The 144,179-nt window shown below is 39.8% G+C and overlaps 1 protein-coding gene and 2 long non-coding RNA genes across 9 annotated transcripts; 2 read left to right on the top strand and 1 right to left on the bottom strand.

The window, feature by feature from the left end:
• Positions 1–28,177: 28,177 nt before the first annotated feature.
• On the top strand, positions 28,178–76,285 carry TMEM260 (transmembrane protein 260). Of its 7 annotated transcripts, none has more exons than XM_087895427.1 (17): positions 28,222–28,383; positions 38,771–38,802; positions 39,600–39,751; positions 53,798–53,975; positions 55,715–55,828; positions 59,175–59,354; positions 61,072–61,112; positions 62,117–62,200; positions 63,332–63,385; positions 63,481–63,598; positions 65,021–65,193; positions 67,241–67,412; positions 68,496–68,644; positions 69,920–70,096; positions 70,853–70,906; positions 71,281–71,371; positions 73,387–76,247. In XM_087895427.1, the coding sequence occupies exons 1-17, from the start codon at positions 28,290–28,292 to the stop codon at positions 73,402–73,404; spliced, it is 1,881 nt and encodes a 626-aa protein (XP_087751553.1). In that variant the 5' UTR covers positions 28,222–28,289; the 3' UTR covers positions 73,405–76,247. The 7 variants fall into 7 exon arrangements, with proteins under 7 accessions (XP_087751539.1, XP_060549532.2, XP_060549527.2 ...); XM_087895405.1 differs by having other exon boundaries at positions 28,225–28,383; positions 73,525–76,285; XM_060693544.2 differs by lacking the exon at positions 63,332–63,385 and having other exon boundaries at positions 28,205–28,383.
• Positions 67,087–79,496, bottom strand: LOC117675121 (uncharacterized). Its single transcript, XR_015734558.1, has 4 exons — positions 79,263–79,496; positions 71,205–71,330; positions 70,837–70,943; positions 67,087–67,171 (listed from the first exon to the last, which is right to left on the bottom strand). It is a non-coding gene; the product is annotated as an uncharacterized LOC117675121 (long non-coding RNA).
• A 20-nt stretch (positions 79,497–79,516) lies between these two features.
• LOC117675116 (uncharacterized) lies at positions 79,517–97,244 on the top strand. The gene is made up of 5 exons (XR_015734543.1): positions 79,517–79,675; positions 80,406–80,551; positions 83,168–83,231; positions 83,889–84,000; positions 96,744–97,244. It is a non-coding gene; the product is annotated as an uncharacterized LOC117675116 (long non-coding RNA).
• Positions 97,245–144,179: the final 46,935 nt, after the last annotated feature.

Raw genomic sequence — 144,179 nt, 5'->3', positions numbered from 1 at the left:
ATCTCATTCTAATCCCAATGACAGAACGGTGAAATCTGAGCTTCTAAGTTGAAGATAGCTACTGTTGGTGAGAAGTGACTTGATTGATTTCTAGTTCTTCCTCTGAAATGTGGAACAGAAAATAATTTTTGAGATTGAGAGTACCGCTTTCCCAGATCAAATGCACAAACCGGGAGAAACCAGTCTATTTCCCAGAGAATCCATCTAAATGTGACTGAACAAATCCTCAAATCTCCAAATAATGAAAACAAACTGATGCAAGTAACACAAATCTGCCGGAAGGCAACCATAAAGTGCCTTGCATCTCAGCTGGCTTAGGGAAAAAAATATCCATTAAGGAGGGATTATTAACATTAACACAAGAGGGGCATACAGACAAGCAATATGAAGTCAGAAAAGAGTTTATTTCTACTTTACAGCCATTTCAGAGACCTGGGGGGAGGGGAATCCACAGGCTAGATTTTGAGGAACCATTTTCTGAATTTTGTTGGGAGAAACATAAATGTCTAAACTGCCCTTTCTCGTATAGTTACAGTAAATCTAATTAACTAAAAGGGCATGTTCATCTTGTTTAGATAAGTGTTGTAAGGTAGATACTCATCCCACAGTCATACTGAATAAGGTAGGAATTTGAGCAGTTCAGAAACCTACTCCAGCCTGGAAGATTTACGAGACCAACTTCTGCCACCGAGAGCCTCCCACCGGCCAGTACACTCCCACAGAGAGGGGCTCCTTGGGGTGCCGTCGGTCAAACAATGTTGACTGGCGGCCCCCGGGGGAGAGCTTTCTCTGTGGGAGCACCTGCCCTCTGGAACTAGCTCCCCCCAGAGATACGGACGATCCCAGATTTATGTATCTTCTGCCGGGCCCTCAAGACTTTTTTATTTCAACAAACCGGGCTGGCCTAACTTCTTCAATTGTTTAATTTTAATTTGAATTTTAAATGGGGTATTTAAATTGTTGGGCCAAATTGTTTAATATATTTTAAATTGCTTTTAAATTTTGTATTTATGTTTTTTACCTTTGGCTGTTCACTGCCCTGAGTCCTTCAGGAGAAGGGCGGTATATAAATTTAAATATAAATAAAATAAATAAAATAAATAAATAAGATAAGGTTGTCAAAACTTCAATGACCCAATGGCTTACAGAAAGTATTGTTGTAAATCATATGATTTGAAAACACACACACACACACACACACACACACACACACACGATAAAAGTTTTCCTGTCAGTTGTGTCCGACTCTAGGGCATGATGTTCATCTCCGTTTCTTGGCTGAAGGAGCCAGTGTTGTCCCAGACCATTTCCATGGTCATGTGGCCAGCATAGCTATATACCAAAGGCACACAGAACACTGTTACCTTCTCACCACAGTGGTACCTATTAATCTACTTGCATTTGAATGCTTTTGAACTATAGAGTGGGCAGGAGCTGAGCAAGTAATGGGAGCCCGCCCTGTTCTGTGGAAGGTGGATCTTGAAACTGGTCTGTCAGCTCTCCAGATTACAACCTCAGTGTCTTAAACTGCTGAATCATCCAGGTGGTGGCCTAGAGGTGAAGACGCTTGCCTCACACTCGGAAGGTTGAGAGTTCAATTCTAGGCAGTGACAGATGTTTATCAGGGCACAAAGAGAAAATATTTGCTGCGAACGCTGTGTAGGCATCAGGAAGGACATCTGGCCAGCAACATTCAGCTCCATTCAGTTGCCCTGACTCCATCCCAATAAGAGATTACAGGGTTGTAAAAATACATTCATGCGTGCATACACACATAATTTCTGATAAGCTTCTTTCTGTTCCACCTTTCCTGAAATAATTTTTCAGATCTTTTAACTAGAATAGGTGGCAATATGGCTTTACACATATGCAGTTCACAGGTCTATCATATGTATTTTAAATAATTAGATTAGTAAAGATGCAATTGCATAATTCTAAGAAGACAGAGAAGATGGTCTGTGGATAGAGAAGAGAGGTCTTCCTTTGCAGACATGGAAACCACTGATGTCCTTGGGAACCCAATGCAGTATTGATCATCTGGTGCTGGAGCTGACCAAAAGAGATGTTCTAGGATAGCTAGATAGAGGAGGCATCTGATTGATCAAATGTAAAGTCTTCCTGCTCTCCCAACTGTGCTCTTATTCTTTGCTTTTGCTACTCTTCTGTCAAAAGCGTCTACCCTCCCAGAATTACTTTTCAGGGCTTTGTATTTGATGACACCTCTGCCTGATTTTTTCCCCCTTCTCACTTTTGTATTGCCCTGTAAAAGAATCCCAGAATTATTGCTTTTCTTAAGCCTGAAGAAAATGTATTATCATTAAATTAGCATTTCCCAACTGTCTATCTTCCAGATGTTATAAAACTATCAACTTCCTTTTACCCATCATCTTATGACCAAAACTTTGTTGCTTATCACTATTATTGTATGAACATTGAGAGCTTACGCACCGGAAGCAAATTCCTTGTGTGTCTAATCACACTTGACCAATAAAGAATTCTCTTCTAGTCTAACTAGCCAGCATGGCCAATGTTGAACCTATCAGACTGAGGATGCTGCCTGGGTCCATATTTCCACCTGACCCCACCCTATCCAACCTTGTTGCTCACTCCAGGTAGTTTCTATCTTTCATGCAACCCATTTCCAAAAGCTGTTGTGAAGATCATAGTAAAGGTATGCAGATTTACCAAGGAATTTGATAATGACATTTCCTTACTGATTTCAATTTATTTGATTAGGCTGCAGATGCAATGAATTCGTAACTACAGCAGTACCTCAAATCTCCAACCCTTGCTAAATAACCATGCCTGTTTTGACTCACTGCTTATTCTTGTATCTTTTCTCTGTTCCATTGGATATAAATCTGAGTACTTCAAAAAAGGGTTATAATGCAGTGATGCAAGCTTAGTTATTATTTATTAAACAAATTTATATTACTAGTTATATTTATAGTTTTTCAGCATTCCTGCTATATAAAATCCCAGGTATCCATATTTCCTGTGTAGAGACTATGCTAGAAGAGAATGCTGAGATTGCAGATGGAAGCAGGGGAACAGGGTGTTGGCATGCCTGCGTACATTCAAGAGTCCATCTGAGTCCTGTAATACAATAGAAAGCCAACTGGCAAAAACAGCAGAGTTATATTATCCTAATTGGCAAACCCAGTTCTTCAAATATTAAAGTATTCAGAGTGGCAATGCCAATTTCCAGATAAATCATCATCATCAATATCTCAGGGGCTGCCACAAAGAAGAGGGAGTCAAGCTATTCTCCAAAGCACCTGAGAGTAGAACAAGAAGCAATGGGTGGAAACTAATCAAGGAGAGAAGCAACCTAGAACTAAGGAGAAATTTCCTGACAGTTAGAACAATTAATCAATGGAACTACTTGCCTCCAGAAGTTGTGAATGCTCCAACACTGGAAGTTTTTAAGATGATGTTGGATAATCATTTGTCTGAAGTGGTGTAGGGTTTCCTGCCTAAGCAGGAGGTTGGAGTAGAAGACCTCCAAGGTCCCTTCCAACTCTGTTATTCTATTCTATTCTATTCCATCATCATCATCATCATCATCATCATCATCATCATCATCATCCACAAATACCCCTAAGAGCCCCATTAAGGCTGAATTTAGGCATAGAATCTATTCCTGATTGATGGGGGTAGAATTAGACTGGTATGTCCTCCAGAAGAAGTCCAGCTGCCTGGGCTTTGCATTGTCCTGGAACAGTTCATTATGGGCCTGTGGCTTATCTGTTTCTGATCTTCAAAACACCTCCAGAGATCACCAGGTTGGATGAGACTGCTGGCCTGCGAAGACTCACCACTGCCTTTAAGTAGTAGCTGGGAAGCAGCCCCCTAGTCAGAGAGAATATGAGAAGGAAAAACAAGAAGGGGAAAACTGCCTCCAGCTACTCTATACGTTAATTATCACATCTTCTGGTACCCTGAATGGCTGTTCAATGACAGTGTCAGCAAGTGGAAAGAACCAAATTACTTTAATTATGGAGTAATTGCACAGAGTGATGGTAATTAAATCTTGATCAGTTTAAGTGAGCGAATTAATTGCTCCAACTTGGAATGCAAATCACAGCAAGAGGAGTTGTTTTGTAGTTTAATTAATGCCAGCCACTAAATTCTTTACTATATCTAAAATTCAGTTCATTAATAATTTGGGATATGCGCTCACCTTAATGAAAACTCGGACAGAACGCATGCTGTGCGAGGTAGCTGGGCTGAGGAAAAGGAAGAGAAAACTTAATATTCTTGTCAGTTGTGGAGATATTAGTTGTGCACTCCACTTTGCCTTCCAGTGAAATGTGCAAATAGAAATATTTCCATATAATTACCTCCTGTCCCCTTTTAGTCAACATCCTCTGATTTGTTAAACAAGGTACCCTTTCAAATTTCAATTCCCATTTCCCTCCCCCCCGCCACACCATTTTTACATTTGCAACATTATTTTTATTATTTATTTATGCCAGTCCTATTCTCAAATCCACTTTTAAAAGTCCTTTCCATTTCTGGACTTGTATTCCATACTAATGCGGTTACTAGATGAAGAGGGTCCCTTGATGATATCTAGTGTATAGAGACAGGATGCTTCTGCAAAGACAGTGGTGGACGGTGTGCTCGATGGGCAGCTCCAAATTCCCAAAGCATTCCTAAAAGCTGGATTTAATGTGCTTCTGATATATCTAATAGCACCTGGGAGGAAGTTAAGCAAAGAGCTCCCTCTGTGATTTCCCCTGCTCCCATTAGTTAACCTGTATGGTATATTCCTGGTTCTGTGTTGCTTCCATATATTTTACTGTAATTCTGCTTTGTTGTGTAGGAAGTTAAAACCTACCCCTCTCCTAGAAAACGAAATATTTTAGGAAATATTAAAAGGGCAAAATATTTCCCCTAAAAGGGAGGCAGAAACTCAGCCTCCCCCACCTTTGTTAATGGGCCATTAAGGCCTGGGCCAGTCTATTCTACATAATAAAGATCTATCTCCTTCAGGCAGAGCCATTTAATTGCCCTTCATTGCATCACCCAGCAAGATTCAACCAAATTTAGCACACAGGCAACTTACAAAGCTAGACATGACCTCTGACAGCAACCAATCAGGATACACTTCCTGTGCCCCCGGAAGTTCAAAGGGTATAAAACCCAGGGACTCCCAGCATCTCTTCCCTTTTTTCGCCCAAGATCTCCAAGGCATGTGATCCTGTTCATCAATAAACCTTTCCAAGCAACTTCCATGAATCCAGTGTCTTTTTCCCCACTTGGAACTGAACCCAGAAGGATATTTCTTCCAAAAGTTGTATGCAGTATAATTTGTTCTTAGCCTTGTCATATGAAGCCCTGAGAGCTTGCCTGCACGCTAGCAGATACTTCTATTAAAAGACAAAAATAAAATAAAAATAATCATTGTGAATTCAGCAACAAAATCACTAGTTAGTGCAGTCAGATGCCCCCAAACTTTTTCTAGAGGGGAAAGCTGCTATGGGTTCCATGAATGGAGGAGATCCTCTGTCCAAAATATGGTTCAGAATTTGAAAAGGCTAGATAAATCATTTTTGTTCAAAGCAATAAAATGAATCTATTAATCTGTAATTGCAAGAGTTGCTGCAGTATTTTTCATTTTCCCACAGTTTTTTGTTTAATGAGCTGGCTGGTGCTGTCAATGGATAAAAACCAGTAGAGGAGGGGGAAAAAAAGTCATTGACATATACAATAGTGCAGTGGGAAGAAAATATGGGTATGTGTAGAACAAGACCATAAGGAAGGTTGAGCGTCAAAGAATTGAGGCCTTTGAACTATGGTGCTGGAGAAGACTCCTGCGAGTCCTTTGGACTGCAAGGCGATCAAACCGGAGGAGATCAACCCTGACTGCTCTTTAGAAGGCCAGATCCTGAAGATGAAACTCGAATACTTTGTCCACCTAATGAGAAGGAAGGACTCACTGGAGAAGAGCCTAATGCTGGGAAAGATTGAGGGCAAAAGAAGAAAGGGACGACAGAGAAGAAGGTGGCTGGATAGAGTCACTGAAGCAGGAGCCGTGAGCTTAAATGGTCTCCAGGGGATGGTAGAGGACAGGAAGGCCTGGAGGAAAGTTGTCCATGGGGACGCAACTAACAACAACAACAAGAACAAGACTTCAATTGGACATTTTGTCCCCAAAGACTCTGGAGCTTCCTCACAGTGGCAGAGTTCCTCAATTCTTTCGGTAGCAATGTTTTCCTGCATAACCTGCAACAGTTCAAGAGCATGCAGAATCTTATGCACTTTGCAAATTAGTCTCTTAATAGGAGAGTCAGATGATCAAAAGGGATGGGAATTGGTCACTTTGGTCTAGTGGTTAAGGCACCAGGCTAGAAATCAGGAGAATGCGAGTTCTAGATCTACTTTGGCATTGTTGGAAGAAACATCCTTCTGGGTTCTGCTCCAAGTGGGGAAAACAGACACTGGAAACATGGAGACTGCTTGGAAAGATGGTTTAATGGTTGGCAGGATCACATGGCTTGAGTTCCTGAACAGAAAAGGGCAGATACAGTAAATCCTCGGGTTTTTATGCTCTCTCTGGCTCTGCATTTCTTGGGGCCCCGAAAGAGTATCCTGATTGGTTGTCAGACTCCCAGGGGGTGGGGGTCTTGCTGGCTGATGCAATCTTCCCAGGTGCCATGTGGTGAGCCTCATCTAGATGGGTCCCATTGTGTTAGTTTCTGTTGCTATTGTGTTGCAAATGTCCTTTGACAAAGGATTGGGTTTCTGCCTCTGTCCCATTAACAAAGGGTGGGGGGCAGGAAGGTGGGAGCTGCTTCTCCCAGGGAAATATAATATTCTGCCTTTTTCATATTTCCTAAAATATTTCACTCTTCCAGGAGAGGGGTGGGTGCTAACTTCCTACAGCATGAAAGTCAGCTGAGTTTAATTTTAGTTTAGTTTAGTTTTATTAAATTTGTATACCGCCCTACTCCCGAAGGACTCAGGGCGGTGAACAGGCACAGGATAAAATACAGAAATACAAAAGTTAAGAACAATTTAAAACCAAATTAAATGATTTAGCCCACCACAATTAAAATCCCAATAAATTTAAAACAAATTAAAATTTCAATTTAAAATTTAAAAGAAAGGGGAGAAAAAATTAGGCCAGGCCGGCTTGCTGGAATAAGAGGGTCTTAAGAGCACGGCGGAAGGCACAGATCCAGGATCCTCCGTATCTCCGGGGGGAGCTCGTTCCAGATAGTAGGTGCCCCCACAGAGAAGGCCCTCCCCCTGAGGGCTGCCAGTCGACACTGCTTGGCTGACGGCACCCGGAGGAGCCCCTCTCTATGGGAGAGTACCGGCCAGTGGGAGGCTATTTGTGGTAGTAGGCAGTTTCGTAAATAACCAGGTCCTAAGCCATGGAGCGCTTTAAAGGTGGTAACCAAAACCTTGAAGCGCACACGGAAGACCAGCGGGAGCCAGTGCAGCTCGCGCAGGACAGGTGTTACATGGGAGCGCCATGTTGATCCCATAACCACCCGCGCGGCCGCACTGTGCCAGTCGGAGCCTCCACGTGCTCCTCAAGGGGAGCCCCTTGTAGAGAGCGACTTGGGCCAATCATTTCCTCTCCGTTCACTTCACCTCACGGGGTTGTTGACATGGGGAGGAGCAGGGAGTATTAGGTATGTTCTCTGATTTGAATTATTTATAAAAATAAAGGTTGGATAAAAAAATAAGATTCAATTTTAAATGGCCTCTTAGCCACTTCTGGCTAATGTAGACATCCCTTCTACCCAGATCTCCAAAAACATCTTCCTTTTCTTTTCCCTTTAGGTCAGTGTTTCTCAACCTCAGCAATTTAAAGATTGTGAACTTCAACTTCCAACTGGAAGAATGCTGGGAGTTGAAGTCCACATGTTGAAGTGGAATTCTGGGACTTGAAATCTACCCAAAGCCTGCTTGAACAGGTGACTGTCAGCCAAGGGTATCCGCAGTGGAGTCCAAAGAAATCAAGATGGCTATCAAAACCATGTGACTGAAATCCTGGCCTACTGTATATATACATAAAAAAGAGGCAGGGTTTTGATTGCATGATTATGGCCACCAGCTGGACTTTTTGATCTCCTCCCTGTAAATACCCCTAGCATCAGGCTCGGGGTTGTAATGGACAACATTTGGGCCAGCAAATTGGATTCTGCCCTAATTTTCTGCCAACTCAAGAAAGGCTGGAGAACATGTTAGTGCAGCAGTTGGGAAAGCCTTATGATAATAAGAAATCATTTGAGTATTTATTATTATATATGATAAATTATTTGAGGAAAAAAACCTAAATGTAGTACCTTTACAGAACTCCAGCCTGATATTAAGTGGTTACAAAGACCATTTAAAACCACCCAAAAGGCAGTCTGGCTGGCTAATCAGATTTTGAAGTAAGTGGAATAGGAGCCAGTACCTCATGTCCCCTCCAGTTTTGTAAGGAAATTAAGCCTGGAGTCTGAAATTATCTAACTGTAATACTAAGGTGACCAATCGTCCTCTTTTAGGGAGGACAGTCCTTCTTTTGTTCTCTCCTTCTTGTTTTGCTCTCATTATCTCTCGGTTGGATTACTGCAATGCCCTCTACATGGGGCTGCCCTTGGGGTGCACCCGGAGGCTCCAACCGGTCCAGAATGCAGGCGCGTGAGTAGTTACGGGTGCGTCCCGCTACTCCCATATAACACCACTATTGCGTGAGCTGCACTGGTTGCTGGTGGTCCTCTGGATCTGTTTCAAGGTGCTAATACTCACCTATAAAGCCCTTCATGGCATGGGCCCGGGGATGGATCACCTCCTACCGGCCTCCCACTGCCCAGTGCGCTCACATAGGGCTGCCCTCCTCCGGGTCCCCTCAGCCAGACAGTGTCGGCTGGCGGTTCCCAGGATGAGGGCGTTCTCTGTGGTCGCACCGACCCTCTGGAATGGGTTGCCCACTGGGCTCCGGACGGCCCCCGACCTCCGCACCTTCTGCGCCGACCTAAAGACATGGCTCTTTCAGCAACTTCCCTGATCTGCCATGGATTTTAACTTGGGGATTTGAGGATTTTAATTGGCTTTTAATATTATTTAAATTTTATCTATTGTCGGGTTGTTTTATTGTTGTGAGCCGCCCCGAGTCCTACGGGAGAAGGGCGGCATATAAATCTGACAAAATAAATAAATAAATAAATTTTGTAAGTTCTGTCCTCTCTCGAAAAATGTCCTCCTTCATGTCCTCCTTTTCGATATTTGAAGGCTAATCTGTAAATCTCCATATTTGATCGATGCTGAGCCGATCCATTGTGTGTGATGTGACGTATTTGTATTTGACATGACGATTCATCATGGCTCGGTACAGTGTGGCGAGACGCGATTATGAGACGCATGTGCTCCGCACAGGAGTATTGTTTTGAGAGAGTGCGCTGCGTGCAAGTGGCTTTGTTTACTTCTTACCAAAACACGACATGGCACACACGCACACATTAGACTCACTTCTTTCTCAGTGAATATTCAATCATACACAGGTGAGCACAATAATTCCCGTTTTATTAATTCATCATTTATTTAATAATTTCCAAATATGTATAATTAATACAATGGGAAAATAAACACCTTGAAATTGATAAAAGATGGGTGGAAATATTCAGCCATTTCAAAAATGAACATATTCCATGTGAAAATTTATTTATTCTTGTTCAATTTACGTTATGCTGCCCTGGAACTAATGCAGCAGTTGAAAGGGTTTTTTCAATTGCTAATGATTTTTGGAAAAGTGAGGAATCGAGATTGAATGTTGATACTCTAGCTGTAGCACTTGCCGTAAAATTCAGTATGAAGGATATTTCTTGTTCAGATATTTCCAATATATTGTTAGAAGATGATACATTGACAAAAAATGTTCATTCAATGGAAAAGTACTCATTTAAATAATAATTAATAGGCATGTAAGCATAATTACAATATAAAATGTTATTGTTACAAATGTTTTTTATTATGCATTTATCATATTATAGTGTATTCTGTATTATTGTTGCAATGAATAAAATGTTTCTTTTATTTACAGTATTTTTTTCTTCAATTTATTTGTGTCCTCCTTCTCATTGTAAAAAAGTTGGTCACCTTAATAATACCTAACTATTCCTTTCTTTGTTTCTATTCAGGTGTGTGTGCGCGCGCAAAGGAAAGGACACCCTTTTTTTTCTTTTACATGCCTCTGACGATCCAAGCTGAGTTGCCTGATCGTCAGAGGCATTTAAAAGAAAAAAAGGGTTTTTTTTCTTTTAAAAGCCTTTGAGGATCTCAGCTGAGCTGCGCAATCATCAGAGGTTTTTTTTACTTTTAAAAGCATTTTTCGGCCAAAGAGGTTGTAGAAAAAATGCTTTTAAAAGTAAAAAAAAGCCTCTGATGATTGTGTGGCTCAGCTGGGCATTGGGGGGGGGGAGGGATTTTTGCTACCGGTTCTCCGAACCATCCGCCTCCATCATTACCGGATTGGGTGATCCGGTCCAAACTGGGAGCATTTCACCCCTGGAATGGAGATTTTACAGTATCCTTCCCCTGGAGTGGGGTGGAAATGGAGATTTTACAGTATCCTTCCCCTGCCACGCCCACCAAGCCACGTCCACAGAACCAGTAATAAAAAATTTTGAATCCCACCGCTGCTCCCATAGACTTTGTGGGATATAAGAGGGAAGGGTGGAAAAGCACCAACTGACTTGAAAAATGGTGTTGTTAAGAGACTAGTTCCATAAAATAGAGCTCTTTCATCTGAAGTCAGTTTTCCGGTCCAGTCTACCTTGCAGGACTTGAAATTGTTTCTTCTATAAACTTCAGGGACCCATCACTCAATTTGGCCTGATTGGACAGGCAAGGTTAAAGTGTGACTTTTATTGTAACCCACAGCGCACATTGTGTAAAAAAAAAAAGAAGAAGAAGCCACCCTTTGGCTTGATGAAAACTTGATTTTATCCTTACAACAAATGCTGATCCAGTTCTACACATGAATTATTGAGTCTGTCATCTGCACCTCCATAACTGTCTGGTTTGGCTCTGCAACCCAACAAGACAGACACAGATTTCAGAGGATAATTAGAACTGCAGAAAAAACAATGGCTACCAACCTGCCAATATCTACAGACCCCTCACATCCTGGACATAAATTGTTTCAACTCCTACCCTCAAAACGACACTATAGGCTCTGCACACCAAAACAACTAGACACAAGGACAGTTTCCCCCCGAATGCCAATCACTCTGCTAAACAATTAATTCCCACAACAGCGTCAAATTATTTACTAAGACTGTATTACTATTATTCTTCTCTTCTTTACTAGTATCTATCTCTTCCCATTTATTACTATAACCAGGTTGCTTGTATCTTTCAACTTACCGTATTTTTCGGAGTATAAGACTCACCGGAGTATAAGAGGCACCTACCTTTTTTGTTGAGGAAAAGAAGAAAAAGAAATCTCCCTCTGCCTCTGAGCAATTTTGCCCCGTTGCAGCAAACAGCCTGCTTTACTTTCATTTTCATTTTCAGCATAGCTTGATTAGCACAAGGAAAAAAAAAAAATCTGCTCCAGCAATTTACCTCTTTGCAGCAAGCAGTAGAGCCCTGCGCAAAACAGCTGAGAGCAAATCAGCTGAGAGTCAAGAGGCCGATCCAATCAACTTGTGCTAATTAGGCTGTGCTGAAGCTGAAAGGAGCTGTTTTTTCTTGCTGTTTGCTTGCAAGGAGGTAACTGCTGCAAGGCAGAGGCCAAAGGGTGGGGGCCAGTGGGTGGGCGGGGCTACATTCGATGTATAAGACCCACCTAAATTTTCACCCCCTTTTAGGGGGGAAAAAGGTGTGTCTTATACTCCGAAAAATATGGTATATTGTTTTTATTTGTTTCCTAGTACGATTTGATAGTTTATTAGTAACCTTGACTATCACTAAGTGTTGTATCTTTTTATTCTTGATGAATGTATTTTATTCTCCTTATGTACACTGAGAACATATGCACCAAAGACAAATTCCTTGTGTGTTCAATCACACTTGGCCAATAAAGAATTCTATTCTATTCTATGCCCAGCTTTGGTGAGGTGAAAGTATGAAGAGAAGAAGCAGCTGGATTCTCCAAGAGCACCTTGTTTCTTTCTCTCTTGAGAGATTTGGGTAACATTTTTTTAAATTTTATTTTAAAGCATTTTATTTTAGTCTCCTCCAACACATTTCTGTAAAGCTGCTTTGGGCTGAGTGCCTTTTAGTCTCCCTTAGCGTTTCTATTTAAACATATGACAATGTTTTTAAAAGCATGCGGATGAGAAGTTGGGCGGGAGGCTTAGTCAGAGCAAATTGGAGATATATTGCACTTGTTACTCACTTACCACCCGGCTCAACAGCACAATACATGCGACAGATTAAGATTTCCACTAAAATCTCTCTCTCTTTCTCACTCTGGGTATAAATTACAAAAAAAAAAAGTCTTTGCAAAGTGCCGAATCTATTAGTTCAGAACCTTCTGCTTTAGTCTGAAGAAAGTGGCTTTGCACTCCATGAAGTGTGTTAATGCATAGCTAGAAGCCTTCTTATCCTTTTTGCTTTCGCCAGTTCCAATCAGCGGAATGGATTATACTTTTAATAATCTGACATTAGTATTAAAAGTGATATTTAAAGCATTAGTCTATGTAACTGGTACAGAGTGTCAGGGGTGGCTGCTCCCGTTTTCCTCAGGGGACACAACATATGTTTATGAAACAATGCATTAGCGGCGTCTGTCCAGATTCACAGAGAGATCAACAGAGGAACTGGATTACTTTACTTCCCCTCTACTCCCGGATAGTGGTGACAAGGGCAAGATTTGAACATTATGAAACTGATTTTGGAAGTCTGGATTAAAGAGGTTGCAGTGCAGGTCTGGTGATGGGATAGGAATACAGGGAGGAAGCTGCTATTAATGTTGATAAGCTCATATTGACAACACTTTCTAGCCAGAATTTCATGGAAAAAGATCTCCATCAGAGAGCTGTATCCCATTTTAAGAATAGTGGATTGCAGGTGCCGGATTTTTGGGGGAGGGGCGGAGGTATTAGAGCAGGGTGGATAAAAATCAATGATTTTTTTAAAAAAATAAAAAAAAATCAGATTTTTTTTTATTTAAATCGGATTTTTTTTGATTTTTATCAAATTTATTTTAATAAAGTGCTTTGGGAGTAAAAATCTATCTAAAGATAGTTTTCTATTTAAGATACATAAATAATTTAGTTTATTCAGCATGAAATGGACCTTAGTTATGTAGCATGAGGCTGTATATTCTGCAATATTGGGACTGTTGGTGAGTCAACAGCGGGTCAGAGGAGGAGCCGCTGCCAGAAAAGAGATGTCAGCTGCTCTTTAAAAATTATGATTTAAATTGAGTTGATTTAAATCAAGCCTTTTTACTAGTGATTTAAATCATGATTTAAATTGTGATTTAAATCAACTTGATTTAAATCAAATCCACCCTGTATTAGAGTACAAAACTCCACAAATTACTGAGTCTTATATTTTCAATTTCAGCTCATAGGTGGTTCTCAACCTGTAGTCGTTACAGAGGGTCTCTGAAGGCTTGAAGAAATGTTATGATTTAAATGTTGAGTTAAGTCTTAGGGGTCTGTGGCCATGGTCCGTGGCCCCAAAAGGTATTTAAAGGGGGACCGTGGTGAAGAAAAGGTTGAAAATCACTGCTTTAAGCAGTGTGCAAATCTGTTAAAACCCACATTGTGAAGCAACACTTGAAAACCAGAAATGAAAAAGTTACTGGTATATTTTTACTACCACGGACAATCATTCTTCTGTGGAGTCCTTGGTGTTCTGTGACTTGGTTGTTTTCTTGCCGATGTTTCGTTACCCAACTAGATAACATCATCAGGACAAACGACCAAGTTCAAAGAGCACCAAAGACTCTGCAGTTCAACTCTGAACTACAGGTATTCTCTTTTGTTGGAATCATTCTTCTGTTGGTGCCAATGTCTGTATTTGCACTGCATCTTAGAAAACTTTTGTTTTATTTAGACTGATTTTCTCCTTCCTTTCAGCTTTTGTGAGTTTATGCATTTGATATACAGTGGTACCTCAATACGCATTAGTAATTTGTTCTGGAAAATCTGATGAATACTAAAACTGATGGGTACCGAGAAAACCATGTGACTTACCACATGACCTGCTATTTCAACTTCTTCATAACTGAAGAAGTTATGAGGAAGTTGATGTCAGCAAGTTCTTCCTTGCGCATTGACTACCGGGAGAAAAACAAGTGCCGGGACAAGATTTCTGCTTCAAAATGCATCAGATAAAGAATTCAACAAGTTTTGAAGCAGTTGAGTGCCAAGGTTGGACAGAGATTGGAGAGCCATGTCTCCAGGATGGAATAAAGGTCTCCTGCTTGAGTCGGGGTTAGACTAGATGACCTCTAAGGTCCCTTCCAACTCTGTTATTCTATAATCCCAGAGGTATAACTGTATAGTCTATTTTTGAAATAAAACTTTTTACCAGGGCTACTTCAAGGCAAACACATTAAACGATGGTGAACTTGAATAAAGAACTCTGTGATACAAAGCTTAAAGGAAACATGGTAAAAGTAGGATGAAAACTAATTAACTCATGGTTAATTGTTCTTAAAAGGCCTCAGGAAATCAAAGGAACTTTACATTCTACTCCGGACCCCAAAGGGATATTATCAGTGCAAAAATATAGAGAGACTCAGCTCACCAAGATTTTATTTTCTAAAGGTTGGGGGTTCTGGAAAACAATTCCTAATGATGGCCTAAAGGAATAACCCTTCTGAAATGTTCACAGCAATGAACCTAAGAAGTCAAAATGCAACCACAACAGTGTAATTAAAAAAAAAAAAAAAAGGAAGAGATTGGCACAGAATTTAACCAAATATAGACTCACACAAAACATCCAAGCTTTAAAAATCACTTATCACAGACCTCGTACTGCACATTTTTTTCCAGATATTATCAGGGTAGTATTAGAAAATTGGCTAAATTAGTTTTCTGAGCCTGTCAGTTCCAATGTTAGAGTGGCACAATTGAAGAACAACACATGTTATATATCCGTGATAGCAAACCTATGACATGCGTGCCACAGGTGGCACACGGAGCAATTTCTGCGGGCACGCAAGCTGTCACCCTAGGCCAGCTGCACCGCGCATGCATGTGGGACTCCCGCCGGCCAGCTGATTTTCAGGTCTCAGCCGCACATGCGGGAGACATGTGTGTATGACCGTGCCACCTCGTCCATCCCAGGAGTCTCCACACAGCCCGTTTTGGATGCTAGGCAAGTACAGGGCTTGCGCAGAGGCTCTGGGAAGGCGAAAAATGGGCCTACCAGAAGTCTGGAAACGGGCTGTTTCCGGCCTCTGGAGACTTCAGGGAGGCCTGCTAGGCCCAAAACGGGGTGCTGGGGGATCGTGCACACATATGCGGGGGGGGGGGGGGGCGAAGGGGGGGTGGCATGCGCCTGCGCAGGGCGTGCATGGGGGGCATTGCATTATGGATGTGGTCATGCACACACACCCTATCGCGTGTGCGCAAATGCTTTTGGCACCCCGAGGAAAAAAAGGTTAGCCATCATTGTTATATATGCTCACCAAGTCTCTCAATCAACTGTCTTGAGTAGTGTTTTTTTAACCTTGGCAATTTTAAGATGTGTGGACTTCAACTGCCAGAATTCTCCAGCCAACATGCTAGCTGTGGAATTCTGGGAGCTGAAATCCACACATCTTGCTAAGATGTTGCTAAGTCTGAAAAACACTGGACTTGTCATACATTTTCAGGGAGCAAAAACTGTCAGTTGCATAGAAAGGCCTGCTAAGTGGTCAGATGCACTGGAAAATTTTTAAATGTTGATCTAAGAAAGATTTAGCAACACAAACTGGCCTACCACATTTGCACCTGTAGGAAGTTAGCACCCACCCCTTTCCTGGAAGAGTGAAATATTTTAGGAAATATGAAAAAGGCAGAATATTATATTTCTCTGGATGAGAAATGGAGAAGCATATTTTACAGACAAAGCAGCTCCCACCTTCCTGCCCCCCACCCTTTGTCAATGGGCCATTAAGGCCTGGGCCAGTCTATTCTACATAACAAAGATCTGCCTCCTTCAGGCAGAGCCATAGTAGGAATTGCCAAAGATCCAACAAAGATAGGATTAGCCCACTACACAATAGCACCAGAAACTCACCACATGTGACCTGGGAAGCACATGTGACCATCAGCCAGCAAGGCTAGCTAAGACCCCCACCCCCTGGGAGTCTGACAACCAATCAGGATACTCTTTTGGGGCCCCAGGAAGTTCAAAGCCAGAGAGAGCATAAAACCCGGGGACTCACTGTATCTGCCCCTTTTCTGTTCAGGAACTCAAGCCATGTGATCCTGTCCACCATTAAACCATCTTTCCAAGCAGTCTCCATGTTTCCAGTGTCTGTTTCCCCACTTGGAGCAGAACCCAGAAGGATGTTTCTTCCAACACACTGATGGAGGAATTGTGCTAAAATATCTCAGAGCAAAGGAGGAGAAAATGGAATAACTTTATGTTGCAGATCAAAAGCAACCCTCCTTTCTTTAGAAGATTAAGAACAGGGTTTCTTAATCTTGGCAACTTTAAGAAGTGTAGATTTCTGAATGCTGGGGAATTCTGGGAGTTGAAGTCCATGCTTCTTAAAGTTGTTAAGGCTGAGAAACACTGCTTTAGAACGAAATGTGTTAAATGCCAACCAGTCTTCTTTCTAGTTACACTGAAAGTATAGAAATAAAAAGCAACATTGAGTATTTGCAAAGTGCTAACAGTAACATATGGTGGAGGAATGTCGTGGGTTTGCTCACCTCAGTTAAGCCTCTCACCTGAAACGGAAACTTTTATTTGGAGTTGCATTTGATTTTTTTTCCTTTTGATTGCTGTTCGCTAAATAAAGAGCAATGTACCTTTTGCTAGTGGGGGGAACAATGGCAAATACCTGATTTTATCCATTCTCAAACTATCACTTGCATACTCAGATGCATGGGAAGGGCTCATCTTCACACCTGTTTAGATAACTTGCATTGTTGTGGTGTTTCCCAAGAATTCTGAGTATAGTCAGTAAAAATATACAAAACCCTTGGAAACTATCCCAGATCCACCCTTTCCAGAATTCCCGGTAAATACAGAAGGGCTATTAAACCTATTTAAATTGGAATATCTTGTGTCTTATGATTGGCCTGCAAGTTTTCGAACTGCTGCTGCCTGCCTCTGACATTCCACCCTGAAGTGTGGCCTCAAGTGTTTTCCTATTATCCTTATCACCTGAGGGACAAAAGAAAGGGTTTGACAGAAGCTTAGGCCTAATTGGATGGTATTTCTGTATTTTCTTATGTAAAACTGGTTCTGGTCCATTGTTTTTATTTATTTGCAATAACTGTGCTCATTGGAGTTTGTAATGACAATGCCATGGGTGAAGAGAATTTGCTCTAGGCATTATTCTCTCTCTTTGTGTTATCTCCAGCCTCTCCTCTAAACTGGGTCTCAGGAGAAAAGCTGCAACAGACTCCGGCTGGAAAGACACCTTGCTGAGTACACACAGCTGCAGTTGTTTGGGGGAGATGCCTTCTCCAGCTGGGTTTGAAATTGCTTTACAAATATCTTGTTTCCTTCACACACACACCCACCTCCATTCCACCTGGTGTATTTGTAAAGGTGGGCAAGAAAGAAGGGGGGGCAATAGACCTCTTAGCATAACCTCAGGGCTTAGGATGTCTGTCTTATCAACTGGGGAGTTCACCTTTTGAAATTTTCTTCTGGCACAAGGTGAAGTGAGAACAAAATGGTGCTCCATCACATCAGCATCTGAAATCCAGCTGACCTGGTTTTAGACTTTTTCCTCAGCTCTAGTATTGGGCTATCCTTGAAAACTTGAAGGTAGTTTAAGGGATACAAGAAATGCTTTATGGCACTCCGATCTTTCTTCTTATATGTGTTCATAACTTCCAAAATCTTCTCCGAGTTGTTAGCACTATTACTATTATTCCTGTCTTAAGTATATCACAGGTAGTTCTTGACTTACGACCATAATTGAGCCCAAAATTTCTGTTGCTAAGTGAGACAGTTGTTAAGTGAATGTTGTCCCATTTTACAACCTTTCTTGCCACTCTTGTTAAGTGAATCACTGCAGTTGTTAAGTCAGTAACTCTGTTGTTAAGTGAATTTGGCTTGTCTTTGCTTTGCTTGACAGAAGGTTGCAAAAAGAAATCACATGACCCCGGGACAGAGCAATCGTCATAAATACGAGACAGTTGCCAAGTGTCTGCATTTTGATCACATGACCATGGGGTTGTAAGTGTGAAAAGTGGTCATAAGTCACTTTTTTCAGTGCTGTTGTAACTTTGAATCGTCACTAAATGAACTATTGTAAATCAAGGATTATCTGTACTCTGGGTAGATTACAAAACAGTTAAAACGCAAACAAAATGATAATCAAAATACAATATAAAAACACATAATGCTCTTATTTTGCTGAATGGCTGAGGAATTCTGGGACCTGAAATCCAGGCGTTCTAAAGTTGTTAAGTTTGAAAAACACTGCTGTAGGATATAGTAACAAAATATTGGGTGCCACAAGATTGTCCCTGTGACCTCTCCTACAACAAAGAGGATCAAAGGGGTGTTTGTGTGTTTTGACATTTATTTATTTATTTATTTATTTATTTATTTATTTATTTATTGGTTCGATTTATATGCCGCCCTTTTCCAGAGACTCAGAGCAGCTTACAATGCGTTAAGCAATAGCCTTCATACTTTTGTATATACCTGCTTAGTAGGGCTTTGCCCCCCCCCCCCAAACAGTGTTCTTTTTTATACAAAGTCAGCTTATTGCCCCCACAAACCGGGTCCTCATTTTACCTACCTCGAAAGGATGGAAGGCTGAGTCAACCTTGAGCCTGGTGAGATTTGAACTTGCAATAATTGCAGGCAGCTGATGTTACTCAACAGTGCTTTAGTCTGCTGCGCCACCAAGGCTCACTTTCCTTCTCTCAGGTTCCATTTTACAGTATCAGCTGTCAGTGTTCATTTAATCAGTGTTTCTCAAACTTGTGAACTTTAAAATATATGAACTTCACAAGGTTGAGAAACACTGTTTTAGGGGTTCATAAAGTCCTTCATCAAGGTTGCCTCCACTTTCCCTCACATAACCTCTACCTGGCTTCACTGGGTTGCCATACCTTATTTGCAACAGGTAAGATTTAGAAAGATACATTTCACATGGCTGTTACAAGAATGTAATGTCAATTACTACTACTCTTGTATATGTGAAATGCTTCAAATATTTCAAATGACTCCCTAATTGCTTACATTTATTTGTATTAATATTAGTCAAATTAATAGGATGAATTAAAAAAGCTGTTGAAAAGAAGTGATTATGGTGGCCACAATCCCGACTTGCTAGAGGATGATCCTCTGTTTTAAGAGCAATCTAGCCCTAATCCCATTTAAAGATAAAGAAGCATCAGAAAAGAAAATTGATCTGGAAGTTTGCTTATTTATTTATACGGCAATCTATGTAATGCTCACTTCAAAGACCCTAGGCATACAATAACTGTAACACATCAGCATACTGGAAGACAATCTATGAACAAAGAACTAAAATCCCAATCAAAATCCTATAATAATTCATTAAAAACAAAATTGGGATAGAATAAGTCAACCTAACACTACCATTAGCAAGCAAATGCTTTCAGAAAGCTGGGGGGGAGGAGGGGCGGGAAGGGAAGGCCCAGAAACTGCAGAAGGCTTATCATTCCACAGTGTGGGGCAATTCCTTAGGAAGACCATTGCTATCTAGGCCTCCATCCCCTTCACATCACATGGATTGGGGACACTTGGGAAAAACACACGAGAGGGGCAACATCTGACTGAAACAGATGGTTCTGTAGGAAGGCCAGCCCTTCAAGGTAGTCCAGACCAGGAAACCAAAACTAAAAATACTATCTTCGTTATAAGGTGCAGTGGTAGAATTTTGCAAGTCTGAAACGTGTTCTCCCCTCCCCTTCCTTTAGGTTCTACAGAACAAGAGGAGGTCAATTTTGAGGTGCTTTCTCTACCCCCCATTCCTGCTTTAGATTCAGATTTCTCTTATCAGATGGTTGCCTAGGTTGTGGTGCTTCTTCCTGTTTCTCAAAGTTATTCTCACAGGCCATTAAAACAGTGACTAAGCCTGCAGAACGAAAGCAGTTGGACCTTGGAAACCTATGGATGACCTATTTATTTGGTGTAATAACCAGCATTACACCAAAACATTACACTGGTGTAATACCAAATTAACTTACATGTGCTACAGTAGTAAGTAGGCTGCTACAATGGGTTCCTTGGGAAGTTTCTGAGTTATGTTTAAGAGTAGCACACATGTCTAACATTAGTTTTGTTCTCTCAAACTTAGTAACTTTTGGTAACTGACGTCCATACCAGTGGTGGGTTTCAAAATTTTTTACTACCGGTTCTGTGGGGTATGACTTGGTGGGTGTGGCATGGCTTGGTGGGCGTGGCTTAGTGGGCATGGCAGGGGAAGGATACTGCAAAATCCCCATTTCTTCCTGATCAGCTGGGACTCGGAAGGCAAAGAATAGATGGGGGCGGGGCCAGTCAGAATTTTTACTACCGGTTCTCCGAACTACTCAAAATTTCCGCTACAGTTCTCCAGAACTGGTCAGAACCTGCTGAAACCCACCTCTGATCCATACATCTTAAAGTAGGGTTTGAGAAACACTGGTCTAATTGCATACCGTGTTTCCCCGAAAATAAGACCCTATCTTATATTGTTTTGAACCCCAAAACAAATGCTTGGCCTTATTTTTGGGGAGGTCTTATTATTTTGGGGCGCATGAAGCAATATGGGGCTCCTCTTGTCATCTTACCTGATTTCCAGCTCTGCATTTAAATATTTTCGGGGAGGGCTTATTTTAGTGCATGTGCTCAAAAGCCCGATTGGACTTATTATCAGGGGATGTCTTATTTTTGGGAAAACAGGGTAGAATGAAGGCTTTTCAATTGAGAAAACCCGTAATTGGTGCAAGATGTCCCTGGATTTCTGTTTACACCCGCTTGCCTGAGATGGAGCCATGAGTCCAGGCAAGCCCCCAAGTTGCAACTCCATTGTTTTGTGGAAGAGGGAGTCATCAATTGACTCTGGACAGCTGGGGAGCAGAAATAATCTGTCCTGTTTTAATAAGACAGACCATTTCCCCACTTATACAATACTAATGATTTTCAAATGTTCATCTCTACATATAAATGAGTATTTGCAATATTTATGCAAATATGCAACATTTCCTTTGGGGGTTGTAATGCATCTTTCTCCCCCTTTTCGTAGTTAATTGATCACCTTACCAGGCATAATTTTTTTTACTGTACTTTCAGTTCTACTCTGCTGATTTGTCACTAGAGGGTGCTCAAATGCTGCAAGTTGTAAATTGTTGCAGGAGGAAAAAAAAAGTTAAAAGATTAAAGGCACCTCTTAGGAGCACCCATCTGCATAGAGGACGATGACGGTGGGAAATCTTCGTCTAGACCCAACCTTTATTTTTTGCAAAGGTTGTTGTAACCAGAGAAAAGTATGAAAAATTATCATATTAACAATAAATTATACCACTCATACTAATTAGTCAAAGAGCATAGTGGAAAATTGGGACTAAAATTAAATATAAAATACACAAACTAATGGGTACAACAGCCAGCCTTAGAATTGACAATGGAGACATCAAAGTAGTGGATAGCTTCTTCCTTTTAGTATCAACCATCAACAGCGAAGGAACAAGTAATCAAGAACTATGCCACAGTAGAGCGGCCATGAAGGCCTTGGAAAAGATTCAAATGTTGTGATGTGTTTATATTTCCAAAGATAAGAACTATGCAAGCCATGAAATTCCCTGTGACACTCTATGGAAGCCAAAGTTGGATTTTGAAGAAATAGGATAGGAAGAGTATGGATACTTTTGGACTTTTGATGTTGGAGAAGATTCCAGAGAAGACCATGGACCACCAAGAAAACAAACAATAGGATCATTGAATAAATCAACTCACTTGAGTGTCTGTGGAACCCTACAGGAACCATTTGTGCTTCAGTTTGAGATGCAGGCAACACTGTCTTCAACAGTGAAGGGACACAGGGCAGAAAACATCCAGCATCCAAGAAGGCTCCACACACATTTGCAATACTCAGGTGACCCCAGGACACAGTTAAACCTCCAGGTGGCCTCAATGACTCTCTAAAAGAATGCAGATGACCAGCTGTCTGCAAGGAATATAGATCCTTCCATTCCCCACCATCCAGTCAGAGCTGAAGAAGCTTCTTGGGCGAGAAGCGAAAGTCTTCAAAGAAAAAACAAGTCCAGTTGCCTTCTGAAAAAGCACCTTTGGGACAACCTACTCGAGGCACAAATGACCAAGCTCAAATTATCCTACTTTGGACATATTGTGCAAAGACTTAACTCTCTGGAAAAAGATCTTAATGCTGGGAGTCAGAAGAAAAGAGAAAATGACAACAACTGGCAGCAAGGTAGATGGACACATAGTGGTGATGAAAGTCTTGAAGGAACAATTAGATCATCATGGAGTTCTATCTATATGGTCAGTAAGGACTGAAAATGGCTTGAAGGCACATAATCATACTAATCATATCATATAGTAGTAAAGCACCACTAAAAGCTGTATCAGTAGATCTCATTTCAAGAAGTGACAGGCTTATGTCCATTTCAAATAAGGTCTTCAATCGAACTATAGTATAAAATAAATCTCTAGCTGTTAATTCAAATCTGGAAGAAAATGATATTATAGAGGCATGCCTTGACTAGTCCAGTAAAATCTTTTAATTTATACCTTATGCAGGAATATAAGAGCTGCCAAGTTTTAAATCATTTTTTTTCCTCCTGTGCCTCCAATGAAAGTTGATCTCAAATATTAGCAGGGCGCATTCATAACACTTACCTCCGTGACTTGAAAAGCTGCTTGAAAGGGTGATTTTTTAAAATGTTATTTCTGAGCACATGACAATTCTTCCTACTAAAACTTTGTAAGATTCAGAGAAAATAAATTGTTTGTTAGATGGTTTCAGTGACATCAGAGTATTAGAAATTTGTATTTTTCAACTTTAACGTGACCCTTTAGCAATACTTGAAGTGTTGTAAAGAAATGAACTATGTAAAATGTTTTAGTCAATATAATAAGAACATTTTAAATAGCCAGAAGGCAAAATTAAATGAATGCAAAGTTAATTCCCCAAATATCTCTGATTAAATGTAACCCACGTAGCTGACTTATCTACCCTGATATTTTCAGCTATGCTACCTTCTGTTGCAATTATATTCAGTTTCTTCTTTTAATCATTTCCCATGTTTCAGATATTTTTGTTACAGTCCCATGATTTTGCTGTCTACTACTGTCATATATCAAGACTCTTTACAATGCAACTGAAAATCTTCTGTAAGTTTATGCTATAGTAGTTAAAACTGACATGGCAACTTCAGATGATCACTAGAGGGCAGCAAGTATATTTGGAAAACTTCCTTAGTTGCTCCCCCTAGCGGTCATCAGGTATCATTAATAAGTATATAAGTGTTTGCTCGGTTTTCTATTCCATAAGTCCTCTTTATTTTTTTTAAAAAAGCATGGATTCTTGCCCAAATATGGACTTCATGCATGTGGTTGAATGCCATATAAATGCACACATATACCTCATCTTTTATGTTCTTACCCTACTTATGACCCAGCTTCCCCCATAATAACTCAGAGCTGTTAGGTAACCCTAACAACTCCCTGTAAAGCAGGTCAAGCTGAGAAAGATTAACTTAGTTAAGACTATCTGCATATTGCTTGTAGATATTGCTTGTAGATAAGAGCTGTGGTGGCACAGTGGTTAGAATGCAGTACTGCAGGCTACTTCTGCTGACTGCCGGCTGCCAGCAGTTCGGCAGTTGGAGTCTCACCAGCTAAAGATTGACTCAGCCTTCCATCCTTCCAAGGTCAGTAAAATGAGGAGCCAGATTGTTGGGGCAATATGCTGACTCTGTAAAACCGCTTAGAGAGGGCTGTAAAGCACTGTGAAGCAGTATATAAATCTAAGTGCTATTGCTATTTTCCATGTCTAAAATCATTGGCCATTAACCAGTTATTTAACTACCTTACTACCTAAATTGTCTACAGCAATTTCCTTGCTTGCAGCGTAGCCTTTGGGTGAATACAGGCAGTCCTTGACTTATGACCACAATTGAGCCCAAAATGTATGCTACTAAGTGAGACATTTGTAAAGTGTTTTATGACTTTTCACATCACAGAGAATCATTGCAGTTGTTAAGTTAGTAATACAATTGTTAAGTGAATCTGGCTTCCCCATTGACTTTGCTTGTCAGAAGGTTGCAAAAGGTGATCACATGACCCTGGGACACTGCAACCGTCATAAATATGAAACAATTCCCTAGCATCTTAATTTTGATTCCGTGACCATGGGAACGCTGCAATGATCGTAAGTGTGAAAAATGATCTTAAGTCAGTTTTTTCATTGCCGTTGTAACTTTGAACAGTCACTAAACTAATTGTTTTAAGTTGAGGACTACCTGTACAGCCTACATGGCAAGCAAACAATGTACAAATGATCTTAGAAGCCTAATGCGGCTAGACGCAGTCCTTCATCCAAAGATATGAGGAGAAGCATTTTCAAATTTATGTAGAATAGAAAGTGCATGATTGTGGTCTTTTGACAGTGAATCTGGGAATAGCTCCTATGTTTTTCTTCTGATTATTCTTGATCTTGAAATGTGAGTGTGGGTTTGCTGAATGATTTCTATCCAATCCATTTAACACAATAGATTTTGGAGTGTCTGCAAAATGTGGTGAAAACAGTCAAGATGGCCACTGGTACAATTTATTTTTCACATTTTTTAATTACTCATCTCCCTCAGAGGGAAACTCAATCATCAATCATCAATCAATCAATCAATCAATCAATCAAAGCTCAGTCTATTTTTATGTAACATTGCTCTGCAGATATCCCTAATGAGATGGAGAGAGGGAGTTTAAACATATATGAAGAACCTCAAGGCTCCAGTCTCTTTTGGTGTCATAAAGCAGGGGTCTCCAACCTTGGCAACTTTACGACTTGTGGACTTCAACTCCTAGCAAAGCTGGCTGAGGAATTCTGGGAGTTGAAGACCACAAGTCTTAAAGTTACCAAGATTGGAGACCCCTGTCATAAAGGAATCTCCTGATTTTCTCTTGTGGCTGGCCAACCAAAAGTGCATCCCCCTGAGTCAATGGGTAACTGTCTTAGGGTAGTGATGGTGAATAAACATCCAACAGCATCTCTTTCCTGTCTTTCCTACTTCATGCTTGTTCTGGCATGGTCCAAGCCATCTCTTCAGGGCAAAGCCATGATCATCCTCTAAACAGCCTTTTCTTCCAGATTCTAGGAGGTGAAAATTGGTTTAGGGTTGTCTTATTTACAATATTATGCCTGTTTTGTAGGTAAGGTTGGCTGAGAGCTATGACTTGGTTGGAAGTAAAAAGTTGATGTTAAAACTAATGTTTAATTAATGTATATATCACTCAGGAACTCAAGTTGGGATACATAATGTATGTTTCATTTGTGCTAACTCATAATAAACAGAACAGAATAGAACAACAGCGTTAGAACAGGTCTTCTAGTCCAACCCCCTGCTCAGGCAGGAAAACCTATAATATTTCAGACAAATGGTTGTCCAATCTCTTCTTAAAAACTTCCAGTGTTGGAGCATTCACAACATCTGGAGGCAAGTTGTTTCACTGATTAATTGTTCTGACAGGAAATTTCTTTTTAGTTCTAGATTGCTTCTCTCTTTGTTTCCATCCATTGCTTCTTGTCCTGCCCTCAGGTGCTTTGGAGAATAGCTTGACTCCCTCTTCTAATAGCCACTTCTAATAATCACTCCTATTTTTTTTCCTCCAACAAGAACCTAATGTGAGGTTGTTTGGATTGAGAAGGACTGTCTCTAAGCCATCCAATGACCTTTCATGTAACGGTAGACTGGAACTTAGGTTCCCCTGTTCCTTGTCCAACACTTTAACCACCACACAATGCTGGTTCAAATTTGAACTAAAGACTCACGGAAACTTATAACCTACAGCACACTTCATATTCATGCCATGAAGTGCACACCACCAAAGGCGCACGTAGGGTTACAACTGATAGGCATAGACTTAAAATAAAATATTAACCAGCTTTTAAAATATCTTCAGAGGGCTTTTTGGACAGTTTTCACAGCAGTAATCATTCAAACTTTTATATATTGTGATCTTGTAAATTATCTGTTTCTTTCTCTCTCTCATCTGTCAACAGTCTAGATTTCCACTGTTTATTTCCTGATTCCAGCGATCAGATTCCATCCAGCCCCTTTAAATTTATGATCACTTAATGTGTAGATCGCAGGACTCATCATTTGTTTCTATGAAATTCTGAAAAAGCTTGTTGTCAATTTTATTTTATTGGCAGCATAGGTTCTTGAAAATAAAGGTTTGTTGGAAAAATACTTCAATTAAAAAAACTAATCTTCTTGATACTGAAACAAATAATTTCTTGTAGGCCTGAGTAAATTATTTTGCAATTATTTGCTGTAAAGTTTGTTACCAGGATATTGAGAAAGTTAAATCGTTATTATGTTCTCCTCCCCGTCCCCTTCACTTTTTCAATTATGTCCTCTTTTACCTGTTCAACATCTGGCAATTCTAAGCACAAGGAACCCTCCAGATGGTCCTTTGATCTTTGATCCTGTCACACAAGGAATATTGTGAAATGCTACCCTCAAGATCACTCAGAAGCTTCCAGAACAGAAAAGGATGGGCCCTGGTAGGCATAGTACATTATGTTCATATCCTCCCACTCCTCTGCAAACTACATTGATTGCCAGTTGGCTTTTGTGTGCAATTCAAGATGCTGGTTAACAACCAAAAAGTTGTTTGTGTCATTGGGTCTAGTCATCTGAGAGAAAGCCTATCTCCAATAGTTTCTGCTTGTCTTACATAATTTCTGCTCCCAGTCCTATTAATTTGTCAGGAGCCAGGAAGTAGGCCTTTTCTGTTGAAGTGACTGCCCTCTGGAACAACATCTCCATAGAGAGTCTCTAGGGCAGGGGTCTCCAACCTTGACAACTTTAAGACCTGTGGACTTGAACTCCCAGAATTCCTCAGCCAGCCAAGCAAAGTCCACAAGTCTTAAAGTCGCCAAGGTCGAAGACCCCTGCTCTAGGGTTCCCACCATAACCAAGTCCTTGGGAACACAGATGATCCTTAATCTGAAGGATTAAGGACCCATGTCTTAGAATGGGTCCTTATCTGTTGGAGATCTTGTTCTTTTTAAAATGTTTCTGATTTTTTTTTTGCTATTGTTTTTTGCTATTTTTATTGTGTGCTACCACAGCGTGATGAAATTGGATTGCTTTCTAAATTCAACAAGCCAATAAAAAAAGGGTGACTTGGTGACTTGGGCAACATGGTAAACCTCAAAGTAGAATTAACACAAACATCTTCCCATCATATCCTTCTGTTGCATGGTCTGAGTAGGTCATTCAATATGAAGAGCTGCCATGTTTTTGTGAGTGCCCAGGCAAGCCATGAACTCTCAGCAAAAAGCCCTACTGAGCAGGGAAGCTATTGCTTAATGCATTATTGTAAGCCGCCCTGAGTTTCCGGAGAAGGGCAGCATATAAATCGAACTAATAATAAAATAAAATAAAATAAAAAATAATAAAATAAAATAAAATAAAATAATAAAATAAATAATAAAATAAAATAAAATAAAATAAATAATAATAATAATAATAATAATAATAATATAATATAATAATAATAATAATAATAATAATAATAATAATAATAATAATAATAATAATAATAATAATAATAATAATAATAATAATTGCTCCAGGTTTCAAGATTTACAGCGTTGCGTTCCAACGTGTCGGGGTTTCGACAAACTGCCCGGAAAACAAGATCCAAAATCTTATCCAAAGTATTACCTTTTTTATAAGATCGGAGGTGGGGTGCGGGTGGGGGGGCGCTACCAACCCAGCTCTCCGATATCCTGCAGCGCTGACCTTCCCCAGGCGGGGGAGCGCACCACGCATAAGCCGGAACGTTTCGACGCAACCATCGCGGGAAGAGAAGGTGCCTCTCTCCGTCCCCAAACTGGGAAATGGAACAATCCATCAGGGCCCCGCCCACTCCCCACCGAACCCGGAAGTGGCGCCTGCAGGCGGGAGCGGCGTGCAGGAGCGGATTCTTGGTGCTCAATGGGGGCGTTGAGTGGGGCTGGCGCGATGGGAGCGGCTGTGGCGGCCTTTTACGTGACAGCTGCCCCCCCCTCGGCGCTCGGGGGAGATTCTGGTAAAGTATCAAGATCCGGCCTCATGTCCTGCCTGGTTTTTTTTTTTTTTTTTGCCCCCCGCGGATATCCCCCGCCCCTAAGTTGTACTGCATGCTTTTTGCATATTCTAATTTATGGTAATAATTCAACCCATTGGTCGGAAACCCAAATCGGCTTTTGTTGTGCATCTGTCCTAGCAATGAGGTGCCTTGGGAATTTATTTTATTTTATTTATTTTTTTTAAAAAAACCACAGCATTCGACATGTTAATAAAAATAAGCATATGGATGACTTTTGGGGCAGAATTTTAATCGTTTGGGGTACAGTGTGGATCCCATGTTGTGGATTGGGGGACAACCTGAAAATTCAGTTCTCCTGTCTGTCGGATAATAATTTGCAGGTCAAGGTTTTTTTTTTAGGACGGTCAAATGAAAATGTGGTCCTGCATGCATCTGATAACTGTCCAGATTTAATTGCTTTGGGCAGATAACTTGGAGTTATAGGAGTAAAGTGGAAGGGGGGGGGGAGGAAAGTATATTGAAAATTTTAAATTTCAGCATGTCAGATTTGTGAACTTCCTATAGTTGTAGGCAGTGGTGGGATTCAACCAGTTTGCACCACTTTGGGAGAACTGGTTAACTTCCTGAGCAGTTTGGCAAACTGGTTTTTGGAAGAAATCATTAGGGCAGAGAACCGGTTGTTAAATTACTTGAATCCCACCACTGGTTGTAGGTGGCATCCATCATCAGATTTATATTTGTGCCACCTAATGTTTCTGGGACACTATAATAAAATACCAGAAAAGACTCTGCTTTGTTTATTTATTGGATGCAGACTTCATGGATGTGATACAAAAGGAAATTCTTTTCTTTTTCCTCTTAATCTATGCACAGGGTGCTGTATTTTCTCTGATGGAGACACAGATGTTTAAACTCACAGAGCAAAAATATGATCCGGCTATTTACCCCCTACACACAAAATGTAATGCACATACCATCATCTGAAATGCACCCAAAACAATTTTTCTTATTGGGGAGTATGCAAAAATGTTGATTGATATTTGCAGTTCAACCATTCTGTGACATCTATGGACTATCTTAATGAATAATAATAATACTCGCATGGCAAGATTATAGTGGAAAAACCTTCCAGTGTGAGCCAATCTAATGCAAATAAGATGAAGCAGTGGTGGTATTATTAAATAGTTGTGTGTGATTATTAGAATGATGCTTGACTGGCATACTTCTGAAAATGCTCTGGGTGAGAGAGTGCAATTTGCTTATAATATGATAGTGATTTCCCCACAATAGTTGAGAGATTAAGGTGTTTCTCTAGGATTGGAGAGACATGGGTTCAAGTCTGTTCTTAGTTGTAGAAGTTGTCTCCTTGATTTTAGGCTGTTTGTTTTGTCTTATCCTTACTGACCCTAACCCTAGCCACAAAACTTTGGGGCGGGGAGGAGAGGAGGAAGGAATGTTACATATGGCATGTTGAGAGCCATATTGAAAAAGGTTAGGATATAATTCAAGGAAGAGGGAGGGAGGGAAGGAAGGAAGGAAGGCTCTTCTCATAGAGTTTGATTTCTGTCTACGCCATTCACCATTGTCCTTTTCTTGTTGTCTTTTCAAAGAGCTGGGATACAGTTTAAACCACCATGAAGGATGAGAACATCCATAGAGCTTTGTTATAGCAGGCTAGACTTCCAATCAAGGAAGCTAACTCAGACAAAATGATTAAAAAGCAGCAGAATAACATCAAGCAAAATTAAAAATCAATTCATCTATTGTTCAGAAATATAAAAATAGATTTAAAAGTATTCTTTTAAATACTTTAAAAGAAAAGCAATGCAAAAATTGGAAACTCCAGCAAAGTTCTAAGTAGCAGCAGTGATTTAAAAGGTGGTTTTTTTTTTTAAAAAAAAAAATACCATATTCAGGATTAATGACATTTTCCAGAATCATGGGAGTAGATATTAAGTGGTGCAGCAGTTGGAATTAATTCTTTCTTTCACATAGCATCCTCCAGATATGCTCCGGAATCTTTCCCTAATTTTCTGGTATGCTTTTGGAGGGTGTACAAGCTGCTATAGAGGGAGAGAAAGCCCTTTTCCATTAGCAACATCTGTTTTGTTCATGGCTACGGACATGTGGACTGTTAAATATAATCTTATGAGTAAATCTGTATCGAACATGAAAAGGAATATGACTCAGGAAATGCTCTGTGGAGCTTTGACAGTTTTAAGCTAGGGACAGGCAAGCTGCTACGCTCTAGATATTTTGGACACAAATCCCATAATCTCTAACCAGCGTGACCAATGGTCGGGTGGAATAGATATGTGTCCTCCAGATCTTTTTGTTTATATGCCCTATATACCTCCATGTATTTGAAGGTATCCTCTCTTTGAAAAGCTGTCCGATCAAGACCCATAAAAAAGAGCTGGAATCTTGGTCTCTTAATTTGCAATCAGGATGTGCAGCAAAACATAAAGGTTACCTATAAGTAGGCTATCTTTCTTGTTACAGCATTGATAATGATGATGATGATGGTAATAATAATAATAACGATATTATTATTTACCAAGGCACAATATAAAATAAGCAACCTGTCCCCAAATAAATGACAAATTGCTCCAATAAAATTTGCTTAGAACTCGGTAGGCAAATATTACTGTTCTAGCAGTATACTTAAAACAGTTGCCTGGGATAAGACTAAGTGTTCTACATACATAATTGTTTAAAATGGGTGTTAATCTGGACCTGGCAGTGAAATAAGAGTAGGTTAGAACAACCAGGACCTACATGAACCTGCTAATCAAATAAAAAAGGCCTTTAGCCCTCTATTAAAGGCCGTCAGATTTCCCCAAAGAGACAGGGAGTCGATCCCAGTTTTATGGGGCCAGATCCCTCAAGAAATTTAAGATGTGCCCGCATCTTTTTGGGTGAATGTGGGGGGAAAATTCAATAAAACTTGATTCAAAAGAAAATTTAAGACGTGCACTTGTACATATGAATCAATGTGCAAATTTTATGTAAATTGAAATCCTCTTTTCTGCCCCTCTTTCCTTTTACTTAACAGTGTAGAAATAGCACTGTCTTTTGAGTCTTCCTCTGAGCCAGTGAAGTAGATTATGATGTTTTGGCCATGTGTGAGGCGTTAATGATCGATTGTACCAATCCTGCATAGCAGTAAAGACCAAAATAATTCTAATAGAGAAAACTCCTGAAGAACCGTGTTGACAGGTTCCTTCAACAACACTACAGATCTGTCTAGAAAAGGGGAAGAAGGGCTCGGAGAGAGTGTAGTTGCTGTCTAGTTTATATTTTTCCCCCCATAACTGAAATATTAACAACATGGAAAAATTTTTGATGTGTCGTGGGACATTAGACACTAGATGAATTATCAGGCTGGCTGTGCAAGGACATTGGCATTTAAGCCTGTCAACCTGATTCCAAGAAATAATATTTCTTGGATATTGGGGGGGGGGGGATTAATGAATTTTTAAATTGTTTTGAATTGGGATTTTAATTTTATATTGGCAGGAATTATGCATTTTACCATTGTGAGCCGCCCTGAGTCCTCGGAGATAGGGCGGCATACAAATTGCATAAAATAAATAAATAAATATAAAGGGGTCAGGACAATGGTGGAAAAACTGACTGACTCCAGCCAGTGACTGGAGAGATCTAATAAAACTGGTTTATTAAGCTAGCATAGGAATACAGTGATCAGTCAAGGCAGGAGTCCTGATGTCAGAGAGCATTGGCTCTATGTAGGTTTCATCACATTAGATCATATTTTAAAGGTATTGTAAAGTAATTGAATACTTGTTTTGCAATTATCAAGATGGCGTTATCTTTGAAAGGTGAGGCTCCTTGTTTAGAGAAGAGGAATCACAACATATAGGCAAAAACATATCAAGTTAAATTGATCTTTTATGCTGTGAGTCTCCATGTTCTATAAACATGGGAAACTCTGAACCAGATTATCACCTTTATCCTTGAGTAAATCAGCACAAGTGGAAGACATTTGACACACATCTCAAAGCCTCCGTTAGATCCAGAGAGGATAATACGTAGCAAAGAATTGGGGTTTTGCTAGTATCATAAAGATGCCAGTTTAACCTTGCTTATATATGAAGTGAGAAGGCTGCATAGCACAGCAAACGGTTTTATACAAGATGGCCCAACTGCTACAGCCTTCTAAATTCTTACAAAATTGTAAGAATTGGCTTAGGGCCAGGGTATTTACGAGACCGCCTTCTGCAATCAATAACCTCCCACCGGCCAATACGCTCTCACAGAGAGGGCCTCCTCAGGGTGCCGTCGGTCAAGCAATGTCGGCTGGCAGCCCCCAGGGGGAGAGCCTTCTCTGTGGGGGCACCCGCCCTCTGGAATGAGCTCCCTCCCGGAATACGACTGATCCCGGACCTCTGTACTTTCCGTAAGGCCCTGAAGACTTTTTTATTCCACCAAGCCGGCCTAGCCTAAAAGGTTTTATGGGTTAGTTTTTTAAATTGTATAGATGTGGGGTTTTAAATTGGGAGGCCGATCGGTTTAATTTATTTTAGTTATTTTTAACTTTTATATTATATGTATTTTAATTTCGGCTGTTCACCGCCCTGAGTACTTCGGGAGAAGGGCGGTATACAAATTTAAATAAATAAATAAATAAATAAATAAATAAATAAATAAATAAATAAATAAATAAAATTATTGTAGGGGGCTGGACTAGAAGACCTCCAAAGACCTCCCTTCCGACACTATTCTTCTATGTTCTACATGCTATTACTTCTAATGCTACCACAGGACTTGCCTGCATTAGCACTTTCTTCCTGCTCATATTTTATCTGTGACTGAATATTTTATCTGTTATGAATTTCTGACGTTCTTCGATAGATAATTCTTATCAGAAGTTCTTGGATTTTATGTTAGCTTGCCTGAATAGTTTATAAATAGTTAATGTAGCTGCCCTAAACGGTTGCCTGTAGGTTGAAACCTGATCACTAATCTCTCAAATATTTTTCTATACAGGAAAACCTCTGGGCTCTGTGGAGGCTACACACGATTTTACACAATTAAAATGGAATATGTATATAGAGTTGCACCTAGTAGTTTTTCCTCTTTTCTTTGAAAAAATATTTAGCTCCCCAGAAATCTTTGAAGGTGGGGGGCAGAGTGGGACAGAAAAAAAATCTTCATTAATTTGCCTTCTGGGCATTTTGCAGCAGGTCCCACTCTCAGTGATGATATTAGCATGATATTGATATGATACAATTTCATATTCCCTTTAAAAATTTCTGTGCTCTTGAACCAATGTGATACTGAATTTAGTCTGGCTTCATTGTCTCTTTGTATCTGTGACACATTCCAGTTCAGAATAGTTTGATCTATTTATTTTTTTTTATTTGATTTATATGCCTTCTCCGGAGACTCAGGACGGTTTACAATGCGTTAAGCAATAGCCTTCATACTTTTGTATATTTATACAAAGTCAGCTTATTGCCCCCACAAACTGGGTTCTCATTTAACCTACCTTAGAAAGGATGGAAGGCTGAGTCAACCTTGAGCCTGGTAAGATTCGAACCTGCAGTAATTGCAGGCAGCTGTGTTAATAACAGGGTGCTTTTATTTTATTATTATTTTTTTATCATTTATGAATTAAATTTATATAGACACCCATCTCGCGGAAAGTGACTTTGAGTGGCGTACAACAGTCACACATGATTTGTGTGTGAACTTTGCATTTACTTATGATGTTTTTTCTTCCAGTATTTTAAATATATATGTTTTATAGCTAGTGCTTTACTTTGCATTGCAATTTACTTATTTCCCCTGTATTTTCATTATGCTTCTTATAGGTTGCTTCAAGTTCTTTTAAAGAAGAGATGGAAGTAAAGAAATAGATCAAACAAAAATAAGATATGTTTGAAAGTTGGGCATCTGCCATGGCATAACACCCCCTCCTGCCCTCAGCTTCTGAGCTGTAACTGTCCCAACAGGATTCATTTAGTAAGGTTGATGCAACACGATCTGCTCTGCAAAGGGTTGGGGGGGGGGTCTTCACCTGAAGCTTAGTCTCTAAGCTGGCTTCTAGAGATACCTGGATTGGAAGGGTGGTTGTTGCACCTTCCCATCTTTGCGATTTTGCTCGATTCAAAGCCTCATTGAAGTGAAGGGCCCTTTTGAATCTCCCAGAAGTATGGGACTTCTGAGAAAGAAACGGTGAACTGAAGATGGCTCCACAAAAAGTGGGTCTGATGAGCCAATGAAAAATGGCTCTCTAATAATTCTTACCTGGACAAGGAGAGGACTTGAGATAGCCCACAGATGCTCCATACAGTTGCTTCTTGTAAGGAGATCTCAAGGCAGCAGTCTCCCAACAGGTTCAGAGCTCTGGAAGATGAGGGAATAACCCTCTTGATCACACTTGACTTGATCAAACGGTAGTCATTGCCTTTGAAAGGACACTAAGTTCTCAACTTTCTTTTCTAATTGGTTTTGGAAATGGATTGATAAGTTTTATAGCATCAGTTGAGTTTCCTTCAATCCTTAGCAAAAGGAATATTAACTAAGAATTTAAGACGTTTCTTTTAAAATGAGATTTTGGAATTCATTATAAAGACTCACACCCATAGGAAAATATTTTCTTTTAAAAAACACAAATAGATAAAGACTTTAAAAATGGGACACTAGAGGTAACTAGAAGGAACTAAAGATTACAATTAAAGGAGAAGAACATTCAAACTTAATTTATAAATGAAGCAAAACTTTTTAACATTGGACATATTGAAGGATATTTTGAACAATGGTTCCAGAAATTAGTGTATGCCTTTGTAGCTATAAAACATTATGGAAGAGGAACAAGTTCTATCTGACACAAATGAGACTGAGTTGAAGGTGATTTAAAAATAACAGTCTGCAAGAATCATGTGGAAAAAGATGTTACTTGTACATGCAAAAGAAGCTGGCTGATGTCTTAGTAATAAAAAAGAATATACAAACAACAAACCAAGAGTGTGAGTTGGATAATTTTTCTACATTGGATTCACAAAAGAAAATTGTTAAAGTTTCAAAGATTTTTGTGAGAAGGAACAAAGAAGAAATGAAAAGAAATATATAATATTACTTGATGACGTAATCTAAAGATCAAGACTGCTAGAAGTAAAAGGAAGGAATATAAAGCTGGTTTATTTGATTAATTTGGCGAAATACATATTTTGTTATCTCTGGTAATCCTTAATGGACTTTTGCCGACATTAGGACTGAAATGATGAGGTTTTATGGATTTGTTTATGGATAAAGGATGGGGTTTAGGAAAAATGTTGTATGTTGTATTTTAAGAGACGGTGATAAATATCTAAAATTAATTGCACTTGAGGATGGGAAGTTATTTCTTTATATAACTCTTTTTCTTTACTTTCTTTTTCTTTTTTTCTTTTCTATTTCTTTTTCTCTTTTTCCTTTCCCCCCCACCTTTTTCTTTTTTTTAGTATTGGTTTTCGTTGTTGTAATGACAATTCTTGATAAAATTGCTATAAAAATATCTCCCAGCAGCATGACTAATATGTCTTTATATAAGTAGGTTGTGATAACTGCCTGTTCAAATGTAGGTAGTACTTGCTTAGTGACCTCAATTGGGATCATTAATTTTATTGTTAAGCAAGCGTTGTAGTCACTAAGGGAAATATCATGCATCTGACATACTTACAACATCACTTTGGATTCGGTTGTTCAATAAGTCATTGTTAATCAAAACATTACGTGAACATAACTCATAGTTGTAATCCTGGCTTTTTCATTCACTCTGGTTGTTTGAAGCTGGTTGGAAGTCTATAAATGGCAACCACAGGACCTTGGGATGCTGCAAAGATCATAAATGCCTGCTGATTGCAAAATTGTGACTCCTAGCCTTTGGATTATTTTTCACCCTCATAGCCTTCTGAAAGGGCCTGAAATCTTGGCTTTGTCAACTGGGTTGTGGCCCTAATGGAACCATCCCATTTTGGAGGTGGCTAGCAGACTAGTACATGATCTCACTTTCACTCAGTCTATATATTGGTTTTTTTATCCATTTTAATATTAATTTTTAATATTTTAACTTTTAATGTCTAATGTTTTATCCTATAATTGTTTTATTGTGCTATTTATGGTTATTGTAAACTACCCTGAGTTCAATGGCAGAGAGATGGGCAGCATAAACTTTTCATAAATATACAAGTCTTGATCACATGACCATGGGGATGTTGCAATAGTCATAGGTGTGAGAACTGGACATGTGTTACTTTTTCAGTGCTGTCATAAATTCAGATAGTCACTAAACAAGGAAATTGTTAAACAAGGTCTACTTGTAATGCAATATTCAATTTAGTGTGATTATAAATTGATACCAAGTTGTATTTAATCCAAGCCAAAATTCACTTAATTCAATGCTAGTGCATGCATAAAACAGTACAAGTTTAAAAATTGTTATTAAAGATAAAGTAAAGGTTCCCCCACACATATGTGCTAGTCGTTCCCGACTCTAGGGGGCAGTGCTCATCTCTGTTTCTAAACCGAAGAGCCAGCGCTGTCTGAAGACGTCTCTGTGGTCATGTGGCTGGCATGACTAAATGCCGAAGGTGCACAGAGTGTTGTTATCTTCCCACCAAAGTGGTCCCTATTTTTCTACTTGCATTTTTTACGTGCTTTCGAACTGCTAGGTTGGCAGAACCTGGGACAAGTAACGTGAGCTCACTCCATTATGTGGCACTAGGGATTCGAACCGCTGAACTGCCAACCTTCTGATTGACAAACTCAGCGTCTTAGCCACTGAGCCACTATGTTAAAATTGTTATTACATTTGACCAAAAAATTGATGTAATTGAATTATGTGATTGTGGTCATAGCAATGCTAAAATAGGACAAGATGTTGGATTGATGGAATCTATAGTTGATTTTTTTTTTGCTTTCTATAAGTACACTATGACTTTGTTAATCATACATTTAAATTTTATGTATGTTCTTTGTATAGAATAGGAATAGAATAGAATAGAATAGAATAGAATTAGAATTAGAATAGAGTAGAATAGAGTAGAGTAGAATAGAATAGAATAGAATAGAATAGAATAGAATAGAATAGAATAGAATAGAATAGAATAGAATAGAATAGATTTATTGGGCAAGTGTGATTAGACACACAAGGAATTTGTCTCCAGTGCATAAGCTATCAATGTACATGCAAAACAAAAAAGGAACAATAATAATAATAACAAAGGATAATCATAATAATGATACCAATGGAGAAGGTAGTGAAACAGATGAGAAGAATAAAACTGTGGAAAAAGAACTCTTTATTATAACATTTCATTAGTATACATATAAAAGTTTAGGTTAAAAAAATTTCAGTGCCCATTTCCATTGAGCTGAAACCAGTTATATTTTCCATAAAAATATCACTTCAGATAGTGCAAATTCAAATAATGTGACCAGTTTGTAGAATTCATGAACTGTATTAATTGAGAACTACTGTACAATTATAAACATTGCAAAAACTATCCCTGAATTTTTGGATTCAGTCCTTAAGAATAACAATGTTGTTGTTTTATGTGGAAACATCAAATTTTGTAAAAAAACCCAAAACCCTGATATTTTAGTTAGGCTTTTCTTTTTTAAAAAAAAATCACGCCAAACTCCCCCACCCCCCCCACCCCCGGGAAGTTGTGAAGACATAACCAAATTTACCTTGGGCCGTCAGACATACATAATGTTTTGAAGATGCAGCATGCTGAGGAGGATATAAATGAAGCTAAACTGTAGCACAGTTGCATTATGGTTTTTTTTTCAAAATAAAATGATCAGTGGAAAATTCAGTAGGGGCGGCTGATGGGTAAAAAAACCTGAAGGCTGGGAAAATTGTAACTCGGTATAAAATTTGCAAGGCGCTTGGGAATAAACCTACATCCTTATTAGGATAATTGTCCTGCTCCAAAATAGAAGTCCGCACTGATTGAAAAAGAACAGTATCAAGAATCCATAATACAAAGTCGGAGGCTGAGCTGTGAAATCAAATTCTCTCGGTTATTTTGTCTTTTTCATGTGGCCTCTGCCCTTACGTTAAATTACTCCAAACTTTAAAGAACGATGTTGATGTTTTTGTTGTTGTTATTCATCATTCCTAGCTACAACTCACCTTCGCTTTTCTGCTGGTAGGAGAGTCAAGAAAATATGACAAAAGAATACTTTGTGCATTGACATCAGAGGGGAAAGAAAATACTCTTGGAAAATTTCATGCTGCTAAATCTCCACAGATTTACACTTTTATGCAGTCAAATTAATGCAAAACCCCCAACGTAAGGGTTTGCATTTTGAAAATTTGGGAGGAGTGTCATTCCATAATAGTAATTATTGGTTTTATATTATTTTTTCACAGGGGAACTGATCACAGCTGCCTATGAGCTTGGAGTGAGTATTAGTTGTATTGTTTAATCAATGCTCTCATTAACAGTTTTAGGAATTAAGGAAGTTTAATTAAGCATGGAGTTAAAGTAGATTAATATATTTTCAAACCACAGTTTTTCTAACTTATAAGTACGGCACACGACAATTTACTCCAAGTTTTAAATCCAATTAAACTAAATTATAAAGTAAAGGCTTTACTGTATATACAGTAGCTGGCTTATTATCAATCCAAATTTTGTATAAGCTGGAGAGAATAAAAATAAATCGGGTTAACAATTTTAATAAGTTTTATTATTCAATAAACTTTATTAAGGCGCATGATCCCCTTTAGGCAAAACCTTAAGGACTGTCATCACGGTGGTAATCCGATAGCAGTGTGGTCTTTCAACTTGCTAACCAATAAAATAGTTCAGCATCTGTTTTTTCCCTCTTTTCTCTCTTTTATAATTGTATAATAAAAAGAAACCCAGCCTTTTGAATGGCCGGAATACATGCTGAATCCGACTTCAAGCCATTTAAGGGATAATAGTAATATGTGTCACCACTTTTTAAAGTGATCTGCTCTCATCTATTTTTTGTGCATCCACATATGTTAAGGCAAACATTTTGCAGTATTTAAAATTAGCATTCAACAGAAGTGTGTGTGTGCGTAAGAGAGAGAGAGAAAGGGAGAGGGAGAGTGCTATGCTTTTTAAGGCATAGTACTCTTATCTGTTTATGATTAAGCTAATAAGAAAGCCATTTCTCCATTAGAGTGCCATTGTGACATCTCAAAACAGAAGCCTTTTGTTTGTTCACAGGTTGCTCATCCTCCGGGCTACCCTCTCTTCACTCTTTTGGCTAAACTGGCCATTGAGCTTTTTCCCTTTGGTTCTGCTGCGTATCGTGTCAATCTCCTCTGCGCCTTGCTGGGGGCAGCTGCAGCATCGCTTCTGTTTTATACAGTTGTCAGGTACAGTAGATCCTATGGATGCTTTCCAACTTTATTTATATACACACACACTACTGGATTGCAGACTGCATCATATGCAATATATTCTGTGAATCATCCTTACGTTAAATCAAACCTATTGAGTGAAATATCGTCATGGTATACCAGAAAGGATATTTTTTCTGTGATACAATATTGCAGTTAGATGTAAAAGTTCATAATAATTTGATGGCTTTCATATCTAGTGGGCCATTAAACTAGCAGTTCCTACGGCGTTGGCTCCAGGCTGTTAATTGATTCAACTGCCTACTGTTTACATAATTTCAGTTGGCCATTTGACATTGAATTTACCGGGAAAAAAAGAAAAAGAAAAAAAATATGAAACACCCAGAGCACAAAACTGCCAAACTAATTTATTTCAGGAGAGTGATAACATTGTTCTCTCTTATTATCATACATCAGTGACCAGGTTTATCTAACCAGAAGTAACAAAGTTTGTCATTAAAGAAAGATGCAGATGGCTTTAAAATATTAAACAATACAAGTGTCAACTGTACTGACAAACTTTTTAATTGTTAGCATTACAAAATGGAGGCAGATGCCTCTTGATGGTCTTTATTCTGTCTGTTTTACCTGTGTTGAATACAATAAGCAAGAAGTGGTACTGACTGAACTGCACGGAATTAAATTAAAAGATGAGAATTGTGGTGTGGAAAAAACCCCACAGATTACGACTATGTAGCTGTGTGAGCAGGATTGTTGGACATTATCACCAAATCTGCCCTTTTCTGCATCGGATGCTGTGTTCTAAGCATACAAGAACATAACAAACGACTGGTACTTTGTTACTTTTGCCCATCCTTCTGTCTTCCGATCCTCATACGAGGAGGTTTCTTTGCATACTACCCCTGTTTCTTCCAAAATAAGACATCCCCTGATAATAATCCCAATTGGGCTTTTGAGCACATGGCAGTAAGGCCAAGCGCTTATTTCAGGGTTCAAAAAAATATAAGACAGGGTCTTATTTTCGGGGAAACACGGTATTATAATTCCTGATAAGGATAGCTTTCTCCAGAGTTTGAAGGCCTCTCTTATGCTCCTTTCATTTGTATTTTGCATATGTGAGAGATGATTCTCTATGCTTTAATTCAGCAGAGCAGATGCAGGAGTGACTTTTCACGTTATAGTCGGGGATGACCTGTGACATATATACCAGACAAAACTAAAATTGTTCAAGTGGAGCTCACATGCCTGATGACATGGCGGTTATAGTGACATGTCTTCCAGGCAGACTTGACTCCTGGGGGTAACGTAGATAAGTCCATGTACTTTTCTAGGCATCATTTTTGAAAGTGATTTGCCACTGTTGTCTTCTTGGGTCTGAAAGAATACTCCTTCATCATCTAGTTGCTTTGTGGCTAAGGTGGGACTAGAACTCAAATTTCCTTGCTCCTAGTCCAGTGCCTTACCCACTGGTGCAAACTGGCTCTCTGACTACATGGACACATCTGTGTGTGTGTGGGAGGGAGGTTGGGTAACAGTAGAAAACTGGATTCCTTAGTGATCTTCTATATAAATACTAACTGAGTCCAACCCTATTTAGCTTTAAATTTAGATCAAATTTGTTTGGGTCCACCTAGATGGAATGGGCCACAGTTCACAGTGAAATATCTTTCTTTAGTAACTTTAGCAGCTGGTTGTCTCCTGAATAACACTGAGTGGCTTATGTTATCAGTCTGATAGTAATAATATTGTAGTACTGAAATGTTCACAGGCTTTAATTGCATTGCCTGACTGTGAATTGTATAGCAGCCCTGCAAACTACAGTTGTGCTAGTATGCCCCTTATTTCAAATGGGGAAACTGAGGCTAGGTGAGACAGCCTTGCCTAAGTTACCCTACTGAATTCTTTGGGAGGTGATATTTGAATGGAGGACTATATGACTTGCCAGTGTAATTATCTGTGTGCATTCTGGAACCATATGGATTATGGATTGGTTAGGAAAGACAGATAAAACTGAACCCGTGTACAAAGGTTGGAGATTCACATGCAAACCCCAAGTAAGAGAAGCAGCTCCTTTGTGATTAACTGTGAAAAGTATGTTTTATTTGATATAGTGAACATTTTAGAACATTTAGGTAGGGGTACACTAATGACTTGAGGGCAGTGCCCTTCAATGATTAGGATACCCCAAAATTCCACTCCAATCATTTTCCAATATTTAATGGAGAACTAGATTGTTTTGCAGACATTAAAGATTATTACCACATAAAAATTATTCTGAAAGCATTCAAAATACAGGAAGCTCAATCGTTTCCCCATTCTCCCCTTTTCTGTAATGTTGGAAAATATTTACTTTTATATAAATACATTGGTCTTAATTAAGGGATTGCAAAAACCTCTTGGGCAGACTTTCTAATCTTATTTAGAAAATACAGTTAATCGTTGCAATAATCCCATTTTATGGGTTGGGAACTGAGGCTGACAGATACTGCGTTGCCCAAGGCCAGTCTGAAAAAAAAAATGTTCTTGGCCAATTAACGTCCAAGCGTTGAGTTGCCACTGTCCACACGCCAACACACTGGGTCACCCTGGCGGTTATGATAGGTTTCAGTACTTTTGTGAAAAGATGAAAATAATGCCCCAACAATGCCTGGGAATATTTTGAGAGGAGTCAGATTTCTCAATTATTAGGAGGAAAAATATGTATGATAATAAAAATCCCATGGTGCATAAGAGATAGGCTGGAATTTCTCAGGAAGGTGGATGCTGCCTCTAAGTAGAGGGATGGGAAGAGTTAGGGGTCTTTGAATGTTCCTTATTACACACACATCCTTTTTGATTGAATAAGGATTAGCATCTCGTGTAATGTTAATTTGAAATCCAAACCTGTCCTGTACTTTGCCAAGCACTCTTGCGATCTTTGTTAAAATTAATGCAGGGCGAGCGGGGAAGATGGCTCGGTGGAGGGTTTTTTGATTTTCTTTCCTTGGCTGGGTTAAATGCTTTCCATACTGCCTGCCTGCAGGGAGAACTCTCTTCAGTCCCTTATTTGCTTAAGTACACTTCCTTAAGATTTTATGAATAGGACTTCCCCTATCAGATAATTCATCCTTAACTAATTTTCAGTGTACTGTAGTGCAAAGAAAGAGGGTTAAAAATAATAAAAGGCCCCAAAGCTTTTGAAGGAAAATATTTAAAGCAGAAACTCTCAAGGCAACGATGCTTTTTGTCAGTTAGTAACAGCATTGAGCATATATGTTAGAGAAGAATAAATAACGGCTCACGTTCCATTAGTGGGCGTGATGATGGAGAAATCGCATTGAAGTCATTTAAATTAATCTTTAATGCATTCCAACTAATACTGCTCCTTGAAGCGATCCACCTTCATCCTTCACCTTTTTTAAGTTCACAGGCTGAAACCTTGCAAAGGAATGGCATTGGAAGGGGGTAATTTTTGTTGCATTTCAGTTGGTTCATGGGAGGTGAAGAAACAGGCAAATTAATTGGGGGGGGGGAGTTTAAAAATAGTGCCATTAATATTTAGTTATACCTGCATCATGAATGCAAAGCTGTACAAAACTGGAGGCATATTTTAAAGTTGTAGAAGAAAATAGTATTTTCCTTCCTTCCTTCCTTCCTTCCTTCCTTCCTTCCTTCCTTCCTTCCTTCCTTCCTTCCTTCCTTCCTTCCTTCCACCAATTACAAAGATAGGCTAATACGTATGCATCTACTGATTTTCTGGGAGAGTTTAGAGTTCCTGATTTGGAGGTGGCACCATTTGTTGGCCTGATTTTGTGTTATGCTGCATCTGTGAGTGTGTTTGTGTCTGAGAGAGCGAGAGAGAGAACGGTGGGGAGGGGGAGAAGGGGTGGGGAGGGAGAGAGACTTTAAAACCTTCAGAACTAAATATTTGTGCATGCATTTTTGATTTTGAGGGCTGGAAATATTCCCTTCCAGCAATGTTTGCTGGCTGTACTGTGAGTTTCAATGGTTTATAGATCATGCCAACTCTATGTGCTGCTGCAAAGGAATTTGCATTAACACTATAGATGCTTAAATATTGCTAATATATTTTCAGATTTGGTTGTCAAATCTGCCTTGAGATGGCAGCTGCTATTTGCACGCACATTGCGATAATCTCTTCTTAAATAAATAAAAATTCAAAGGACCTTCAGGTTTCTTTGGAATGGCTCAACCAGTTTGTTTTCAATGTCTGAAGAGTTGCTTCCTTTCCTCTCTACTTTAATGGTTTAGACAGATCATTTTAACTGGAAAAAATTCACTGGGGTCTAAATATCCTGGGGCAAATTTATAGACCTCAGACATTCCTAACCTTTACATGAGGTAAATCCCCCCAAAAGACTTGAAAGGTTCCCCCCCACCCCCGGGGAGGTAGGTGGGATGAGAAAAAAAACCCTGTCCATTCTGTATCCCGATAGATGCTGTGAATATGGATGGTCTCTCATTTTTTAAAAAAGATGCCAAATCATAAAGGATGCATCCTTCAGGAACAATGCAGTTCAAGTGGGAAATCTGTTGTCTCATCAAACAATACAACCCCCTTCAGAAAGGAACAAGCCATCTCTATGGCAATTTGTGGAGAGAGTGGCCTATTGATTCAGTGGAAGAAGACATTATACAGTGTCACTCGGGGTTGTTACAATTTCATTTGTCGGGTGACCTGAACTTAACCTTCTAAAAACCTTTTCTTCTTTGTACATAACACCGTCCTCGTGGGTTTTCTGCACCAACAGTGGAGTACAGTGAGGAATTACAGCTGGGCTTGTTGTGGGTTTTGTTTCTTAAACAAACCGCCCCTCCCGACGTACACATTTTCTTCATTTATGCTCTATGTAAATCAGTTTCTTGTAATAGATTTTGCTCCTTTTATTGGCATCTGCTTTGAGACATCTCTTAAGTTTCATGTTGTTTGCCGATCACGATAATTTCATTTTAATGTTTAATTGGGCGACACTCCTTGTAGTTTAATTCATTCCCGCTTAGGAGGACATTGTTCTACATGTGGATTAGTGTTAAGTGAATTCTGACACTTTGTTCTTCTAATCAGAATTTCAATCCTGCCAGGTAGCAAAGCTTCCTTTCTCCTCCCCTCCTATTTGATGTCTGTGTTTTTTAAAGCCTCTCAATTTCTTTCTATATTTGTCTGAAATCGATGATTTTCAAAAGATGCTTTTAATTCCTCCCCCCTTTAAGGTTTAAGATTTTAATTTCTATAGAACATTCTATAGAATGTTTAAAACCAGATAACTAATCCTTTGCTTCTCTAAATTTTGGTTGCTTGTAAAATCACAGTTTATACGGCATTGATTTACCTGGATGCATTGATAACTTTTTTCTTTGTGACAAAGCAGGAAATAAAATTTAAACATTGTTTTGTGTGTTGTGGCTTTAGAAGTTTTGACAAAGCGATGGAGCGTTATTGAAATCTGACAGTCTTATTTTGCTGACAAAAAATGTCATGCTTTTATGTAAGAGACGTTTTGATTGCTTTCTCTTAGCTGGGGAGGATGAGGCTGGTAATTTGCGTTATCACTTTTAGCAGATGAGAAATAGACATTATATCCCAAATAGCAAAAAAAAAAAAAAAAAAAAGTCTTGCCAGCATTTTTCAGAATTAAGTTGTCATTGTTTAATAAATCTCTTGTTAAGGATTTGCAGTTATAGCGGTATATTTAGCATTTTCCAAGGATGCTGAGAAATAGCATTTTCATTCATTCCATGTACATTTGGAATTGCGTAACAGATATTAGGCCATCAGAACATTTTCATGTTTGCTTAACAGCATGAAAGGAAGGCTATAAGCATAAATTGAAAGTATGCGTAACTTTTTGCTGTAACTCAAGCCCTGTTATGAAATTCTCTTTACTTTATTTTGAAAAAAGATGCAGTTGTGTGCTAATATAGAGAGATGAAAAAACAAATTTAAAAAGGCTTGTCTGGCTTTTGTTTTAATTTTTACTTTCTATTTCTTGCAAAAGAAGTGAAAGTCTGAAGACTGAAAATGAAGTTTGCTTCGTATAATAACAAGGATTTACAGGGGCAGTTAAGCAGAATTGATTCTTTTGCCTGTTCACACACATAGCCAAAGTCTGAAGCAATAGGAATCATAAACATTCTGTTGGTTGCATGTATGTGAATGAAGAACAATGGGGAAAGTCTAATCTTTAAAGTTAAGGCAGAACAAAATACAATATAATTCAGTGTGGTTTTTTAAGCCACAATTGCCTTTGAATTGTGTTGACTTACTAAACTTCTCACTGGGTGCATTCACACATTACTCTAAGGCAAAATAGGTTTTATATATTTGTAATTCACTGAGTTGTATAAACCCAACCATTGGCATGTCATCAATAAAATATTGTTAAGAAATCATATCTGAACATGTTATTTGAACCCTAATGTTACATCTTTGGGTAATTCTTTGGCATGAAGATTTCAAATCTAATAGAATGAAGTTACAGTTTATTCTCTTCTGTAACAGAGTTGGAAGGGACCTTGGAGATCATCTAGCCCAACTCTTTACTCTTACAGGAGACCTATACTATTTCTGTTAAATGGCTGTCCAGTCTCTTCTTAAAAGCCTCCGGTGATAGGACACTCACAACCTCCGAAGGCGATTTGTTCCACTGGTTAATTGTTCTCACTGTTAGGAATTTTCTCCTTAGTTCTTGGTTGTTTTTTAACTTTAGGAAATTTCAGGTGAGGCTTTACAGTACATTTGGCTTTCTTCTGGTGCTGCTTCTACCATTAAGACTTCTGTCCACAGGACTGTGATCTTCCTTTCTTCCTATTTGGCAGAGGGTTTGTTAGTCAGTGGGCTGGATGAGGCCTCTGTGCCATGCTTCTCCCAATTTCCTTCTGTCCTTACCTGCTTACTGTGAGGGAAAGTGATTGGTCAGGTTTTCAACTGTGCCAAGTGTGTGAGTTTGTACTTCTATTTACCAATACAATTGTCTTCCTTTAGCAAAAACGTTAGGGGCCACAACTTTGTTTGATAAGTTAATAAGTGAAGCCACAAGTTTATTTCTGATCTTACTTCAACTTTCCTTTGCTTTACAGACCTAGGAAGATTGTAAATGTCGGACCTGGTCACAAGGTTATTTTTTGATCACTGTTGTAACTGTGAACGGTCATTAAATGAGATAGTTGCTAAACAAGGACTACCTGTAAGGAGAAGATGAAATCTTTACCCATAAGCAGATAATTTATTCCTTTCAGAGGTTGTATTTGTGGCCATTATCCCACACCATCGGAAGCAGAAAATTAAAAATGATGTACCTGAAAAAATTGTAGCATATTCCAAAGGTATATTTGGAAATATTTCTTCAGAGATTATTCTAGATAAAAGCCTTTTTTCTGGTGTATTGCAAGCGCTGTTAAAAATTCCCGAAGAAGCTCATATTTAAATGAAAGTACATTCTTAGGTTTAACAAAGCAAGGATGTGGAATAAAAGACTACAGAAAGCTCTTGTATTAATTTCTTTTTTAGGTGACTATCTACTCTGACCTTTTGGCTAATTGATCCCTCTCTCTCTCTCTCTCTCTCTCTCTCTCTCTCTCTCTCTCTCTCTCTCACACACACACACACACACACACACACACACACACACACACACAGAGAGAGAGAGAGAGAGAGAGAGAGAGAGAGAGATTTTTGCCGCAAATTTGCATTGAATTAGACTTAAGAGTTACATTAAATAAATCTTACCCCCACCCATCCTAATTTGCATTTACTTAAAAAAAGAAACACAGTTTAGGTTTGAGGATATGAGTCTCATTTTGAAAGTGGGCGAGTGGAGGGGAAGGAGAAGGGGGAAAAAAAAACAGGCCAACTTATTCCCTTTCTCTCCTTAAAATAAAATTAAAAAAGAAAGACTGAAGAGCCCTTTCATGACAGCTAGTCAGAGTTAGAATTAGTTCAAGGAAATGTTAATAAAGCACTGCCTAGTCTAATCCTCTTGATATCACCAGGTATCCTCCTGTTCATGGGTTAATTGCTTTAAAAGCGGAGGCAGTATTCTGAACGGTGGGCCGCTTCACCTTTTCACAGCTGTTCCCATTGAGTGACAACTAAATCCCATGTGTAAGATGAGGAAGAGCTCAGTCTCCAATTGGGAGAAAATTTATGTAAACCACAATCCCTTCAGAATGTGTGGAAGTCATAGACTTTCTTGATTTACTCTGCTTTTCCCAGAAAGCTCCATTGTTCCCTTCCCTAAGTCCCATCAACCCTTTGTAGCAGAATATCACAGCCGCGGCAGATAGCTTGAAATATATAAATGCTATCATAGCTCTGATTAATAGCACCGCTTATGAGTCAGGTCTGATAACGGAGCTGCTCTCCACTCAATTTCAGATACCGCTAATGGAATCTGTCTTCTGCAATTGTAATGTGAGAAGGTCTAATTTGCTATGGAGCTTGGATCTGTCAGCAGTAGGGGATTGTGGGGTCAGGAGGGAGCTGCCAGGTTTTTGCCCTGAAGCTTGTATCTCTAGCTTTCAATGGAGCAGTCCCCTGCCTGCCAGGGAGCTGATAGGCCCTCTGTGGGGTTTATGCCACTTCTCACAATAGGCCAGGGCTTCCGAGCTCCACTTCATAATTGTGAAGCGAGCTCATATTTCCACAGCTACTCTGCTGCATAATTTCTAATAAGTTGCTGGGGTTTTTTTTTTTTTTTTAACAAATGTCAGATTATGAAAAGTTTCCTCAATTATCGGGGGAAAAAACCCCACCCCCACTTATAAAACATTTAAATTGCTAAATCTGTTTCCTGCCAAGTTCATCCCCTTCTCCTCTCTTCCTCCCTCCCCGCCTTCACCTTTCTGTTCTGTGACTGGCATCCAAGCTCTGCTTAAAGTGTGCCAGAAAAAAAAAGCCTGCGTTTCAAATGTATATGAGACTGTGCGTCTCAGAATGATGGACTGGGGTCATAACGCCTCCTGGGCTGCCTTGAGAGATCACTGCCACCTGTAGAGGTATAGGAGCCCCATCCAATGACATCGTTTTCATCACTTCTGCCCAGGAGAAAGTGGATTTCACTGCAGTGTCTACTTTGATGGTGCCCTTACTTTACATAATGCTTCTCAGGAATGTCCCATAAAGGAGCATTCAGGTAGAAGTAATTATTTCCAAGTGTACTGTATTTTCCCCCAAAGCATTTCTGGGCTTTGAATTTGCAGCACTTGGTTGGATTATACCAAGAGAGCTGTAACAAAACAAAAAATGCAGAAGGCTAAAACCAAACTTTGTAAACCTGGTTGGATTTACCAGGACATTTTCCCAGATTTGAAAGAAAGTGGCTAGAATGTTATACAGAGTTTTGGGAAGGTGAGGAGCAGGAACAGCAACAAATGGCTGAATAATGTCAGAAATATAAATATACAGCTAATCCTTGACTTACGAACACAATTGAGCTGAAAATAGTTGTTGCTAAGCGCAACAGTTGTGAACTTTGCCTCATTTTATGACCTTTCTTGCCACAGTTGTTAAGAGAATCACTGCAGTTGTTAAATTAGTAACATAGTTGTTAAGTGAATCTGGTTTTCCCATTGACTTTGCTTGTCAGAAGGTCGCAAAAGGTGATCACATGACCCCAGGAGACTGCAACCGTTATAAATATGAGTCAGTTGCCTAGCATTCAAATTTTGATCACATGATCATGGGGATGCTGCAACAGTCATAACTGTGAAAAATGGTAATAAGTCACCCTTTTCAGTGCTGTTGGAACTTCAAGCAGTCACTAAATGAATGGTTGTAAGTTGAAGACTACCTGTATATAATATTTCAGAGATTTGAAGTTAGTCGAGATAGTTTCATGAAGTAAAAATAAGCTAAACACTCAACAGACAACAGTTATTGCCAAAATAATTTTGGTGTGCTAAAACTGTCATTTACCTATGATTAGATACCTTTCTCTGACTATTAGTCTCCTCAGGACTTAACCTAAGGAACAGGTCTAGTAAATCCAGCCAAGGAAGATTTCTGAGAGATGACTTCTATAAATTCTCTCAAGGCTCTTAAATGTAACTGGTCTGCTCCTGAATACTTAACTTTGTCAAGAATTCCTCAGCTATCTCGCTATATGTCTTGGATTCCGGCCTTCTCCTGTTGTCAGTTTTTCTGCTTAGTGCAAGGGTGTCGAACTCAATTTCATTGAGGGCCGCATCAGGGTTGTGTTTGACCTCGGGGGGCCAGGGGGGCCATGGCCAAGATGTCACTCATGTCGGGGGGGCCCTGTGGTGGCCAGCAAAAATGGGCTCCTGATCTCTGGGATGGCCTCCTGCAACCCTCTGCCAGCAAAAACAGAGTGGCCCTCCCGAGCTCGGTTTTTGCTGGCAGAGGCACCACGGGCTGGTCCTTCGCTGTTTCCAGAGTGGCCCCACAGGCCAGATCTAAGCACCTCGCAAGCCTTGAGTTTGACACCCCTGGCTTAGTGCATTTGAACACATTACCACATTGTGAGTTAGACTGAAGTAATGTCGGAATTGAGGTTTGTCTTTTCACCTTTACTTATTCTACCATTCTCTCCCAGCAGTAGACTTACCCCTTCCTTTGACTTTTTTCTACTGATGAAACCAAATAGCCATTTGTATTGTTTCTACCTTCTCTTGCAAACATAAATCTCTCTTAGTATTTTTTAGCCTTCTTTCTATAACCGTGTGCTCTTTGCTAGTATACCTCCTTAGTGATTATATTGATTTTCCATCTTCTGTTTCTGTCCTTTTTAACTCTTAGCACAAGTGAAAGTTCTCTATGGATTCAGAATGATTTTCTAAGCTTCCTTTCCCCCACTTTTTTCCCCACTGGAATGAGGTTCAGTTGTACTTCATTTAAATTGAGAATATCTGTTCAGAAGATTCCAATTAGTACTTCTCTGGTTTTCAACTAGCTCTTCTCCATTGGTTGGGATCAGATCTAGGAGAGATATGATCCTCTTAACTCTTTTTCAGCTTTTTGGAAAATAAAGCAACAAGACCATTTTTGCGGTCTTGGCCATGACAGTTGTCCATTCCATGCCAGTGTAGTTAAAATTTCCATTATTAATAAGTTCCTCTCTGAAAATTAATGTCCAGAAGAATAGTATCCAGATGCTTTACCTGTTTCAGTTGTCTATAATACAACCTCATAATAACATATTTGTTGTTTCCCTTGCATTGTGTTTTCCCCAAATATTGGTCATTCATGCTCAGATTTCTGGATGTCAGAGCACGGGTACACCTCCCTCACATGTGACATTCTCTCTTTGTGTGTGGCCTGTTTCTTTCAAATGTATTGTACCCATGCATTCAATCCTTACATTCCACTTATGAATTTCCTCCCCCTATGCTTCCATTGCCCACAAAATCATATTCATCTTCCTGCATTAAGACTTCTAGTTCTCCCCATTTGTTCTCTACTTGTGAAATAGAAGATTATTGTTTCCCTAAGGAAAGTTTGCCCTGAGCTATTTGGATTCAGAATAAATACATTTTAAATACGTTTAATAGCTTGGGACTGAGGAGGCTTCTGCTCTATTAAGCTTCTTTTCGAGACTTCCTATATGGGCCATCCAGAAACCCTTACAAGAAGAAACATATGGGAATAATATGTTTCGTGCTTATTGCATCTTGAGATTGTTAATTGCAGTAAATTTGGTTTATACCAAACTTTCAATCCGAAAAGGCTTTTTTTTGAATCTGTGGGTTGGAATCAGATCTAGAAGAGGTGATCCTCTTGTCTTTTCTTCAGCTTTTTGGAAAATGAAATAGTGTGACCACTGAGAATTTTTTTGAGTTTTGCAGTATTAGCTATGAGGGTTGGCCAACAGAAAATATAGTCCAGATCTTACCACGAATAGCAGCCAACCAGATGCATTTTGGAAGCTCACAAATACAAACAGTCTTTAGTGAGTGGTATTCATAATATGCTGCCCATGTTTCCAGAGATGTAAATGCTATCAAGTAGCCACTGATATTCTGGATTTCCATCAATACTCATCCCCCTTGAGAACTGTGTAAATTAGTGGCTAACACCAAATTTGATGGCAGTGAATAGCATACTGTAGTTAATGTTGTACGAAGGAATGCTTTTTCAAAATCACTCTTGAATTTTCACATATTTTCTTTCTGAGCTTTAAAAACAAAATACAAAGCATATCTTTGTACATTGGACTTCGTAAGCTTTTCAGAAAATTTTTAACTGGAATTTTTTTCTATGTAAATAAGCATGAATAAATTAGTATATTTGTCTCAGCATCCATAGCCTGTGTAAAAGTATTTAAACTACAATATTTCATGTGAGGAAAAAAAAATCTAGTATATTTTGAGGTTTGAATGTGGCATTTAAATAAACTTAAAACTTTTATGTGTAGAGTGAAATATAAAGATGTTTTGGACTAATTCCCATAAACAAATAAAGCCAGTGTGGGACACAATTAAAGTATTGGACTAACACTGAGGAGATCCAGATTCTGCACTCTCAGCCACAGAAGCTGACTGGATGGTTTTGGGAAGGTCACTCCTTCAGCCCAACTACGTCACACGGTTGTTGCTGTTGTGGGAAAAATAAAACTTGAGCAGCAATTCTCAACTTTTCTGGCTTTGTGGACTGGGGGGCGGGGAGGGATAGAGAATGTTTATGTGCGGCTGGTGGGCAAGTTACATGTGTATGTGCAGCTCCATTTGTGCAAGCAGTAGGCACCCCCCCCCCCACTTGTGGCACAAATGGAGCTGCACACCTGCACTCACCCACCACTTCTGTGGCCCAGTTCCGAACGGGCTGCGGCCCAGTAGTGGACTACAACTCGGGGGTTGGGAATCCCTGGCTTAGAGGATCCTACATAAAAATATTATTTATAATACTTGTACAAGTTGTAGTTCACAGCATCTAGGCACGCAATGTTGCTTGTTTGTTGCACGAAGGCATTTCATGGGCTCATCAGATTGGTAGTGACCATTGAATCCAACCTCTGCTCAAAGCAAAAATTCATTGAGTTAAAACAATTCAAGACAATGGCAGTATGTATGCTTGGACATACCCAATGAGTGAGATCCCCCATCACTGTAGGTCAGTGTTTCTCAACCTTAGCAACTTTAGAATTTGTAAACTTCACTTCCCACAATTCCCCAGCCAGTTAAAAGTCCATCTTAAAGTTGCTGTGGTTGAGAAACACTGACCGAAGTAATTGATCCCACTCCCTGTAACTTGAATCTGTAATTCAATATCCAACACTCTGGAATAAGAAAGAAGAGGCCCTGACCTTCTCCTTGTGATGTCCTTTCAGGCATATTGAGGAGCGCATTACATTTCTTTCCAAACACCTTGCCACTTCAGTCTTTCCTCATAGGGATTGGTTTTTAGTCCCACATTATCACGTCCATGTTTTCTTGGCAACATGGATGTGGTTTGCCCTGGCCTATATCCAGGGGTTCTTTTCAACTTTCCAGGGCAATTAGCAGCTCTGGTGGTCCCAGGCAGTTCCCTCATTCAAGGACGAAAGCAGGACCAACCTTCTTCAGCTTCCAGAAAGAGCAGAGCTGACTACGACTGCGTTTGTGGAGACTCTCCAGATGAGTGTTTCTGAATTTTAGCAACTTTAAGATGTGTGGACTTCAACTCCCAGATTACCCAGCATGCTTGAAGGTCCACACAACAATTGCTGAGGATGAAAAACACTGATCTGGATAGAAGCTAATAAAGGCAGGTGCACCGAATTGCCTTACGGTACTCCTTGTCTCATAACATTTTGTAGTTCTAGCATGTGTGAAGCTTCTGTAGTTTTGATTTATCAGTATCTTGGGATGCTGTTCTTCTGTAATAACAACCTAATTAGTTATTAATTTAAAATTCAAGTGTTAAAAAAAATATGCCAACAGCCTAGGCTTTGGTGGGATCTTGCCAAAAGAAAGATATATTTTTTTTCATGATGCTACAGTATGGGTTTTGGGGTGATAGTAGGAGAAGCACCATGAAGGTGGCATCTGTTTGTTTGTATTTAATTCTGATGAGTGGGGACTAGTAATAATGGAGGAAAAGATGCATTTTCTTGTTATCTATGTTTGCAGGCTTTCTGGCTCGCAGGCGGCAGGAGTCTTTGCTGTGGGGATGTTTTCGTTTTCCCGTCTAACGTGGCAATGGTCTATCACAGCAGAGGTTTTCAGCTTAAACAATCTGTTTGTGGGGCTGCTGATGGCGCTTTCCGTGCAATTCGAGGAAGCAACAACTGCAAAAGAGAGATCAAAGGTAGCCTACTCAGGATCAAAAGGCTTCAGGAATGGTTTCCCTTCCCCTTAAGCCTCTGGGGAGTAGGACCAAACTACATAGGGTGGCTTAAGCCAATTGTTCCTCACGCTTGGACTCTCTGAATATATTGGGGATGTAACTTGCCAGATACTGGTTGGGAATTGGACAAGTTGTAGCTTTCACTGGCAGTAGCAGCAAGATCTTGGCCTAAAGTCCTTTCCCTTTACTGATCTTTGAAATGGAGGTATGTGAACCTCTTCGTATGAAAGGTGAGTGTATCGTCCTGCCATTGGTGTGACAGGACTTGATATGTGAGTCAAAGTAATTTTTCAAGTTGACCTTGGGTGTAATCAGGAACTCTCTCTCTGCTAGAGCTGTAGCTTCCTGAAGTCTCTCTTAATATATCTCCCCCCTCCCCCTCCCCTGATATGCAGAAGGGAGCCCAGTTTGGGGATGGGGGAAGCATGTTCACCTGGGACAAGATAGGCAACACATGATAGCACGTGGCTCCAGAACAAGCTGTTTTTGCAACCTTGGAGCCCTTCAGTCATGATTGTCCCAAATTTGTGGCGTAGTTTTGTACTCTTCCCTTCCAATCTAAGAAAGCAACAAGATCCACACCTACCGCAATCTCAGCCTACCCACTGAAGCCCTCAGTTGTCCAAATACTGTGTGCAACCTCTGCCCACCTAAGATAACTTCTGGTTGTCTACTATTGTACAACCCTTGGATTTTCTCGTAATCCCGATCAAGTACTAACCTGTGTACCTTTTATAAGACCCAGCCAAGGTTACTTTTTGGCTTCCAGGATTGTAAATATGGAGCCATGTGAACAGATGTGGTTATCCTCCACAGCTCTGGCTGCCTTTTGTCCAAGGGACCAACACAGTATTGGGCCATTATGCTGCAAGCTCCACCCTTTGGAGCTTGAAAATTCCTGCAGATCATCTGCACCTCTATAACTGTCTGGTTTGGTTCTGCAACCCAACAGGACAGACACAGACTTCAGAGGATAATTAGAGCTGCAGAAAAAACAATAGCTACCAACCTGCCCTCCATTGAGGACCTGCATACTGTACGAGTCAAAAAGGGGGCTGTGAAAATATTTACAGACCCCTCACATCCTGGACATAAACTGTTTCAACTCCTATCCCCAAAACAACGCTATAGAGCACTGCACAGCAGAACAACTAGACACAGTTTTTTCCCGAATGCCATCACTCTGCTAAACAAATAATTCCCTCAACACTGTCAAACTATTTACTAAGTCTGCATTACTATTAATCTTCTCATCGTTCCTATCACCCATCTCCTCCTACTTATGACTGTATGACTGTAACCTTGTTGCTTGTATCCTTACGATTTATATTGACATTGTTTCCTGATTGCTTATTTGTAACCTATGACTATCATTAAATGTTGTACCTTATGATTATTGATGAACGTATCTTCCTTTATGTACACTGAGAGCATATGCACCGACAAATTCCTTGTGTGTCCAATCACACTTAGCCAATAAAAATTCTATTCTATTCTATTCTATTCTATTCTATTCTATTCTATTCTATTCTATTCTATTCTATTCTATTCTATTCTATTCTATTCTACTCTACTCAGATGCTGCAGTGAAAACAAACCGCTACATGTCCCAGAATTACTGTAACAACAAAAACAATTTGGAAAACCAATTTAAATCCATGGTTAGAATTGATGTTTACCTTTTTTCTTTTTTTTTGCAGATCTGTAAAGTGGGTGCCTTCTCTTGTGGACTTAGCATGTGTAACCAGCATACCATTGTGATCTACGTGCTTTGCATTGCTTTGTGGGTTTCCTCTCGCTTGTTCAGGGAGCGTGTGAGTATTTGGAAGTCTAGAAACATGCTCGGAGAGTTCCTTCCCACAATCTGGCCAACTCTACGAACAATGGATGGTTCCAAATGTCAACAACCAACAACAATAATAAACGGGAGGATACAGAATTAATAAAAAATCTGCACCTGTCTGTTTCACATGTGGAGATGAGAAAAATGACTGCAAGGGTATCCTGTCTTTTTGAGTTAAAAGGCAGAGTTGGAATTTTAAGAATAGTCCTTGCTTAATAACCAAAACTGAAACTGGCAACCACATCACTAAGTGATGTGGTTGTTAGGCAAGACATCCTTTATGCAAATTTGCTGCATAAATTTGCATAAAGCTTCTGCATAAATTTGCATAAAGCTTCTCCATTGATTCTGCTTTTTGGAAACTGGCTGTGAAGCACGCTTATGGTGATCATGTGATGGTCATAAACACCCACAAAGTGCCCAAATCTCAATTATGAGACTGTGACAGCCGTAAATGCAGGACCAGTCACAAGGATACATTTTCAGCACCATTGTAAGTTCAAAGGGTTGCTAAACAGGGCGGTCATTAAGCGAGAACTAACTGTATGTGAGAAAGATGCTGGGTTGGAGGTTGCTCATTCACAGAATAGCTGTCAATTATTTGCTACTCTCTCTGTTTTCGCTACCTGCCTGGGCATGCCTTGTTTCCACATCAGTTTCTGGTTCTTTTAATGTTTATATGTTGATGTTAAAAAATGAAATGAAACAAGAAAATCTGTTGGTGGCTAAAGAAGATGTTTGGAGCACATTGACACTTCTGAATACTTTGGGGTATTGTATTATTAATGCTAGAATTGTTATATTTTTGAACAATGTACAATATATTTCACTACACCACTTGGTGTTATAGTTCTTAGCGGCCACCGTAGAAATTTGGAAGCATCTTTATGTTCCGCTTTAGTTTGAGAGAATCAGCTTCTGTTTTGTCTATGGAGATTCTCAACCATCCAGGTCATGATTGTCCTAAGAACTGAAGAAGCTTCTTGGATGAGAAGTGAAACTTTTCAAGGAAAAAAACCAAGCAAATCCAGTTGCCTTTTGAAAAGCACCTTTGGGACAGAGTCTGTTTTACAAATCAGGAACGGAAAATAAAGAAGGCTCTCAACAAGTCTGCAAAAGCAGAACTGAAAGCCAAGATGACCTTTCTCTTTCCTAAAAAGTTTATTGAGATAGTTAACTTCTTCATCCTCTTGTTGCATATTTAGAGATTCCAAAGCTGGTCTTTTTGTTTGAGGCTCAAACCCTCTCTTGAAACAAGGGCCACTGGATTAAAAACACTTCTAAATGGAGATGTACTCTGCAGGTAATGCTTCTTATAAATTACATTTAATGGTTACTCCACTTCAGTATCCTTGGTTGGTTCCTGTGCTCTTCCATGAGACAAGTCATGTGGTCATGATGACTTGCCACTCATTTTAACAGGAAAAAAGTGGCTTTACTCCTTTCTATCGCCTCAATAATTTTTTTAAGTCTGAATCTCTCAGGAAAGGGGATGTGAGAGTGTTACGGTAATATCACTATAAATTCTACTCTGAGCTTATAATATTTAATAATTTAAATTGGCTATCTCATATTATGTCCCTGTATAATCCATAGTTCTCAGAAGATTAGTTGCCCCTTTTTGGTGCCCCTAAGAGTAGGCCTCATGGGTTTCCATGAAGGTGAGGGTATCAAAATCAGCAATATGGAGAGTATTGTGATTGTAGTCTTGACCCTTTTGTATGTGACATTATTGCACAAAGAAAAAGGGGTGAAACATCCATCACAATGTCCCAAAGATGCTTTCTGAAAAGGCAACTGGACTCCCCCCCCCTCCCTTGAGACGTTTCGCTTCTCATCCAAGAAGCTTCTTCAGTTCTAACTGAATGGTGGAAGGTGGAAGGATTTATATTCCTTGCAGTTATCTGGTCGTTAGCACTCTTTCAGAGTCATTAAGGCTGCACTGGAATAGTGCAAATGGTTATGGAACCTTCTTGGAACTGAGCTGAGATTGCCAGCTGAGATTGCTGGCAACCATGATCTGGATGACTGAGAATCTCCATAAATGTCCATCACAATGCTATTCCTGCCACTTTGCAGATTTCGTTCCCCATCTACAGATGCTGCTGAGAAAGCTTCAGCTCCTCTAAATATGGATGTTCCGATTGGTAATGGCCTTTAGAAGATCAGCACTAGACTTTTAAGACATTTAGATTTTAATTTAATTATTGTGGGGGGAGCGTTGATCAAAAACCATCCAGTTTTTAATCATTGCAAAGTGGTTTATCTCCCCTTTGCAGCATTTCTCCTATCTGGTCCTGTCATGGCTTAATTTCAGTGGCCAAAGGTGCCAGTGATGTGATCCTTGGGAGCCTCAGATACTATTTGTTTCAGTCTGAAATTGCATCCTGCCATGCAGAAAGGATCAGGGTGATGTCATCTTCCAAGAGTAATCCACGGAGAATGCCCATTTTTAACATCATGTTTTGAGACTCCACATGCAAATTAAGATATCAGCTCTATGCGTCAGTATATTACTTGTTTGCTGCCTAATTTAGAAGATTTATGCACTCTAGGCATCCAACTCAACATATTTGCAATTCCAGGGGATATATTTCAAAACAATATAGCAAATTAAGACATAATACTAAAAATGCATAAGTCAATCTTAAATCCATCTCCCAGAAGGTGGGATCATCTATTATCTTGGCCCGATATCTGGGGGAAAAGCCATCTTTTAAAAACTTTCCTGAAGATTAGCAGGATCGGGGCCAACTGAAGCTTAGTTTAGACAAGACTTCTCTCTTCTCTGTCCACTTGCAGCAATATACCATATTTTTCGGAGTATAAGACGCACCGGAGTATAAAACGCACCTTAGTTTTTGGGGAGGAAAATAGGGGAAAAAAATTTCTGCCTACTAGGTATTCATCTGGCTAGTCCTTAGCCTGGTCAGCTTCAGCACATTAGTTCGCTTGCTGGTTTTGAGGTTGGGGCTGGTTGGGGCTAAAAAACAGCTTCTAAAGCACAGCTGATTGTCGGAGGGAGCAGCAATTCAAAAATCAGGCAAAGCACGGAAGATCGCTTCGTGTTGGGGCTGAAAAACAGCTTCAGAAGGGAGCTCCAGTGACTAAAGCAGGCGAAGCACGGAAGGGATAAGAGAAGGCAGCAGCTGTTTCAGGTAACCATTTTGGGCACTGCACGGGTACATTTGGAGTATAAGACGCACCCAAATTTTCAGCCTCTTTTAGGAGGGAAAAAAGTTCATCTTATACTCCGAAAAATACGGTAATGCAAACAGAGGACTCATGTAGTGCTGTAAAATGTTTTTTTGGTGTAGGAGCTGACCCTGAGCAATGTGCTGAAGTTAAGTTTCTGCTTCTTGGCTGGTTGTCTGCCTTATCTCTACTTGCCTATCTCTGCCTACCTCAACAAAGCCCGCTGGACCTGGGGAGACCAGACAACCTTTAAAGGGTTTATGATCCATCTTCTCCGGGAAGAGTACGGCACGTTCAATCTGGTAAATTTGAGTTCTCCTTTTAAAGAACAAAGTTTCTCATAAATACTAAACCTGCGTGATATTGCATCTTTTCGACTCGCAGGTCAGTCTCTGAAAGGCAGAAGGGATTTCAAATTATTGCCGTTTTTGTTATTTGTCGCTTGCGGTCCTCGCACCTGTTCCTTAGGATAGCTGTAATCACTTGGTGACTGGAGAAATCATTTAAATCCCCTCCAGCTGTTCAAGTCATGGGATTTTCATTTAACATGAAGGTTAATGCAACCCAGTTGCAGCCTGGAGCTCTCTTCTGGCAGAGGAACGTGAAGGCTGTAAAGATCTGTATCATATCTTTCCTCCTGCCCTAGAAATCTGCTTTGTATCCCATTGCCAACCCTCTTAGGTGGGCTGAGCCAAGACAAGGCAACTGGTTACCCACTACACTTCCTGTTGAAGGAAGCTTCCAACTTCCAATAACTCCAGTACACTGAACTTCCAATAAACTCCAGTGTAAACTGCACTGGCTCCCTGCATGCTATCTGTATAATTCATATTAGGTAGGTGCATCTTAACTGCTTTTATGTTTTGAAGTCGGTGGTGATATTTTAAACTTACTACAGTACATAATTGATGTGTAGCTTGTCCTTGAAGTGATCAGAGGAACTCAGGCGTTGGACAGGATTATGTTTGGTATTAGCATTTCCCAAAAGGGGTATTTTGTGTGTTAAGGCCAGTTTGATTGCAGCAGTCAAGCCAGCTTCGGGTCTATCTGGGCATGAATATTCAGTGGATTCTCAGTTTTTTCTGACTTAGGACTTTTCGGTGAGTAAAAATGACAGCCTTTGGCCATGTGCAGCTGGCAGGGTTTATTCACATGACAGCCAGAAAGTATTTCAGATAATTTCTGTTTGAACTGGGATGGTGCTTACAAACAGGAAATGATTCCATCAATTTTTCTGTCCCTTTGCTTGTTTTACTGGTAGAGGTTGCAATCTTGTACAATGTTGTCGTGGCTGCATGGGGTTCATCAGTTGTTATTAACTCTTTGTGAATACATACTTTATTGGCATTAATGAAACCCAAAAAATGAAGCAACCATTAACTGGGAATCTAGAATTCATTTTCAACCATTTGTCATTATATATACCCTGTTTCCTCCAAAATAAGACATCCCCTGATAATAAGCCCAATTGGGCTTTTGAGCGCATGGCAATAAGGCCAAGCGCTTATTTCAGGGTTCAAAAAAATATAAGACAGGGTCTTATTTTTGGGGAAACATGGTAGCTATCCCATAATGATTGGCACATGTGATGTGCCAGGACTATAGGTATGTATTGGGTGGATGGGGAGGAACTAAAAGGTGAAAAAATCCTGAAACTGTCCAGTCAGAACTGAGCAAGTTCAGTATTGACTGTCTGAAGATATAGGGGTTATAGAAAGGGAAAAAGGCTGGGATGGAATGGCTGGAGCCCTGAGCAGGAATCCTTAACTGCAGTATTTTGCTGCAGAGCCCTTGAAGTTGGTTTGAATAATGCATTGTTTAAGTTAACATTGCATAGTGTGGTTGCAGGCCAGATAGTGACCAAAACCCCTCTGTCATAACTCGGAATTGCTTGTTCCTGATGAAATGCATGGATATTCCAGCATAAAGATCCTGGGTGCCGGCTGGGTTAACCAAAATGGACTGTATAGCTAGACTTACACTATATAAATAATCCTGATTTTCTTCTTTTCTGTGCAGGCAAAATTGGAAAATGGATCCAGTACGACTGATGTATTGCTGTAAGTGAATGCAAATTGTATGGATTATAGTGTAATTATAAGCGTATCTGACACAAACATTTCCTGTTGCGTTCAGCGGATCTTATTTGCAGTAAGTGGGTGCAAGATTGCGGCTTTTATTTGTCCTTTAGGCAATGGAAGATTTAAAAGACTTTGGGGAAAGTACTGTCTTGTGATCTTCATCCTGTATTCCTTTTCGACATCCCAAATGTTTCAAGATCTTAGCAGAAAGAATAAGACACATTTTTAAAATGTATGTATTTACAATAACCATTGTATCTCACTTTCCATTAAAACAATCCCCAAGTGGAGTAAAATAAACAAATGCAAATGCATGTGTGGATTAAGAAAGGATGGATTGCAATAACAAGATAGAATGAATTTAGGGGTGAACTTGTGAAAGTGATATGGATGGAAATAATTATTCTCCTTTGACGTTGTGAGTTATTTGATTGTGATAGCTGGTGGACCCCAGCCGTTTCTGAGTGCCAGATTCAAGCAAATATTGAAAAAAGGGAGAACAGGTATGATTCAGGCCCTGTTTGGGTGTCTGTTAGACTGGATTTTAGGATGAGAGCTCAGCACTTCCTTTCCAGGCACCTAATTCCTGTCTGATTCAGTGGTTTTACTCTGCATTGTGAAAGCATCCAAAGAGCCATGCTGGCGCAGTGGTTAGAATGCAGTATTGCAGGCTAATTCTGCCAACTGCCAGCAGTTTGATCCTGACCGGCTCATGGTTGACTCAGCCGTCCATCCTTCTGAGGTCAGTTAAATGAAGACCCAGATTGTTGAGGCCAATATGCTGATTCTGTAAACTGCTTGAGGGGGCTGTAAAGCACTATGAAGTGGTATATAAGTGCTACTGCTTTTGCCAGAGGCTCTGACATCTGCCTTTGGCTCTTATGCAAGAGATGATTTTATAGGGTGTAGCCCCCTTCATCTTTCCATGAACTTTTGCTGTCATTATAGTTGCCAAATACTCTTGTTCTCTGGCTTCCTTGCAGTTTTCAGGTGACCCACATGAAGATGGAACTTTCTCTCGTTGTCCAGGCCTTTGCAATTGCTGCATGTGTGTGTTGTGCAGTGAGGTACTGGGGTTTATTTCAGGCTTAAATATTTCCAAATTGGAGATTTATTTGGAGATCCAGAAAGTTAGACTGAACTAAGTTTCTCCCAGACGTGTATGCGTCTGGCTCTGCCTTTTTTAGATTATTGCTTTTGGAAGTTAAATATGTGTGTCTGCACAAACATATATAACATTTATATATATAAGTGTTTATATATGTTTATATATATATAAACACTTATATAGTGTTTATATATGTTTGTGCAAACACACATATTTTGTGTGTGCACACAAGTGTGTCACATACATTTATTGTAGAAGACAAAGTCTTCAGGATTGGTTTCATATAGAGTTGGTAACCCTAGATCAGGGGTGTCAAACTTAAGGCCACGGGCCAAATCTAGCCCACCTGGTGCTTAGATCTGGCCTGCGGAGCAACCCTGGAAACAATGAAGGACCAGCCCGCAATGCCTCTGCCAGCAAAAACATGCTCCTCCCAAGCTCCATTTTTGCTGGCAGAGCGCTGAAGGAGGCTGTTGCAATGGCTCCCCCCAGCCCTGCCTTGGCCACGACAGGCACTCCTGACACCACAGGCGCTCCCAACACACACGGGGCCCTCCTGAGCTCTGTTTTTGCTGGCAGAGCACTGCAGGAGGCCGTTGCAATGGATCCCCCCCAGCCCTGCCTGGGCCTCCATAGGCTCTCTGACATGAGTGATGTTGAGGTGGCCCCGCCCACCCCAGCCACACCCCACGCCAGCCATACCTCCCCCGAGGTCAAACACAACCCTGACGTGGCCCTCAATGAAATTGAGTTTGACACCCCTGCCCTAGATTAATAAAGTGGGGAAGAGTTTGCCCAGACATGCAGATAGATAGATTTAGATTTATCTGCTCTTAGATTGGGCTATGGGATCATCTTCAGTTCAGACTCAATTTTCATTTTGGTAAATTCAGTATATTTGTTATATTCAATTATTAAAAAAAAATTAGCTTTTGAGAAAACTTGTTCATTTATTTCCTTAAAACAATCATTCCCAGCTGATGTCCTCTGCCATAGTTGGGAGTAGCAGAATTGTAGTATAAACATACCTGGAGGGAACTAAGTTGGAGAACAGCTGTTGTGTGATTTTATTTTTCATGATTTGTTCCAGTTACTGTCACTGCTGTTCACCTCTGCTTTTAATTTGTGTTAGAAGTAGAATCGTGTAAGTAATAGGTTTTATTCATTTTGCAATTTCTTGTTGCATGTGTAAACTGTCTTTATAAAGTTTTTAAATTATATTTTTTTCCTCCACTTTAGGCCGAAGACAGAGAAGTCACAGCTGATTTGGCTGTTTACGTCAATGTTATTGATGTATTCTTTTTTCTTTGCTTGGAGGGCAAATTTGGATATTTCAAAGCCTCTATTTAAGGGGGTGGTGAGTTTGCTTAATTAAAAGGGATCATTTAAATTTAAAAACAAAAGTGAGATTCTGGAAGGGAGGTACCATGCATTTTAGAAACTTGCTTTCATTTTGCAGATTCATATACAGTATTATTGTAAACACCCTCCAAACATTGTTGTTTAAAAGCTGGAAGCACACAAATAAAAAGTACTTTTGTTCCAGGCTAAGATATTTGCCTGTTTGGCCTCAAATGGTCTCTCTTGGATCACAACACTTCACTGAGGTCTCTGGCAGAGAATGCTCCTGCTATTTGATCCTCTTAACAGGGGGGGAAGCTGGAAACCAATATAAAAGTGATGTTGTAAACCATCCAGGTTAGATGGGCAGTGTAGAAATTTAATAAAATAAAAGCACATTTTAGATTGGGCTACATCATCTTCAAAATCCATAATCCCCTAGAACAGTATTTCCCACCTTATCCATTTCTGGGTTTGTAGACTTCAACTCCCAAAACTCCACTGCCAGAATAGCCATTTATAAGAATTCCGACAGTTGACGTCCACATCCCTGGCTATGGCCAAGGTTGGGAAACATTGCCCCAGAAGCACCATATTCTCAAAAGCTGCATTCACACGCTTGGGAAAAGTGCAATAAACCATCACTCTTCCAGAACAGGACAAAACCACAATATTTTCTGTGGTTCCAATAACACTGTGGTTCCATCTTTGTTTCCAAAGATTTGCTCCATCAAATACGATGATCATTAAAAAGGTGCTAGAATGTGCAGAAGCAGATAAATTAACAATGGAATTAAAAGACAGAGAGGAAACAATTTATTACGAGACATGGACTAGATGGTATAACTGGTTGGAGAAACAATCCAAAATTAATGTATAAATGTATAGACATAAGAGAAGATATTATAGATATTGTGTAATTGATAGGTATAAATTGTAGTGAATATAGAAATTAGTAAAGTAATATATAAAATGTACGTGTATATAGTTGGTTATAGATATTATTAAAGATGCCGGTATCGGAAAGCTGTAAAAATGTAACCCAACCGGGAGTTGGGAAATGGGCCATTTCAGGCATCCGGAGGGCCTCTGAGGGAGTGGGGAAGGCTGTTTTTGCCCTCCCCAGATGCATAGAGAGGATCTGGAGCCAGGTGAGAAAGAAAAACGGGCCTTCCCCACTCGCCCATGCCCTCCAGAAGCAGAAAACATCCTGTTTCCCTACTTTTGGTGGGCCCAGAAGGCCCAAAAATCAAGTGGCTGGCGCGCACATGCGCGCCAGAGCTGAACTGGTGTGCCCACTGATATGGCTATGTGTGCCCCCTGTGACATGTGTGCCATAGGTTCGCCATCATGGATATAGGGTTTCCTGCCTAAGTAGGGGGTTGGACTAGAAGACCTCCAAGGTCCCTTCTAACTCTGTTATTCTATTCTTCAACAGGTCGAGCGATTCTGGATGCAAAGCAATGCAGTGATTGTTGTTCTAGCTGGCTTTGGCTTCTCTTTACTCTTTTTTCTTGGTGAGATATTTCTTGGAAACAGCAGAATGATTTACAGTTTGGAATGGCTTCTGGCAGCTGTTCTTGTTACTGCTCAAATCTATTCCAATTACAGGTAATTAACAGGGAGGCAGCAGTTAATAATGTTTATTGGACTGAGCACTAATGTCTATATATATTTCTTCTCCATTCCCCCAAATTACTCAGGGTAATATATACATAGAAGCTAGAATTTTTGCTGTCTTCTGTTATCTCCATAGGTTGTGGTAGGCAAAGATTTACCCAAAAGTTTCTACCTGGGGATTTGATTCTTGCACTTCTCTATCATATTCCTATTTTTTTGACCAAGGACAACCAGTGTAAGATAACTCACTGAAGTTAGGAAAGATGTTGAGAACCAAGAACAAAAAAAGAGCCTGTAGTACAGTGGACTAAAGCACTGTTATTAACAACTGCTGCTTGCAATTACTGCAAGTTCAAATCTCACCAGGCTCAAGGTTGACTCAGCCTTCCATCCTTTCAAAGGTAGGTGAAATGAGGACCCAGATTGTGGGGGCAATAAGCTGACTTTGTATAAATATACAAAAGTATGAAGGCTATTGCTTAACGCATTGTAAGCCGCCCTGAGTCTCCGGAGAAGGGCGGCATATAAATTAAAGTAAAAAATAATAATAATAAAATAATAATAATAAAAAAAAACCCAAATGGATGTTGCTTCTTGGGAAAAAGCAGCTAGTCTCTGTGTTCTGCACTTAGGGAAAGAGAGGTTCAAATCTCACACAGAGTGCTTTCCTTTAATGAATTGATTCATCATTGAGAGCAGGAAGTTTACTCATTCAGTTTCTGAGAGTCTGCATCCTAAGCAGGGGTGAAATGCTCCTGGTTCGGACCGGATCGCCCTATCTGATAGCGATGGAGGCGGGTGGTTCGGAGAACCAGTAGCAAACATCCCTGCTCCCCCCATTGCCCAGCTGAGCCGCGCAATCATCAGAGGTTTTTTTTAATTTTTAAAAGCATTTTTTCTACAACCTCTTCGGCTGAAGAGGTTATAGAAAAAATGTTTTTAAAAGGAAAAAAAGCCTCTGCCGATCAGGCAAGTCAGTTGGGATCGTCGGAGGCTTTAAAAGCATTTTTTTTACAACTTCTTCAGCCGAAGAGGTTGTAGAAAAAATGGTTTTAAAAGTTAAAAAAAAAAAGTTGGCCACGCCCATTCAGTCATATTACCCCCCCCCAAGCCACGCCCGCAGAACTGGTAGTAACAAATTTTACATTTCACCACTGATCCTAAGCCCTTGTATCCTAACATTAGCCCTGATTAGTAAAACTTCATGTCAGTCTTACTTTCTTGGTAGTGTTTTCTCATGCTAGGGGCTTGATATGTTTGAAGTTTGGAAGAGCAAGCCGTTGACATGAGTAAAAAAAGCTACCTTCCCTAGGGAGGATTCCTAATCATAAAATGGCTACTATGAGCCGCAGTGGCACAGTGGTTAGAGTGCAGTACTGCAGGCTACTTCTGCTGATCACCGGCTGCCAGCAGTTTGGCAGATCGAATCTCACCAGGCTCAAGGTTGATTCAGCCTTCCATCCTTCCGAGGTCGGTAAAATGAGGATCCAGATTGTTGGGAGCAATATGATGACTCTGTAAACTGCTTAGAGAGGGCTGTAAAGCACTATGAAGTGGTATATAAATCTAAGTGCTATTGCTATTGCTATAGGCAGAAAAATGTGCAATTTATCAGGAAGCTAGTAGGAGAAACGCCTGTATCTTAGTCGCTTTTTGTTCCTAAGCAGTTGGGCCTATTTCCAAACGGGATCTTGGGCTATCGCCATCGTTTTTAAAAAAATTATAAAGAATGAATTTTTGGTTTTTGAATTTAGTTTTGAAATAAAGTGATGATACAAGAATGGGGTGCTTTGTTTTCTGCTTGAGAGGGGGATTGAAATCTGGGTACACAGTGCTCTAGGCTTAGCACTTTATCCATTGCAGCATACCTGAGGTGTCTGATGGCCCATTTTTACCATCAAAGTTCTTCTCCTGTGCATAGCATCCTTCCTTTCAAAGGCTGTAGTTGATGTAGCTACCTGGGGTTGGACTGAAAACAAAATGTTTGCTTGTTAGGTTGACAAATCTTTCTTTTTTTAAATTTTCCCTTTTGAAACAGTGTCTGTGACCAAAGTAACAACAATGTTGTTGACCGGTTTGCCATGAATCTTTTGTCCTCCATGCCTCCAGATGCCATCATCTTGCTAAGAGGGGACCTGCCTGGGAATTCTCTTCGCTACATGCATCATTGTGAGGGTATAAGACCTGATATCAGCTTAGTTGACCAAGAGGTCAGTAGAATATCATAGAATGGCTGCAAACCAGAAGTCCCCATTTTGAATTTTGCTTCTGCCATGGAGATACTAAATATAGAGAACTCACAGTGTCTTAGCACCTTTAATGACAACTGAATAGAGATCAGTATAGGATAATACTGTCTCTATTGCCGATTTCTATCCTCCCATATTGCATCTGTCCTGGGTGATTGGTGAATAGTGTTTTCCTGATTTATGAATGTGCTTCTTGTTACAAGATCATTATTGTGCAACTAACTGGGTCCTATAGTACTGAATAACTGAAAGTAGCCTCTGGGCTAGTTTCTTGCTTCTGAGGGAGGAGGGAGCTGGCAAAAAAACCGAAGGCAAGTTCAACAGCTGTCAGTCTTCTTTGAATGTTGCAGTGATGGAAAGCAGGAATTACCTTGCCTTTAAATGTGGTTCACTTCTTCTCCAAAGCAGGCTGGAAATATCAAAAGAGAAACATTGGGTCATGATATTCTACGAGATGTTGTTCATAGATGTCCTACTTTAAAGAATTCATCATATGTGTGTGTGTGGGGGGGGGGAGAGAGCAAGAGAGGGCACATGTATGTGTGCTGGCTAAGTTGTTGTTGTTGTTAGTTGTGAAGTCATGTCCGACTCATCGCGACCCCATGGACAATGTTCCTCCAGGCCTTCCTGTCCTCTACCATCCTCTGGAGTCTATTTAAGCTCATGCCTACTGCTTCAGTGACTCCATCCAGCCACCTTGTTCTCTGTCGTCCCCTTCTTCTTTTGCCTCAATCCTTCCCAGCATTAGGCTCTTCTCCAGTGAGTCCTTCCTTCTCATTAGGTGGCCAAAATATTTGAGTTTCATCTTCAGGATCTGGCCTTCTAAAGAGCGGTCAAGGTTGATCTCCTCTAGGACTGACCGGTTTGATCGCCTTGCAGTCCAAGGGACTCGCAGGAGTCTTCTCCAGCACCATAGTTCAAAGGCCTCAATTCTTTGGTGCTCAGCCTTTCTTATGGTCCAACTTTCACAGCTGCTGGCTAAGTGATGGTAGCCAGAGTGGTATGTAAATATTTTAAATAAATACAGTTTCTTCCATGTGCTAGATGATGACTTACCATTGGTATTTGCCAAAGCTGGCTAAACATTTACCTGGTGTCACCTTTCCTGGCGACCGTTGGAATCCTGTAGAAGTGCCATTACCGGATGGAACAATCACATTTAACCTTCATCATTTCCTCAAAGTAAATAAACAGTAAGCATTCCTTTTCACCTACTAGTGTACATTCATACATGGATGTGTGCCTAAATACATACCTGTATTCTCTGCCATGTTAAATAGTGTTATACAGTGTTCATGAAAAGGAGTAAGTGATGTAAAGTCAAGGATATTAAAAACTTGAGGTAAAATAAAAGGAAATGTGGCTAGCCTTAATTTATGTTTACTTTCACTTCCATATAACAGTCAGGGCCATTTTTATATGTATCAATATGTTGTCCCAAAGGTGCTTTTTCAAGAGGCAACTGGACTTTCTGGTTTTTCTTTGAAGACATTTCGCTTCTCATCCAAGAAGCTTCTTCAGCTCTAATTGGATAGTGGGGAATAGAAGGATTTATACTCCTTGCAGACAGCTGGTCATTTGCATTCTTTTAGCAAGTCATTAAGGCCACCTGAAGGTTTATCTGTGTCAATGGTTGTGGAGCAGGGTGTCAAACTGGCGGCCCACGGGCTGGATGCGTTACATGCAGGCCATGCCCACCCCAGCTCCGTGAAGGGGAAAAACATTGCAACATGTCACGTGATGATAATGTGATGCCGCAAGTTTGTGGTTGATTTGAGAGTATGGAAGGATATCTCACAAAAAATGGCTAAGATCTGCTTTCTATCATTTCAGACATAGAATAATTGATTTAAGTCAGAGTTCCCCAACCTTTCCAGGTTGGTGGCCCATGGTCCACAGGTTGGGGACTCCTGATTTAAGTTAAAGAAGAAAAATTCTATTTGAATATTAGTGGGGGGAAAGCCTTCCCAATAACAAGATCGGTTTGATCAATTATTATGAGAGGTAGGATATTCCCGTCACTGGTGATGTTCAAGTAGAGGACTATTGGGTTGTTCTGTGGAGCAAAGTTCAGTAGCCTAAATGGCTTTGTCCTGTTCTGAATTTTTATGAAGTCTTGAAGAAAACTCTCGTCCTCATCCTGTATCTAAGACATGGGTGTCAAACTCATGGTGTCATGTTGCCATCACATGATGTTTTGTGATGTTTTTTCCCTTCGTGGAGCTGGGGTGGGTGTAGCCTGTGCATGAACCATCCAGTGCGTAGGCCACCAGTTTGACATCCCGATCTAGTACAAGATTAGACAAGTATTTCTAATCATTTACACAACTGAACCTATTCAACATAAAATAAACCAACCATCACTCCTAGCTATCTTCATATTGGTTGCTGTTAGAGCTATCATAGACAAGCACCATTCTACATGTCCACTTACCTTTTTTAATTAATAATTTGTTTCTTTGTAATAGCAAAGACACCTTTGTTTGCATTGGACTCCATGAAGGTGACCCTACCTGGAAAAAAGACTATTCCCTTTGGCCCTGGGGTTCTTGTGATAAACTTGTATCTTCAAAAGTTCCCTTTGATCCTGAAATGTGGGTTGAGCATACCCAAAATCTCTACAACTGGACTGAGGAATATGGAAGGTAAGTGACACATACCGTATTTTTCGGAGTATAAGATGCACCGGAATATAAGACACACCTTAGTTTTTGGGGAGGAAAAGAAGAAAAAAGCTGATTGGTGGGTGGATCGGCCTCCCAGAATACCCCCAATCAGCCGTTCCCAGAGGTGAATTTTAGCAACAGGTTCCTTGGTTGTGAGCTCTGTGCCTTGCTTTGGTTTGCTTTTTTTTTTCTGCCTCTGAAACTTCTGAAACTCTGTTTCAGAAAAAACTTTTTTTCCTGCCTCTGAAAGCCTCCGAAACAGAGCTTCAGAAAAAACCCTCTGAAGCTCTGTTTGGGGGCTTTTTTTCTGAAGCTTTTTTCAGCCTCTGAAACTTCAATTTGAGAAGCTGGGCGGGGCTACATTCAGAGTATAAGACACACCCAGATTTTCACCCTCTTTTTTTGGGGGAAAAGGTGCGTCTCCGAAAAATACGGTAGTTGATAGTAGCTTCTAAAAAGTTGCAAGAAGGGAGTTGGAAGAGTGCAAATGTAAAACTTCCCACCGTTCATTCTTTTTGTCATTAGTGAACATATAGTGGTAGTGTCAAAAGTATGTTTGGTATGGATCCAGAGAGGGTTTGGATAGAATCGTCAATGGACATGACTGAAGGGATAACATCATCATACTCGTTCCCATCAGCTTTATCTGGAAAGTTTTAGTTATCCTGTTCATGCTCTGTCTTTGGGGGACCTCTACCTGGTCTTGCATATCAACTTACCTGTTTCTTTTTTAAGGTTTGACTCATCTTCCTGGGAGTTAGTAGCAAATGAAGAGATGTGGCAAGCCAGGTGAGACCCTGTTTCCTTCCGATGCTTCAGAAAAGGTCTGAAAGAGAGGATAATCATATCAATCTACATACAAATTAATTATATTGTACATTGTAGCACTGAGCAGGTAAAACTCAGAAGAAGCACAGTGACAACCTAAGAAATTGCTGTCTAGCAGAGGAATGGAATATTACCTTGAGTTAATAAATTAAGGCAATTGGTGCCCTTCAGATGTACAGCTTCTAATGCCATATCCAGTAAACAGCAGCTCAGTATAGTGAATTGGGGTACAATCATTCCATGGGGAATTGAATCCTACCTCCTCCTTCATGGATGTCAGTTGGTTTTTAAAGAATATACAGTTCACTTCTGTTGTTGTTTTTTTTCTCTCCTAGGATGAAAACAGCCTTCTTTCTTTTTGACCTTGCAGAAACTGGTTCCACATCTGTGGAAGAGAAAGCAAAGCTTTACACACTTGCTTATAAGGTGAGAACCTTCCACTTTGGGATAGAAAAGCTCAAGCGGTCTATATGTTTGCACATGAATAAGTCATAATTTTGGGGCAGGAATCACTTGTAGTTTTGCACTATGTAATGGGTGTAGTCAAAATGTACTGCAATAGGAAACCTGGCTATTCACAAAATGGGTGTAAGGTAAGTCAGTGTTAATGTATCTGTTTAGACCGGTGTTTAGATGTGCAAAATTCAATTTCCAGAATTCCCAAACCAGATGATGGCTGGGAGTTTCTGGGAGTTGAGATCTACACATCTTAAAATTGTCAAAGTTGAGAAACACTTTGCTAGATTATTATGATGCTCCCTCTCATTTGAGTGGGCTAATTACCACGTTTCCCCGAAAATAAGATCCTGTCTTATATTTTTTTGAACCCTGAAATAAGCGCTTGGCCTTATTGCCATGCGCTCAAAAGCCCGATTGGGCTTATTATCAGGGAATGTCTTATTTTGGGGGAAACTGTACCATACCCCCAAATGTCCCTGAAAGTCATTATGTTGCTAGGGGTTGAGGCTTTATAACAGACCAGCTTCATATTTAATATTTTTTACTAAATAAACTTTATTTAAAATGTCATTTAGGCACCAAGGGATGTGCCTGGGATCTGGGTGGTATCTATCCCTGTGTTTATATGGTTGATAAGTGTTGATCTTTCCACTGGTTCCAGTCATCAGATCAATTTATATAAAATAGTAAAGTCACAACCAGGAGATCCATTTCCATCTGTCTGGCCACTAGGCATAAGGCTGGGCTGATATCTTTTCCTCGCTGCCGTCACCTGCTTTAGGGCTCCGAATAAGGCATGACAGTTGTAAGATCCAATCTGGGTCAGTCACAGGGACCAGAGGTTTAGTCTTCCAAGCTTTCAGACTCATGCTAAAGCCCATCGTCAGTGAATTTCTCTCTAGCAGAATGTTCCCGCCGAGAGAATTTCCCTGAGGATGGGCTCCAGCACAAGTCTGAAAGCCCGGAAGACTAAACCTCTGGTCCCAGATTGGATCCTGCAACATTATTTTGGGATACGTATATTTGCCTTCATTCGTGAGGGTGCGATAGCTGTTTCTACCTCACTGCTGTTGAGTTCTGCCTCTAGATAGCTGGAGAGATTCTCCTTCACTTTGCCTCAGAACTGTGGGACTTTTTCACTGTCCTGTGAAGTTAGGTGCCACAGCTAAGCTTACTTGGGAAGGTTAGCAGACTAGTGGGGATGGCAACTATGAAAGTCCACTTAAGGTCCACTTGAGGTTCCTGTACAAAAGTAGGACCAAGTTCTCATCTACAACTTGTAGAACCAAGCAGAAGCAGGAAGCTATTTCCAGCGAGCAAAGACAGGCCTATGGGTGATTAGCTAAAGAATAGTATCATAGCAAGTTTTCTGTCTCCTCTTCCCCTCCCCTTCCCCCCCATTAGAGCTTTGCTCATGGTTTGTTACTTGCAGGTCTCGTAATTGTGTGAATATGAAAAAGGATGGATGTTGATTCTGTATCAGTAGCAACTCAAGTGCATGTACATTTTTCTTTCCACTTCCCGCGTTAGAATAATGGTGGCCTAGCAGTAAAATGGATACAATTTAAAGAAATAACCCAAGTTCAGTTCTTTTCTTTTGCTGTTTTCATAGGCAGAATGGCTCCACTAGAAACAAAACACATATCTTCAGTTCATTTTTGCTTATTCGTCACCCTTTTTACTCTCTAGCTTCTCTCTCTTACTTTTCTCTTCCAGTTTACCTTTCAGATTTATCCTTGGGATTATTATTCTTTAGTTTCCCCTTGAGAATCCTACATCTTTATTCCTCTTTTCAGTTGGATGACATCAGAGCAGTATGCCCAATCATCAGCCGCACACATGAAACCTCTTAGCTCAAATCCTATACACACTGGCTGGGGAGTGCTTAGCGGAGCTTATTTCTGAATAGAAATGCAGAGAGTTGCATTTCATGGTTTAAAACATATGCTCATAAACGGTGTCCTATTTTTCTTCACTTGCAGAGACTTTATTATATATAGATGCTGTTTATGCCAGGCTCGACTGCTTTAAAAAAAAAAGTGAGCAAATATTTGTAATACGGGGAAATGATATCTCTTGAGATTTCTCTTCAACCCTGAACCGTCTTCTGTGATTTACAGCTGTACAAGGAAATTGTAAACACGTATAAAACTCATCCAGTGAACTGGCACAAAAATTACGCCATCGCCTGTGAGAGGGTGCTACATCTTCACCCAGCAAGGGAAGACCCAGAGGTGCTACTCTTAGAAATCATCAAACACTTCCGCCTTTACTTGGAGGAAGCTGCAGATGACCCCCAGCAGAGCAGTATTTTGCAAGCCATTAAGCATATGAAGAAAGAACTTCGGGAAGTCAGAAAACTGAAGAAGGCAGCGAGGCGACCTGCGTAGGACATGCTGAGCTCAAGGGAAAATCTGTCGGAGAGGAAATGAAGAGTAAGAGAAGGATTCCACAGACGGAAATAAAGCAAGCTTAAATGCAGTGTTTTAGATAGGAGGAAAAGACTAATCAAAAGAAGGGTTTGGTGGTATAGAGAAGCATGAACAAAGGCTGGGGGACATGAATTGGGATTTTTCTCCCTTTTGATGTTACGGTGTGGGGGTCATTAAACGAAGCTGAATGTCGGAGAGTCTAACTGAAAACATCTTAACACAGTACGTTGATCATTAGAGCCGTGGTGGCGCAATGGTTAGAATGAAGTATTGCAGGCTAACTGCCCATCGTCTTGAGTTTGATCCTGATGGGCTGAAGGTTGACTTAGCCTTTTATCCTTCCAAGGTTGGCAAAATGAGAACCTAGATTATAGAGGGTAATATGCTGATATTGTAAACTGCTCAGAGTATGCTGTGAAGCACTGTGGAGCAGTATATAAATCTAAGTGCTATTGCTATTGCTAATTTGCTTCCCTGCCAGCTACAGTCAAGTCTCCCTTGAGGTTAGCTCTGATTATAGGATACATCTACATTATATTGCTTTCTTGTTGACAATATGGAAGCTGTCTTCTATGGTTGGCTAGGCACTGTCACTTGCTGTGAACATGGCTACCAGATAGAACAGGGTTGTCAAATTCAATTTCATTGAGGGCCGCATCAGGGTTGTGTTTGACCTTGGTGAGCCGGGGTAGGCGTGGCCAGGATGGGCATGGCCAGCTTGACGTCACTCGTGTTGGGGGTGCCTGTGGCGGTCCGACCACTCTGCCAGTGGAAATGGGCTCCCGAGCTCTGTTTTTGGCTGCGATGGTCTCCTGCAACCCTCTGCCAGCGAAAGTGGAGCTCGGGAGGGCTGCTCCCGAGCTCCGTTTCGCTGGCAGAGACAACGTGGGCCAGTCCTTCACTGTTTCCAGGGCAGCCCCACCGGCCAGATCTAAGCACCCCACAGATCAAATCCAGCCCCTGGGCCTTGAGTTTGACACCCCTGAGATAGAATAAAAGACAGATTCATATTGACAGAGGGTTTGATCAAAGGCTAACAGTCATTATCACTTTTGCCCTCATACCAAGCATGGAGTATCACAAAAGCATTCAATTGAATTCTGTTGGGAGTACAATGTTGGACTTGAGATGCCTCTAATCAGGATATTCATATGTTCTGTTTAATTTATCCGTTTGTACATGTTTATGTGCTACTATTTAGTGTTAACATCAGAGTCAAAATCTTAATAGCAAAAACTGACCTGATGGAATTGGGCATTTGATAATCACAGAATTTATAGAAATTAAAGGACAGTTTACCTCTTGAAAGCCAGTGGTCTCTGAACCACCAACCTCTTTCCATAAGATAAAAATTTACACTACTTGCAGCTTTTTCTGAATAGACATGATCTGACCAGAATTAGTACTACAGGTAATCCTTATTTAGTGACTGCCTTGTTTAGCAACTGTTCGCAGTTATGATGGCGATGAAAAAGTAATTTTGCAATCAGGCCTGACATTTACGGTTTTCACGGTCTGTAAAGCAAAAGAAAGCTGAAGTAAGATCATAAACAGATGTGTGCTTTCATTTAATGACTAAGCTGGTCCCAATTGTGGTCACTTAACAAGGACTACTTGTACTCTAATCACCTCGGAAGTAGATTATTCAAAAATGATGGACCATATTTTATAAATTGAGTATATGTTATGAACATCAAAGGTCTCAGCTTCAATCACCTACATTTCTTCAAGAAGAATCAGGTGCAGCTGATAGGAAATATATTTCTGTCAGATTTTTAGAGAGCCATTCATTGATTATAGTTTCATATAGTTAAAATAAGTTGTGAGGGGGCTGCTTCACAAACTGTAGTGAGAAATTGGATTTCACCCAGTTTTTTCTACACAAAGTGCTGATTTTGAGCATATAATCCTCTACCTCTACCCTTTTTTGGACCAGATCACTTTAAGGATTGATAATTCCTATATAAACTTCTCTGATTGCTGAGATCTTCCTTGGATACTGCCTGCCAGTTGAAGTAAGGTACATTCAAGATGGGGTATATCTGAACTTAGACATCATGTGCAACTGTATATCCTTGAAAATAGAAACGTGTACTTCCAGTCATAATGTTGTAGTTCTGCCACAGGAGCGAAGGCAACCCACCAAATGATTTTCTTACCATTGTCACGTGTCATTAGTGGCAGAGCTCTGATAAACATCTTTTTATTGTTCCACACATTTTAATTGTAGATTTTTATATTGTTCTGATCCAGCTTTGTTTTATTTAACCTCTTTTGTAGCTTTTGGAGGATGCTCTTGATGTTTGTTTTATTTATATAATACTGTTCTTTTATATTTACTAGTTGCACTGAGGGATTTTTACCCGAATAACAACATGAACATGCTTTTAATAAATAAGTTAATTCTTTCATTTCCAGTTTATCTCATTAAAGTGCTCTTGTTATAGAATACCTGGATTTATCTGATAATTGGAGTGATAGAAAATCAAAAACAGCTTCTCATTCTTTCACTTGCAATCTCACCAATTATATATTTTCTCATATTTTTGCACCAACTCATAAAAGATGGATATGCATCATAGAACATGAAAGTCTTTTACAGAATGCAATTCCATGTAAACAAGATGAACGAACTTCTCTGGAATATTATGATTTTTTTGCACGTTTCGAGATCGCTTCTTGAGGTGTGACCATCACATCTTTTCAGGAATTTCATCAAGAATATAAAGGCCACATTCTTTTGTTCTAGAAATTATTCCAATAACCATGGCTCAAATAGGAAAGATGCCCTTTTATTCTTGCTTTAGTTAATTCTCTTATGATAACAAACTGCAGATTTATTATTCTATGTGGATAGGAACTGGTGGGAAAAGGAGATAAAGAATTTTTTTCTCAGATTCCAAGGAGAATTCCAGTATGCATACTAAAAATTAAAACTCTGAAATTATGAAAGGATTGCTTCCAAGAAATTTTGTTTATTACTTGGATATGTGTAAGTCTATTTTGTGCTGTTCTTTTTAATTCAGTATGGAGATGTTTTCTAAAGTAAATCTAGAAATTCAGTGTAAAGGCACTTCTTCAATACACTTTGCATACAGAGAGGCCTCTTAATTTAATTAATTTAATTTAATTAATTACATTTATATGCCACCCCTCTCCGAACACTCAAGGCTCTTAATAAAAAGCATTAGATAAAACTTTCAATTGCCTAAAATCATAATAGGCAGCAGAACTTAATGTTTGTGGATTCATCTAATGATGATCATAGTATATGAAAGACTGACAAAATGTAAGATGAAAAGATGGTAAAAAGCATCAATTGGAAAGGAAAGGAAAAGCTGTAGTCTTGAAAATTGAAAAAAGTGGGGTTTAATAGATGAGAATGAAGATGCTCTGATCTTATGGAGTTCTCCATCAGTAGAATTATTCAATAAAAGTTTATACGGCCATTAGACAGGCAGGAATTCTCATACTGTCCAGGGCGGTATGAGAATTCCTGCATTGCAAAGGGAGTTTGATTAGAAGACCTCAAGGTTCCTTCTAACCTTTTCATTCTACATTTGCAGTTCTGTCTTGGTACTAATGCATTAAGATGATACCTAAATTAAAAATAATACCTAAATACCTAAAAATAATACCTAAATTAAAAAAAGGCTTCTAATGAGATTTATTCCATTTGGATCTTCCATAGCTGCTCAGTGTGCTCCTTATAAAAGAAATGACTGTTGTTCAGCTCTGTATACAGTATAACAGAATAGCAGACAACAGAATTAAAAGGGACCTTGGAGGTTTTCTGATCCTTCCTGCTCAGGCAGGAAACCCTATACCAATGATGGCGAACCTATGGCACGCGTGCCACAGGTGGCACACGTAGCCATATTGGTGGGCACACAAGCTCAGCTCCGGCACGGATGCACGGGCCGGCCAGCTGGTTTTTGGGCCTTTTGGGCCCACTGGAAGTAGGGAAACAGGCTGTTTCCTGCCTCCAGAGGGCCTCGGGGGGGGGAGGAGGCCATTTTCGCTCTCCCCAGGCTCCTAAAAAGCCTCTGGAGCCCGGAGAGGGCAAAAAACGGGCCTACTGGGCCCACTGTGCCATCATGTGCCAAAAGCAGGGGGAGCGCGGAGGGGGGGAGGTTGCACACACATGTGCAGGGGTGGGGCGCATAGAATTATTGGTGTGGGCACGCACGCACATGACCCCCCCATGCTCCCCCCACTCTGGCACACGATGGCAAAAAGGTTAGGTCATTTCAGATAAATGGTTGTCCAATCTCTTCTTTAAAACCTCCAGCGTTGGAACACCCACAGCTTCTGGAGGCAAGTTGTTCTGTCAGGAAAATTCTCCTTCGTTCCAGGTTGCTTCTCTCTTTGATTAGTTTCCATCCATTGCTTCTTGTCCTGCTTTCTGGGGCTTTGGAAAATAGGCTGATCCCCTCTTCTTTTTGGCAGCCCCTTAGATATTGCCACACTGCTATCACGTCACCTCTGGCCCTTCTTTTCATTAAACTAGCATGTCAGGAACAGGCTGGTGTCTCTGAACAGGAATCATACTTGCAAAATGTGAGTTTCTCAGCTGCCCCCCCCCCACTTCATCTGCCACAAACGGATCGGATCAATGGCCAACCTGGTCTGGTACGTGTTTGAAAGGTAGCAAACCATCCTGCCAACAGGCTGAGACCTGTTAATTCCATATGGCATGTCTTTAGATGAGCAGAAGCCTTCAGAAGCACCGCCCTACATAAGCAAGGAGAGATAGGAGCTATTTGACAGAAATTTAATTCTGATTGCTCTCATGTAGCGTTGCTCTGCTAATGATCAAATGCAAGGTGAGGGGAGAGGGGGAAAAGAGAGAGAGAGAGAGAGAAAGAAAGACTCTTCCACTAGGCTCAGTTGCAGAAACCGGTTGCCAAGTAAAGGCATTTTTGCATTCTTCCTCATTACTTTCCTATTTGTGTTTTCACCTCCCTGTTTGTTCACTTGTAGATCTGGTCCTGTAATTAGCTGCAGAACCTACAGCTTACATTTTGAATGGGGGGCTTTTCATGGCAAGCTTCCCCCCCCTTTTTCCCCCTTTTTTTCCTGTGTGTGTGCGCGTGCGTGCGTGTGTTTATTCCAGCCTTAAATTCATTTTTTTTGTTGTTGCAAGAATCTTTTCCCTCCTCGCCCCACCTCCGCACATGAACTAAAAGGGAACAACGTTAAGAAATGCAAATAATGGCTCTTTCTTTGATTATGACAGTTAATTAATAGCAACCTGTTTTAATGAATTAAGTCACTCACGGCCCTTCAGCACTTCCTAAGGAGTAGCCAGAATCTGTAGGGATTCTTTCCCCCTTCCAATTGTATAGCGCCTCGACTCCCGAGCTCTATGTAGGCCCCTGTATAGAAATGTCCGCTTAATGATGAGGGAGGGTTTTCCAGCTTGCCTGCATTCAAAGATCACTGGTGAGCTATTCAGGGGCAGAAAAGGCCCCTTCTCCCCTGGCGAGGAGTAGTCACAGTTCCGCACCATTGTGTTAGCCGAGGTCCTTGATCAAAGGCCTCCTAGTGAACTCAACTGGGCTCTCTTTCAGACGACGGCCATAATTAAAGCCACTAATTCTCTTTTAAAAGTGCTGCAGGATGCCATGTAGGCATCTGTTTGGAGTGCCCTTTGTGATGTCATAAGCTGTTAAGGGCTGGGGAGGGGGCAGGGAGGGGGCTTTTCTGAGCCAGATGCCAGTCACCGAGGTGCTTCATGACAAGGGTCCCTGTGAAGACCTTGACAAGGTCTTGACTGCACAATTCCCAGCCCTGAATTTTCTCCTTCAGAGCTGCTGGGAACCGACCCTCAAAAGAGGTCTGGACATTTTAGGAGGGGGTGGGGGTGGGGTGGGGTGGAGAAGTGCCAGTCGTGATGGTGGAGTTGGCATCAAGGGCAGCAAAGAGCTCCGTTTTCATCACCCCATCCTGTAGGTCTCGATTGGCTTGGGCGGGTTGCCCAGGGAAGTCCTCTTGCCCTCCCATCCTCCATGGGCTGAAGGTGCCCAGTGGAGCTTGCAGAGTGCAGAGGAAGGCCCTTTGAAGAGCATCAATGGATGTAACAGTTCAGCTGTTAAGGAGACAAATACATGGAGGAGGCTCATTAATTCCTTTTGGCTGTCTCTATGCCTTTTGCCCTTTTATCGCAGCCTTATTAGTCTCCTACTCATCTTGAATGGGGAGGGGCTGGGGGGGAAATGAATGGGAGCTGTTGAGTGCTAATTGGAAAAGGCTTTTAATCACAGGCTAAAGACTTTACATTGACTTGAAAGTTACTTCTGCCTGGGAAGGGGCCCTCTCTACACACAGAGAGACAGTCATTTTAATCTATCTACCAAAGCATTATAAAACAAAACTCAACTGGCTTTAAAGGAAACTGCTAGTCTTTAAGATAACACAAGACTGCTGTTTTGCTTTTAATTGGGTATCTTATGATAGATAATAAGTATAGTGATAGAAAATGAAGTGAGATCCAGGTAAGGTTGCTGATATGTATAGTAATATATATTTTAATTTTTTCCTCCTATTTACATACCCCTTTTCCCTAGGAAATTGAAAAATCTGCGTACAGTTTAGGGTAAAGCAATAACAGAAAAAAAAATTGTAGTAAGGAAGGTGAAATAAGGTGAAAGAGATGTATCTCCAACTTGGCTTCTTCATCTCACCTTCCCTGCATTTATGGGGAACGTAAGAGGTACGAGACCTGTCTGGCCTCAGCTGACTCAATATGTTCAAACTACTGTGAGATGAGGAACTAAACATGACTAGCTACAAATCTTCAGTAATTATATATAGATTTAGATGGAATTTGCATATGTAAAAGAAAAACTGTCTTTTTCTTGTAATCCACCAGGAGATTAATAGGGATCTAGTCAGAAATCAGATTGTGGGTTTTGTGAAATATATGTGTGATTATTTCTCCTGTAGGGTACCAGTGTCAGGATCATCAAGGTTCAATTATCTTGACATTCAAGTATTCTTCTCTCTCCTACATTGCTTCTTTTTCATCATGGTTATTTTTACTTCGAATGGGCAGAGCAGCTACTTCAATCCTTAGAGCTTGCAAGCAAACAAGAATCTTGATTAGTGTTACCCGTTACTGGATCACGATTAATGTTATCCATTAATGGTGCAGGGTAGTGAGTAATAGACTTGTTCCTTTGGGGTTAAATCATTAAGAGAGTTTCAACAGGAGCATCATCTGTAATAACAGGACTGTCCAATTACCATGATTTTGTCAGGCACAAGAAATCAGGAACCAGAATTATTCAGATGGGTACAAATTGATTCTATGCTATCCCTAAACAAGAATCTGAACTACTGAAGATCAAGGTGAATTAGCAGTAGATAAGAGTCAATGGAATTCAATGGGGGCTGGACTTAGATCTCTTGTGGGCACGAAGGGACTCCAAACTGATGATGCACTTGATCCCTCCCTCAGGCTGAGCCTCCTCATCTCTTACAGATTTGTCCAGAAACTATGAAATTGAGAACTTCTCAATCTTTAGAAATGACTTCTTGTTATTGGTTTTCATTCTTCAATTTTCACAGTTCCTTGTACATCTAAATGTATACAGGAAATGGCCTAATCCATGATATAATTTCCCTTTTGACTTTGAGACCTTTAAATTTGCCACATACAGAACACTAATGCAAATTATGATCCACGAAGCTGTCTTATCTGCCTTAGAGGAGAAATATTCAGCTATGAAGATCTAGATGCCTTCAACGGATTGTGTAGAAAAGAATACACTGAAATACGTCATCTCCAGTCTGCCCCATATTCCAAAATTTCTCATTGACACTTCACAAATTGCTCAGTTGACTGGTCTGCTGCTTATCACTCAGCCATCCTGAAAGGTGACTAAATCCTCTGTGCCAGGCAGCTACGGGCACTTGCTTAGCTCTTCCCTTCCCAGGTGCAGAAGAATTGATAGCTGCTTTTTCCATCAACAGGTAGCAGGAGGGGAAATCAACCTGAGGGAATCCACCATTTGTTTTCCTTCATTTGACATACTTTAAAAGTGTAAGGATAATGTTATTTACTGGCCTCATTAGAGAGACATAGTAAGACTTGACCACAGGAATAGTACAATTTATGCCAGCATACTTTTCAGGGAGTGAAAGATACTGTGTTAAGATAGCCACAAGGAAGACCTGGAAAGCTTCAATTCTTCATGAATCCAGAAGGCTGGAGGGGAAAAAATTATATTAGGAAGATTGCAGAGAGATGGTTTGTGGCTTTCGTATATTACAGGAAATGTCAACAAGATATGTAATTTGGGGGAGAAACAGTGGTGGATTTCCATCAAGCCAACTTTCATTTAGAAATGAGCAGAGGGACAATGAGGGAACAGAAATGTGGGTTACTTTGCAATGAAAATGGAATTTCTAATTGGGCACAGTACTTATAGTTTGGAAAGTTTGTTAGCATCAGTCAAATTATGAAATCATTCTAATACACAGTCATTGTAAATTATTATTATTTATTTATATGTCACAAGGATTACACTGTAGGTCCTTTTTAAATTTGAAAAATAGAATGACTCCTGTTTAATTGGGGTTAACCCCAGGCACCTGATAAGCATGGGTTGCTTGCCCATTTCTCATTAAATAACCCCCAGTGATTCATGCATCATGCTAAGCCATAAAGCATGATTTCCTAGCACCGTGGCTAGGTCCACCCACATGATGAAACCTCACCAAATAACAGAATATGGCTTACTGTAATGTCTAATACCAGCTGTTTTTAGGAGCTAAATCTTCAGTATACAATGGATGTTTGTGTGTAAGGTTTCCAGTCCAGTTTCTGGCATAGCCAGCTGGGAAAACCTCTGCTTAGAAACAGATCTTCTGTTCATCTCAGAAGATAAGACTTGGCTAGGAGAGCCAAAAGGATGACTCCATTAAAGTAATTTTCATTACTTTATGAGTAATGAAATGTCTCTGTGTGCCCTTTTTAAAAGTTTCTTTGTTTGCCTTGTCCTTTTCCATATGCTTCAATAAGCAAATAATATAAATATGGCTACATAGAAGGCTGTCATATGTGGATTGCAAAAATGTGCAAGTTTTTATTAAATTCCTGGACCATCATATTAACCATACATTATCCGTGCAAAAAAAATAAAAAATGAAATTGTAGGTTACCATAAATCTTTCTCAAGTTCATGGGTGTGTATGTAAAGTGTGTCATCAGCAGTATTCAAATAAGAGCACACTTTTTAAGCGATAATATGCTAAGCAATAAGTTGTACTATGTGGGAAATTATTCCATGAAATTATTCCTGACATGTATTTATTTTGGTGACAGATAGTTGGGTGCAAAGGGAACAAAGTACAGAGACTAATAGCCTTCCTCCAAGACTCTACTCTAAGTAAGTCCTTCTTGCATTTTTTAGGAGGGGGTGGAGTTGAAACATTGAACCAAATTTTACACGACAGCAGATGCAGCCAGATGTTGGCAGGAAATGCCAATAATTAATTGGAGGTGCGGTACCCTGCTCTGGGTCCATGCACCCAGCAGAGGGCGCACCAGAGAAGACTGCAAAGGGGCCAGCCTTGTAATTGTTTCCATCAAAATATGTAGCTCCATGCTTTTGTGTGCATATTTACATTCTGGAATGTGGTTCAGAATGCAGGCATCAGATTTAAAACTTTGTTTCTACTTATCGACACACTGGAGACCCTGGTTGATTTGCAAGCTGCTCTATTTACAGATGCAAGCTGTTAAATGGTTGGATTTAATTGTCATACTAGAGTGAACCGGGGCATGTTACTTATTTATTTATTGCTTCCTTGCTTTCTTTTCAAATGTAAAACACTGAATTGTGAAAAACAAATGGAGAAGGGAAACTGGCATTTTTTTTTGGTGGGTGGGGAGAATAGTTGCTGAATACTATGAAACATTCTACATACATTTAGAAATATGTATTTACAATTTATATTATTAATATTTCTGCTAGAAATATTAAACTTGGCATTTCACACACATGAGAATCTTTAAAATGACTTCCTGTACTTGAACTCCACAGCGAGACATCAAGGCAACAATCCTGCAAGTTTGACTAGCATTACTTGGAGAAAGTAGGTATTTTTTTCCTGAAAGATTTGGATATGCCATTGAAAAAAAAAGGCTTGTAGGAGGTACATTCATTCTTTTCTCTCTTTAATATATTATTTTAGCAAGTTTTAGATCATCAACAAACCACAGCAATTTACTCAAAGGCCACAAGGGGTCAAAAGAAAGATATGTTTATTACCAGAATTCTTCTCAAACCTTTTCCATGTCTCTTGTTAGACCCATTTTGCAGATAAGGATTTAAAAAAGGAGGCTGAAAGATAAAATCTATAAATTCCATATTGAGATTAACTCAGAACTGAAGATCTCTGGTTCAGTCCCTCATATTCACTGAGATGAAAATCTACACTTTTACCAATCGAGGTATTAAATGGAGACCCAGTAAAATAAAACATCATTGCACACGGAAAGCTACAATTTAATGGGGAAAAAATGATACTGTCATGTCCATAAATTACAAAAAAGACTACAGGTAGTCCTCAATTTACAACAGTTCATTTAGTGACCATTCAAACAGCCCTGAAAAAAGTGACTTATGACCATTTTTCACACTTACGACTATTGCACGTGGCCACATGATCAAAATTCAGATGCTTGGCAACTGACTCGTATTTATGACGTTTGCAACGCCTTGGTTGTTGGTGTGATCAGCCTCTGCAACCTTTTGACAAGCAGAGTCAATGGAGAAACCAGATTCACTTAACAACCGTTACTAACTTAACAGTGATTCACTTAACAACTGTGGCAAGAAATGGGGCAAAACTCACTTAGCAAATGTTTCACTTAGCAACTGAAACTTTGGACTCAATTGTAGTCGTAAGTCAAGGACTAGCTCTATTTGCACCCTCTATTGTCAAGGAACCAATTGACCTAAATTCGGTCTCCATGTCTGACTTTTGATCATGACCCTCTTTTAAATTTCACCTTGTACAACAGTTTTCTATTGTGAAGCAGGGATCAACTCCCAATTGCTTAACAGCAACAACAGCAATATAATATTTGCATTTAAATTAAACTGAATCGGTTCTAAATAAGATAGTAAAAGAATTCGGATATGCAGGAATTGGCTCAACAGGACAACACAAAGATAACTAGATTTGCTTTCATCACCAATAGTCATCAAGGGACTAAGAATACCGGAATATGCCAAAAAAAAAAAAAAAGACAAAAAACAAAACAAAACACAACTATCCTGATGTCAAGTTTTTAAAGATGAAAAGACATGAAAAAAACCATCTAGCTGCACGTTTTCAAACACAGAGTCATGAACTCCATCCAAACTGGCAAATATTTCTGTTTCTACTTATAATTTAAATCAGTGTTTTTCAACCTTCTCAAATTGAAGGTCGGTTGGCTGGAGAACTCTGGGAATTGAAGTCCATCCATCTTCAACTTGGGAAGATTGAGAAACACTGATCTAAAAGGTCCTGCATGGCAAACCTGATGGCAAATTTTAGCTCCAATACAATGCTGGCTGAAAATTGAAGTCCAGCACACCTGAATAAACCATGTAGGCAAAGACTATTTTAGACACCCCAAAGGCAGGATTACTTGGCTGCTTCTAATTGCAAAGAGAATGACATCTATTGGAGGCAATGTCAGAATAGGGCTACATTTTGCTCAGCTGGTGAGAAAATCTCTGACAAAATGCATTTCTCCAGGGCTGAAAATAATAGGACCCCACTGCAGAACCAGGGTTAACTCATGAAATTAGGAATAATTATTTTTCCCTATTAATGGCAAGTGGCACTCTTTCTTCCTTAGAAATTCTCTAAGAATCAGGGTGGTGCTGTGATTAAGGTTAAGAGGCTGAGCGAGAAGCAAGACGAGCCAGGATTAGATCTGGCCCACGGGACTGCCCTGGAAACAGTGAAGGTCTGACCCGTGGTGCCTCTGCCAGTGAAAACGGAACTTGGAAGGGCTACGTGCAGCCCCCATGAGCTCCGTTTCTGCTGGCAGAGGGCTGCAGGAGGCTGTCACGGTCGAAAACGGAGCTCAGGAGGGTCATGCTGGGATCCCATCCTAGCCCTGGCAACCACAGGTGCCCCCGACATGAGTGGCATTGAGCTGGCCATGCCTACCCTGGCCACATATATCTGGCCATGCTTCCCCCACCGAGGTCAAACACAACCCTGATGCAGCCCTCAATGAAATTGAGTTTGACATCCCTGGTCTACATCCATGGTAGGTTTCTGCATACAATTGGACTGATCATTAGCTCTTGACCTACTTCAATGAGCTTTTGCTGTGATAAAGAAATGAAGGCAGAATGATATACTATAGTGCAGTGATGGTGAACCTGTCAGCACTTCAAGCTGACATAAGAAGGAGAAGCGGAGGCGTCTGGAAAGGGACGTTTGACTTTTCACCTACTTATTTTCCCTGGAGATAATATCCCCTAGGAGATGGGATGGGAGGGGGGAAATTCCTTTGAGCTGGAGCAGTAGATTAGGGGTAGAGTGACTTGGAAGATGGCCAATGAGTGCAGAGAAGTGGGGAACAGAAAGGGAGGGTTTTGGGTCTGGAAGTCAGTGTTGGCTGCGATGGAATCAGAGTTAGAATGTCGTGCTTAATAAATGGGAGTTTTTCATCAGACTTTGTTTGAAATGCAATTTATTTGAGACGACCTCGAAACCTGACAGAACCTTTTCGGCACCAAGTGCCAAAAAGGGAGCCCGCGCGCATCTGGGCTGCAACCCGAAAGAGGAGCTGCTCAGGGTGCATGCGCGGGCCTGAAAATGAACTTCTGGTTTCAGCCAGCTACTTTTCCGGGTTTCTGGCACACATACGCGCGCAAAGATCAGCTGGCTGGCGCACATGCTCACGCAGTAAAACGGAAGATCAGCTCTTTCAGTTTCCAGTACAGCCGCATGCAGAAAAGGCCAGCTGATCATCGTGCGCGCATGCACACCAGAAACCCAGAAGAGGAAGGGGCAACGGCCCATGTGCCAGGTGACATGGCTCCGCATGCGACTTCGGGCATGCGTGCCATAGGTCCGCCATCACGACTATAGTGATTTCCCAAGCAGTGGTCCGATAGTAATCTAACAATCAGCATCAAATCCTGGTAAGGATGTTGGTTTCACAGAAATATTTAACCCAGTGGTTTTTCAAATCTCAGCAACTTTAAGAAGTGTGGACATCAACTCCCCAGGCAGGCTGGGGGAATTCTGGGAGTTGAAGTTCACACATCTTAAGGTTGCTAAGGTTGAGAAACACTGACCTAATCAACTGGAAGGAAGAAGGACAACTTTTGGTTTCAAGAATCAGGTTCACTGTCAGTCCAAGGACAGAATTCAAATTAACTAGGTACCTTCTATAGAGCCCCAGAGATTGTGATGGGTTCTCTGAGAAAGTAGAGGAATGGTGGAGAATTCACTTCAGCCCAGGCAATTTTCTATCACTGGCTTTGACTTTGGATCAGGAGTTCCAAAATATATATTGGTTTAAATATCTATATACATCTATCTAGATCTAGATCTATATAGATATATATTTAAACCAAATTTATACCTTGCAAAGAGTGTAAGCCTCTGAATTAGGAGAGCTGAGTTGAAATTGTTTTAATTAGCAGCAACAACATTATCGGTAGAATTTGTATTAAAATAAAGATAGCATAGGGAAGGGGATTCATTTTCATTTCTACAGTTAGGAATTTAATGCATGCTTCACGACATTAAAGTGACAATTATGTGACCAGATCAGTGGTGGGTTGCCCTCGGTTAGGACCGGTTCGCAAGAACCGGTAGTAAAACCGGCGGGAGGCTCCGCCCACTGACCTGGACGTCATCCTAGGTGATCTGTGCATGCACAGAAGCTTCTGTGCATGCACAGAAGAGTGTGCACAGGCGCGATGCGAACCGGTAGTAAAGGTAAGTAGAACCCATCCCTGGATCAGATTCATGCTAAGCAATAGCAATCCTTACAGAGCAGAGCATAGGAGTTGGGTTGCTATGCTTTGCAGAAGTTCTAGCTTCAGAAACATGATCTGGATTAAAAAAAAAACTGGCTGTCCTTTACAGATGAGATGATAGGAGAACAGCCTTCATAAAGTGCAACTTAGAGCCACTTTGGTGTAGTGATGAAGGCACCAGGCTCGAAACCAGGAGACCCGTGAGTTGAAGTCATCTTAGGCATGAAGCTAGCTGCCTTCCTTGGGCTAGTCACATTCTCTCAGTCCCAGGAAGGAGACAGTGGCCAACCACTTCCAAAATCTTGCCAAGAAAACTGCAGGGACTTGTCCGGGCAGTCTCCAGGTGTCAAGAATGATTTGAAGACACACACACACACACACAACCTATTTCTATTTTGTGACTTGATGAACCCATGCCAGGGTGTGGAAGCGTCTGTGCTCACTAGATAGGCCCGCTGTGCCTCATTTCATTTCTTTTAAGGAGCTTTCTGGGAAGAGAATGTGTGATTGCAGCCAGACCTTTCTGCCAGTTGGCAGGAACAGTTTCTACCTGGAGTATTTTACTTTCATCCCTTGTTGCAGAGGGCAACGCAACCACTGACTAGGACTCTTCCTACTTCCCGTTGGCTGGGGACCCTGAATCTGCTGGTAATCACAGTTGTTTTCTTGGCTCAGCACAAATTTTGCAGATTGTCCAATCTTCCTTTCAAAGTCTTCTTTTTATGCTGGGGCAGCTTTCAAATGTATCTGTCTCTCTCCGAAGAGCCAACATGTTTATCTTCTGCATTTGTGTATAAACACCATATGCTTGGTGATGATTCTTGATATGGCTGGAAATTTAATAAAGCTGCTCAAATATTGTTGCGGTTTCAGCTTTTCCTCTTCTCTTGCCAAAAAGGAGGACTCTTCTGGTTTCATAGGCATCTTTCAACAACTTTAATTTCATTTGTAGATTAAGAATGGAAGTAGTATTTCCACTTGGTTGGCTGCTGGGGCTGAAGGAAACAAAAACATTCATTGTTTGCAAAGTTTTGAAATGGCTTTCTTTCTTTCTTTCTTTCATTTCTTTCTTTCTTTCTTTCTCTTTCTCTTTCTTTTTTTTCTCTCTTTCATTTTCTCTCTCTAGCTTCCTCCCTCTTTCTTTTTTCTTTCTTTCTCTCTGTTTTTCTTCTTTCTATTTTTCTTTCTTTCTCTCTCTCTCATTTTCTCTGTTTATCTCCCTCCCTCCCTCTCTCCCTCTTTCTTTCTTTCTTTCTTTCTTTCTCTCTTTTTCTTCTTTCTTTTTTCTCTCTCTCTTTATCTTTTTCTTTCTTTCTCTCTTTCTTTTCTTTCTTTCTCTTTCTTTCTCTTCTTTCTTTCTTTCTCTCTCTTTCTCTCTCTCTTTCTCTCTTTTTCTCTCTTTCTTTCCCTTTTTATTTCACTTTTCTGACATGGAATATAAAGCTGTAGGGTGGCATTATATCTGATGTTCAGAGCACTTTTGTCAGGTGTGGAGTTGACAGGATTACTTCAAGCTTATTTTGGATTTGGGAAGCATTGGAAGGGGGAAAGTGTTGTTCTTTCAGAAGGATGAATGCAGAAAGCATAAGGATGATTGAGCAAAACTATCTGGGTAACTACTTTTCCCACAGAGAAATGGCAGATATTTAGGAGAAATACATTGACCAATCATAGCACTACAACCCAGTGGGTGATCAAAATAGTAGAAGCAATCTTCTCATACATCACTTAGCGCTTTCCTGGCTTGTTAATGAGAGAGAGAGATTATCAAGCAATATTGTGACTGACAGTATGGTGGATTCTATGCTCCAGGGACTTAAAAACTTTCATAGTGGGGAACCAGTAGCTGAGCCCAGATTCTTCATAAAGATAGAAGCAAAAGGGAAGGAAGAAGACCAAATAGTACCTTTCATTGTTTCCTCCCTCTTTGTTCCCAGAATAAAGAGAAGTCTGGAAGAAGGAAGATCCATTCTCCAAGACCCAACAAAGTAATAACAGCGAAACAACAAAACCTCATTTTAACATATGCTGATTAGTGTACATTTAAAGTGACAATAAAATAATTATTCTATCAGAGATTATTCAAGTAATTTCAGAGGAATCTTGGAATGTTCTGTTACTCATTTGCTCAGTATCATGGATGCTTTTAGTCAGTGTTTTTGAACCATGATAACTTTAAGATGTGTGGACTGCCAGCATGGTGGCTTGGGAATTCTGGGAATTAAAGTCCACACTTCTTAAAGATGCCAAGTTTTTTAAAATTGCTTTAGATGGACTAATGCCAAACTCAATCTCATTCCCTCTCCAAGAGAGCAACAAAAAAGGAGTAAAATCAACCCCCCCCAAACAAAATTGAGAAATATACCAGAGGTCCTAATAGACAGGTGATACATTTGTATGCTAATCGTCAGCCATAATGATTCTTTAAGCAGCTTAATATCAGCTTTAGAGGAAGTTGATACTTTCCTCCAAAGAGTGGACCTAAATACCAGGTGCCGTTAGTGGAATCGAGCAATATTCTCATATTCAGAGTCCCTTCTCCAGCCAGGAGTCCTGAAAAATGAAAAGCATTTAAATGGAAGCAATTATAATGATTGTAGCAGGGGCAATTCATTTCAGATCCCACATAAGAAAAAAATTTCTCCTGTGTTAAAATATGATAAATGCATATCAAGGCATTTAGCTCTGGTGCCTACATTCATAGGTGATGAGAAGATTTATTTCCTGCATCATCTCCGGAGTAGTCAGTTAACACTTATTGCAAGCTGGTGCGAAAGACTTGTGGTGCACGGTTTTAACAGATCTGCAGGAACGAGAGTATTGCAAAGTGCATCCAAGGGCAGTTTTAAGATCCTTGAGTGAGGAAATTAAAACGAATCTTTGTGATTTACCTAGCAAAGCCTATTTTGACTTCTTGCAGACTCTCATTAGAGTGTGTTTCGTTTGGTTAATGCTAGCAATTTCTTTGGGCTGTTAGGTATGTCGAGCCAATGCCCACTACAGTTTCTATTTTGTTTTCTCTTCTTTGCGTTAATTGACAGATAACATTTTGACTTAAGAGCGCCAGGGACAGTTTATTGTGTCACATAAAGTGACAATAAGATACATATCTGCACATCTTGACATTCCATCTACTCGATAGGAGTGCCAATTGAAAAACTAGAGTACAAGCCAAGGATGAATCTGAATGGTGAATCAACAGAGAAATGAGACCAGCAGCTTTTGATAGTCTATGTGCCATAGTCCATAGTTAAATTTTCTGTGATGTCAAATATGATTTGTATAATATATGTACTCTATGTATCTGATCTGCCTTTTTTCTATTCTCTCTGTTTGACTAAACCTTTTTTTTTAAACTTCTGAGCCAAATAAAGTTTGCAAAGTGGAATTTAATCTGCTTTTTCAGTTTCTCAGCTATGAATTGTAATGGTGCTATATTTGTTAAAAACCCAGAGATTGAGAATTCAGCTTGAATACCTTACATTCTATCCCTCTTTTTTGCATTTTGATATTATCATTCAAAGCAATATTTTAACTCTAAAGTTCACCTGCTAATCCTTAAACTGCTGATATTCCAAAATCAATAGGATGAGATTTTGTGGTTATTATTATTATTATTATTTATTTTTTTGTTCTTGCTGGGTTTTCTATATTAATATTTATAAGCATTGGGAGAGTCATATCTATGGAATTTATATGAATAGAAATGAGAAGGAAGCCACTGCAATTGCTATATTGAAATACCATATCTAATATAATTGATAGCATTTTTGGTCCATAGCAACAAATGGAGATAAACTGCTTTGCTGAACAACCCATTTGATGCTCATTGGAGCCTGTTGTTTTGTTCACATGTCTTTCTGTGTGTGGCCATATCAAATATTTCAGATGTGTTGTTAGCAGTTGCTCTCTTTAGATGACTGCTGAAGTTCAAATTGAAATTCAGTGCTGAAAAAAGTAAGGTTCTACATTTAGGGAAGAAAAACAAAATGCACAGGTACAGTATATGTAGTACCTAGCTCAATAGTAGTAACTATGAGAGGGATCTTGGAGTCCTAGTGGACAACCATTTAAATATGAGCCAGCAGTGTGCAGCAGCTGCCAAAAAAGCCAACACAGTTCTAGGCTGCATAAACAGAGGGATAGAATCAAGATCATGTGAAGTGTTAATACCACTTTATAAGGCCACACTTGGAATACTGCATTCAGTTTTGGTCGCCACGATGTAAAAAAGATGTTGAGACTCTAGAAAGAGTGCAGAGAAGAGCAACAAAGATGATTAGGGGACTGGAGTCTAAAACATATGAAGAACGGTTGCAGGAACTGGGTATGTCTAGTTTAATGAAAAGAAGGACTAGGGGAAACATGATAGCAGTGTTCCAATATCTCAGGGGTTGCCACAGAGAAGAGGGAGTCAAGCTATTCTCCAAAGCTCCTGAGGGCAGGACAAGAAGCAATGGGTGGAACTAATCAAGGAGAGAAGCAACCTAGAACTAAGGAGAAATTTCCTGACAGTTAGAACAATTAATCAGTGGAACAACTTGCCTCCAGAAGTTGTGAATGCTCCAACACTTGAAGTTTTTAAGATGTTGGATAACTATTTGTCTGAAATGGTGTAGGGTTTCCTGCCTAAGCAGGGGGTTGGACTAGAAGACCTCCAAAGTCCCTTCCAACTCTGTTATTCTATTCTATTCAAATCCGAAAGCTCCAATGTACAGGTAGTCCTCGGCTTACAGCCACAATTGAGCCCAACATTTCTGTTGTTAAGTGAGAGATATGTTAAGTGAGTTTTGCCCTATTTTATGACCTTTCTTGTGACAATTGTTAAGTGAATCACTGCAGTTACTAAGTTAGTAACCTGGTTGTTAAGTGAGTCTGGCTTTCCCATTGACTTTGCTTGTCAGAAGGTTACAAAAGGGGATCACATGACCTTGGGACACAGCAGCGGTCATAAGTATGAAACTTGATCACATAATCATGAGGATGTTGCAAAAGTCATAACTGTGAAAAACGTTTCATCTAGATCATCTCTCTCCAGTTTACAACACAGTCCTTTCAACAGTTCCAAGAAGGCTCCACTTGCCCATTTGCACCACTCAGGTGACCCTGAGGACACAGATAAACTTCCAGGTGGCCTTAAACACTCTCTAAAAGAAAGCAAATGACCAGCTGTCTGCAAGGAGTATAAATTCTTCCATTCCCCACCATCCATCAGAGCTGAAGAAGCTTCTTGGATGAGAAGCAAAACGTCTTGAAAGAAAAACCCAGAAAGTCCAGTTGCCTCTTGAAAAAAGCACCTTTAGGACAACCATAAATTGGTTGACTGAGAATCTCCATAGACATTTGTGAAAAAAGGTCATAAGTCACTTTTTTCATTGCTGTTGTAACTTTGAACAGTCACTAAAAGAACTATTATAAGTCAAGGACGACCTGTATAAAGTCAATTAGAAAGGTTAATTATGAGGAAATATAGTTCAACAAACATTTGGCGGGCCAGAGGTTCCCCATCCTTATATTATGCTATTAGTACTTTTTAACAGATTCAAAGTGATATAAAAATATCAGTCTGCCTTGTCTCTTGAATGTCTCTATGGGGTAAAGTTAAATGAACAGACTAGGCCAATTGGTGTTCTTCAGTCATTCTGGAGTTCAGTTCCCCTCAGTCCCTGCCAGCATGGGCCATGTCAAGGGGCTTTTGTCCAATACTTGGACAAAAGACACCAGATGGCTTTCTCTTGATGGAGAGCCACCACCTGAATGAGTCTGAGGAAAAGGCAAGAAGAACGACTTAATAGACAAGGCAAGGGACTATTGCAATATTCTCCCTTTTAGCTGATATCTGTTATTATTCCCTCATCTCTGAAGATAATGGAGGCTGACATTTTCAGGAAGACCTTTGAGGAATGGCTGTTTACCATCAGGATTTGGATGTTTATTTGCTTATTTATTATTGCAATTTCTTTTTAATTGATGCATTGTTATTATTTTTTAATTGACTATGGATGTTTTATACTATTTTGGTGTGGTGTTAATGTGAACATTAAGTCATCATCACCATCATCTCTCAATCTAGGTCAGGGGTATTAAATTCAAGGCCGGGAGGCTGGATCCAGTCCGCAGGGTGCTTAGATCTGTCCCATGGGACCACCCTGGAAACAGCAAAGAACTGGCCCACAGTGCCTCTGCCAGTGAAAATGGCGCTTGGGAGGACTCCCGAGCTCCATTTTCACTGGTAGCGGCTTGCAGGAGGCCATCACAGCCAAAAATGGATCTCGGGAGTCCATTTTCGCTGGCAGAGGGCTTGGGCCACCACAGGTGCCCCCGACACGAGTGATGTCAAGCTGGCCACACCTACCCGGGCCCCCCAAAATCAAACACAACCCTAATGAAAGTGAGTTTGACACCCCTGGTCCAGGTCTTCTCCCAGAATAGTCTACTTCTCACTGCTCTAACCACATGGCTCAAGATCCAATATAAGCTTTTAGTCCATGTATTGAAACAGTCCACAACTTTAGCATATATTTAATTGGTAGGTCTCTTATCCCACTATTCTGCCTGGCCAATTTTCTAATAATTTTGGCTTTCTGAGTTAAAGCCAAAGGGGGCAGGGATGGGGAGAATGACTTGAGGCACCAGATTGAAAAAGCTGCTTTACATCCAGCTTTTGTATGAAGATCTTGACTCGGCCCCTCCTCTCTTTCCAACCTTTATTGCAGGAGCAATCTTTTTTTCAAGGTGAGAACATAGAACTATAGGCTGGAAAAGACCTTAGAGGTTTTTTAGTCTGACCCCTTCTCAAGGAAGGAAACTTTATACTATCCTGGTCAAATGGTTGTCCAGTCTATTTTTGAAAACCTGCAGTGATGGAGTACTCACAACTCCAGGAGGTAACCTATTCCATTCCATTGTTCTCGCTGTCAGAAAAAATTCTCCTTGGTTACAATGGAAACACCGCAGTGGCCGCCGTGTTGAGTCGGTTACCTGAGGATTGGGTTCCCCCCTGCCTGCGCTCTACCAAGACTTGGTCTGTCTGGTTGCCGGAGGCTGGAACTCGAGTTCACACCACTTCTAATCCAGAATTCCCTTAGGCCAATGTCCAGATCAATAGCAGCCTTGCACCACTCGGACAGATGGGGCGGCATTCCCTGATAGATACAGGCCTGCCACAAATCGCGGTCCAATCCAAGATGGAACTGGTGAACCAGCATGCGTTCAGGCTACCCCCACACTCTCCCTGCTAATCGATGGAATTCTTTTACTCATTCCTTTGCCGGGCGGCCCCGTTGCTTCAGAGGTACGAGTTCCCCCTCTGTCACCTGAGTTTGAGTATCGTCTTCGAACCTTACTTTAAGACCCTCCAAGAATAGCCCAACATTGGTGAGCTCTTGGGCATGATCATTATGCAAATCTGCCACCCAATCAGCGGCCTCCCCCGTCAGAGTCGCTGCAATGGCACCTTTAACAAGCTTCCACCCATTACTTCTTGTCCTGCCCTCTGGTGCTTTGCAGAATAAGTCAATCCCCTCTTCTCTGTGACAGACCCTCAAGTACTGGAAGACGGTTGTCATGTCTCACTAATTCTTCTCTTCAATAGGGATTCATTTCAAATTCTGATGATGTTATAAGTACTCTCTGAAAAAAAGAGAGAAAGCCTAGGGTAGGGATGTCAAACTTGATTTCATTGAGGGCCGCATCAGGGTTGTGCTTGACCTCAGGGGTTGGGGTGGGCATGGCCAGGGTGGGCATGGCCAGCTTGACTTCACTCATGTCGGGGTGTCTGTGGTGGCCCAAGCGCTCCAGAAAACGGGCTCCAGAGCTCCATTTTCAGCTGCGACGGCTTCCTGCCACTCTCTGCCAGTGAAAATGGAGTTCGGGGTTTTTTTTTACTGGCAGAGGGCAGCAGGAGGCCGTCGCAGCCAAAAATGGAGCCTGGGAGGGACTGACGCGGCCTTCCAAAGCTCCATTTCCCCAGCAGAGGCACTGCAGGCCAGACCTTTGCTGTTTCTAGGGTGGCCCCACAGACCAGATCTGAGTACCCTGTGGGTTGAATCTGGGCCCTGGGCCTTGAGTTTGATAACCCTGGCCTAGGGAGACACAACCAGTTACAAAAAGCAGACTTACTGTTGATCTACCTTCTTTAGATCATCTGATCTTTCCTTCTCCCTCTCTCTTCTTTTTCCCTTATCCTGGGCAGGTAGACATATTTCCAAATGAGAGTGAAGCCAATTGCTATTTTATTTTAAAAGAAACTTTATGGGTTTCAAAAGAATTAGTGGAAGGAATGGTAATATTGGAGACTGATGTATTTTTCTATAGCATATTCGCTTCCTATTTAAGTTTATTTTTTAAGTGGAGCAGGAAAACTGTAGGGAGTACGGGAGATATTTGCACTGGCATACTCAAGTGCTATGTTGGAAACTCAACTTCTGTTCTAATTATATGTAACTCAATTGTATATTTTTCTCATCTCCAGTCTGTTCCATTTTTCCTGATGTCCTTTTGCTTTTCCTATTTCAAATTATAGATTGTTAGTTCTTTGGAACTTAGAGTAATATGCTCTTGAATTGTGTTAAATAAAATACACAAGAAATGAGAAAGCTTTGCACAGATCCCATGGACATACTTTCATTATGTTCCTATTGTCAGGATTTACTTGCTAGAGAAAGTATAGAAACTGTAAACCTGTGTAGCCACAATGACAACAACCACTACTACAAAGGGATATGTGAATTTTGCATAATGCTTTCAGCCAACCAGATAAACATGAGCTGCAGGCTGTAAAGTTGTTGTAGTTCAGGGCACAAGGGAGATAAAAAAAATCATAAAAAATATAATACTGTTAAAAGCACAGATTACAATCAAATAACATCTTTTTTATTCTTTTCAAATCAACAGCATACAGGAAAGAAATTATGTCAAGTGGCTTAGAAGAACTGTATCAGAGAATAATACTCCAAAACTTGAATGTAACGGGGCCAAATTTGATACAAAGGAACAAAAGAAAAAAATGGGTGTCAAAAATCTTTTCTGGGTCTCCCCTCTCCCGATATCAAGTTGAATCAAAAAGATTTTTGACTCGGAAAAGGGATGATATGCTTACAATTCAAGAATGGACTTTGAAGATGGCCAGTTTTGCAGAAATGGCGAAGATATCAGCATACTTAAAAGACCGGACTCAAGAGACTTATATATGGGAGTGGAAGAAATGGATAAATTATGTGCAGAATAAATACCAAACTAGGAAGTACCAGATAGCTTTTAGCTAAATGTTGTGTAGAAATGTATAGTTTATAGGGGGTAAAATAGTTTATTGTCATGTAGAAATGTATAGTGCACAGGGGGGAGAATAGAGGGATGGTAAAGTATGATATAATATAATGTGGATGGATTTCACCTTGGGGAAGTCACGGGGAGAGGGGAGGGTTTGGGGGGGTTAGGGAGGGATGAGGGGGGAAATGGGGGAAAAATTGATATTTGTAAAACTTTTTCAATAAATAAATAAATAAATAAAGAGATTTTTGACTCCATCCAGAATGTCCATATGGAGAAACAGTTGGGCTGTGGTTCAGAATACTGCCAGCTGCATTATTCTAAATACAACTCCTTTCTGGTCATATGGCCTAGAGTAGAGAATGTGCATCTACCCCTGTGCTTCTAAGCACACATGTGCATACAAACACACAAATGCAACAAGAGTGGAAAGTAAAAACATCCTCCACCATTACTTGATTACATAGAATAAAATATGGCTTTCTCTATGGCACCTGGGCTCTGCATACTTTCCTTAACCGTATGTATATAGTTTGGCATGTAGATATGTTTATATTTATTTAACTTTATAACAACACATTCAATGAATTGATTCACAATTCATAGCAAAAACATAAAACCTAGAAAGTTAAAGCATTACAACATCCACAGTAGGTTTAAAAGTATAATTTTTTTAAACATCAAAACATTCTAACAAACCTGATGACATCTGTATGCTAAATATATTTAATGTATTATTACATTAATTATTCTGAAATAGTCTTACAACTCAACAGAATGTTGGGGAAAAAATTAGCAAAAGACTTTAGAACCCTGTTAGCAGGATATTTCCAGGAAAGAATGGCATAAACTTTGGTGAGGTGGTAGAAACTAACAAATGAAAGACTCTCTCTGAAAATAGCTCAAATCCAGGTGGCAGCTTTAGGAAAAAGAATCAGAAGAAAAAACTCCCCCAATATTTCTTAGCAGGAGAAGCAGTTGGGCAGCGGCTCTACAGGTTGCTGACTGCTCCATTCTAGGCCATCTCTCTCTCAATCCTGGTCACGTGACTCAGAGTGGGGGCCCTTAAGCCAGTGAAAAGAATCTGAGAAGCAATACTCTTCATGCTTTCACTTTCCCTTGTAAAGGGAACATTGATCAAACCATGGCATTTAATTTCATGACAATGAATTAATAATGTCTTAAGAGCAATTTTGAAAATCACTGATGTATACAGTAGCTGGAATAGAGAATACAGCAGACAGTCAAGAAAGCAAATAAATAGATCATTGGACAAATCAAACCAGAGTTTTCACTCGAGACGCAAATGGCCAGATTGAAATTATCCTTCTTCAAACACATCATATAAAATCTCAACTCTCTGGAAAGGGCTCTAATGCAGGGAAAGGTGGAAGCAAAGAGAGGAAGAGGGTGACCAGCAGTAAGGTGGATATACATAATTGCAACAGCAATGGAGGCACCATTGGAAGAGTTGAAGGATCAGAATAACAGAGTTGGAAGAGGCCTTGGAGGTCTTCTACTCCAACCCTCTGCTCAAGCAGAAGACCCTATACCATTCCAGCCTCTTTTTAAAAGCCTCCAGTGTTGGAGCATTCACAACTTCTGAAGGCAAGCTGTTCCACTGGTTAATTGTTTTCACTGTTAGGAAATTTCTCCTTAGTTTTAGGTTGCTTCTCTTCTTGATTAGTTTCCATCCATTATATATTCCCAACATTCATGTTAGGAAAAGACCATTATGGAAAAAAAATCTATCTACCTGGTTGCTCAGAGTTGATAACAACTTGATGGTACATAAACCATAGAGTTGAAGTGAAGGGTAGTGCATAGCTGTCTTCTCGAAGACACAAACATTCACTAGCATTTTACCAATGGGCTAAGATGACACCTCATTTCATTTTATTCTGGCTTTCTTAACTCACCCTGAAGTTTTGGAATGGGAGGGTTGCAAATCTAAATAAATAAACTTGGGGACGTTCTTTAGTCCTATGATAACGATGGCCTCTTTGCGAATATCTGGAAAGCTACCTAGTTTTTTCTATTGTGGCTACTTCTGCAAATAATATGAAAAGAGATTGAATTTCTACTGTAAGCACCAGACTATAGGCAAGTTCGGGAATAGCTGAACAGTTTAAGCATAACACACAAGATGGGATTTGTTTTACAGTTTTGCCACCACCACAGGAGCTGTTAATCTGAAATGATTTTATCCCAAAGATAATGGAGTTTACTGACAGCTTTGGCCCAAAGCCCATGATAGCAAAACCCACTCCTCTGAAGAGGAAAACAATTGGGGGGGAGAGTAATTAACTGCCTGGGTGAGTTTTGTCTTCTGTGAATATTTTTGTTGTTTTTGTTGTTGTCTTTTTTAGAGGTAAAATTAATCACACAGAAAAACAATAATATACTAAAAGAAGCATTTATGTTCAAACGTCATGTTTGTTTGGTTTTTCCCATATGGTGGCATGTACATGATGAGCTTTTCTTTCAAATCTTTGTGTTATTCCCCCCCTGGCTCTGCATAGCAGGAGTTGCTCACTGAATCAGAAAACTGGGTAATCGGAGCTGAAGTCCTGCCCTCCAGCATTAACCAATACCTGATACTTTAGAGGAGAAACATGTCCACTTATCAATAAAGTGCCCAATGATGAAGTCTCTCAGTGGGAGAATCAGTTTACTCCCTGAAGCAAAAGAGCTGATTGCCTTCATTAACCTGCTTTCTCTAGCTGCAAAGAGTGCTGGCTACCAATTAATCTTGCCATTACTTCCAAACAAATCTCCATTTTTTGTATTGAAAGCAGACTTGAGATGGGTATGCTAAATTAGTCTCCATCATCCTACAAACTGTTTAAAAAATATATTGTATGAAGAATTGCATCTAAGAGGAAAAACAGAAATGCAAGCCTATTGGAGGAAAAACAGAAATGCTAGCCTATTGAACAGCTATTTAGTGTATAATTTGTATCTTGGTTCAAATCTCTTTCCTCTTTTATGATACTAAAACTAGAACAACCTGAAGTTCAGTTTCCAAAGTGAAAAAAGCAATGTGTTCTGTGTAGAGATATGTAAGGACAAGTAATGTATCCAACTTTGGTAAAACTCTGTGGTGAATTCAATAAAGGCATAAACTCAATATTTGGTTGTTTCTTCAAAACAAATAACCTTCATCTGATACTTCTTACTTTGTTGGTATTTTAAAAATACAAAGATTTTAAACTCCAGTCTACAATATTTTTAAAAGATGAGTGGGGAAGCTAATAAGTAAAATAGATGAAAACCTTGCACAAAACCCTTTCCTTTTTTGTGATCCCTATAGCCACCTTCAAAATACAGCATTGCAGTTCCTGACTTAGGTCTTGTCCCTATTTTGAGCAACATGCAAAACTGTAGTTTAACCCTCTTGTTGGCTTCGTACAATCTAAAATAATAAATAAGCACCTTGATTGATTATGTACCTTCTTAGTGACCTATCAAACTTTATAGATAGTTTTCCCCCCATGAAAATAATCTTCTACATATCCCCTTCAAAGGGAAATATCCAAGATTCATCCATATGAGGGATCCTTGATGCTCTGTGAACTTGGTTGTTTTCTTGCAGACATCATCAGTGAGTACCAAGAACCCCCCATTTCAACCCTTAGCTACAACTATTCTCCTTTGTTGATAGTCATCCATAGATAAGATATAGCCATATCCATTTTGCATCAGTTAAATGTGGGCCAAATGCATCCCAACAATCTAAACAGAAGCCTTCCCAGCCTACCATTTTATGAAATTGATTTTATTTCAGGTTTTTCAATGTGCTTATGAAGGGTTTTAGCTCCGTTACTTACAATTTAAATTGTGTGAGCTTATAATGCTTGCAGTTTATATTTTTCATCATTTACTAATATGATGAGCAGAATGATATTGTCCATCTCATTCTATTTTATTAGTTGATACAGGGAAACAGTGACATGGGAAAACACTTATGATCAGTTTACACTGCGTTATCTTAAATCTGAAGTGGTTTTTTTTTACAATCTGTATCCATTTTAAGGTAGAACAGATCATGTAAAATCATGAATCAGATCATGAGTCAATATTGTTCCTTTTTGGAGAGTATTCAGAGAGTGACTGTCCAGGAGCGTATGCAATGAGTGGTTAAAAAAAATCAAGATGTCTGCCCAAACAGAGTGATCAAAGCTTGGCCCATATGTGACACACATATAAAACTTACCTTTTTGATGACAAATCTTCAAAACAGTATTTTAAAAAGTCATGACAAAATAAAGGTAACACTATTATATACAATGCATATTACATTACAAAAATATTGTAATAATTATTGTAATTATAATACCATAATAATTTAAACATATCCGTTCAATAAATAAAATTAATGTTATAATAATATTGAAATCATCAGGGACCAATGGAACCGTTTTTATTGCAAATGTAAAATCAAGGGCCAACTTGGGGATGAAGAAAAGGCTCATCTTAATAACTGCAAGACTTTCCCAATGTTTGTAGTAGAATATACTCTGTAATCTATTTTACGAGCCCCTGTAGTTGGTTACTTTTCTTGGCCTCCCAGTTTCCTCATATTTCAGGTGGACAATCTTTACCTGCTTTGCCACTTGTGATCTTCTCAACTGGGGATCCTGGGTAGTGAAGAAGGCATCTTGGGTACACCAAACATTACTTTAGGACTCAGCCATATCTCTGATAATGATGCCTTTTCTAAAATGCTGTTTTAAATGAATTTGAAATTAACTCATTTCAAACACACACACACACACACACACATACAGAAACAGGTTTCATCTCCTGTACAGCCATCACAATCTCTCTTGAAATCGTAAACAAGAAACAAATAAATAAGCTCTGAATTAAAACTGAAATGAAACAGTGCTACGGGCAACTCCCCCCCCCCGCCCTCCTTTGGTTGAGTCCCTCATGGCTGAGGACACATCAAAGGTCAACGAGGTTAGACAGTAATAATAGCTAGAATGGCAGTGCTAAGGAATGGGGAGGGGACGGTACAAGGGTCGCTCTGAATAGCAGGCTGCAGCTCTTTTCATCTCTTCATTGAGAAAATGATGCTTTGGGTGGGACAATTTTTCTTCCCGCTTCCCGTACTGCCTATCTAATGTTCCTCCCACCCTTGCAAGCTATTCATAAAAGAGGGCGAAGGAAACAGAAGACTTGTATTCCCCAACGGCCCCAGTAATGAGAGGGGTGTGTCCACGACAGAGTGTGTGTCTCAGATGTTGCAGAGATGAATTTGCCATGTGAATGTCTGGCTTGGTTGGAGAGTGGTCTGGTGGCTGGGAACGTGAAATGAGAAGGAGAGGAGAGAGTTTCTTTCAGGAACAAGAAGCCAGAAGACGATGAACTGAGACCATGAAAAGAGGAACAAAAGAAATATTTTTTTCCCTGTTATCAATGGGCTCCTTTTATCAATATACATAAACTGCAATAGAGTCTTCCAGGTTTTTTTTTTTAAAAAAGATACTTTGCACTGCAGCCCAATGAGAACTGCCAAAATCATCCAGATCAGAAACAGCTTTTCCATAAGAGAGAGGCAGGGGGCAATGAACAGGATGAAGTCAGAGTTTTCCCTACAATGCCATGGGGCTTGTAGAACAGGGGTCGCCAACCTTTCAGACCTCAGGGACCACTAAATTCATAATTTTAAATCCTGCGGACCACTAATATGATCTGCCTAATGATCGGCTGGGTGGGCGTGGCTAGATGGTCATGTGACTGGTTGGGTATGGCCAACTCAATGTCACTTGTGTTGAGGGGTGCCTTGCCGGCCTCTACTTGCCCCTCCCCTCTCAGCTACTCCTCGCCTGCCCACTCAGGCTCCTTAGGGCCTCAACAGGAAGCAGTTGTTGGAGCTAAGAAGCCACCATGAGGAAGAGTTGGCAAAACAGCTGGCTCAGTTCAAATTGGATCTGACTGAGAAGGAGGCTCAGCAGAAGCACTTCACTGAGGACTGTGAGCATAGGCTTTCCAAGCAGAGGGAAGACCTCCAGGAGTGGCGCCTTCAGGCTCAGTGGGCTGAGATGGTCAGCCAGTTCCAGGCCATGATGCAGTCTCACTGGAACGAGGCCCTCTGGCTCTTTGCCACCAGCAGCGCTTCCCTCCCTTTGTCCAAAACCCCATACCAGGAGGATGAAGCAGACTCTGAGTCAGAATTTCCAAGGGATATTAGTGAACTACAAAGAAAAGATAATTGTGTGACTACAGTAGTAAAAGTTAAAATAGCAGGTATATGGAAGAGCTTGTGAGCAGGAGTCTTTAGGAGGTCATCTGTCAACCTTATAACCTAGACAGATTAATACTACGTTGACTCTTGGCGACCACATAGACAGATTTTCTCCAGAATTATCTGTCTCCCAGCTTGGTCCTTCAGTCTTCCAACAGTGTATCTATCATTGGTGTAATTAAGGCCATCCACCTAGTGGCTGATAGTTCTCTTTTTCCTTCCACCTTTCTCAGTATTACAGAATTCTCAAGAAAGTTAGTTTTTGCACAACTTGTCCAAAGTATAATAATAATTTGACTCTGGTCATTTGTGTCTCAAGTAATAACTCCATGTTTGATGTTTCATTTGTTTGTCATCTTGGCTATCCATGGTATTTTCAGAAGGCCTCTTTCACCAAAGTTCAAAGCATCAATATTCTATCTTCAAAATCCAATTTTTGCTTCTATAGAGTTACACAGGGAAAACTATTTACTGCACAATTCTGATCTTTGTAGACATATCAGGATATTTGAATATATTTTCTTTTATGGAAGGCCTTTAAGGGTATTCAGTCAAATAACGGCCTGCAGCATATTTCCTGCCTGACCACTGGTTCCTTTGCTATTGAAAATCCAGGGATTGTCTGCAGTATCTTCATTGTCAATTCTACAGGTGGTTGCTATATCTGTCCTTATGTATAATCTCATACTACTTTTTTCACTCTGCTCCTTGACTTTCAATCAAGAGTCTCCAGATCATTAGCCTTTTTAGTTATCAAAATAATGTTATCAGTTTAGGGCAGAGTTTATTATTGATTCTCTAATTTACAATCATATTGAACTTCCTATCCAGCTCTTCCCACTCTATATTCAGCATGTACAGTAGTTTGAAAAAATAAGGGTTAGGATATACAGCCTTATCCTACTCCTTTGCTGATCTGGAGCCAGCCTGCTTCTTCACATTCAGTCTGGACTGTAGCTTCCTGTCCTGGGTGCAGAGTTTGCATGAAAACATTGAGATGTTCTAGGATTTCCACTCTTTGTCTCTTCTTGTCATTATGGTTGTTCTAGTCTAGTGCATTGTTCACTGAACCTTTTCTCTTTCTGAATTTCAATTTATATATATAAAGTTAGAATCTCGGAGATATATATAAATCTAGACTTGGAGCATAACTTCAGTTTCTTCATTTGCACTTTACCTTAGCTTCAGAATTACATTAACAAAACATGCAAAACATTTCTAACAAGATAATAAGGACAGTTACATTTTAAAAAAAAGAAAAGAAATAGGTGTCCATATACCTCTGGCATATTAATAAAACCAATCCCAAATGAATCATGATATATAAGCCAGGTAGCAGGGGTGAAATGCTACCAGTTTGCACTGATTCGGGCAAACCGGTAGTGGTGGCGGGTGGTTCAGCGAACTGGTAGTGGCGGCAGCAGGAGGCTCCGCCACACACCCAGATGTTGTTACTTCCTGGTTTTAACCAGGAAGTAACCTGTTTTTGACCCTCTGAGCATGCGAAGAAGGCTTTGAGCATGCACAGAGGGTCCAAAATTGCACGTGGTGTGCATGTGCGCACTCGCTCCACTCACGCATGCGCATAGCATGCGCACTTCCAAACCGGTAGGGAAGGTAAGTAGATTTCATCCCTGCCAGGTAGACAATCAAAGTGGCTTTCTCTTTTTCACTCTGATATGAGCACTGGCAACGTATTGAAAAAAGGAAGGAAGGAAGGAAGGAAGGAAGGAAGGAAGGAAGGAAGGAAGGAAGGAAGGAAGGAAGGAAGGAAGAAAGATAGATAGATAGATAGATAGATAGATAGATCGATCGATCGATCGATCTATGGAAATACTGTTTGCACAATACTCTTAGCTATACTAAGAAACCGAAAACAAAATAGTAGAAACTACCCAGCAGGTCATCTCCATTTTAGAAATAGCAATATTACTTTAGTGTTACAATGAAATATTTTCAAAAAAGAACTTTTGAAAACTTCCTACTAGTATGTTTGTCAAAAAAACATTCTTTCACAATTTTGGGAGGGCTTCTCTGCTTAGTTAATTACTCATCACACAGAAATAGGAGGTGGTAGAAAATAGAGTAGATTGCATGTGGGGAGTTTCTGTAGTTACCAATATCCTTTCTAGCCTTCCAAGAGCAGAGAGTGCCATGCACATGAATCAATATACCACCAATGACAAATGGTGAAGTCCCTAACAGGTTTGCACTAGGTTTCTTGACTTCTTTGTTTCTCTGCAGCACCAAAGTGTGGTAATAGTAACTACTGTGTTAGTCTTTGGAAGAGGCAAACTATGGTATTCAAGAGTCGGCCAGAAAATCTCTCCTCAAACAAATAGATCAACTTCTTATTAGCAAGATATGAGAAGAAAAGGAAACCAATGAGCTATATAGTGTAGGGAGCAGATTAGCAATTATTCTAAGACAATCTGGTTTGGTGTATCTTTAACTCTCTCCAAGATAAAAATCTGAAACTCATTCTGCCCTCTTTATGAAACCCAAATGCCTGCAAATCTTGGAAGTGACATTTGGCCTGCTGATATTTTTATTCACCTCACACTCCAAGGAGCTCACTGACTGGAATTCAATAGAAACTGTTCTCTGTGTGAAAGTAATTTCAGAAAGTAATCTAGTTTATGGAAATGAAAGGCATCAAAACACACACAAAAAAGCCCACTGTTTCTGCAGAAGTGCTCCGCTTCAAATATTTGACATGGAAATTTATCTAATCCCTCTGGGGCACACAGGTTTCACAAGTGTTAACGTCTTTCAAAATGGATTTCACAAATGTTTGTTTGGGATTCCCAGGCATACAAATAATGGAGAATATCAAGGCATCCTATGAATCAGTCTTAACGACAGAGATCTTGGCTATTTCAGAAGGTTAAAGGGTATGAATTTTAATTTGGGATGATGGAAGAAACCATTCCCCTGTCCATTTATTTAGCGTGCATGCTGAGGGTAAATACCATTGAGCACTCCTGCATCCTAGACACCATTTTTCTCTGGTTCCTCACGAAGGGTCTGAAAAAATCTTGTAACAAAGATGGACAAGACTTTTAGTTAGATGCCACAGCAGGTCGGATGAAAGGAGCAATTCAACTTATGAAATTAGAAAAAGGGAAGACCAGCTCAGGGACAGCTAATGAAGAATACATAGATACCTGTGACTATGTTATAAAACATAATTTATTTATTTTTTTCCTTTTAAATGAGAAGTTGGCATGTTTCAAACCAAAGTCCTTTACTCTAGCAGCATCTTCCTTTCAATAGAAGCTCAGGGTTGAAGTGTGGGGTCCTTGGTCTCTCTGAGCTTGGCTGTTTTCTTGCACATTTCATTACCCCAATTAGGTAACATTAGCAGGTGACCCTAGCACTGCTAATGTTACCTAGCTGTGTAATGAAATATGTGCAAGAAAGCAACCAGGCTCAGAGAGAACCAAGGACCCAGTGCATCTTTATTTAGTACACAATAATTTCTGTCGCCATGTATAAGCAGAAGCATTCTTGTAAAATGAAAATGTGTGGGTTCCTTGATGCTGTGCCCATCAGTCCCACAAAAAGAAAAGAAACTGGGATGATAGAGCATCCTGATGCTAGAAGGAAGGACGGGGGATTTCTGAAAATTAGTGATGTAGTACTGTAGTACTCACTATTTATTTATTTATTGGTTCGATTTATATGCCGCCCTTCTCCGGAGACTCAGGGTGGCTTACAATGTGTTAAGCAATAGCCTTCATACTTTTTGTATATACCTGCTTAGTAGGGCTTTTGGTCCCCCTAAGCGGTGCTCTTTTTTATACAAAGTCAGCTTATTGCTCCCACAATCCGGGTCCTCAATTTACCTACCTCGGAAGGATGGAAGGCTGAGTCAACTTTGAGCCTGGTGAGATTTGAACTTGCAGTAATTGCAGGCAGCTGGCAACTAAGTGCTACTTAACAGCACTTTAATCCGCTGCGCCACCAAGGCTCTTTGTGAATCCTCCCTATTTATTATAATTTGGCTGCTCTGACCTTCTGTGAATCTCCTCAATGGCTGCCTTTTTATGTGAACATTCCATATATGTCTCTCATGATTGAAAAGTTGCCTATTCCTGATTTGGTGAATCAGGCTATTTTATCCAACATTGTTTCTGCTGGCCACCAACCAGCTTTTTTCCAAAAAAATTCACAAGCAGGACAAAAAGGGAGTAATACTCCCAGAATTCTGGGAGTTGAAGTCCTCCAGGCTTAAAGTTGCCAAGGTTGGAGACCACTGCTCTAATCCATGCTTTTTCAAAAGAGCAGAACCCAAACAAATCAAAGATTATGGTGAAAAGAGAACTAAGCCAAGAAAAAAGGGGGGGGATCCTTTTTATATTGCTAAAAACAGGAGATATTATAACTGAAAGGCAAATACATTTACATAAAGATGCATATGGTAAGTTATACGTATTGTTATAAAGTTAGTGTGATTTATAGTGCAATACATTTCACTGTATTGGGCATGGCTATAGTTAAATGACTCGTCTTCTTATTGCTTAGTCCACTTATGTATTTATCTGTGATGGTCAACTTTGAAGTCAGCCTCTGTTTTCTTCAAGTTTAACAGTTTTTATTAATTTGTGTTATAACATAGTGTACAAAGAAAATACAAAAGCAAATAGTAGGAAAGATAGGGAAGGGAAAAGCGAAGGGGAAAGTGAGGGAAAGAAGGAGAGAAGGAAAGAAAGAAAAGGTATTGACTTCTGACTCCCTTTGGTGCAGTAGAATACGGCATTAACATCAAACCTCAACTTTTTACTTTTACATAATAGTTTCAACTAGCCATTTCTATAACAACTAATCTATTTAATTGGTAGAACTCAAAATCAATGTTTCATTTTTTTTCCACCTCAGACACAAAGTCCAAAAGCGGTTTCCAAGTAGAAATAAACGTATTTGTATTTTTTTTTTTTACCAAAGCAGTCAATTTAGCCATCTCTGCTAACTCTATCAATTTTTGCAGCCATTCGTCCATTGTGGGGATCAAAATGTCCTTCCATTCCTGTGCATAGAGTATTTTTGTACGTAGATTTGTCATGTAAAGGTTTCAAAAAAATTTCCAAGTCTTTTTCCTTAAACCCAAAAGAAAAGTCTCTGGTTTCCCCTTTATATCCACTTTAAGAATTTTCTGTATTAAATTATGAATCCTACTCCAATATTTCTTTACTTTATCACACATCCACTATAAATGATAAAAACTCTTCTTTACATTTGCATTTCCAACATTCATTTGAAATATCTTTATACATTCTAGACAACTTGTCTGGAGTTAAATACTAATGATACATCATCTTATAGAAATTTTCTTTTAAGTTATAATTTAATGTAAATTTTAAACCTTTCTTCCACATATTCTCCCATTGTTTAGGCATTACATTATATCCAAAGTTCCTTGCCCACTGAATCATGCAATGCTTTACATGTTCCCATTCCAGATTCAAATTCAATAACATTTTATAGACCTTAGCAATAATATGTTCATCACTACCACACATTAGGATTTCCAATTCATTTTTAATGAAGTCAAACCAATAACCCTTTTTGTATAATTTAAACCTTTCTTTCAGTTGTAAATATGTAAACCAATGGCAGACATGACCTTCTGATTCTAACTACTCCTTAGACTTCAGGGTAGGTCACCAAAATTAAAAGGTATTATTTTACCATAAATCCACCAATTCGGCTTTGTCACCATTTCTTTTCTGAAAAAAGCTTCCTGTGGGGAAACCCAAAGAGGAACCTTTGTAGAAAACCTTGTTTTATATTTATTCCAAACTCTCAGAATTGCACGTCTAACAAAATGATGGTTGAAATCAACATTTACTTTAACCTTGTAATACCACAGGTAACGGTGCCATCCAAATCTTAATTCATGACCTTCTAAGTCAAGTAGCCTCTTATGAAGGTTCACCCATTCTTTTAGCCAGACCAAACAGACCAAACATCAAAATATAATTTCAATTCTGGTAAACTTAACCCCTCTCTTTCCTTAGCATCTTGCAGTAGTCTGTATCTAATTCTTGGGGGTTTTTTTTCCCTCTTGCCATATGAACTTAGAGCTATCCCTCTGCCATTGTTTAAATGGAATATCAGTTGCAAGTATTGGTAATGTCTGAAACTGAAAGAGCTTCTTTGGTAAGTCAACCTCTGTTTTCTTATGGAAAAGTAATGAACTGGACTTGGGTTTGACATATGTATCTAAGCGGACTCTCAGGTGTGAATAATCAGGATCACACATTATGTTCTGGTCAAACTGATTTATTGCTCAAGCCCAGTGGTGGAATTCAGCCAGTTTGCACCACTTCGGGAGAACTAGTTGTTAACTTCTGAACAGTTTGGCAAACTGGTTGTTGGAAGAAATCATTAGGGCAGAGAACTGGTTGTTAAATTACTTGAATCCCATCATTGCTCCTGTATACAATTAATGGTGGTCAACACTAAATTGGAGCCAAAACAAACGTTAATAGAATTCTAGAAAACTCTAAACATGTTTAGTGCCAGACTGTCTAAGGAACCTTGTCCCAATATAAACTTGGAAACTTTTTAATACTGGTAGGAAAAGCCCTTTCAAAGATACCACAGCTATAAGAAACTCATCTTTCTGGCATAGGGGAAGGATCTAAAGTTCCTCAGGAGTTGCAGTTAGTCACAATCCTGTCAGTCTTTAGGTAATCTGTAGAGATGCATCTCTTTCACCAAACTCTTAACTTGTTATTTGATTCAAGTATTTATTTTACTGATCATTTTCTTTTGCATTTATAACTTTGCATTTATCTTCTTATTTTCATTGTTCTTTTGTACTCATCAGATCATTTATAAAATGAATGAATAAACCAGAGGAACTGCTCCACCCCTGGAGCCTGTCACCATGGTAGGCACAATGTAATAATTTATTCTCTTCAACTGGAGCCATGCTTTGACCACCAAATGGTGGAGCAAGACTGATAAGGCCCCTCATGCCAATAATATAAGTTAGGGGTATCCAACCCTGGCAACTCTTAAGACTTGTGGACTTCAGGGGTGGGTTCTAATTTTTTTTACTACCGGTTCTATGGGCGTGGCTTATTTTGTGGACGTGGCTTGATGGTCATGTGACAATTATTTAGGATTTAGCAGAGGTACTGGTCTACCAGGCTCTTAACTGCTTGCAGAGCTGTACCGATCTACCCATTTATTTTTTTCAGGCACTGGTCTACCCATTTATTTTTGCAGGCACTGATCTACTCACGTATTTTTGCAGGCACTGGTCTACTCATTTGTTTTCTTTTAACAATGATCAGCTGTAGGGCAGCCCTTTGAAGCCCCGCGGCAAGAGTTTAAACAGTTTTTTTCCCTCTAGCCATCAGCTGGGACTTAGGAGGCAGCAATAGATTGAGGGTGGGGCCAAATAAAAGTTAAGAATAACACGGGGGCGGGGGGGCGGGGGGCGGGGAGGCAGAACCATTTCGGTGACATCATATCGTCACCGCTACCGGCTTGGGAGAACCACGCCGAACCAGGAGGAATCCACCACTGGTGGACTTCAACTACCAGAATTCTGAGGAATGCTGGTTGGGGAATTCTGGGAGTTGAAGTCCTCAAGTCTTAGAGTTGGCAAGGATGGACACCCCTGACATAAGGGTTTGTGGAGAGTAATAATTGTACACTATACAGTGCTACTTCTTTGTTCCTTCATATCTATGCATCTCACCAGGAGCATCCATGAGGAGGCGACTGAAGTAGACAAGATACGGGCCACAATTGTGTGATTAAAGCGCTGCCCTTTGCCACTTTTGCCAAATAAATAAATAGATAAATATATGGCTGGGACTTTAATTTGAACCCACACCTACCACCTTGACTTTTTTTTATAACCTCCCCAGGCTCCCCCACGCCCCCCAAATTTACCACTGTTCTCCCAGCCTTACTTTAATGGAAAACGTGTGGTGGACTAAAGCCGTAATTGCACACAGCTCAGGAAACTGTCCTTTCTCAATGCTTATTTCCAAAATGTTACTTCATTCAACTGTTCCACTTTCAGTTACAAAATTAGAAATCAAAGATTAACTTTCTAGGGCCAACCCCCACCCCTCCCCTAGGTCCATTTATCTCTGTCTATAATCAGTTAATTTTCAAAATTAACTGATAAAAATTAAGAGACAGACCATTTAATTAGACGTCTTAGTTTAAATAATGCCACAGCCAGTTGGTTTATTGTGTATCAAATTACCTTATCTCCCTGCCCAAATGATGAAATGTATGTATAGTGCTTAACAATGATCCTATTTGTACTTAACAATTTTTTTAGAGAGCAAAACTCGGACGAAAGGTTTCTGAAGGTGGACTGGCACCTACAAAGCAAAACCACCCAAATAACTGAGAAGAATTAATACTGAAATTATGAACTGCACCAATGAATTTTTATACTCTCTTTGGGGAATCAAACATTTTCAGTTTCTCATTTTTCTATTCTTAAATTCACTAACTCAATCACTTTAAGCTGTTTAAATATTTTCCCAAAGGTTAACACAATTTGTCTAATAACTCAGTGAAATATATATCTCAGTATACCTATTTTTGTATGTTATTTTAATACTATACAATAGTAAGTATAGATTTTTGATAGGGTAAAAGAAATAAAAATCACAGCAGTGCAGATTTCAAAGAAAAACAGCATTCTGATATATACATTACTTTGAAAATATCAAATTAGTCAGTTTGCAAAAAATGTAAATTAAATCAATTTTTTCATCATTCTCCTGTTTAACTTAGCTCACTGTATCCAGTCTTGAGCTATATAGAATTCATTAGATATTCCCTTATCCCTTTACCCTTTGTTAGATTTAGATTTACTGGTGTTTTTACCTTACTTGTGTTTTATATTATTATTTTTCCACACAAGTACTGCACAAAAGATGCAAAGTTTGAACAAAGATTGCATTTTTTTGCAATTTTTTTCATGGACATGGATGCATCAGTAACATAGCAATGATTTGAACACATCAATTGCTACTGCAAATAACTCATGTTCCAGGACGGCAATTAATTATTTTTAGAACTTCTTTTAAATGTATTAATCGAGGAGTCATGGAACTGGCAAGGCACAATGAACTGTAATAATAAAGGAAAGAGATGTGGGGGTGGGGGGTGATGGGTGGAGCTCTCATCCCTACTGTAGGTAATAATATCACACTGACATTTCTTGCCAAGCTCTTAATCTAGGAAAGATTTGATTTCCAACTTCAAGTTCTTCTGGCCTCTTAAATGCAATATATGCATTTCTGGCTTTGTATGTTTGGTTTATTTCTAGTACTTGTGCATTTGAATGTTGGGATTCATAAACAGAAGCTTCCAGCTGGATCCCCACTGATCTCCATGCTTTCTGTCCAACTGGCTGTTCCACTTAGATCTGATCTTTACCCCCCACTGCGGACGGTGTGCTCCAATAATCTTCTGATAAAGAAGCACTAGCTGGAGGAGGATGAAGTTGGCCTGTTCAACGCTGAGTGGAGCTCTAATTATAAATTAAAGAAAAAACAAAAAAGGTGGCTGGTAGTTGCCACTAATGATATGTTTGGTAAACCTGTTTAAAACAATACAGCGTGTGTCCTTCCCCCATATGCAAATTGCCAGTTTAATGTTATGTCCCCTGTTGAACAGCAATTAGAAATAATTTGGTCCTAAGATTTCGGCATTTGTCTTTATGTCACCAAGTTTACGATTAAAACCCCTTCATGTTGATTCAGGGGTGTGACTTAGTTGCTTAAGCCTTCTGCATGCAATCAAACCATTCACGAGCGCAGCGGCGTAGAGACACGGCGGATCAAAACATTGCAAGCCTTCCATAGTTAGCCGCTTAATGGCCCAATCTTAGGCTTTCCATATTAGACCCCAGAAAAAGAAATGAAACAAGAAGTAAGGTTTCTTCCTAAACCAGAAGGCTCTCTTCTTCACCAGGGTCCAAGGGACGGGCAACCATTAAAACTAAAAAGGAATATCAACTATATGTCTAAATGTCATCTTGCTGGGTACAATACATTGGAATGGCAACATCTACTTTTGCATGCATGGGTAGTGAAAAGAGACGTACACAGGCTAATGGAGGTGAGCACCTTTTGGAGATGAACCTGCACTTTGCTTGTGTCTTTCCTAGCATTAGGGCTGCTGGCCAACAATTATCATTATTCCTTTTCCAAATCAAAATTCAGTTGATATGTCACGTTTTCATGCCAAATCATGAGACAGAGCAATGTGCTACTTGTATTCTGGCACCAGTCCATTGCAAAAATGAACTAACAAAATAATAATTCATTTTGTAGCATTATCCCAGGCCGTATTCTATAGGAGAAACTGCAGCTTTTCTATGCCTTCCTTTTTCCAAATGTTGCCATGATCTTAAGCTAAGTCATTGTTCTCTTTGCAATTTTAGGCGTCTTGGTTTGCTGGCAAAGATACATGTAGGAATCAATCCTGAATACTGACAAATTTGAACATTGGAGAGCAGGACTGATATTTAAGTTCTGCTTACACAAGATTTGAGCAATATGGCGACCTCAAAGCTCTCTGTTGTTACAGTGGATTATACGGTTTACTTCATCTTTTAATTCATTTCAGAAGTGTGGTGCTTCCACTGGTTTTGAACTTCCATAAGCACGTGAGTTGAAAGATGTATAAATATTGTACGGAGAAGATCATCTACATATTACTAAATTACTCTGAGAAGATCTGAAAAGAATTTCAGTTTTTGGTTCTGGAGAATTCCATTGGGAGACAAGGATTTCAGGCTTTTATTTTCATCTGAATTCTCTATTCTCTGAAAATGTGACTGATATTTCTCTTTCCAATTTTCAGGCATCAGATTTTTGGGGGTGGGGTGGGGGAAATTTTGCGTATGCTAATAATATATAGCTGAACAATCTGTTTCCAACATTAGACAAGAGTATTAATAATTTCCAATCACTGAATTCCAAACACCAAAATTAAATTAGGTATCATTTCAAATAACAATGCCACACATTTATTTTAAATGAATTTAGTGTCATTTCAGTGTTTGGTGTGCAGTGGGTGAAAATATGACTCCAGCTAGAAGTGTCAACATCTGCTTTATTAATTTTATTGAAGCAGTACATAGAGTTACATGGACCATTTCTCCGGGTGTTTGGTTAATATTTTTAGTGGAAAATTGGTGTTAGCTTCAAGTTAGGTAAACTTACATTTGCCTTACAAAAGATGGTGTGGGAGTGGAAAGTCAATTTTACAACTCAATAACTAGTCAACCTTGATCAGAGTCAGATTCATCTTTAAGTTACACAGATAATCAAGAAGGTCATGTCATAGACAAACTCTGTCAAAGAAGATCTAATCTGTTGTCTGTATGCAAATGAGAAGTAGTTATATCACATGTATAAACTTTAATTTTAATACCATGTTCAGATGTTGTTGCATGATTTGAAGTTTTCAATTTTTTGATTTATGAAATGTTACTCCATTTTTTTTCTTTTAAAAAAGCATCCATTACTCTAGGTGCTTAAGGAACAGAGTCTGTAATTTATATGTTAAAAAACAGTTGTCATTTTGGAATTTGTCTTGATTATGAGATAGGAAAAAGACTGTTCCGAAGTTACATGATACAATAATTTAGCTTTGTCGAAGGTCAACAAAACTGCATTTGGCAACAGTATGGATTGGAAATCTGAAAACATAGTGGATTCCATGAGATATACTTTACAAATAGAAGAATTGAAGAAGTGTCTCTACTTGCCTTTAATCCAGTTTAACCACTCTTCCTGTCAATTATATTTTAGCAAGCATTTCTTACATATCAGATCACTGCTATTTTCTTAGTAGACATTTATAGTGTCTTATGGTGGCATCCAACCACCACTATGACTGTGTTCAAATAAAAGTAATGAAGACAAGCTTTACATCACCATAAAAATAGCCAGTGACAGTAAAAATCACTATAAATCAATAGTGAGGAAAACAACCTATATTGATATTAAACAGAGTTGGCAACAGATGAAATTGTCCACTAATATCTGTGTATGTAGATAGTGAAAGAAGGAAAGAAATTCCTCCTACTGTAGGATTGAGAAGTTGCTAGATCTACATAAATATAACCTTGGGGCAATGGTGAAATCCAAATTTTTTTACCACTGGTTCTGTGAGCATGGTGTGGCTTGGTGGGCGTGGCTTGGTGGGCGTGGCAGGGGAAGGATACTGCAAAATCCCCATTCCCTCCCCACTCCTGGGGGAAGGATATTGCAAAATCTGGGGCCAGCCAGAGGTGGTATTTGCCGGTTCTCCAAACTACTCAAAATTTCTGCCACTGGTTCTCCAAACTGCTCAGAATTTCTCCAGAACCTGTCAGAACCTGCTGGATTTCACCCCTGCCTTGGTGCCATCACCGTATTTCACTGCCTTTTGATCAGGTCTTCCTTGTCCAACAGAGAAACATTCCAATTTTCTGTGCCTTATCCTCTTTCTGTCTTCCCAATCCTATAGCAATAGCAATAGCACTTAGATTTATATGCCGCTTCACAGTGCTTTTACAGCCCTCTCTAAGCAATTTACAGAGTCAACATATTGCCCCCCACAATCTGGCTCCTCATTTTACTGAACTCGGAAGGATGGAAGGCTGAATCAACCTTGAGCCTGGTGAGATTCGAACATCCAAATTGCAGACAGCCGTGAGTCAGCAGAAGTAGCCTGCAGTACTGCACTCTAACCACTATGCCACCACAGCTCTTTTAAGTTTGCACTACATGGATATTTAGGCATTTATAAGAAAGAGGTGTGTGTGTGTGTGTGTGTGTGTGTGTGTGTGTATATATATATATATATATATATAAATAAAATTAGGGTTTCCCCCCCGTCCCTGAAAAGAGGTTTGGAGAGTTGCTTGTGTGAGAGAGAGACAGAGAGGGATTATTATTGTTATTGTTATTATTGATCTGCTAGCAAAAAAGTGATCAAATGTATTCATAGTTGGCAGTTGGGGGAGGAAAAAACATGAATAATTTTACATATCAAGTGCAGTATCTTGGAATGTTTTGTGTTACTGTACTACATATTAATGTTTTAAAATGTTTCAATTAATTCTACATATTTAGTAATCATATTGCATGGTCATGAAAAAATCTTGATCTACACTGAAAATAGAAATGGGAGTGAAATGTAGTATTTAAACATTCAGTTTTGAGGATGGATAATGAGGGAGGAAATTTATTTTTATAAAGTTAATTAACTTTTTAATTTTTCCATGGGGAGATGTTTCTAAAGGGTATATTAAATATTTATAATTCATAGTTTGATTTTAAGAAAGAGAGAGAGAGAGCAAGAAAGAGAATGGATGTGTTGGACTTGAAGAGGGTAGATCCAGATTCTAGTTCTCCCTTAGACATGGAAGTTAGCTGGTGGACTTTTGGCCAATCACTCTCTCTCTCTCTTAGGTCTTGACTAGGAATTGAAATACATCTATCTAGAAACCTGCACAAGACTTGCATGGCAGATTATGGTCCATGATCTTCAAAAGAAAGGGGTTATTAGAAGCACTTCACTATTGTTGCAAGTTCACAAGTTTAATTCCTGGAATTCCAGATACAGCTGTATAAATTCAAGCACAGCTGTATGAAATTCAGGAGGACATCAAGGATAAATCTGGGATGTTCAACACCTTTGAGGCATAACCCAAGTCCAAATCGTCATCATCATCATTATTCATTATCCTCATCCTGAAATAGATTGTTCAGCTACATATCATTAGCATAAACAAAACTTTTTAAAAAAATCTGATGTCTGAAAATTGCAAAGAGAAATATCAGTCACATTTTCAACCCAAGTCCAAATCATCATCATCATCATCATCCATCATTCGTCATCCTGAATCAATCCATTGTAATACAACTATATTCCTTCTCTCTTTATTGATTGCCTCCATACCACCTTCTTGACCACTTTTGGAGAAAAAAAAATACTCAAAGCAAAGTCTAAGAAGTTGTCAGCTTGATTTGAAAAGCATTTAGTTTGGGAAAGATTAGATGAATCGATTATATTGGACTATTTGCATAAAGTTTATGCAACCCAGTTCAAAGCAGAGCAGAATAAAGACTCTGAATCCAAGGTCACGTCAGGAATAAAGTGCCTGGATCATTGGACAAAAAAGGTAATGATAGGCGTGTTTTTGCAATGTTTCTGTTTAGTTTGACAGTCAACAGTGGTCTTGTCTATTAATCTTAAAGTAAATAATATACATGATTTTCAGGGGCCCTTCAAAAATTGACTCTCTCTGTGTGTTTTCTTCATAGAATTCTAATCAAAATAAATATTCACACACACACCCGTCAAAGACTAGAGGGTTGTTTATGATAGTCTTTCCCATGGCATCTCCACATGCAGTTGTGGCTCTACATTGTACCTCATCTCCCTTTGAAAAATTTCCACCCATTCACATTGGGCATGCCAACTTTTATGAACTTTAATTTACCTTTTATATTTAGTACTTTAAAAAGACAGTTATTTTTATTTTCACACTATTATTTAAGATTGGGTTCTATTTTTTCTTTTAAAATTGCATTAGGTTACCTTGGAAGAAAGTGTTAGTACAGAAAATAATAATGCCAACCAATAAGAACAAAAACAACAACAACAATAATAATAATGTGAAGATCTTGTGGGACTTTTGAATACAGACAAATTGTCATTTGGAACATAACACGCCACATATCATGGTTGTCGAGGGCCGAAGCGTACAGTTTATTGATTATTATCGCTGTACCAGGAGACGCCAGAGTCGAAGAAAAAAAAATGGAAAAAATCATGAAATATTGTGACTGGCCATCAAAACTACACAGCTATGGATGAAATATGTAACAGTGATACCCATTGTCATTGGGACACTTGGTACCATGTCCAAGAATTTTACAAAACACATCAAGAAATTGCAGCTTCCTGCAATAACACCAGCAGAACTGCAAAAAACTGTGCTACTTGGAACATCGTACATCTTAAGAAGGTACTTGGTTGATACCTAGGATGCTGGCAGCAACCCGTATCAACCATTAGCACCAGTCAATGGTATTTGTGATGCATTTTTGAATGTTCAGTTGACTGAGTTTCATGTTTAATGAATAAAGTATAGTATAAGTATAAGTATACTAAGTCCTGAGGAGACCAAAATGGCCTACAGGAAAGATCAAATGAAGAATAAAAAAAGAGGCACGGGATAACAAAGCATTACATGGCCAGTACATTAAAGAAAAAAAAGCAGACCAAATAAGATAATAATAAAAATCTATCAAGTTTTGCTTAACTTCCAAACCTTTCTTGGTGGGGTTTTTTTCTCTCTTTCCAGTTTTAATTCTTTGCTTTTGCAAATACATATGAAATACATATGAAACTTGCTGGCAAATTATTCTCACCATCTCAAAGCTTAACAAGGTTTCATGAAAGAGAAAATGCATTAGATGTTACAGGATTCCATAAAATCTAAATACTGACAATGTGAAATTTATTTAACAATTCAATCTTAAATTATAAAGTCTCCATATTATGTTATGAAGAAGTAGAGTAGCAGCAACAAAGCAACAAACAAAACAAACAACTTCCTTGGTGGTTTTTGCTGAACGTGGGCATTGCAGTCACCCACATGCGCATTTCCTCTGGCAGTGCTGGTGGGACAAAATCTGGCAATGGCTACAGCAGGAAAGTTGAAGAAAGAAACAGAGGGGATAATTCTGTCTACATAATACCAAGCCTTAAGAACACATACTTACAAAGCCAGAATTGAGAAGACAACAACAAATAGAAACTACCGCCTCTGAAGAAACTGAAGAAACTACCTGGTTAACTGCTGCAAGAAGATCACACAGACTGACTACAAGCAACTCATGGCAAAGTTACAATAATGGTGTATTGGAAGATCTGCAAAAAAATCATTTGCCTGCAAGCAGGAACTGATGGGGCCACAAAATAGAGAAAATAATAGAAAAAGAAGAAGCTAAATTGTTCTGGGACTCTAGAATTCAAACAGACAGGCACGTGCCACATAACAAACTTAACAATTGTCGAAAAGAAAGACAAGAAAGTCTTTCTATGTCCACTGGATAGTAGACATAGCAACAGCTGGAGACAACAGAACAGAAGAGAAGGAACTAGAGAAGATAACAAAATACAAAGACCCACAAATAGTAAAAGAATGATTATGCAAAAGAAAGCAAAATAAGAAGTCCTGGATGCAATCCCAAAACAACTGGAGCACCACTTGAGCACCATCAGCATTGAAAAATTCACAATCAGTCAATTACAAAAGGCAGCTTTACTCAGAACAGCTTACATTCTGTGACAATATCTGTAACACCATCAAACTTCAACATCTGCCTATCCAAATTCTTGGGAAGGACTTGATAAATAGATTAAAAAATACCAAATCTGGTCTGAACATCTGTCTGACCATGTGATGAATTATAAAAATAAACACAAGAACCTGGAGAAAATTACAAAACACAAAGACCTGCAAAATCCAATCTAAACATCTGGCTGACTGTGTGACCAACCATAATAATTAATTATATAAATATAAAGTAATTATAACTTGTACCCTTGGTGGCATAGCAGACTAAAGCACTGTTAAGTAACACCAGCTGCCTGCAATTATTGCAAGTTCAAATCTCATCAGGCTCAAGGTTGACTCAGCCTTCCATCCTTCTAGGGTAGATAGGTGGCATAAGAATTTAATAATAATAAAAAATAAATTGTCTGATATCACTGATGCCAAGCAGATATCTGGATGTATCAAAATGCAAATAAAGATGAATAAAAAATGTTACTGAGGAATCAAAGCTTTCTGGGTCTATCCTGTTTTAATTTTTCTTCTCTTTCCAGCAATCCTTTACTTAAAAAAAAGGTTCTTAGAAAACATTTATTTCAGAAATTGAATGTAACTGGAACTCAGCAGCTATGAATTAGCTCTCATTATTGGAAATGAATTTCCAGCCCTTTCACATAAAACAGCAGATGGCAGCAACTAGCCAACCTTGGTTGACCTAGAAAAAGCTGAGCAGGGATGGCCCTGGCTTGTACCTGGAGGAGAGCCCATCAGCTGTCCTGGAAGCAAGCAATGGTCAGCCATTTTTGTACTGCTGCCAGGACAAGGGTATATTCACATAGTCACCAGGAGTCAAGCTTGACTCAAAGCAGTCCTTGCCATTTTATTTCACACACGAAACCTATTCCTGATCTTTCACTTCCTAACACATTTCCTAATGTCAATATCTAATCGAGAGTCAAAAATACTTTCAGTTTTGTCACTCTTCCATATCGGGGCATCAGGAACCATTTGCAGATTCACTGTAAAATCACTTAGTCGTTTAGCTATAAACTTGTTTGAACTTCTGTCTGTTCCCCTTATAGCTTAAAAAATTCATCTCAAGATGGAACTCTCTTTTTGGAGTTTGGGTTGAGGTGCTTACTGAAATGTGTAAATTACTTATTTGTTTGTTAGTTTGTTTGTTTGCAAGATGGGCTACTTTCTTCCCCACTTTGCTGTGTCCACAATATTTACTACCATTGTCAATTTATACAGACTGTTGCAGGCCTTGACAAATTCCTAGCTCACTCCACCTATTTGCACTCTACGGCAGGACTGTTAAACTTGCGGCCCATGTGCCGGATGTGTCACATGCTGGCCATGCCCATGCCCGGTTTAGCAGAGGGGAAAAAAGTTGTGATACGTCACGTGATGCCACTGTGACGATGTGAGTTTGACACCCCTGCTCTATGGTATTATCCTGGCTCTTGCTAAGAGAGTCTCATACATGCGGAATTACCCATATAATTTCTTTTGTTATCTTGAACAACAAACAAATAAAACGTAAAAATAATGACGCCCTAGCTTCCTTCCTTCCTTCCTTCCTTCCTTCCTTCCTTCCTTCCTTCCTTCCTTCCTTCCTCCCTCCCTCCCTCCCTCCCTCCCTCTCCTTCCTTCCTTCCTTCCTTCCTTCCTTCCTTCCTTCCTTCCTTCCTTCCTTCCTTCCTTCTCATTCATTCAACTTGTATAGTTGTATACTCAATAAGACTCTGGGCAACAAACAATATAAATAAAAACAAAAACAATCAAAACCATAAATATGAAAAGTAAAGTGTATGGCAGCTTGGGAAAGCAGCACAATCAACAATGCAAGTAAAGCCGCATGATGGGTCATTTAACTCGGAGCCTCGGATCTCTCAAATGGGGTTACAAATTCTTACGTTCATGAGATTTCAATTTGCATTGTCTAATATAGAGTACAACAAATGAAATCCCCTTCTAATAATAATGTACCATTCTGTTTGTTATTAAAATAATAAAAAGACAATTCCACGTGAAAGAAAAGGGAAAAAACAGAAATGCAGTCATCATCAGTACTCTATATGCTATAAAAATAACTTCAAATATAATATGATTTTGTAGGGAAAACTGCCTCCATATAGTAGAGGGGTATCCAACATTGGCAACTTTAAAGCTTGTGGACGTTAACTTCCAGAATTCTGGGGAATGCTGGCTGGGGAATTCTGGGAGTTGAAGTTCACAAGTCTTCAAGTTGCCAACCTTGGATATCCTTGATCTAGTAGATTATTATTAATAAGACTGTTATTAATAATCAGCAGTTCGATATGCAATATACACCATTGTTCCTATCCGTATGAATCTTTGCTGTGTGTTCTTGGTACATTTGACCACAACATCATAGGGGGAAGCTGGTTTCACTTCCCCAAATTTCTTCACTCCAAGACAGGTGCAGGATATTTTGATGCAAAGAGACAGAAGCTTTTTTCTTCTCCTTTGTGATCCTTAGATGGGGTGTAATGACTATTTAGGACAGTGTTTCTCAACCTTGGTAACTGGGTAAAAGTGCATAGCTAGGAGGAATTCTGGGAACGTGAAGTCCACTCATCTTCAAGTTGCCAAGGTTGAAAAACACCGATTTAGGGTTACTTATGCTGAGTGTGGAGGAATCCCTCATGAGAAGATACGCCACAAATCGTTGCCATCTGTGATAAACTGTGCAAGTGGAGGTATCTGGCAACCTCTAAAATCCCAAAGAGAGTAAATTGGTTTTCCTTAAGGCATCATCATCATCATCAGGAGCAGCAGAAGTGGGAGCTCCAGTTCAGTTAGGATAGAATAAAAGGGATTTTGGCTGAGCCCTGCCTATTTTAAATTGCACTGGATTTGAGAGGTGTCTGCATCAAAGTGAAGCTCCTCCAGATCAGATCAAATTGAACTTGAGATTTTGTGGATCGCCAAGTGTCATAAAATAAGATGGTGTGCCTGCCTAAACTGGCACATTTCTTCTCATATAAGAAAAAGGTGAGGAGAGGAAAGGAAAGGAGAAGAGAGGGCATAGCGAATGTTTTTGCTTTTTCCCAGTCATGGTGCTTTATAGGGGTATGTTTAAGGAGCATCCTGTGGGAGTCCACCAGCATTTGACTCACCTTCAGGGGTGAAATGTTATTGGTTAGAATCGGTTCGGGTGAACCAGTAGTAAAAAATGCTACCAGTTCAGGCGAACCGGTATTTCCAACGATCAGCTGGATGATGATCAGCTGTGACGTGTGATTTATATTAGCTAGAATTGTCGGATTTCCTGCTTTCTAGCTAATTTAAATCACGTGGCACAGCGGATTCCCACCCCCCTCGCTGTTCTACTTACCTTTGCAGACTCAGAAGGCTTCAAAATGTTCCTTTTTTAGCACTGCACGGGTGCATCTCAGGCACTCATGCGTGCACAAAGCATGCGCTCGGTAGCAGATTTCACAGAACCGGTAGCAGCAGACATCAGAGGATTTCATCCCTGCTCACCGTGGTAACCTTTTCACTCCCAGGCAAATCATGATAGTGGCCACAGCAGTGTGATAGAAGTGCTCCCTGTTTTAAAGATGTATTCATATATTATTTTATGTATATTTCAGAATAACAGAGTTGGAAGGAACCTTGGAGGTCTTCTAGTCCAACCCCTTGCTCCAGTAGGAGATCCTAAACCAGTGATGGCTAACCTATTTGCCATCGCGTGCCAGGAGAGGAGGGGGGGAGGTTTGCGCGTGCATGTGCCCACACCCATAATTCTATGCGCCCTGCCCTGCACATGCGCGCGCAACCCCCCCCTTCCCATCCCCGCACCTGGCACGCGATGGCCTGGTAGACCCATTTTTCTTTCTTACCTGGCTCCAGATCCTCTCTATGCATCTGGGAAGGGCGAAAACAGCTTTTCCCACTCCCTCGGAGGCCCTCCGGAGGCCTCAAAGGGCCCATTTCCCAATTCCCGGTGGGACAGGAAGTGACATTTTTTGCTGTCCCCAGCCTCCAGAGCCTCTCTAGGAGTCTAGAGCTGAGCTGGTGTGCCCACTGATATGCCCACTTGTGGCACGTGTGCCATAGGTTTGCCATCACGGCCCTAAACAATTTCAGACAAATGGTTATCTAATCTCTTCCTAAAAACCTACAGTGTTGGAGCACCCATAATGTCTGGAGCCAAGTTGAGTTCAGAACTGCTTTTCAAAATATAATTGGTTTCCTAAAATGGGGCACAAATAATCATATGTCCTATCCTATTAATCTAATGCTCTGAGACTGATGAGCATTATTCCTTGTAGTCAAGCTTTAGTGGCATATTTAAAATTTAGATTAAATGATTTCCTATATGCAACATATTTTTATTGTTACATTTTTATATTTATTTTATTATATATTTATATTTTATTGTTTGTTGTTGCCTTTCCCCCTCTGTGTTTTCTCTTTTTTTTTATTAAGTGTTGTGTTATTTATTGAAATCATATTTAAATACTACCAACCTTATTTTTTCAAACAAGGAAGTGTTCATATCGACCATTTCTAAATAATCTTCATATTGGTCAGTTCTAAAAATGTTAGAGACCAAAGTGTCATCTTTTTGGCCACATCTTATAGACTGCCCTGTTTACAGATAAAGCCATGCAAATCCACGTGAAGCAGAATTGGTGCCCTAATTATGGAATTCTCTCTGAGGGACATATGGCTCCCCTCCTACCCCCTCCCCGAAGTTGCCTAGTTAAAGAGGCTTTATAAAGGGCACCTGTAAAGTAACAACTCTACAGGAATATAGCGCTTTAACAATCAATATTATTTTCACTGTTGTGAATTTATTGGCAGATTGCTTTATTGTTTTACAAAACCTTTTTAATGAATATTGTTTGATTTTACTTATTTCTTTAATTTATAGGCTGCCTAGCATCATTGAGATTCTGGTCAGTGTACAATATTAAAACAATCTACCAAAACAAAAAAAAATTAAAAAATTTATTTTGGGGGATAGACATCAACACTAAAAGGAGCCACATAAGCACACAAGGGACACGGTGGCTCAGTGGCTAAGACGCTGAGCTTGTCGATCGAAAGGTCGGCAGTTCAGCGGTTCAAATCCCTAGTGACACGTAACGGGGTGAGCTCCCGTTACTTGTCCCAGCTTCTGCCAACCTAGCAGTTCGAAAGCACATAAAAAATGCAAGTAGAAAAATAGGGACCACCTTTGGTGGGAAGGTAACAGCGTTCCGTGCGCCTTTGGCATTTAGTCATGCTGGCCACATGACCATGGAGACGTCTTCGGACAGCGCTAGTTTTGAAATGAGATGAGCACCGCCCCCTAGAGTCGGGAACGACTAGCACATATGTGTGAAGGGAACCTTTACCTTTACCTTAATGTGGATGGGGGAAGAGAAGTATCTTTAGACTTGCAAGCTTGATGTCAGCCTTATGATAGGAAACACAATTAGGTGAGATAATTCTACTTTACTGTAAAACTACATTGTTGTAAGTTTGCATTGATCGGACTTCTAATCTAATCCCTGCTCAGAGCAAAAATCCTCACACTATCCCAGACAAATGGCTGTCCAGTCTTTGTTTGAAAACTTCCAGTGACGAAGCATCTACGACTTCAGCAGGAAGGCTGTTCTTAATACCTCTCACGGTCAAATTTATTTCAAGTTTGAATCTCCCTCTGCAAACCTTTTACCTGTTGGTCTTTGTTCTACTTTTGATTTTATTTGTTCAACTTGTATGCCGCCTTTCTCCAAAGACTCAAGGCGGCTTACAATGCATTTAAAAACCATATATAAAACATTAAAAGTTAAACCATTAAAAACAATTAAAACCCATTCACACCATTCATGACCAGATCTCGCCAAATCGCAGCAGCGAGATCAACGGTCCCAGGCCTGCCGGAAGAGCCAGGTCTTCACCGCTTTTTGGAAGACCAATAGGGTGGGGATGGTCCAGACCTCAGGAGGTAACTGATTGCAGAGAGCTGCGGCAGCCACAGAGAAGGCCCTCCCCCGCGGGCCCGCCATCCGGCATTGTTTAGCTGATGGGACCCTGAGGAGGCCAACTCTGTGGGATCTTACTGGTCGCTGGGAGCTATGCGGTAGTGATTGCTACTAGTTTCTCATTCTCTATCTTTATACTGGTGTGTAAGGCCTGGCATCTATTTTACCCCAATTTGTGGAACAATCTGTCTGCTTTCCCAACCCTTCACAGAGTTCCACATGCATTGTTAGACTAACCCAAGTCTCGGTGTTAAAAATCATTGAAGCTATTCAACAGGGCTATCAAGTGAGCCTCCCAGGGCAAAAAAACACCCATCGGAGAACATTTTGGCAAGATTTTCCTGAAACCTGGAAGCAAATATTTCTAACTGAAAAACAGATGGCATTTATTACATATGGGAACACACATTGCAATTTTATTTATTTATTTACTTATTTTAAAATTTAATCTGCTTTTCACTCCCAAAGTGGGATGTGGATTTATTTGGGAACTTGCTCCATCTTGATTCTCCCCACACCCCAAGAAATTAAACAAATAGCAATATTTCATCATGGACATGAAGGTCAATAATTGTAAAAGAAAAAGACACAATAAAATAAAATAAATTATCCCCTGCATAAGGTACTTTTTAATAGAGCACATCTTGGAAATAATACACCCCAAAAAAATTTTTTTTTAAAAAAATTAAAATTGCACAGTTGTATTTGATCATCTAGATCAGTGTTGCTCAACTCTGCCAACTTTAAGAGGTGTGAACTTCAACTTTAGGAAGTTCACACCCTTAAAGTCAAGAAAAGTGATCTAGATCTCTTGTAGAGTGTAATTTTACCTATATGGATAAAATAACTTTTGAAATGTTTCTTGGACCTGTCCAGGTATGTGAAAATGATCCTATCTTTTTATTTTGGTCAAATTCCATGCTTACTAACATACAGAGATTTTCTGAAGATATAATTTTTACCTGCCTAGTTTGAAAACATTAAAAATATCAAGGATTCCAGCTACGTAACTAAAAGCCACTTTCAGATTTCATGGTTCTACAAACAGAACAATAATCTTGAAAATAAAACGCAATAACTGGGCCAGGATCCAGAATCTATTCCATGGGAGGGAAATTATGTCAGAGTGTCGAGTGTTAAAAGCTTCTTGGGGCTGAGAGGGGCTGAGACAGAGGACTATTTATTTATATAATTAGTTCATAGATTTAAAGAACACCCGATGTTCCAACCATTCTGGGTGCTCTAGATAATAAAAAGTTAGAACAATTAAAGAAGAAGAAACAGGTGACATGCTTACCTACCTTTCAACACCTTCCAGATTGCTATCAGGGTGGGAGTCGTATGGATCTCGTGGGTGGTGAGGATTCTATTCCAAAGCGCACAGGCACTGTAACAGAAAACAAAGTTGGAAGGGACCTTGGAGGTCTTCTAGTCTGACCCCCTGCTGAAGCAGGAAATTCTATGTCATTCCAGACAACTGCCCAATCCCTTCTTAAAACTGTGCCATGGCCCACTGAGGTTAGCTTCATAGGCAACCAGTGAATTGCCAGCTCGACTTGAGTATAGTTTTAAAAAAATATTCTTCTTTTAATAATAATAAAAAATAAAATAGGAAGTTGGCATATCACAAAACAAAGCTGCCCAGAGTCACTCTAGATAGCTAAATGGATGGAATATAAATTTAATAAAAATAAATAAATAGGCCAATTTACTAAATAAATAAACTTCTCATATCCTTTCTTACAATGATCATATGGATCACATAAAATAACAAAGAGCCTTAATCAGGGGTAAAATGCTCCCGGTTCGGACCGGATCGCCCGATCCGGTAGCGATGGAGGTGGGTGGTTCGGAGAACCGGTAGCAAAAATCCCTGCCCCCCCCTCATGTCCAGCTGAGCAGCACAATCATCAGAGGCTTTTTTTTTTTTACTTTTAAAAGCATTTTTTCTACAACCTCTTCGGCCAAAAAAATGCTTTTAAAAGTAAAAAAAAAAAAGCCTCTGATGATCGCGCGGCTCAGCTGGGATCGCCAAAGGCTTTTAAAAGAAAAAAAGCCTCTGACGATCAGGCAACTCAGCTGGGATCGTCAGAGGCATTTAAAAGAAAAAAACCCTTTTTTCTTTTAAATGCCTCTGACAATCCCAGCTGAGTTGCCTGATCGTCAGAGGCATTTAAAAGAAAAAAAGCCTCTGACGATCAGGCAACTCAGCTGGGATCGTCAGAGCCTTTTGAAAGCATTTTTTTTACAACCTCTTCGCTGAAGAGGTTGTAGAAAAAATGGTTTTAAAAGTAAAAAAAAAATAAATTGGCCATGCCCACCCAGTCACATTACCCCCACCACCACCAAGCCACGCCCACAGAACCGGTAGTAACAAATTTTAGATTTCACCACTGGCCTTAAGGCATCCTAAAGACTAATGGATATATTATTTCATAAGATTTTGTGGATCAGTGTCTACTTTATGGTGATCTGTGTCTGCTTATCTGTTAGACTTCAAGAGCCACAAGCCTCTTTGTTGATTTTATTTCAAATAATAGCAATAAAGTTCCTGTGAGAATACTCTCCATAGGAATTATTAAAGAACGAAAAATGATCAGTAGTGTTGTGGTCTGCCGGTGGTCTGCGGACCTGACAGCAGAGTCGGACAGTGAGGAGGCTGGGGAGGAACATGGGCCAATCCTGGAGTCTGGGGAAGGCTCTGACGAGGGCTCTGCATCGGAGGCAGAGATGGGGCCAGGGCCATCTGGGAGTTATGTGCAGACTCTGGAGCCTCCAGAGTTGGACATCAGCGAGGCAGAGGAACAGGGGGAGCCTGTTCCCAGTGCGCACATGTGCAGAGCTGCCAGAAGGCAACAACAGTTAAAACAAAAGAGTCAACTCAGGAGTAAGGCTTGGAGATGATTGGCTCCTCCCATAAGACATAAAGGAGGAGCAAAGGCACGTGGGCCTTTGCAGGAAGCAAGTGTTGTTCGTGCTAGCCTGTTTCAAGACTGCAGCTCCGTGCTGACTCTGTGTTCCATGTGGCCTTGCAATAGGTCTTGACAGCGTGTCAAAGGAGATAAAGGTGTGTGTTTATCAGCCTTATCCCAAAGAACTGTGGCAGACTTCTGTCGGACTCTTTACAACTATTTGGGACTCATCTGTGAATGAACAGATTGAGAAGGAACAGGCTCTGAATGAGCAGAATTCCCAGCCGTTGAAATAAAAAGAGGGTTTTTGGGACTCATTGTGTGCTTTTACTGTATCAGGAAGCCTAGGTCAGAACAAGTAGCTTCAGCAAAGTGCATTGTTCATAAGAGTGCCCACTTGGCCAAAAGGTGGGTAGGTGGATGCTTGCTCAGTCTATCAATAGATTTTTCCAAACAAGGTTTATTCCATCGATATGTGTGTCATCCCATTCATCTACTGTAGGTATAATTTCCATTGATATAAAAAAAATCTAATTTCTAGGTAGATACAAATGAAAACACAGTCTTCATTGGGATTCCAAGCTTAGAAAAGAAAACGTTCTTCTTTGTTCACAAAAACAAAGTGACACAAAATGAAAATCCAGGGTCTTATGTCGGTGCCGGTTGTGGGCATACGTGCATAACCCTGTTCCAGTTCTTTAGACCTGTCCTAGATTTAATGCAGACCCCCTTTGGAGCTGTTTGTGAAATTCACTCAACAATTTCATTTATTGGTGTAGGTTGCTAGATGCAACAGGTGGACCGCTGTGTGCTTAGTTTTATTTTTAGGCACAATTTCATTTTGATATAAAAAAAATGAACCTGCCCTCCACTCTCAAGAAATGACACAATCAAAAGCAATTTCTTCTTCAGAGTAATTTCCAGTAACCTCGGGAGCAGTTCCTCTTTTTTTTTTTTTAATTAAATAAACTTCATCCCATCTAGCTTTGTGGTCAGCATTTTGAACCCCCTGCAGATGGGTCTAGAGGATTAACGGCAAATCCTTCCTGACCCCAGCAATAGCAGATGGGCGGCATGTGTCTGATAAATACTAGGACAAGGTCTGCTTCCTCTGGTTTTTGAGAGATACAGCAGCATCAACAACCATGCAAATTACTTTTGTTTTTTTTTTAAAAAGGTAGCCTTTTCATCCTTTAGAACTGCATAGGGCACAAATGAGATTTCACCTGTTTGCTTACACTGTCGGTCTTCAGCATTTGAACCCAACTTCTCCTATGGGGAAATTGTGGTTTTGGGAATGCTGAATTTTTGTTCTCAAGACCAGCAAGCATGCCAAGTTGCAGATGAGCCTAGAATTCAGTCTTGCAGAACCCAAGCACTTTGTATCTATTTGATACAAACAGGTGCTTAATACCTGTTTATACTCTTCCTGAAAGGAGAAGATTCGTAGCTCGGGGTTGACATGAGAAGTCCTGGTGCTCCCTGAGCTTGCATGTTTTCTTGCAGAGATTTCATTACCCAAACTAGGTAACATCATCAGTGCTAGTCCTGATGACTAGCACTGATGGTGGTGCCTAATTTGGGTAATGAAACATTTGCAAGAAAACAAGGAAACTCAGAGAGCATCAGGGACCCCTCACTGTTCCAGAATGGATGAAACTAGAACTTGCTTCACTTTGAGTCTTTGCTTTCTTGTATTTGAAACAGTAATAAACCTTTATTTTAAAATACTTTAGCAGATCAAAGGACAAGTGTAGGAGAAGTTACCCACATGGTCCATTGGGAGAACTTCTTCCTGTTTCATGGTGAAACCCCACCCCTAGTGTGAGGCATCCAGACAAAACCTGAGCACATTTTGACCGATGGCTAAACATGACAGTCTAGACTTTTGTCAAAACTTGCCTCATCACCCCTCATCCCATATAAGAGAGAATGATTTATAGATATTTCCTGATAGCTGGTAAATAGAGGGAGAGAAATCCAGAGGAATCCATCAGTATCTTTCATTAATATAACTTGCACACAGTAATTAATGCAATGGCTGAAGATGATGAGATACAAAATATGACTACGTAAGCATTGAGTAGATGGTTCCAGTCTTCGGGTTGAAAGAGCAGAGATAATCAAATCTGATGACTCAAAAATGGGAGGAAAAGGACTAGAATTTAAACCTGGGCCAGACATTTAGACATAAAGCTTAATTTCTATGTTTACAGGAGGTTGATCTTCTGAATATAATAATAATAACTTTATTGTCATTGTATGGGTATACACAGTATACCCATACAATGAAATTCACTTAACACCCAAAGACCAGGTCCAACACACATAACAATCCCCAAACACCCCCCCCACCCACCACAAATTCCCCACCCCTAAACCACCCAAACATCCACACAACAGACCAAGTAATGCTGTCCAACTGTCTTGTTTACAATAAGGAAACTTATATAGCTTCTGCTGTGACCAGGTCCCTGAATCTCGGCTGATAGCTGAGATTTATTGTTCAGTAACCCATGTAGTCTGACAAAAAAGGACACCATTATTTCTAAGCGTTATACCTGTGGCTGGATAGAGATCAAGCAATGAGGTCAGTATATTTTATGCCAGTATAATTTTCAACTGAAGGCAGCATTTTAAATAAACTTTGAAAAAGAGACTTTATTTGGGCAGTGTCTTCCATCATCATTCTGTATTTTGATTGATTGATTGATTATGTGCCATCAGAGTTGGCTATTAGTGACCCCTGAGATCAATTTTCTTCATGACAATCTATCCCTAATCCAGTATTTCAGGTCTTCCAGTGCAGTTCATATTTTAGCCTCTTCTATTCCTCTAAACAGTTTCCAGAATGTGTAAGCTGCTGTCAAAATATAAGGATGATACCATTCATAAAGTTGGCATAAAAAAAAACAACAGCTGAAGTGTTAGAAAAAGTAAGAGCAAGAGCAAGCAGATGCATCTGATTTAGACTGAGTGAGATCTGGTTGATGTGGCCATGTATTTTTTTTTTCTACCTGGCAACAGCTGTGTGGGTCTGATTCTTTTATATTGGGTCCTTTTACTTGCAGATTAACCTTCCAGATGCAAAAATGTCTGCCCCATTAAGCCAAGTATATAGTATTCTGTTGAATACTATATTCCCATAGGAATGCAAACATACATTTGGTATCATTCTTTACGGTATCACAATACCCATTGTTATTAATCTCCCCAAGTATTTGCTGTGAAGCAACTCTCATGTTAATGGTTGGAGGGCTGAAGAAAGGACTGGCATGGATCTACCCTTCTGTCTCTCTGCTTCTCCTTCTCTAGCACTCCCTTCCCAGCCGCCATTTCCCCCCCACCCCAACATGATCACAGTTTTCCTCACATTTCTCTCTCTGTTCCTCCTCCAAGGAAGAGTTTGCTCATATCAAATGTCTGAACTGGTTGCTTGCAATGAGCTTTTGAAGTTGGGCCAAGGATTTATTCAATATATAGGCAGTGGGCCACTTTAGTCCTTGATGCCACCAGTTGTTTTTTTTTTTTAATTTGATTTATATGCTGCCCTTCTCTGGAGACTCAGGGCGGCTTACAATGCGTTAAGCAATAGCCTTCATTCTTTTGTATATTTTATACAAAGTCAGCTTATTGCCCCCACAAACTGGGTCCTCATTTCACCTACCTTAGAAAGGATGGAAGGCTGAGTCAACCTTGAGCCTTGGAGAGATTCGAACCAGCAGAAATTGCAGGCAGCTGTGTTAATAACAGGGTGCACTAAACCCCTGTACTATCAAGGCTCTTTTACCTGTCTCAACACTTTTTGCCTGTCTCAACACTTAATGATACCCTTATTCAGCAGATAATGTATGCAGATCCCTACATATGGACCAGTTCTATTTGTCCCAGCATTCTACTTCTCATGGTGAAAGTTTAAAACTATGGCTATCCTTCCCATCCTATCCCTAGAAACATAGAAAACTGACCACAGAAAAAGACATAGTGGTTCATCGAGTCTGTCCTTTGAGTTTGTTTTTGTTTTCTTATTTATTTATTATATTTTATTTGGTTTTATTTTTCATTTTTTTCATTTTTGTAGGATGTTGAACGAGTGTTTATCCCAAGCATGTTTAAACTCAGTTAATGATGACTGACTCGCTACCTCCGCTGGAAGTTGGTTCTAAGCTTCCACTACTCTTTCTGTGAAGTAACACTTTCTAACATTAACTTTCAAAATTCTCTTCTGTCAGTTTAAGGTTCGGCCCCCCGATGGTTGATTTTTTGCTTAATATTGAAAATGCTGTGTTCCAGAACCTTATTCTCCAGTCATTTCCTTAACTGCCGGAGAACACATAGAATAGAATAGAATAGAATAGAATAGAATAGAATAGAATAGAATAGAATAGAATAGAATAGAATAGAATAGAATAGAATAGAATTTTTTATTGGCCAAGTGTGATTGGACGCACAAGGAATTTGTCTTGGTGCATATGCTCTCAGTGTACATAAAGGAAGATACGCTCATCAAGAATCATAAGGTACAACACAACATACGGCAACATTCAATTGAATATAGTGGTTTTGATTCTGGATTAGTTGGAAGAGGGTTGATGGGGAAAAGACATGAACAAGTGAAGTTTAATAATTTTTTAAAAATAATCTGGACATACTTCCTATTTTGACCACTCCATTGACAGTCAGATTCCCAATACATTTACCAGACACATGTGTGACCTTTGAGACAAAACAGGTTCTGCACCCAATTTGTGGGGATGAAAATGACTGAAACATGTTTCTGTGAAGATGCTACATTGACTCTGTCACCAGCAAGGTATCTAATGCAACATTTATCTATCTATCTATCTATCTATCTATCTATCTATCTATCTATCTATTCAGACAATCTGATTCCAAGCACAATGCCTGGAACAAGTCAATGAAGGGATGCTATAATAGACTCAAACAGAACCCCCTTTCCTTTCCTCCCCCTTTCTTTGATTAGCAACTAGGAAATGTTTGTTTGAATAGAAGGTGATAACAAAAATAAATGCAGTACTTAAGCTTTGCTAGCAAAAATAAATACTGAAACAGGAAAAAGCACTCAGCTTAGTCTTTAAAAAAACGGTCAGCAACTAAACATGCATGAGTGTCTCTATAGCACAACTTTTGTGTTTGCTTAGAACTCTGGGAATATCTTATAAAATCGATACTTGAAAAAAATATAATACAGTATGCCCATTGAACCCAAGGAGTCTAATATACACACACTAAAAACAAGATGCCTGGATGAATTAAATCGAACCCCCTCAACATTGCTTACACTTGATTAGTAAATTTCAATTCAAACATCCATAATTTTAGTTTTACAGTTCTTCCAGAATGAATATAGTCAAGTTCAGGATTTGGTAAAAGTCATTTCATCAACAGCCAAACTGACAAGTGGATCACCAACAAGCATTGTCACTTGAGATACAAATGACCAGGCTCAAGTTATTCTACTTTGGATACTTTATGTAAAAACCTAGTTCTCTGGAGAAGGTTCTGATGTTGGAAAAATTGGAAGAAAAGAGAAGCACCAGCAGCAAAGTGGATGGACTCAGTTATAGTGGCAAGGGCTACTCCATTGGAAGGCTTGAAAGAGCAAATTTAAGGCCAGAACACCACAGAGAAAATCTATTGCTAAGAGTTGACACAGTCTTCATGGCACATAATCAATCAGTGAGTTTCACTACTGGGTAAATAGATTCTGATTCTCTATTTTCCTGAGCAGTCAATTTCCTCTCTAAATCTTAAAGACAAAAACTACATGGTTGCTGAGCATTCCCCCACCCCCACCCCAATGGTTTTGAAACAATTTTCTGGAGTTGTGTTGCCAAATCCCTCTGAGAAGCCTTCATCCTTAAGATAATTAAGAAAAATGAAAAAAGATCACTTTAAGAGCCTGCATCTCAGTTATGGCAAGCATGCTAAGAACATTCTCTACAAATCAAATGACTTCCTTCAGACAATCTTATCCCTTTGAGTTAGAAAGAATGATTACTTGAAAAGAGTAGGAAGTGATTGTTGCTTAGTGTAAAAGATATTGCATCGAAATTATAGGATCTCACCTCAAACCCTAAGGAGCTGCCTTTGGCCACATTCACTGGGAATGATGGGAGGGGTACTTTGATACATCTGGAGAGCTTCAGAGTGGGAAAATGCTAGTACAATGTTGGAAGGGCTTGAGCAATGAATTCTACACCCATGACACTATCAATTTAGTATAAGAGCATTTCTTCAACCTCAGGGAGTAATGTATGCAATAACAATAGCAACAGCACTTAGACTTATATACTGCTTCACAGTGCTTTACAGTCCTCTCTAAGTGGTTTACAGAGTCAGCACAGTGCCTCCAACAATCTGATTTTACAGGCCTCGGAAGAATGAAGGCTGAGTCAACCTTGAGTTGGTCAGGATCGAACTGCTGGCAGTTGGCAGAATTAGTCTGCAATATTGCATTCTAGCAGGGGTGAAATTCAGCAGGTTCTGACAGGTTCTGGAGAACCAGCAGTGGAAATTTTGAGTGGTTCGGAGAACCGGTAGCGGAAATTTTGAGTAGTTTGGAGAACTGGCAAATACGACCTCTGGCTGGCCCCAGAGTGGGGTGGAAATGGAGATTTTGCAATATTCTTCCCCCAGGAGTGGGGTGGGAATGGGGATTTTGCAGTATCCTTTCCCTGCCATGCCCACCAAGCCACGCCCACCAAGCCACCCCACCCCCACCAAGCCACCCCCACAGAACCGGTAGTAAAAAAATTTGGATTTCACCACTGCCTTAAATGCATTCCTCTTTGCAGACAAACTGAAGCTGTGGTTCCCTCCATCTTTTAATTGAGCATCATTGTATGAGAGAGTAGCTAAAGAACTTTAGCAGATTAAATTAATAGCTAGAGTTAAAATATACTGGGTAGAATATTATAATTAGTTTAATTGAAGCAAGGCTTGAACTGGAGGAATTGGGGATGGGTTGGAGGGGACTGCATGATCATAAGTAAGATATGCAAATGAAATATACCCCTGTATTCAAATATTGTACTTCCAGAGAACCAAGGAACCCAAGTGTTTTAATGCTTACAACCACAGCACTGAAGTTAAAACTGTTTCTACTTTAAGTTATTTTTGCACTCAGGTCAGAAGCACCAAGGTTGAAAGGATTAGCTGGTGATATCAACATTGTTCAGGGGATGCCCAGTTGGAGGCTCCTTTCGTGTCCCCGCAGGAGCTGGAGCAAAGGGTGAGAGCTCACCCTGCCCCACGCAGGTCTCAAACACGGCCTTACTAACTTCCAACCCAGCATCCTAACCTCATGACCCTCTGTGCTCCTGTTTTAAGTTATGATTCAAGTTCGTACGTCCACATCTCTTCCTTCTTACACTAAACGCAAAAAGATCAAATCACAGAAATAAAAAAATGAAGATGTCTGGTGCCCACTTGGGATTGTGGCAGATGAAAATCCAATTTATATGGCTTAAAACCATTTGTTTAGCGACCATCTGAAGATACAACTGTACTGAAAAAAGGGACTATACACAACAGCATCCCCAGAATCATGGGATCAAAATTTGTGAACATCTATTTGCAATAAGTTGCTATGTTTGAGACCTTCCAACAAGCAAAGTCAAGGGAGAAATCCTTGTTCACTTATTGACTGCATGATTCACATAACAAACATGGGAAAAAGATCATAAAATTGGATGCAAAATTGGATCACTTAATAATCACCTTGCTTAGAAATGGAAAGTCTGATCCAGTGGTGAAATTCAATTTTTTTTACTACCGGTACTGTGGGCGTGGCTGTGGGTGGGGTGTGACTTGGTGGGCATGGCACCTCCCCACTCCAGGGGAAGGATACTGCAAAATCCCCATTCCCTCCCCACTCCAGGGGAAGGATACTGCAAAATCTCCATTCCCACCCCACTCTGGGGCCAGCCAAAGGTGGTATTTGTCAGTTCTCCGAACTACTCAAAATTTCCACTACTGGTTCTCCGAACTGCTCAAAATTTCCGCTACCGGTTCTCCAGAACCTGTCAGAACCTGCTGGATTTCACCCCTGGTCTGATCCCAATTGTGGTGGTACTTCGAGATGATCTGTATCTAATGCCCATTCACATGAATTCTGATATCCTCATTGATTGGGGCGATGGCCTTTTGCAATGAGTCAGGGAAAGTGCAGGACATGGATCACAACAGAAAGAATCAAGAATTGTGCCTTTTTAGATTTCTTCCAACTCAAGGAAAGTAGGTACTAGTTTTATTCAGCAGCGGGATAAGGTCTTGTAACGTCTCTTCCATAGACCCCTAGCTACAACTTGGCTGTAGGCAAAGGTCAAAGCTATTATGGCGGGAGCTTAAACAGAAGTCTTTGATTGCATATTCTGTTGCTGCAACTACATTTATTAATATAGCATACAACCTGACTGGGGCTAAACAAGCAGGCCTGATTAATTTGCAAAGGCATGTAGATAGCAGATTGCGATCAAACTGGGAGGGCAAGAAGAGATGAAAAGAAGCTCCAATCCGAATGCATTGTGCTTCCTTCTCTGCTTCATGAAGGACATCAAGTTGTCTGATTTATCTTTATCAGCGTTTCCCTCTGAAGGGAAGGAACAAGATTGCATATATTAATCAGCGCTAAAGCAATGCCATGCAGCAAATTACCTACCATCTCTGCAGAATTGTGCAAGTAAGCCCCCAGGCCCCAAAGTCTACCAGGGATATTTCTGCCTCTGTGGTATATAGCTCAGGCATCTATGTCTTAGCTATTAATTCTGCATATCTGCAATGTGATTTATAGGTTGACAATTAGGTTGACTGACAATTGATTTCCTTCTGTCTTGGTTTGTGAATTATTCTTCTCACCCTCAAGGTACTCAGAATTTATTTACCTTATTTATTTGGTTTATGTACTTGATTTAGATCTCAGGCTCCATTTGCAGAACACCTGGGATAACCCAACCAATAAAAATGTTTTAAAAGAACAGGTACCCAAAAGAATTGCTATTTAAAGCTAAAATTCCTACCTGTCCCTGTGATATCCAGTTATTTCTGTATAACTTTGTAAACTCATACCATAATTAAAATCTCAGCAAAAGTGACTGCGTGTCTGTTTATGAAGGGAAGATGAATATAACCAGTGGAATAGCTTGCCTTCAGAAATCATGGATACTCCATCATTGGAGGTTTTTAAGAAGAAACTAGACAGCCACTTCTCTGAAACAGTATAGGTCCCTGAAGGCGAACCTATGGCACGTGTGCCAGAGGTGGCACGTGGAGCCATATCTGTGGGCACACAAGCATTGCCCTAGCTCAGCTCCAGCATGCATGCACGCGCTGGCCAGCTGATTTTCGGGTCTTCCGGGCCCACCGAAAGTTGGGAAACTGGCTGTTTCTGGTCTCCAGAGGGCCTCAGGGTGGTGGGGGAGGTCATTTTCACCCTCCCCAGGCTCCAAGAAAGCCTGTGGAGGGCAAAAAAATGGGTGTATCAGGCCCACCGGTAACCTTTTTGCCATCACATGCCAAAAGTGGGGGAAGCACGGGGGGTGGGGTCACATGCACATGTATGTGGGGGGTATGGCATGGGGGGCATTGAATTATGGGCTTGGGCACACATGCACACGACCCCCCCATGCTCCCGCTTTTGGCACACGACAGCAAAAAGGTTAGCCATCACTGGTATAGATTCTCCTGCTTGAGCAGGGGACTGGACTAGAAGACCTCCAAGGTCCCTTCCAGCTCTATTCTATTCTATTTATTCTATTCTATTCTATTCTATTCTATTCTATTCTATTCTATTCTATTCTATTCTATTCTATTCTATTCTATTCTTGTGTACATTCTGAAATGAATTTCTTTAATGTTTGTTTGAAAAATTCAGGTGGGCAGTCTCCTAATTTCAAGGCTCTGTGCAATTTTATTTCACTGTGAAACAAATCAACATAACTCACTAAATCAGTTTTATTTAGTAATACTCAGTAAGCATTGGTTTTTGTGTCCACTTAAAAAACAGTTGACGTTTTTTGAATACCTCCCACACTTGTGAACTGATGTTCAATCAAGCATTTTACATCAGATGCATAATTTTCCACAATATTAATAAATAACATTATGACTATATTGCACAATTATAATGTGCATAATATCCATTTAATATTTTGTTATCTTAGAATATCTTACCACATGTCTTACCATCTTATCACAATCATAGATCCTTGATTTGATTTATCAATCAGAATTTTAAATCAATTTTGTACTTTCAATGTCACAAATCATCAAGATCTCATTGTACATATGTTATGCAGTGACAATAAAGGTTATTATTATTATCAAGATAAAAAAGCTGATTTGTTTGGTCAGAAAGTCTTGGTTTGGTTTGAAAGTCTTATATAGACATTTTGCCAAAAGAAGGGGGAAAAAAGCATATAATGATGTGTTGTGTTTGAGGATTAAAAAAGAGGTGGACTAAGAAGAGGTGGACTAAGTGAGTAGCTGAAGGGATTTGTATAATGACTAAAGAGTAAGGGAGGATATGACATTGTAATTATCTGTTGAAGAGAAGGTCAGAATTCATTATAAGTCATAACTTAGATTTCCTGTTTTTTTTCCCTTCACCTTCTTTTTCTTTAAATGTATCGTTTCCTCTATGTAAAATTCTCCATAAATATAATTTTTTAAAAAAATGAAATTCTTTTATCCACTTGTTACTCCAGGACCACTCCTCTAGAAACTTTGAATCTCAAGTTTTCAAAAGCAAGTGTTTGCAAGCCATCATCTCTGCCCAGTGCTGGGATCATATAACTCTGGGACATTGCAACCATTGTACACAGACGCCAGTTGCCAAGTGTTTGGTCATGTGACTGTGGGGATGCTGCAGCAGTAACACATGTGAGAATCAGTTGCAGAGGTGGGATTTAGCCGGTTCCTACCATTTCGACCGAACCACTAGCGGCGATTGCAGTAGGCCCTGTCCACCTGCCTGGATGTAATGATGTCCTATTTTGCCACGTTTTTGAGGCCAGGCGCATGCACGGAAGGCTTGCGCATGATGAGTGTGCACGCTCACATTTGTGAACGGTAGGGAAGGTAAGTGAATCCCACCTCTGCAACTGAGTTGTAAGCCACTTTTTTTCAGTGGTGTAACTTTGAATGATTTCTAAACAAATAGTTGTAAGTCGGGGACTATCTGTAAAGAGGGAGGGCTTTGACTCTATGGTCATTTCCACCATTTTAGCTTTTTTTTTTTTTTTACTTCTGCAGATGCATCTGTTGTTGGACAAATGATAGGCTGAATTATAAAACACTTGGCACGATGCTTAAACTTGCCAATGTTCTGCATTTGCACAGTATATTGGATCATGAATAACCAAATGAGCAGATGATAGAAATGCTAAGCCACAAAAACTCAGTCTAGCATACTCGGCAAACGAGCTGCTCAGACTTTAACTGACCTGGTTGTGTATGTCATGTGAATCCATCTTCAATATAAATTGGTGGCATACTCAAATATAAAAAATATAGAAAGAAGAGTCACCGGCTATCAAGAGAAAGCAAAGATCAGGGATTCGTTTAGAGCAGTGATTCTAAAACTATGAACAACAGGAGGGTCCATGAAGAAAGAAAATAATGTAATAATAATTATCATGAAGATAATGTTATCTTTTCCCCCCACGGATTGGCCTATTGCAGGGGAATATAATGTGATGAATGCAATGTCTTCTAAGTGAGCATAGTAAATTATTAGAAATACCTGAGGTTTTAATGCCCTTTGATATATAAATAACCTCCATCAGCCACAGGCTATGTTTAAAACAGCTTGCTTACACAGAAGTCAGCAAAAGCTTTCAGTGATGATGGTAGTGTCCTGGAAAGCTTGGAAACTGCTGATTTAGAAGGTGCATGGGTTATTCCTGTTGTAAATTATTTACTGCAGGCTGCTTTAAATCTCTATAAGGAAAAGAACTGAAGTACTGTTCTAAAGAAATCATTGCTTTTAGAGTAATGACTGGTGTTTTTTTTCTCTCTCTCTCTCTCTCTCTGAATAAACTTTTGTATCCCGGTTCCACTATAATTGGTGATTAAAAAAGAACTTTAAAATGTGAATTGTTGGCTGGTAGAACAACTTGGTGTTTTTCTAATATTTTGAGGAGGAGACTTCTGGAAGTTCAATAAAAATGGGGCAGATTTTTTTATTAGGGAAGTGGATGAATGATAAAGAAATAAACTATGATAAAGATCAGTTGTTAAGTCATTTTCTTTGCACATTCTTGAACTGGTGTGATTTGAATAAACACAAATTAGTTGGTTTAAGATCTGAACGAAGCCAGGAACAGGTGAGCCAGTTCACCACCAACAGCTTTCTTGAACCTGATGTCCTTAATATGATTTCACTATAATAGTGATGGCTAACCTTTTTGCCGTCGCGTGCCAAAAGCATGGGGAGTGCGGGAAGGTCACCCAATCCAATGTGCCCTGCTGCTGCGTGCCCCCCCGCTTTTAGCACGTGATGTTATGGTGGGCCCGATATGCCTGTTTTTCACCCTCCCCAGGCTCCAGAGGCTTTCTAAGAGCCTGGGGAGGGTGAAAATGGCCTCCCTCCTCCCCACGGAGACTGGAAACAGCCCTTTTCCCAACTTCCGGTGGGACTGAAAGGCTCAAAAACCAGCTGGCTGGTGCAGACATGCGTGCTGGAACTGAGCTATGGCAACACTCGTGTGCCCACTGATATGGCTCCGTGTGCCACCTGTAGCACCCGTGCCATAGGTTCGCCATCATGGCACTATAACTTCCATTTCTCCAGCTAGCCCAACTAACAGTAGCTGTGCTAGTTAGGATTTATAATAGCGTGAATACATTTGGAAGACCTCAACATGGGGTCATGCTATTTGGCATGGAACTCTTTGTCAGCATAATTAGGACCAACATGGCAATCGCTGGTTCATTTGTTGGAAGAATGTGCATCATAAATTTGATGAATAATCAAATACTTCAAAGTATGATTTTGTTGATTTCAGTAGATGGCAGCACTTGGTTGATTTGGGCAGGATTGGGAAGCAAAGTAGGGTTCAGCCTGTTTCCTCTTAGATGGGGGACTTGCAGGAAACTTTAGAGCTATAAAATTAAATTGGGAAGTCTTAAAAACAGCCAGGAAAATCGCCAACTACTTCACTGCTGTTGCCAAGAAAACAATATGGTTGTGTTCCTGAAATCACTGGGAATTGAATTTAATATGAAAGAGATGTTATGTTTAGGCCAGTTTTTAGTATTTATTATAAACTATGTTTGTTTAAATATTTTTTTCTCTTCTAACAGCACAGAAAGCCTTTAGGGGTAAGTCCCATGGGGATACTATATGTACATGTGTGTGTGTGTTTATTATATATAGGGCACAATCACAAGCCTTAGAGGGAAGTTGAAAATCATTTAGCAAGGACCGGGATGTTCAAAATGGCTACAGAAATGCTTGAAAGAGGGAAAAAACTGGAGTGGAGATAGGAGATGAAGTAGCTGGAATCTTATGCAGAAACACTATAGGCAGGCCTGTCAAACTGGTGGGCACGGGCCGGATGCGTCATGTGCAGGCCACGCCCATCCCAGCTCCGCGAATGGGGAAAACATTGTGAAATTATATTATTTTGTATCAGGGCTTTCCCAAGAAGCAGAAATCTTTCCCAAAATATTCTCACTGAAATAGCAATAGCATTTAGACTCAAATACCTTTCTGCAGTGCTTCACAGCACTCTCTGAGTGATTTACAACTTTAGCATATTGTCCCCAACAATCTTGGTCCTCCTTGGAAAGATGGAAGGCTGTCATCTGAGCGTGGGTCAGGATTGAATGCCTGACAGTGGGCAGAGTTAACCTGCCATTACTCTGCCACCATGGCTCGCTCTCTTCTCCTATTCAAGTTACAACTGCTACTGTTTCTTGGATTAATCAGTTGTGGGCTCCTACCCAATCAATACTGATTGCAGAATGATGTCATGTAATACTACATGGCTAATTTGACTTAACTACATGATGGCATGATTGAGGACAAAGTCAGTTCAGAATAAGGGACTAAAACATATAAAGAACAGTCGCAGGAATTGGGAATGTCTACTTTAATGAAGAGAAGGATCAGGGTTGACATGACAGCAGTGTTCCAATATCTAAGGGGCTGCCACAGGGAAGGGGGAATCAGCCTATTTTCCAAAGCATCTGAAGTTAGGACAAGAAGCAATGGATGGAAACTAATCAAGGAGAAAACCAACCTAGAACTAAGGAGAAATGTCCTGACAATTAGAACAATTCATCAGTGGAACAACTTGCCTCCAGAAGTTATGGGTGCTCCAACCCTGGAGGTTTTCAAGAAGAGGTTGGATAACTGTTTGTCTGGAATGGTATAGGGACTCCTGCTTGAGCAGGGGGTTGGACTACAAGACCTCCAAAGTCCCTTCCAATTTTATTATTCTTCTATTTTCTTTAGGGCAGGGTTGCCTGAAAAGACACTTCAATCCCCATTCCTGAAAAACCTAAATGTACATCAATGTGTTTTTGACTCAATAAAGTATTTTTTATTCAATAAAGACATGATGGGTGTTTTAAGCTCAGTCATATCTAAAGAACGTTTGAAATCCCAAGTCAATAAATATGAACTGGGTCTCCTGGTCCTGAGACATTCTCGTCTGCCACTTTTTCCACACAGTTATCCTGGAAGTATTTTGTTTAATTTTACTATTAGAAGTCATGGTTGAGGGATATTAATAAACGGTATAGTGGTTTATTTAGTGTTCCACTTGGATAAAATTACACATCTTGCATTTGGTGCATTCATGCCAAGATTCCATCTGTTGTCTTTGAATAATGTACCAAATAGGCACACATTACAATCTCTTGTTCTGTATAAAAGATCAGTATCTGTTACTTTTTGTTTGAGCCACAAACAATAATTTTTTATAATTATTTTTGAAACCTTTACTTTCCATCACTTTCCTAAATTTCAGGCCTTGCAAATACCTATTTATGATATTAATTCTATATACTTCTTGGGTAGATCTGCAGGTACTTGTCAAAACACCATTCTTTGGCAATCTTCAAAGTCCTAGTTGCGATCCAGCAAATGTTTTATTGGATCTATTGGGGACAGCAACATTGTTGTAACAAAATTGCCAAAAAGGCATTAAGAGTTGTTAACCTAATCTTGCATAGCTTCTTCTCTGGTAATGTTGTACTACTAATTAGAGCATACAAAACATTTACTAGACCAATTCTTGAATACAGCTCATCTGTCTGGAACCCGCACTGCATATCGGACATAAATACAATCGAGAGAGTCCAGAGATATTTTATGAGAAGAGTCCTCCATTCCTCTAACCACAATAAAATACCTTATGCCACCAGACTCCAAATTTTGGGCTTAGACAACTTAGAACTACACTGACTTCAGTCTGAACTAAGCATAGTACTTAAAATTATCTGCCACAATGTCCTTCCTGTCAATGACTACTTCAGCTTCAACCACAACAATACACGAGCAAATAATAGATACAAACTCAAGGT

The sequence above is a fragment of the Pantherophis guttatus genome, chromosome 1, assembly GCF_059756535.1.
Source record: "Pantherophis guttatus breed Tessera chromosome 1, ASM5975653v1, whole genome shotgun sequence".
Taxonomy (NCBI): Eukaryota; Metazoa; Chordata; class Lepidosauria; order Squamata; family Colubridae; genus Pantherophis; species Pantherophis guttatus.
This window is presented reverse-complemented; position numbering and strand designations above follow the sequence as displayed.

Bases quoted from the DNA above. Each gene is read 5' to 3' on its own strand.
- TMEM260 (XM_087895405.1), top strand. From the start codon at position 28,290: ATGGGGGCGTTGAGTGGGGCTGGCGCGATGGGAGCGGCTGTGGCGGCC. The intron at 38,803-39,599 runs GTGAGTATTAGT...GTTTGTTCACAG, and splicing joins CAGCTGCCTATGAGCTTGGA to GTTGCTCATCCTCCGGGCTA. The intron at 62,201-63,331 runs GTACTGGGGTTT...GATTTGTTCCAG, and splicing joins TGTGTGTGTTGTGCAGTGAG to TTACTGTCACTGCTGTTCAC.